The sequence below is a fragment of the Mustela erminea genome, chromosome 1 (genome assembly GCF_009829155.1).
Source record: "Mustela erminea isolate mMusErm1 chromosome 1, mMusErm1.Pri, whole genome shotgun sequence".
In the NCBI taxonomy this organism is placed as follows: Eukaryota; Metazoa; Chordata; class Mammalia; order Carnivora; family Mustelidae; genus Mustela; species Mustela erminea.
This window is the reverse complement of record NC_045614.1, coordinates 96,505,617-96,643,667: the sequence shown is the minus strand read 5'-3', so window position 1 is coordinate 96,643,667 and position 138,051 is coordinate 96,505,617. Positions and strand designations below refer to the sequence as shown.

General features: G+C 41.6%; 2 protein-coding genes and 1 long non-coding RNA gene across 7 annotated transcripts; 1 reads left to right on the top strand and 2 right to left on the bottom strand.

Annotated features, from left to right (window-relative positions):
- Positions 1-35,790: 35,790 nt before the first annotated feature.
- COPB2 (COPI coat complex subunit beta 2) lies at positions 35,791-74,903 on the top strand. 2 transcript variants are annotated; one of them, XM_032334576.1, is made up of 23 exons: positions 35,791-35,917; positions 47,009-47,146; positions 50,409-50,495; positions 50,873-50,999; positions 51,861-52,009; positions 53,853-53,999; positions 54,838-54,937; positions 55,992-56,134; positions 56,383-56,582; positions 58,203-58,313; positions 60,016-60,104; positions 60,189-60,295; positions 61,570-61,713; positions 62,349-62,479; positions 62,752-62,959; positions 64,695-64,805; positions 65,795-66,009; positions 67,467-67,559; positions 67,652-67,832; positions 67,996-68,064; positions 68,214-68,285; positions 68,533-68,676; positions 74,060-74,903. In XM_032334576.1, exons 1-22 carry the CDS (start codon positions 35,915-35,917, stop codon positions 68,626-68,628), a joined length of 2,721 nt encoding a protein of 906 aa, XP_032190467.1. In that variant the 5' UTR covers positions 35,791-35,914; the 3' UTR covers positions 68,629-68,676; positions 74,060-74,903. The 2 variants fall into 2 exon arrangements, with proteins under 2 accessions (XP_032190467.1, XP_032190459.1); XM_032334568.1 differs by lacking the exon at positions 74,060-74,903 and having other exon boundaries at positions 68,533-68,922.
- On the bottom strand, positions 69,411-90,397 carry MRPS22 (mitochondrial ribosomal protein S22). 3 transcript variants are annotated; one of them, XM_032334595.1, is made up of 8 exons: positions 90,186-90,396; positions 78,770-78,933; positions 77,527-77,691; positions 75,298-75,441; positions 74,896-74,979; positions 73,512-73,657; positions 70,527-70,635; positions 69,411-69,545 (listed from the first exon to the last, which is right to left on the bottom strand). In XM_032334595.1, exons 1-8 carry the CDS (start codon positions 90,355-90,357, stop codon positions 69,450-69,452), a joined length of 1,080 nt encoding a protein of 359 aa, XP_032190486.1. In that variant the 5' UTR covers positions 90,358-90,396; the 3' UTR covers positions 69,411-69,449. The 3 variants fall into 3 exon arrangements, with proteins under 3 accessions (XP_032190486.1, XP_032190478.1, XP_032190496.1); XM_032334587.1 differs by having other exon boundaries at positions 78,770-78,936; positions 90,186-90,395; XM_032334605.1 differs by lacking the exon at positions 77,527-77,691 and having other exon boundaries at positions 78,770-78,936; positions 90,186-90,397.
- Positions 90,398-105,070: 14,673 nt separating this feature from the next.
- Positions 105,071-107,035, bottom strand: LOC116585215. 2 transcript variants are annotated; one of them, XR_004283501.1, is made up of 3 exons: positions 106,948-107,035; positions 106,179-106,366; positions 105,071-106,024 (listed from the first exon to the last, which is right to left on the bottom strand). It is a non-coding gene; the product is annotated as an uncharacterized LOC116585215 (long non-coding RNA). The 2 variants fall into 2 exon arrangements; XR_004283502.1 differs by having other exon boundaries at positions 105,071-105,959.
- Between the last annotated feature and the right edge of the window lie 31,016 nt (positions 107,036-138,051).

The window sequence follows — 138,051 nt, the reverse complement described above, 5'->3', positions numbered from 1 at the left end:
CAGTCCTGGAGGGTAGGAGTTCCCACATCAACATGTCTGCAGGGTTAGTCCTTCCAACTGCTGTGGAGAAGAATCTGTTCCCTGCCTGTCTCCTAGATTCTGGTGGTTTGCTGGTGATTTTTTGGCTCTCTTGGCTTCTGCAGCATCACCCCAAACTCTACCTTCAGCTTCACATGACATTTGCCCTGTGTGTAGGTCTGTGTCCCTTTTTATAAAGACAGCAGTCATACTGGACAAGTGGCCTGCCCCACTCCAGTATGACCTCATCTTAACCAATTACATCCGTGGTAACCCTATTTCCAAATAAAGTCACATTCTGAAGTTGGAAATTAGGACTTCGACAGGTAAATTTGTTGGGGGGGGCACAATTAAACCCATAACATCACCCAAAGATTGGTATAAACCAATTGTGTTCTTCCCATCTTGTGGGCATGGGTTTAGAAGTGGGCATATAGTTTAGGAACAGCCAATGAGATGAGGGGAAGATTTCCAGGATCTTGTAAGAAAGGTTTCCTTGTTCCTAAGGAAAGATCACAAAAATAAGCTTCATCCTTGCAGTGTTGACAAGTCTGAGTGTGACATCTAGGACTGTTGCATTCGCAATACCCCCATTCTGAAAGTAAACCAACACATACAAGCATGCAGAACGGAATCGCAGGGCAGCCAAGTGCCTGATGAGCTGTTTCCAGATGCGGCCATCTGTGGAATTCTTTCATGTGAACTAATACATGTTCTTATTTCTTAAATCCATTTTAGTTAGGATTTTCTGTTATCTGCTGCTGAGAGCATCCCAACTGATACAAACCAAGATGGCGCTACCAAGTGTATACAGTGTAAATGCTGTTCAAAATTAATTTACTTGCCAGCTTTGAAATGATGCAAATTGTGATGGTATATTTATTTGGGGGGATTTGTATTATTTCAAATTTGGGGCATAAAGTGAAACCAATTGATATACTGTATGACACCATTTTAGATTCTTTATGCTCAAATTTGAAAAAAAAAAAAAACTGCAACAGTTCTCAAACTTGAGTAGGCATCAGAATCACCTAGAGGGCTTATTAAAACAGCTCACTGGGCCTTACTCTGGAGTTCTTGATTCAGAAAATCTGAGGTGAGGTCTGGGAATTTGTATTTCTAACCAGTTCTCAGATACTGCTGATCAGGGTGCCACACTCTGAGAGCTACTGGTCTAGTAAAATAAACCTTGTTGCATCCAAAAGAGTCTGGGGTATGCAATCCTTTCCGGTGCACAAGGTCCTAAAACAACTGTAAGAATAATTCCCATTTATGAAATGTCTACCATGTACAACACACAGCACTGCATGTTTTGCATTCATTTTTATCCCTTCTCCCTAGAACTCCTCCAGGTGGATTTGTTAATCTCATTATTCAGATGAGAAAGTAATATGGACAGAAGCTAAGTCATTTGTCTGAAGGAGAAGAACTGGGGTTTAAAACCAGGCCTGTGTAACTGCATGTTTTTTTTTTTAACAAAGCCCATGTCCATCGGAGACAAAATATTGGCCTACCTTACAAACAGCTCAGGGCTGACACTGCAGGCCAATCTGTGCCTGGGTGGCTCAGAGGATTGAGCCTCTGCCTTTGGCTAGGGTCATGATCTCAGGGTCCTGGGATCGAGCCCCACATCGGGCTCTCTGCTCGGCAGGGAGCCTGCTTCCCCCTCTCTCTCTCTGCCTGCCTCTCTGCCTACTTGTGATCTCTGTCTGTCAAATAAATAAATAAAATCTCAAAAAAAAAAAAGAATGGCTTGAAGAAAAGGGGCTTGTCTGGGTGGGATCAATCACCCCTCAGACCAGGGAAGTTAATGGCTCTTGTGTGGCTCTTTTCTCTGAGGCTGCTCAGCACCCTACTTGGAGGATCCTCTCGGAGGCCAAGATCACAAGCCCAATGGTTGCAACCTGCCATTTCCTCTCCATGCAGTGGGCGCTGTCGAGCAGTGGGGGGGCTTGTGCTGAGCCTGCACAAGCCGTGACACCCCCAAGTACTCCGACCTTGCCTCACCCCTCATTGCCACAGGAGCAAGGGCTGGCACCTCATTTTTCATTACAGGAACCAGTTGCTGGAAGCTACTGATGAGTCTGCTGTGTCGGGGAAGAGAGCGGGGCAGCACCTCTGATTCAGAACTCTCAGGACCCCTATCCGGAGAAATGATTCCTTCAAGAAAGGACAGTGCCTCCACACACCTCGCAACGGTTTCATGGGTAGGGAGCTGAGCAGGAAGGGAAATAAGAACCAGTCTGAATTTACCATCCTTCTCCTCTAGACTCTAGACTTACTCTCCCTAAAGCCCCCCTCTCCACTCTCATCTGGACCTGAGGACCCAGCTGTTTCCTTAGACTTTCATAAGCAAATGCTTCTTGAGTTCTGCCATTTCTTCAGTCCTGAACTAGACTCCTACAGTGAAGGAGTTAAAATTGGAGCCCAGAGCAATAGTCTGGGCCAAGCCCTTCATTTTGAAGAAGATGCCCAGAGAACAAAGGTGACTTGCCCAGGTCACATAGGATGTCAGTGGACAAGGTGGCTGGAGAAAGACCCAACTGAGGCCTGGCACTGGGGCAAAGCTCACCAGAATATACATTTTGACCCAGTTTAGACACATTTTGCGCTTACATTTCTTACAGAAAAGAAGCAGAGAGAAGGGGCAAGACACATATCAATGAGGGGCAAAGGGAAAGAAATCAACAGGGGAGGAAATTAATCTTCAAAGAGCCATACTTCTATTCTGGGTGTAAGATATCTTACCTATAACTAATTAACCTCCAACTTTCCTTGGGTGCAGAACTTTAATCCCTGTTTTATGGGTGAGAAAACTGAGGCCCAGAGAGGTTAAATGACTTGCTCCGTGGCACACAGTTCATCCTTAGCAGAGCCAAGATGAGAAACCATGTCTCTGTATAATACCCTTGATGTTCATGCTTTTTCTCTAATCCCCCAGTCCATGGTCCCCCAAAGTCAGCTCAAGTTTGTAGCACCCACCTCCTAGCATGTCCACCACCCTGGGGAATCTCTGCAAGTCAAGTCACCTCTATATCCCCACTAGATTATTTTTCCCAGAACACCTCTGTTTAAAATTGCCAGAAGGCCACATAAGTGAAATTACATAATTATGTGTCTGCCTTCTTTCTCTCAACATGTTTTTGGGATTCATCCATGTTCTGCATGTTCATTCCCTTTTTTAATTGCTGCATAGCATTGCATTATGTGGACGTACCATAGTTCTTCCACTCACCAGCTGATAGACATTTGAATTGCTGCTAGTTTGAGGCTATTATGAATAAAGCTCAATGAACATTCACATACAAGCCTCTGTGGGAACATATGCTTTCATCTCTTGGGTAATACTTAGGGGTAAAATTTCTAGGAATTCTATTAAATGTATATTCAATTTTATAAGAAATTGTCAAACAGTTTGTTTAAGTAATCTTCCCATTTCGCATTTACACCAGCAGTGTATGAAAGTTTTAGTTGCTCCATATCCTCACCAACCAACTCTAGGTACTGTCTCTTTAATTTGAGTTACATAGTAAGTGTGTGGTGGCATCTTTCTGTGTTTTTTGACTGATGATGCTGAGCATATTTTCATGTGCTTATTTGCCATCTGCACATGTTCCTTCCTGAAGTGTCCATTCGAGTCATTTTTTTAAAGATTCATTTATTTATTTCAGAGAAAGAGAGAGCAGGGGGAGGGGCAGAGGGAGAGAATCTCAAGCAGACTCCCTGCTGAGCCCAGAGCCTGACATGGGGCTCCATCCCATGATCCTGAGATCATGACCTGAGCGGAAACCAACAACTGAAAAGCCACAAAGATGCCCCTCTTTTGCCCATTTGTTAGTTGGGTTGTTTATCTTCTCATTATTGAGTTATAAGAAATCTGCCATGTATTCTAGAGACAGTCCTTTGTTAGGTACATGTTTTACGAACATTTTCTAACAGTCAGGAGCATGCTGTTTCACTTTCTTAATGGTAGCTTTTGAAGACACTGTCTTTTGATGCAGTCCAATTTAATACTTTTTCTTTTATGACTCATGCTTTTTTATGTCCTATATAAGAAATTTTTGCCTAACCCAAGATCACTAAGGTTTTATTCTATGTTTTCTTCTTGAAGTTTTTTAGTTGGCTCTTAAATTTATGTCTATTATTCCATGTTAATCTTTCTCATGTAATGTCACATAACAGACAAGGATCATGTTTTTACATAAAGATATTCAATTGTCAACTCTCCTATTATTGAGGTTTCTGTATTTAAAAAAAGAAGCAGCAGCAGCTATGTAGAACCAGAATTTTAAAGTATTGTCAGCTATTTTTAAATGTTCACATTTAATAAGCTAATGCTCCTAGCCCAAAAGTTTTGAAGGTATGGTGATTGTGGATATAATCTCATTTACTAAAAGGATCTTGAGATCCCTAAAGACAGATCCCATTCCCATCTGTCCCCTCAGTCTTGCTTCCATCAGCCAACTTCTAGCTCCCAGGGCCTGAGCTATCATCTCTATAATCCCTGCACACTCCAGGAGGACTGGATGGCCAACAGTCCATCACAAGATGGCCCTTAGTACCTAACACATCAACAACTGTTTGTGGTGGGTCTACACTCTCCATCATCGGTGGTGACACCCATATCCATATTATATGGCATGTACAAATGGAACCCTTGGTTCTCAAAATGAATAACATGTTACTATTCTCATTTTACAGTTGTGGAAACTGAGGCTCAGAAATGTTATGTTCCTTAGCCATGTCAGTAATCAAACAACAGAGTGGCTGGGATTTAAGATGGGATATGCAGTAACCAGAGCTCTACTCCCCATCCCAACCATCTCTCCACAGATCCAGGCTGGATACTTGACTGTGTTAATGGGAGTTTCTGAACACCTGGTCATGTGATCATTTCAGCAGGATGGAACTGACTTTTGTCATTTTAATGGGAATAAAAAGGGAAGGGTTGTTTCCTTAATAAATAGAGGATGTAAAAGAAGATTATAAATAGCTTTTATTCAGACTTTATTTTGAAAAATTTCAAGCATAGAGAACACTGAAAGAGAAACACTGTTCTATTATACACCTGCATTTGACAACTGTTAACGTTTTGCCACATTTGCTTTACTCTACGAACTTATTTTCAGAATTATTTGAAAGTTACAGATATCAAGACACTTCTCCCAGAATACTTCAGCATGTATATCCTAAAAGCAAGAATGTTCTCCTACAGAATGATAATGCCATTATCACACCTAAGAAAATTAATAATTCCCTGGAGTCTAATACCCAGTCCAAATTCAAATTTCAAGCGTCTTCAAATGACTTTCATGAAAAGTAGGACCCCATCAGAGATCAATGCATTGTATTTGGTTGTTAAGTCTCTTTACCTTCTTTCCATCTATAAAACCTCCACCATTTTTAGTGAGTCCAGGCCAATTTTCTGGTAGAACTTCCACATTCTGGATATGTCTCAATGTTTCCTAATGATATCCTTTCATTTATTCCTTTCTCTGTAGAGGAAACTGTTTTTTACTTAAGTGTCCCAGCACCTTTTAACAAGCCTCATTTACATTCATTACTGCAGAAAGGAGAAATAAGTTGTACCTACACTTTTTTAAAAGCCCTGGGTGACCATGCAAGCTGAAAAGAAAGATGCTTTACTTCTTACAGGTATAAAACTACAGCAATAATAATAACCTAAAGATCTGCTTTCCCAAACTAATCCTGACTGCCTGCCTGGGTGTTAGTGGCAAAGAGATGACAGAGAAGGCCACCCCTCTATGACACCTGGCAGAGTGTAGAGACAGCCTGGCCTCCTAATCCTACCCCAGCCTCCCAGTGACTGGCTGACCCACAGGAATCAGAGAGGGAAGGGAATGTGCGGTTATGGGAATTTCATGGTAAACAAAGACTGAGAAGTGTGGACAGACAGCCTGGTACCTTGGCAGAGAGCAGGACAGGCATCTACCCCTGATAATGCTTTGCTCCTTGAACATTATCCCCCAGAGTGCAATGGCAGATATGCCCAGGTGGTCTCTACAGTTACCAGATATGACCTCACTGAAAGGTTCAGAAAAGGATGGGGACATGACAAGACACACAGGCAAACTGAAGGCAACCCTCATTGGCCAAAACTGGGACAAAATGATAAAGAAATAAAATAAAATAAATATCCATGATTCCAACTGATATACATTTTAATTGCATAAATAAATAAATGGGGAAGAAGGGACAGTTCTTCCTTACAGAAGTATTCCAATAAGTAAATGCAAAAGAAATGAGAAAAATTAAAAAAAAAAACCACCACGAGGCAAACACTGCAATGATAATTATTATGGGCAAATCTACCAACGGATGCTCAAATTAGTGTGGGAAAGTTTGAGGAGAAAGAGAGTATTTGCATAGTTTCAAAGTATCTCCCTCAAGACATTTTTAAAAGAGAGAAATGGCAATTTTATGGTGGAAAAACTCAGCAGACACCACCTTAACGAAGTGATCAAGGTTAATTATCACCAGTAATAAGACATATTGACATAATGTATCCCCTAATATACATGCTGAGAAGGCCACATCCCTCTTTGGTATTCCTGCCAAAAATCCATAACCTCAATCTAGTAGTGAAAAACATCCAGCAAACCCCCAGCTGACAGATATTCTACAATATAACGGACTAGTATTTTTGCAAAGCCGCAAGTCACCAAAGACAGGGAAAGACTAAGGAACCATCACAGCTTGGAGAAGACCACAGAGAGTAGCAAGTAAGTGCAATGTGAGAGCAACGTCAGTGGAAGGACCAGTAAAACTCAGATTAGGCCTGGGGTTTAGTTAATGCTAATTCATAGCACAGAGAGTAACATGAAGAGTACCGATGCCAACTTCATGGTTTCTGTCACTGCGCTGTGGAATAGGTTAACATTAACATTCAGAATAAGCTAAGAGAGGGGTGCTTTTTTTTTTTTTTGCAATTTTTTTGTAAGTCAAGATTAATTTCAAAATAAAAATTAAAAGAAAAAAAATCAGCTGTACATGTAAATGAAGTAGAAGGTCCCCTAGCTACTGCTGTCTCAAGGACACAAGTGGGAGTCCCTGCCTTCAACATTTTCCTCTTCAGCTGTCAAGACATCTCAAGTCCTACCATTCAAGATGCATTACTTTCAATGAAGGTTTTATGTTCCCACAGTTCCAAAGAGTAATGCAACAGATATTTATAGAGCACTTCCTATGTTCAGGAACCTACTAGCTACTAGGGATAAGTAGTGAATAAAACAGACAAGACTTCTGTCCCCTTGGAACTTGTATTCAGTCATTAGGATCTTACTATGAATTAGTTGGGTTGCTCCATTTCCTATAGCAGCCACACATCAGGGACTAGGAGGGGTAGAATTGAATGAGTAACAGAGGGGAGGCTAGGTTTAGAGCATGGAGCAGGTAACATCTGGTGAAGGTCAGGTCCACATAGGGGCTTCTAGAAGGTCCAAGGTCTCAGCATGGTACCAAGCCAAGCAGGATAGGGCACTAGGAGGAAGCTGAGTCCCTACACTGGGTGTGAAGCCTGGCTCAGAATTAAACTCAGGCAAGGTCTGAATTGAGCCTGAAACGATCATAATAACCAACACCTGCAGAGTACAGACTGTACCAGTGGGTACGGCTCTCATCGCTCCCTAGGTGGTGACTCATTTGCCCCTTACAGCAACTCTATCAGGTAAGGTACTTTTATTATCCCCTTTTACAGATAAAGAAACTGAGGCACTGAAAGGGGTTTTTTAAAGGATTTATTTATTTACAGAGAGAAAGAGAGCAAAAGCAAACGGGAGGGCAGAGGGAAAGGGAGAGAGAATTTCAAACAGGCTTCAGGCACTCAGCATGGAGCCAGACCCAGAGCTTGAACTCACGACCCTGATATCATGACCTGAGCCACCCAGACACCCCAAGGAGACAAGAGTGTGTAAGAGACTTGCGCAAGTTTGCACAGCTGGTATGCACTAGAGCTGGGCCGTGGACCAGGGCAGCCAGATCCTGAGTCTGTGCACACAATAGCCCCACTCTTGAGCTTCTCCCAGAGCTAAGTGAGAGCACCTTGGCATGGGGAAAGAAGGAGAGGGCCGGGAGCGAGGCCATCGCTGGGTCCAAAGAAACAAAAACAGGACTGAATCTTGTTTTGTATGAGTGCCTACTATGAGTTAGACAGGATACCCACTTCTTTACATGTCTTAGCCCATAAAATTTCTACTTCTGAGGTACTATCATTCCCTTTTAAAGATGAAGAAGCTGAGACTTGGGGATGCTTAGTATTTTGCCCAAGTTCACATCATTCTAGTAATAGCGAAACCGGTATTGAGCTGATTTGTGGAAAGCTTTAGACTTAGCTACTATTAGTCTCACCCCCGGCTTAGCACAAAACAAGGTCTCCCCCATCCTTCCACTCTTTCTTCCCCCCCCCCCCGTCTCCCTTTCTCTCACACACTCAAGTTAATTATTTAATGCCCATAATATATATCTTGAGTATGGCATTTTGCAGCACTGAGCTTTAAACAGTGCATGTTTAAATACATTTAATCCAATGAATATTTCAAGGTAATTAATCTCCACAGGGTGAGAGAATGCTCAGGTTTCCCAGCACATCATAATACATCTGAATCAGCTGAGGAAATGATTTGCGCACTCTGCAGTAGGTGGAGAAAGAAAGATTCGCTTAGACTTTTAGAGCGGATTCCCCAGTGGGAACAAGCAAAAATGCTGCCCTGAGAAGAATTGAGGCACCGCCTAGTGGCTGAAAACATTTAGGCAAGGAGAGACTCTGGCTACCAGCTAAAGGGTGTTTTGGAAGGGGTGCCCTGCATATGTGTGTTGTGTGTGCACAATATATATACATACATATGTATATGTATGTATAAAATACACACCACTCTTTTTATGGGGATCAGAGTAGGGTAAGGATGAGAATGGGTGACAGTTATGGGGACATGCCCCTGCCTGGATATTGTAACCCTTCTATGAGATATTGAAATGACTGCGGAAGGATTACTTTAAGGCCCTAGAGCTCCATGAAGTTAATAGCCCTTCAGTGATTTCCAACCCATGACATGACGTTGGTAGTAGTAATAGCTGCCAACAACCGAAGGTTTATGGTTGTGACCACGGGTATATATAAGTATGTTACATGCCAGAGAGAGATTGATTGATTTAATCCTCTTGGTCCCAGGAGAATTATCATCATTCCATATTACAGAAAAGAAAATTGAGGCTCAAAACCGAAGCAACTTAGAGAACAAAACAGAGGGGATGGGGGTGGGGATGATGAGGATTAAGGAGGGCACATGTGATGAGCACTGGGTGTGGTATGGAAGTGATGAATCACTGTGTTGTACACCTGACACTGATATGACACTGTATGGTAACTAACTGAAATTTAAATGAAAACTTAAAAAGCACCCCCTCAAAAAAAAAAAAAAAACAAAAAACCCTGAAGCAACTTGCCCAAGTTCATACACAACCAAAGCTGGCTACTGACCCTTGAACCCATATTATTAACCTTCATATTACACTCCTCTGTGTCACATAGTACACAACAGTAAGCTTGTGCCAGCAGCATCAAATCAACCAATGCTTATTACATATCCGCCTGACGCGCAGTATGGTGCTGGTACTGCTTGTTACTGGAACACACACAGGCACACACACAAGCCTCTGCTCAAGAATGAAACAGTTTCGTTGGATAAGGTAATGCAGAAAGACTTAAAAGTTAATTAACAGCAAAAAAAAAAAAAAATCAAAGCTGACAGAACAACCTTAGAAGATAACATTAAGATAACACAAGATAACATTAAGATAATACAAGAATTGCCACGAGTGGAGGTCAGTTTATGAGATATATGAGGTGGGTTTTGGAAGCTAGATAGGATTTAGGTGGGCTGGAAGGGCAGGTAGTGCTTTTCTGGGAGGAGGCCAGGGATGAAACATGGTAAAGTAGCTGCAAACCCTGGGCTGGGAACCTGGAGCCCAAAGACTCAGTCACTGGCTGGCTGGGCATTCTTAACGCAAGCTACACTTCCCTTTCTGCACTCAGTCTCTTCATTGGTAAATTCAGGGTGCTGGGCCCTCTAAGAACCTCATTGGTCTAAAATGCTATCATTCCTTAAGTCTGGAAATGTGAACAGATTCAGTTCCGAAAGGACAGCCAAGTTTTGGGGAGTTTTATTGGTGGCAGAATGGCTGAGCTCTCACTTCATCTGCTTATCACCTAGAAGAGGCAAGTCTTCCTATCTACACGTGTAAACATGCCAAGGGCTCCCCTTCATGGTCAAAGACAGCACACCCTCTAGGGTGGTTTGGAGAACCAAAGGCACACAGCACCATTACCCAGAGGGTGGTTATGGCATTTCATACATTTCACAAAAAGATGTTTTTATGGCATCATAACTTGGTGCATCATACACATCACTGTGTACTAGAAGGAATATAACACAATATGGATAGGAGCCCCCGCCCCCGACAAGTAGAGCCAATTGGTTACTTTGCCATGAATGGTCTGCAGTTCCCAAAGCACACATGCCAACTTCCATTTCAGCATGGCTTTGAACATACTGCTCTTTGTGCTTAGAACTAACACACTCATACTCATCCACACACTTCTGTGCGTTTATACCTTTTTTCACAATATTCACTGTCATTTTTTCAGTTCTTACCAATGGGTATAAATCCCAAGCCCCATCTCAGGGGCTTAAGAAATGTAAACTTCATTTTTCTATAGTCTAAAATAGATTCTAGTCTGAGCTCCTATTCTGCTAAGTGAATAGCCATTTTGGAGGGTCTGTTCAGCCTCTTGATTGTATCCAGATGCGGTGACAGCATGAAGGGGATGTATGTGATACTTTTGATATTGCCTGTCCATGTTGACTGAGAGGCCCCACAACCTGTCTGTCCAGGAAAGGGACATGGGTTGCTTTCACTCTTGAGTTGTACAAATCTGTTTGAGACTTCTGTGATCTTTCTCCCGGTGACACATTTGAAAGTTCAGAAGAAGAAGGATCTTTTTCTATAGGACTCAGAAGTAACTGTGAATTTTCTCCCAACCCCGCCCTTTCTCTAGGAATCCTTCCTAATTTTAGAAGCTAGAAGCTTTCAGATGGCTTCATAGCATAAGAACTCAGTCCAGTTACAAGAAGACACCAGACAGGTTGGATTTGAGAAACATTCAGCAAAACAACTGATCTCTGGTAATGTCAAGGTTGTGAAAGACAAGGAAAGACTGAGTAACAATTGGGACTAGTCACAGAACATGGAGAAATGATAACTAAATGCAATGTAGGATCCTGAATGGGACACTGGAACAACAAAAAAAGGAACATTAATGGAAAAACTAGTGAAATTTGGAGTCTTGAATTTGGCTAATGATATTATATCAGCATAAATTTCCTAGTTCTAATATTATGTTTATGTATGATGTTAACAATTGGGAGCATATATGTGAAGGATACATGGAAAATCTGTGCCATTTTGCAATTTTTCTGCAAGTCTAAAAGTAGTTCAAAATTTAAAGTTCAATAAAAAATACTTATTTAAACTTCTAGGGCAGTAATTCACAATCTCAGTTGTCTTATAAATAATAAAATACATTATTTGAGCAAAGGATTGATATTTTTAATTAAAATTTTAATTATGAGATTATTATAAATTCACATGCAGTTGTAAGAAAGAATACAGAGATGTCATGTATACTTCAACAGTTTTCTTAATGGTAACATCTTGTAAAACTGTAGTGTAATATCACAACTAGGATATTAGCATTGATACTGTCAATATACAGGACTTCACCATACACAGCATTCCTAATGCTACCCTTTTAGCCACACCTATTTCCCTCTTATCCTTGGCATTCTTAGCCCCTGGCAACTACTAGACTACTAGTCTGTTCGCCATTTTTATAATCTTGTCATTTCACCCATGAAGTCATACACTATGTAACCTTTTGGAATTGGCATTTTTCACTCAGCCTCATTCCCAGGACATTCATTTAGGTTGTCACATGTTTCAGTCATTCATCCTTTCTCACTGTTGACTGGTAACCCACGGTGTGTATGTGCCACAGATTGTTTAGTCATTCACCTGTTGGAGGACAGCTGCATTGTTTCCAGTTTAGGCTATTACAAATACAGCTGCTATAAATGTTTGTGTACAGGTTTTTGTGTGAATATAAGTTTCATTCTCTAGGATAGAAACCTAGTACAATGACTAAATTGTATAGTAAATGCATGTCTTGTTTTTTTAAGAAACTACCAAATCATTTTCCTGAGTGGTCTTTCTACTTTACATTCCCACCAGCAGTGCATGAATGGTCTATTTGCTCTGCATTCTCATTAGCATTTTGGCCATTCTGATTAGGGCATAGTGAACTCAAGGGGTTTTAAGTTACATTTCCCTAATGGTTAATGATGAACATCTTCTTACATGTTTATTTGCCTTCTCTATATTCTCTTTGGTGAAATCTTCATGTTGTTTCCCATTTAATAATTGAGTTGTTTCACTGTTGAGTTTTGCACATTCTTTGTGTATCCTAGATAGTAGTCCTTTGTCAGATATGTGATATATGAATATTTCTCCCAGTTTGTAGTTTGTTTTTTTTATACTCTTCACAGGGTCTTTCACATAGCAAAAGTTTTCAGTTTTTTTTAAAAGATTTTATATATTTATTTATTTGAGAGAGAGAGAGCATGAGAGGAGGGAGGGTCAGAGGGAGAAGCAGACTCCCTGCAGAGCAGGGAGCCCCATGCGGGACTTGATCCGGGGACTCTAGGATAATGAACTGAACCGAAGGCAGTCACTTAACCAACAGAGCCACCCAGGTGCCCAAAAGTTTTCAGTTTTGAAATCCAATTTGTCAATTTTTTTAATGGAATTTGCTGTTTGTTCAAGTCTAAGAACTCTTTGCCTACCTCTAGATATGAAGGTTTTCTCCAATTTTTTTCTCTGAAAGCTCTACAACTTTATGTTTTACTTTTAAGTCCATGATACATTTTGACTTTATTTTTATAGAAAGAATGAGACTTAGAGTGAGGTTTTCTTCTTTTCTCCCATAAATACCCAACTGCTCCGGTATCATTTGTTGAAAGTGCTGCATTTCTTCCATTGAATTATTTTGGCACTCTTGTTAAAATCAGACATATTTATGTGCATCTATTTCTGGGTTCTCTATTCTGTCCCACTGATCTATGTGGATATCCCTCTTCCAATACCACATAGTCTTTTTTTCTTAAGATTTTATTTTTTTATTTGACAAAGCAAGACCCAGTGAGAGAGGGAACACAAGCAGAGGGAGTGGGAGAGGGAGAAGCAGGCTTCCTGTGGAGCAGGGACCCTGATTCGGGGCTTGATCCCACGACCCTAGGATCATGACCTGAGCTGAAGGCAGATGCTTAATGATTGAACCATCCAGGTGTCCCCCAATTCCACATAGTCTTTATTACTATAGCTGTACAGCAAATTCACCATGTGATTATCTTAGGTATGGCTGAATTATATGTGCCATAATATATAATTATAATGAGGATTTTTGAGTCTCTAAATTCATGAGGGACATTAGTCTGTAGGGTGGAGTCTTTTGGAATTGTTTTTGCCTAGTTTTGTATTAGGGTAATTCTAGCTTTATAAAGTGAAGTAGTCTTCTCTTCTTTATCCTAGAAGAGATTATGTAGAATTAATATTAATTCCTCTTTAAACATTCAGTAGAATTTTCCAGTGAAACCATTTGGGCCTGGAGATTTCCTCTTTGGGAGTTTCAAACTTATGAGCTCAATTTCCTTTATAGTCATAAAGCTTTCCAAATTATCTATTTCATATTAGTTGTGAGTTGTGATAATTTGTGCTTCTTTTAGAAATTGATCCATTTCATCTATATGGTCATATTTATGCAGAGTTGTTTGTAGTATTCCTTCTGATTTCTGAAAAGTCTATAATAGCCCCTGCTCATTTCCAATATTAGTAATTTGTGTCCCCTCTCTTTTCTGTCAGGTTACTAGAGATTTGTCTATCTTATTGATCTTTTCTAAGAATTAGCTCTTTATTTTGTTAATTTTTCTCTATTATTGTTCTGTTTCAAATTCACTGATTTCTGTTCTTACAGAACAGGTTTGCTTTGTTTTGTTTTGTTTTTCCCCTTCTGCTTGTTTTGGATTTATTTCACTTTCATTTTCTAGGTTCTTGAGATGAAAGCTTATATTATTGATTTGAGACCTTTCCCCTTTGCTAATGTAGACATTTGGAGCTGTAAATTTCCCTGTCAGCAATCTTTCTAAATTTTTGATACATTTTATTTTTATTTTTATTTTCATGCCATTCAGTGCATTTCTTTTCCCTTGAAACTTCTTTTATGACTCATTGATTATTTAGATGTGTATTATTTAGTTTTCAAGTGTTTGGCGATTTCCCTGTTCTCTTTCAGTTACTGACATCTAGTTCAATTCAGTTGTCAGAGAACAGAATGTATTATTTCAAATTCTTTTAATATTTTTTATTCTATGGCCCAAGATATGGTCTATCTTGGTACATATTCTGTGGACATTTAGAAAGAATGTGTATTCTGGAATTGTTTCATGGTATGGTCTGTATATGTTAATTGAATCCTGTTTGTTGATGGTGGTGTTGAGTCAAGAACTCTTCTATGTCCTTGATGACATTCTGTTTAGTTGCTTCATCAATTGTTGAGAAAGGGGTGTTGAAGTCTCCAACTATAATTGTGGATTTGTCTTATTCTCCTTTCAGTTGTATCACTTTTTGCTTTCCATATTTTGTGGCTCTATTGTTTGTTGCAATTAATTTAGGACTTCCCTGTCTTTTTGGTGGATTGATCTTATCATTATATAATGTCCCTCTGCCTCTGGAAGTTTTCTTTGTTCTGAAGTCTATTTTATTTGAAATAATTCAACTACCTCTTTCTTTTGATTAATGTGTGTATGATATATCTTATTCTATCCTTTTACTTTCAATCTGCCTATATCATATTTGAAATGAATTTCTTGTAGATAACATATAGTTGGGTCAGTTTTTAATCCACTATGCCAATCCTTATCTTTTAATTAGTGTATTTAGATCATTTATATTTGATGTGATTATTGCTCTGTCAAAATTTAAGTTCGCAATTTTATTTTTTGTTTTCTGTTTGCTCTGCTTTTCTCTTTACTATTTCTTTTTTCCTGCCTTCATGTGGGTTACTTGAACTTTTTAAAGAATTCCATTTTGGGGGTGCCTGGCTGGTTCAGTCAGTAAAGCTTGCAACTCTTGATCCCAGAGTTGTGAGTTCAAGCCCCACACTGGACATAGAACTTATTTAAAAAAAAAAAAAAAGGAATTCCATCTTGATTTAGCCATAATGATTTTTGTTTTTTTTCATTTCCAAACTGTACAATTTTATTTCTTTTCTTGAGAATTTCACTGGCTAATCCCCCCTATATAATGTTGAATAGAGTGCAAATTAAATATACTTATCTTGTTCCTAAACATCCAGTCTTCACCATTAAGTGTGAAGTTAGTTATGGGTTTTTCATAGGTGCACTCTTGTAGGTCTCAGAAATTTTTGTTTACTAAAAACTTGTTTAGGTTTTTATCACAAATGGGTTTTGGGTTTGACAAATGCTTTTCTGGGTCTATAGAAATGACATATTTTGTTCTTTATTCTATTGTGTATTGCATTGATTGATTTTAGATGTTAAGCAAACATTGTCTTTATGAAATAATCCCAATTGGTCATAGTCTAATCATTTTTATATGTTGTTCAATTCAGTTTGCTAGTATATTTTTAGGGGTTTTGTCTCTATATTCATTAGTTATTTTGATTCATAATCTTCTTTAATTGTGATAGTTTACTCTGGTCTTGATATTAAGGTAGTAGCTGGCCAAATTGAATGATTTGGCAAATATTTCCTTTTCTATTTTTTTTTCAAAACATCAGTGAAATTTTGATATTATTTACTAGATATTTGGTAAAATTTACAGTTAAAGTGCTAGGCTCAGTACTTATCTCTGTGGAAAGATTTTTTTTTATTATTGAAGTATAGCAGACACATGATGTTATATTAGTTTTAGGTGTAAAAAACAGTGATTCCACAACTCTACATTAAGATATGTTCACAAGTGTGGCTACCATCTGTCACCATACAACACTATTACAGTACAATTGACTATATTCCCTATACTGTACCTTTCATTCTAATGACTTGAACATTTCGTGCTGGAAGCTTGTTCCTCCCACTACCCTTCACCCATTTTGCCTGTGCCTCACTTCCCTTCCCTCTGAAAACTACCAGTTTATTCTCTGTATTTAAGAATCTGTTTGGTTTTTGTTTGTTTATTTGTCTTGTTTTTTAGGTTCTGCATATAAATGAAATGATGTGGTGTTTGTCTTTCTCTGTCTGTCTTCTTTCACTTAGCACAATCCCCTTTAGATCCATCCATGTCATCACAAATTGCAAGATTACATTCTTTTTATGGCTTAGTAATATTTTATTGCATATATGTCACATCTTTTTTATTCAGTCATCTGTTAGTGGACACTTGGGTTACTTCCATATATTGGCTATTATAAATAATACTGCAATAAACATAAGGGTGAATATATCTTTTCATTTTGTTTGGGTAAATATCAACTAGTGAATTACTGGATATGTGGTATTTCTATTTTTAATTTTTTGAGGAACCTTCATACTGGTTTCCATAGTGATTGCATCAATCTACATTTCTACCAACAGTACACAAGTGTTCCTTTTCCTCCAGATCCTCACCAACATTTGTTATTTCTTGTCTTTATGATAATAGATATTCTGACAGGTGTGAGGTGATATCTCATGGTGGTTTTGATTTGTATTTTCCTGATGATTTGTGATGTTGAGCATCTTTTCATGTGTCTGTTGACCATCTGTATGTCTTTGAAAAAATGTCTATTCAGGTCCTCTACCAATTTTTAATTAGATTATTTGTTTCTTTGGTGTTGAGTTATGTAAGTTCTTTATACATTTTGGATATTAGCCTTTTATCAGATATATCATTTGCAAATATCTTCTCCCACTGAGTAGTTTGCTTTTTCGTCTTATTGATGGTTTTCTTTGATATGCAAGTTTGTTGTTGTTGTTTTAATTTTGTTGTAATCCCAATAGTTTATTTTCAGTTTTCTTTTCCTTGTGTAAGGAAACAAATCTAGAAAAATGTTGATATGGTTGATTTCAAAGAGATTACTGCCTGTGCTTTCTTCTAGGACTTTTATGTTTTCACATCTAGGTCTCTAATTCATTTTGAGCCTATTTTTGTGTATGATATAAGAAAATGGTCCACTTTCATTCTTCTGCATGTAGCTGTCCAGTTTTCCCAGCACCATATATCAAAGAGACATTTTCTCCATTGTATATTCCAACCTTCTTATCATAGATTAATTGAACAAATAAGCATGACTCGCCATTCTGTTTCAACGATCAGTGTGTCTCTTTTTTTCTTTTCCTGATGTTTCACCTTTCCTACTTTTATGATTTCCTTTCTGTTGTGAGAAATTCCTTTAGCCATTCTTTTAGAGTAGGTCTGCCGATGACAAATTTTCTTAATTTTCCTTCACTGGAGAATGTCTTGATTCTTCTCTTCAATCCTGAAGGTTATTTTTTTTTTTAAGATTTTATTTGACAGAGAGATCACAAGTAGGCAGAGAAGCAGGAGGGGGGTGGGAATCAGGCTCCCTGCTGAGCAGAGAGCCTGATGTGGGGCTCCATCCCAGGACCCTGAGATCACGACCTGAGCCGAAGGCAGAGGCTTAACCCACTGAGCCACCCAGGCGCCCCCTGAAAGTTATTTTTGCTGGACATAGGATTCTGGGTTGTTAGTTCTTTCTTTCAGCATATGAAAAATGTCCTGCATTCATTGCCTCCATGGTATCTGATAAGAAATCTGTCATTCAAATTGTCTTTCCCCAAATATGTCATTTCTCTCTTACTGCACTCAAGATTTTTTTCTTTGTCTTTAATTTTCCAAAGTTTGACTATGATGTACTCTTGGTATGGATTTCTTTGGGTCTATCATGTTGGGAGTTCTCTTAGTATCTCAAATTTGTTCATGGTTTATGGCTTTTGGTAAATTTGGGATGTTTCCAGCCATCATTACTTTAAATACCTTATCAGCCTCATTCTGTTTTCTCTCTCCTTCCAGAACTATAATGATATAAATGTTCTTCTTTTGTCTCTTTGCTGAGACTTTCTTTTTATTTTTCATTTGTTTCAAGCATATTCATAATTGTTCACGAAACATTTCTATCATGGCTGCTTTAAATGCTTTGTCACATAATTCTAACATTTCAAGCATCTTGATATTGACATCTATTGTCTTTTTCCATTCACTCTGAAATGTTCTGGTTCATTCCACCCGGACAGAAAATTGATGAGCAATTTTCATTTAAAATCTGGGCATTTTGGTATTACAGTTGCTCCTGATCTTTTTTGAGCCTTCTGTTTTAGCTGACTTCCTCTGATAGTACTTGTGGTTGAGGGTCAGAAAAGAGAAGGGAATCATTATTGCCAGATATAGGTGGAAGCCCAGACTCCCCACTTAGCTTCCACTGATATCTGAGAGCAGGGTGGGAGAAACTCCTTGCTACTGTTAGGTGGAGATAGGAGTTCTAGTTTGCCACTAGGCCTCTACTGATACCTCTCTAGCTGGGAAGGGTAAGAGTGTCTCATTGGTGTACCCCACATGGCCTCCAATAATATCATGATGGTAGAGGAGAGGGTGGCTTTCTTTATGGCTGCCTTTCTACTAGGCCTCCTCTGCTACCACCCTAGTGGGAAGGAGGGGTACCCCCTTACTGACAGATCAAAGTGGAAGACTATGCTTCCATATGGTCTTTGCTGACACTGTGGAGGGGTGGGCCTCTTTATCATCCAGTGAGGATAAATATTCCAGCTCTCTACTGACCTCTGACACAACTTCAGCAAGAGGGTTGGGACATCTCATTGCAGCTTGATGAAGGTGGATGTCTAGGCCACTACTTAGTGTTTATTAACATGAGTTGGGGTGGAGGAGCAGTTTTTTTCTATGGTGTTTGGCTGGACTGAAGAGGTTATCATCGAAAAGTTTTCTGCCTTTCTGTGCTGCCTCTTCCTGGTGTATTGATTGATTATTTGTTTGTGGCCATTAGTGTTTCCTGGTTGCTGTCTCTTCAGCTCCAAATCTGGGATATATAGTGTAAAAAGACAACCCAAGGAACTTGCCATTGTGTCATTATTTGAGTCCTGAGGTCCCTAGCTGGTCTGTTATACTTAGGGAGAGGAATAAAGAAAAGTACATTTACTTCAATTTTCTGGAAGTAGAGGTCAAGTACTAATGTTTACACATTTTAAATCATCTGAAATTGTTGAATTCTCTAGTCTATGTCCTGAGTCCTTCCTTTTCTCACCCCTACCTACTCAGTGTCTAGATGGGACTCATTGTATATCTGTTTTTACCAGTACATCTCATCCCTAGGGTAGTAACTATAAAAGAGTTGACCATGAATAAAGGTATTAGGGGGTGGGGAAATTGTAGCATGAGTGTTAAAGGAAATATGAAGTACAAAAATGGGTTAATATTTTTTAAAATTTATCTTCACTTATGATATGTTTATAACTCTTGTAGCAATCCCTGAACTAGATGCTATTATCATTTTATATTAAAAAGACTGAGGTTGCTATGTCTGTCCCTTTATTGAGAAGGCAAAGCAGCAGACCTCTACTTACATGTCGCTGCTGTGATAGCATGTCACAGGGCCATTCTTCCTGCAGGAAAAGCTGGAAAAGTTTCTTGGTGTTCAGAGTGGAGGGCGTTAAGAAGGTTGAGATGGTTGTTGGGCCCACCCATTATGTTTGTCATAATCTGTGACTGTTAACCAGGTACTTTCTCGCCATAGAGGCTGACACAAAGCTCTAAGGAATCTACTTCATTTTTAAAAGTCATGTTCAATATGTTTCCATATTTGGAAACTTTAAAAATGAGTAAGTTTAAAGAAAATTAAACTTAACATCTACTTCTGAAAGATGGAATGTTCAATATAGGGGGTGAAAGAATGTTTCATATTTAAACAAAGGGGGTATACATGAATTTAAACAGCTTGAAAAGCATGGCATCAGGAAGTAAGCACCATGGGTACTATTAGGAGATACTATCTGTATCCACTGAGGTTCTTTCGAGAGACAGACCCAACAGGAGAGATGTGTGTATGTGTGTGTGTGTGTGTAAATATATATATATATATATATATATATATATATATATGAATTGGCTTATTTGATTATGGAGGCTGAAAAGTCCCATGTTCTGCCATCTGCAAGCCAGAGACCTAAGAAAGCCAGTGGTATAATTTAATCTGTGTCCAAAAGCCTAAAACCATGGTGTAAGTCTCAGCCTGAGGGAGGAGAAGACAAATGTATCTGCTCAAGCAGTCAGGCAGAGAGCAAATTTTCTTTTCCTCCACGTTTTTGTTCTATTCAGACCCTCAACAAACTGGATGATGCCTGCCCATGTTAGGAAGGGAAATGTATTTTACTGAGTGTGATTCAAATGCTAATCTTATACGGAAACACCCTTGTCAGGAGACAGCCCAGATAAAATGTTTAGCCAAATAGCTGGGCATCTGTGATCTCATCAAATTGACAAATAAAATTAATCATCACACTACTCAATATCCTGAAAGTTATCAGAATGTTAATGACCACATACAGAGACGAGCTGATCATCCTCTCTGTCAGCTTCAACTTATCTAGGGAAGAAGTCCAGTTTGTTCTCTGGATCTGCCCAGAGTCAAGTTGCAAGGTGTCAATAATTTGGTGACATTGTTATCTTTTCCTAAAGTACAAGGGAAATCCATAAGGGTAGGGAAAAGGGAAATAAATGCTGCCAACCACAGCCAGAGCTGGCTGACTTGTTTGGGCATGTTTTCCTTCAGGGTCACTTGGCATACAGAGTAGTCAAGCTCAGGTAATTTGAGGAAAAGATCTTCCACTCCACATGATTGCTAATTGCTCAAGGAGCAAAGCACAGTAGAAATAACAGGGAGATATGAAACTCCAAATGTTGGTGATAACTGTTTTTAACCTTTCCTAAAGGAACATTAAGGAGGTTTTAATACTCTGGTAGGGGAACACAAATGTGTGAAAAACGAAACAGCAGTTGCTGACAGAGTCACTTTCCACCTGAAGGAGCTGTGCCAGAATCAATTTCTAATAGGAGGGAAGGGTAATGAGAGTGCATTGTGGATTACAGTCACATTCCACATCACATTCTACATCTCTAAAAGCTTCTCTGGACAGATTGTAAATTACACTGACCTTAAAGAAAATGTTCACACTAAGGTTTTGGTTTTTATGAACATTCCACCCGGACAGTCTGACCTGGCTTTGGATAAAATAAGAAATGAAACAAGAAACCAACTGAACCACCCAGAGCCAAGGGTCAGGCCTGGTTTTATGATTGACTCTGGTTGTTTTCTTGCCGCCCATACATCTAGAGAGAAAGAAGTGTTATTTCCATAAATGATGACCTAACTCAAGGCCAATTTGGAGTGGTTACTTGCTTCCCAAACTTGCTTTAGCTATTGTTAAAATCAGTGTGATATTTGGGTCTTTCCTTCAGGTTTCAAAATTACCATTGAGCCCATCATACCATCTTTTCCTCCATGTTTTTGTTCTATTCATATTTATTCATGTTTATTGTCCTATTTATAATTATTATTATTATGTTTGTGGGTGGCTATTAGACACCACACTAAGCAGGGTTCTTGGTTCAAAATAACAGACATCAGTTCTAGCATTGATGAAGCACAGGGACTGGGGAAGAAGGCCTAACCTACCACAGAATCTGTTTGTTCAACACAGTACTATGGCCTCTGCAGGAGCCATGAGTATCAGGCTTCTGCATCTTGTTGGTAGACTCTGCTGCACAGGTGCATGCCCTCTATGTTGCTGGACTTAACCATGAATTATCACCAGCTGACCAGCCTTTCAAGATTCAGCATAGACAGGAGCACATTGTGAGTTGTACTGAGGTCACATGGCTATGCTTGAACTCAAGCTGCCAGAGGATGGAGAATTCCCTCAAATAGGAAGGGTATACAGACAACCAAAACAATAATACCCACTGTACATGAGTTAGAAAAAAAATAAAAGTAACTCCTCCCATGTGATAGCCAAATTTAAAAACAGATATTTATATATACACATATATTAATATATAGTATATAATATAATACCACATGCATGTATAAGTATTTTTTGGAAATCAATCAACAAACATTTATATATAGTAGGTTTGGATGTCCCAGTGAAGATCTTATATTCAACTCTTCAGTAATAGAAGACCAGCAGGAAATCTTTTTTTTTCCAAGTTTTTACTCCTTTTTATTGAGGTATAATCATCACACAACATTAGTTCAGGTGTACAACACAATGATTTGATATTTCTATATACTGTGAAATGATCACACAATAAGTCTAGTTAACATCCATTTCCATACATAGTTAGAGTTCTTTTTCTTGTGATAAGAACTTTTAAGATCTACTTTCTTAGCAACTTTCAAATATACAAGACAGTATTATTAACTATAGCCATGATGATGCATATTACATTCCCAGGACTTACTTATTTTATAGTTGTTAAGTTTGTACCTTTTGATCCTCTTCATTAATTCCAACCTCCACCCTATTCCCTGCCTCTGGCAACCACCAATCTCTTTTTTGTATCTATGAGGTTGAACTTGTTTGTTTGTTTGTTTGTTTTAAACATTCAACCTGTAAGTGAGATCACATGGTATTTGTCTTTCTCCTTAGACTAATTTCACTTAGCATAATGCTCTCAAGGTCCATCCATGCATCCATATTATTGTAAATGGCAAGATTTTCTTTTCTATGGCTGAATAATATTCCATTACACACACACACACCACCACCACCACCACCACCGTCTCTTAATCAATTCATTTACTATTGGACACTTGAGTTGTTTCCATATCTTGGCTGTTGTAAATAATGCTGCCATGAACATGGGGATGCATCATCTTTTTGAGTTAGTATTTCCATTTTCTTTGGTAAATACTCACCAGTGGAATTGCTGGATCATATGGTAGATATATTTTTAATTTTTTGAGGAACCTTTATACTGTTTTCTATAATGGCTGCACCAAACTACATTCCCACCAATAGTGCACAAGGGTTTCTTTTTCTCCACCTCCTTGCCAACACTTGATGATAGTTTAATAATAGCCGTTCTAATAGGTGTGAGGTGGCATCTCACGACAGTTTTGTGATAATTAGTGATGCTGAGCCTCTTTTCATGTACCTGTGGTCATCTGCATGTCATCTTTGGAAAAATGGTTATTCAGATCCTCTGCCCATTTTTAATTGGATTGTTTTTTTGTTTGCTTTTTGTTTTTATTTTGCTATTAAGTTTCATGGCTTGTTTCTATATTTTGGATATTAACCTCTTATCAGATATATGATTTGCAAATATTTTCTCCCATTTGGTAGGTTAACTCTTCAGTATTTTGACGGTTTCCTTTTTTCCTTTGTTGTGCAGAAGCTTTTTAGTGTGATATAGTCCCATTTGTTTTTTTGTTTTGTTTTGTTTTGCTTTGGTTTGGTTTGGTTTTTTGTTTTTGTTACCTTTGTTTTGGGGATCAAGTCCAAAAAATTATCACCAAGACCAATCTAAAAAATGTTACAGCCTATGTTTTCTTCCAGAAGTTTCATGGTTTCAGGTCTTACATTCAAGTCTTAAATTCATTTTGAATTACATTTTGTGTGTGGTGCAAGACAGTAGTCCAGTTTCTTTCTTTTGCACGTGGCTGTCAACTTTGTTCAACAGCATTTATTAAGATGTCTTTTCTCCATTGTATGTTTCTGGCTCCTTTTTCATAAATTAATGTGTGGGTTTATTTCTGGGCTTTCTATTTTGTTCCATTGATGTGTGGGTCTGTTTTTATGCCAATACCATACTATTTTGATTACTATAGCTTTGTAATATAGCTTGAAATTAAGAAATATGATGCCTCAGCTTTGTTCTTCTTTCTTAATATGGGTCTTTTGTAGTTCCATGAAAATTTTAGGATTATTTGTTCTATTTCTGTGAAAAATGCCACTGGAATTTTGGTAGGGATTGCATTGAACCTGTAGTTTATTTCAGGTAGCATGGACATTTTATCAATATCAATTATTCCATACCATTAACACAGAATATCTTTCTGTTTATTTGTGTTTCTTCAATTTCTTTCACCAATGTCTTATAGTTTTCAGTGTGCAGGTCTTCCACTTTCTTGATTAAATTTATCCCTAGAAACTTTATTCTTGGTGATGCAATTGTAAATGAGATTATTTTCTTAATTTCTCTTTTGATAATTTGTTATAAGTGTATAGAAATGCAACAGATTTGTGTATATTGATTTTATTATATCCTTAGAAATCTTTACATGGGATTTGCTTTGAGTCCACTGACAAGTTCCAGTGATAGTAACATTTTTGCTTCCCTACACAGCTCAACCCATCCTCTACCACACTTTTTCATGGCCCTTTTATTAAACATTTGCTTCCAAGCTAGGAGCTATAGAGGGATACAATATAAGCAGATGGGAAGATAATTAATATTTACTGAGTGCTCATTTATTATTAAGTTCTAATAACCTAGTTAACTTAACATTATCCTTATAATAGGTAGAAGTATTACCTTACAGTACCCACCTGGTTTGAGGCCCAGCTCTACCACATATTGGGTGACCTTAAGCAAGTTATTTAACCTTTGTGTGCAACAGATTTTTCATCTATAAAATGGAGATGCTCTCAGAGTTATTGGATGAAAAGCACCAAACTCTGTGACCGATGGTCAACTGTGAGATAATCTGGCATATTCTTAAGTGTCTCCTCCTTCAAGAAAGTCTTTTAATCTCCTAAGGCTAATGGTATGCCACCCTCCTTCTTTTATCTTGGATGTTCCTTTTGTCTTTGGTTTTCACCTTTTTCATGGAGCTCAATATAGGTAGTGAAGTTTATTGGACAGCAGGGATCTTCACTGTATCCGTAGCAACACCTAAAAACACAACACTTTCCCCCCCTTGATCACTGCTTCCTGGGTTAGTTCTAGGTAACAGATGGATCACATTTATTGAGGTAGGATAGGAAAATTACTTAGACGCTCATTCACTGAGGCAACAGTTGTCATTGTGGGAGATACAGAGGAACTGAGGTGTTTTGAAGGACTAGCAGATTCACTTCTAGTTTGTGTTCATTCCAAGAGAGAGACGTGCTGCTAATATTATTTAAGCCATCTTTATTTCTGAGCTCAAATAGGTGAATTTGCATAAATTAGAGTGTATGATGCAATTCCACTATGTAGTCACAGGCTAAGGAACTTACCCCAACTTAGCTCACTGGTGAATCTCATTCAGGGTGGTACTGTACACCCTAGATTTTCAGTGAATTGCAAATGAGATCATTAGGGGATGAGAGAAGGGGAACATATCCAATCTGTGGAAAATGTTCTAGTGCTGCAATAAGACATTAAGAGCCCTATTCACAATAATCTTGACTGTTGGAAGATGTGGCTACACTTGTAATGCCTACTTTCCTAATGCCAAAAGCAAAATTTACATTCCATCTTAGGCAGACAATGTGCCTGGTAGCAATGCACAGTTTGCATTTCCCTTTGGTGTCCCATGGATGCTTTCTTACACTGCCATTGGCCCCAACTTCTTATGGCAACATGGCCTTCCATGTCCAGGGTACAGGGGCTCTGTGTAAGTGCTGCTGACACCTGCAGAGTGATCATTATATTGTGTCATTAATTCTTTACTTGTTTGACCATGTGGCTACAGGCCACTAAAACCTGTAGCTAGGCTTCCACTCCTTTTTCTGCAAATGGAATTTAGAGTGCATCCAATCTTCCTGCTTTTTTTAAGCAGGCAAAATAATTTTATAAAATCCCTTTGAAGAGTAATCACCCTGGATATGTTTGTGAGGACAATATTTTTAGTTTATTATCATAAGAAGCTCAAGCACCTCTAGGATAAGAATGGTGTCCTTTTTATCTAGCCCTAAAACTCATCATCATTTCTGGTATGTAAGAGGTCTTCAGGAATGTTTGTTGAATTTAATTGTGATGTCTACATCATATATGTGGAGCTTGGGTTTTTAACATGGATTCCATAAAGTGTTGAGATTATATGAAAAGTGTATCTGTATGTACATTTTTTTGTCCTTGGGGGAAGATCCTGCTCTAATCTGGGAATACTGGTAACGGCTGTTAACCTTTCCCTCATATTTTGATCCAGGTGAGGGGGATGGCAATGGCAGAGGAAATGGAGGGAGAATTTGAAACAGATGATTCAGCAAAGGCTGTGGGAGAGTCAAAGATGAGATATGCTGAAAGAAAATAGCATATGAAGAAATATGGGGAAAAGTCTTGCCAGATGTGTCAAAATGTTACCCTGCCACATCACCCATAGATGAGGTCAATTTTCAGGGACACTGGGAAGGGCTTTGAGGGGCACTTAGGTGGCTCGGTTTGTTGAGCATCTGACTCTTGATTTCCACTCAGGTCCTGATCTCAGGGTCGTGGAGATCCTAACACATTGGGTTCCACACTGACCAGGGAGCCTGCTTAGGATTCTCTCTCTCTCTCCTCTCCCTCTGCCCCCAACCCTCACTCACACACATGTTCTCTCTCTTAAAAAAAATATAAAAATAAAAATGTAGCTTTGATGTTACTGTTATACAGCTTTCAGGCAACAGTGAGCTAGGTTATTCAGATCAACACTCTTGCTAAAAACACAAACAAAAAATGTTATTCAAATGGATTTAAATAAACACTACTATTTTATAATAACCAAAGACCTGAAAACACAATAAAGAATTTTCAGGTCAATATGTGGGTGCTACCAAATGGTAAGAAGACTCCTGGATGATCCAAACCCATAATGGTGTCTGTCAACTCTGCTGTGGGCCCTAGGGGCTGGGTGGATGCCAAGTAAGACCTGGGACCCACAGAAACTGATGAGTATTACAGACAACTTCTCCACATTAATACACATGCAGATTAAGGATAAGCCAGACCTCAGTCTGCCTCCCCTACCCCTCAATCTCAGGGGGCTGCCAGAAAGCTTGCCTTGGCAATTAGTAAGGCAAGAGAATTAAAAAGAAAGGGAAAAAAGTCTCTGAGAAGTTGTGGCCACAGATCACCCTCTTGTGGGCTTGTACTATGTGTACACTTAACCTGGGTGAGTCAGAAACCTGTAAGCCATAAATTTGGTGTGAAGAGATCTCAACTGTTATTGCTCACAGTTGCCTGGCAAAACCAAAATAAAGGATCTGGGGGTAGAGGTGGGCACACCCAAACTAGGCTTTGGAGTACACCCATAAATAATTTAAGGAAAGTGGCCAGTTAATTCTTCAATCAAAAATAAGCAAGCATCAAGGGAATAAGAATCAGCAAAACAAGAGAGAAGAAATAAACCCATACCGAATTCAGCTATTAGACTCAGGTTTAAAACACAACTATGCCTATGTGTTTGTGGAAATAAATGACAATGTTAGAAACAATTAAAGGAGGCTATAAAAAGTTATACCCCATATCTGAAAAAGAACCAAACTAAAAAAAAAAAAAAGACAGTAGTTGAAATAAAAACTCAGTTATCGTATTTGTGACACACTGACAATATAAGGGAGAAATAATGAACTGAAAGGTGGGGCAGAAGACCTTATACAGAATGCAGTACAGAGAGAATGAAAAAAAAAGATACACAAAATTGAGTAGGAGATGTGGAGGATACGGTACAAAGTTCTACCGTTGCCATGCCAGGAAAGAGAAACTAGCAGAGAGACTGAGAATTTCTCAGCACTGATGAGAGACATCTATTCACAGAATTAAGAGATTCACTGGATTCTAAGCAGAAGAGAGTGAAACCCATGCCTAGACAGCTCATAATGAAACTGCAGAAAACTAAGACATAAAGAAAATCTAAGAAAGCAACCAGAGAAAAAAGTTATCTTCAAAGGAGCAACTGATAACAGACCTTTAACAGCACATGGGAAAATGGTACACTGATAAAGCTTTGACATGCTCAAAGAAAATTAGTGCTAACCTGGAATTCTACACACAACCGCCATTCAAAAATGAATTTGATCCCTTTTCTTAGTCTATGGCCCCCTTGAAAATTCTGGACATTCTAAGAGAGGCATGAAAAACCAGTGTTGATTGATCGCACTTTAAAAAATGAGGGACTAGGGGGCACCTGGATGGCTCAGTGGGTTAAAGCCTCTGCCTTTGGTTCGGGTCATGATCCCAGAGTCCTGGGATTGAGCCCCGAATCAGACGCTCTGCTCAATGGGGAGCCTGCTTCCCTTCCTCTCTCTATGCCTGCCTCTCTGCCTACTTGTTATCTCTGTCAAATAAACTCTTTAAAAGGATGGACTAGGAGAGATGTTCATCAGAAGAGTATTTGAGAAAGTTACAGAACAAGATCTGTAGTGGAACACAGAGTTGGTGGGAAAGAGTGATAAGGGTACCTGAGAAGTTGAAATTGGCTGTCAAAGATGAACCAAACCTGCCTTATAATCTGCCCAACCATGAATATGATACTTGTTGGTGGAAAACACCTGCTTTCTCCTTTCAGTGATTCCTCATTTATTGATGCATTGAGGACCAGTTCCTTAACCTTACCTTATATGCAGGACTGATGCTCAAAATATTTGACAGTACTCAAAAGCACCGCACTCATCAAACAGAAAAGATTCCCGGTATCAGACCAGATGCCGGCTGCTGCACAAGACCAGGGTCCTGGGGCCCCTTGTGTAACTTGTTACCCCTTTAGTGGCTAGAATCTGAAGAAGCCCAGGGGAGGGACCTGATCAGCTAGGGTGGTGGAGACATTCAAAGTAGCTGTCATCTTGTGCTGGCATTTCAATACAGGTGTTGGCAGTACTAATACGTGGCAGCTGAATAAAAACACTGGGCTACCTTAAGCATCTCTCATCCTTCCTCCTCCTTGATCCCTGTCTCAACCTTTCCCTCCTGCATGTTTATTTGTTTTTAAAGATTTTATTTGAAAAAAAAAAAAAAGGTTTTATTTGATAGAGAGCACAAGCAGGGGGAAGAATGGAGGGACAAGCAGACTCCCCTCTGAGTGGGAAGCCCGATGTAGGGTTCAATCACAGAACCCCGAGATTATGACCCAAACTGAAGTCAAATGCTTAACTGACTGAGCCACCCAGCACCGACTCGGCCTCTGCCCGTTTAAATCTTCCAGCACAGCTGCTTCCTTGTCTAGTTTTATCAGGAATACACCTTAAAAAAATCCATAGGAGAACTTTTTTTTAAAAGATTTTATTTATTTATGACAGAGAGAAATAGTGAGAGAGGAAACACAAGCAAGGGGGAAGCAGGAGAGGGAAAAGCAGGCTCCCTGCTGAGCAGGGGGCATGACCCGAGTCAAAGGCAGATGCTTAACCAACTGAGCCACCCAAGCACCCCATGGAGAACTTCTTTTTGCAAAACCTGTTTCATATATCCCCTGGAATGCTCGGGGATTGCATATTCTCTTTTGGCAAACTGCTCATTCCTGATATGATTATATCATTTTGTTGCACCTCAAATGGGCTTTATAAAATGAAAATCCAGGTTTATGCAGAAAATAAGGGGTATTTATTTGTTTTATAGTCAGATTCAGAATAGGCTTCCCTTTAATGACAAGCTCCTTTGCTATATATTTGCATAAAAAATTTTCACACAGTAAGTTTATGAGAGAAGTTAGAAAATACAAATAAAAGCACCTGTAATATATGTGTGTGTAAATAAAATTTATATATGATCCAGTTACCTAACATCTGCTTTATATATAAACTTTTTAAAGATAAAGTTATATCTGCATTCTTTGTCAATGTACAATATGCCGAAGTATAGTCATATTTAGCAAAAGAAACAATTTCTTCTTCCTAGCACTAGTACCTTTAATTTGATTTTAGTGATGGATCAAGCACTATCAATGCAAAGTTGTTTTGACATCAGATGAGAAGTCCTATAGTAGTGCAGCTCAATATGATTTGGATTATCATCTTCAGGTACAAAAGCATATCAGGAGCTCAGAGCCCAAGGACTTCATTTTTTAAACCTTGGGCTTGAACTACATTTGAATTCAAATTCAGTAATGCCCTTAGATCAACTTGAGCTGACAAATTCTTTAGAAGAAAGTGGAATAAGGCAATTTGATGGAAATTATACCGTGCAGTGCCTTGTCACTCCAGATATTTCACTTTTACATTAAATTTTTTTTTCAATTAATTTAAAGGTAACTGCTACATGCCAGATATCCAGGCTATTTGTCATTATTATTCGTTTATTTATATGCAGCACTGTCATTTGCAAGGACATAATTCTTAAGGAAACATAATTGCTCTAAACCTATCAGCTTGCTTATGTAAAACTTTGTAAAAATCTTTTCTCTGGAAAGAAAGTTTAAGTATTGGTTTTCCAAAAATGTTCGCCAAGGACCTCGGCATACCATGCACAATTGGGTCTCTGCTCCAAGCCCCATCACATCCATCAGGCTCCTTGCCGTAAGCCCTATGACCCTCAGGTTTGTACAGTATTATTCAAAGGATAATGAACCCTCATCCAAAATTTGCTGATCAAATATGGCTTCCAGAGAAAAAGTGATATGTGGGATTTAAAGGGAAGCCTATTCTGAATCTGAAAGTGAAATATGTGGGATTACTGCACTGATGCATAAAGTAAAAACACAGGTCTCTAATACATCCTACATCCTTTTGCCCTCCTTATTTGAAAAGAACACAGAATCACACTAAAAAATTGGAAGAACCTTGGAGTGGGAAGTAATTTTGGAGTTCATTTTGTCCAACACTATTTGCAGGTAAGGTAACCAAGACCAGGAAAGGTCTCCCCACAAGACAACCTTGAGACAGAGGTCTCCAGAGTCTGTTGGTCAAGACTTAACATTGGTGGTCTTAGTGTTCTGTGTGAAGAGTGGAGTAGAGAATGTTCTGACATGTGGAACACTATGGAGGTCACTAAACAACAAACTTCCAAAATTCTATTACTATACTTACAATGTCTAGCAATTCCAATCTATGCAGTCCCCTCCTTCATTTCATTCCAAGTTCATTTTAAACTCTGTCTCCTCTAAAAGTTTTTATTAAACATGAAGTTAATGCATTCTTTTAAAAGGTAACATTTATATCCACAGCAAAAACAGGACTAAAAATTTAGATTTTTATGCTTTCAGGTAGACAAAAGTGAACATTCCTTTATCCCCAAGCCCACATCACATGGAGTGAATTTGTTTTAACAACTTATAAATTCTTAGAAGGTAATCATATGAAATGCACAGCACATTGTAGTTAATTGATGCTTTTGCCTCTAGTGTTGGGCATCCACAAGCTTCATTCCTAGAATACAGCTCAGTGGTTCTTCAACTCAATTTAGTCTGCCGATGGTTGGTATGTCATTATGTGGTCAAAACTCTTCTTATTCACGTCATGCAGAAATCCAGCTGATAACCTTAACATTTCCTTTAATAGGGAAAGTAACTGACATGCAATGATGAATCAGTAATGGAGCATGAAGATTACCCTACTTAACATTCTCCAATGGTTCCCTAGAGCCTTCTCGATAAAGTCTAGTCTCCTTAAACCGGCAATCATGGACCTTCAAGATCTGAGCTTCATCTATCTTTCTAGTCCCATTTCTCAATTCTTCCCCTTCTTACTATCTGGCTCAGACATGCTAAACTACTTTTAGTTCTCTGGAAAAATTAAACTCTCTCTTCCCTCCACTTAAAATGCTCTGTATATTCCCTCTTGACATTTGTTTGGACAATTCCTACTCACGCTGCAAAGGTCTGTTTACTTGCATACATCTATTTGGAGTGTTACTATGAAGGAATGTCAACTACACCCTAAATACAGAAACAATCAATTCACTATCAGCGAGACATCAACATTTGCCTTTTCACACTACTCCTTTTTAAAGATTTTTTAAAAAATTTATTTGAGAGAGAGAGAGGGAAAATGAGAGAGAGTGTGCATGAGAGGAGAGAGGTCAGTGGGAGAAGCAGACTCCCTGCCAAGCAGGGAGCATGATGCGGGACCCAATCCCAGGACTCCAGGATCATGACCTGAGCTGAAGACAATCGCTTAACCAACTGAGCCACCCAGGAGCCCCTTTTCACACTACTCTTTTGGTAAAATAAATTATATTCACTACTTCCACTTCCTTACCATCCAAGCATATCTTACCTCTTGCAAACCTGCTTCCCTTAGCATTACTTAACTGAAAACACTTTTTTGAAGGCTACTAGTGTCCTCACAATCATTTAATTTATTGGCAATTGTTTTTTCCCCACAAATACCAAACCTCCTTAAGTTTTCTAAAGTCATCTAGACTGCTGGTCAACCTATTATGTTCTCCCTCTCTTCTTTTTGTGGCATACCGTTTTCCTGTTATGTCTTATTCTGTTTCTTCTTTGTGTCACTTATGGGCTCCACTTCTCTAATTAAATGTGTTCTCCAGGTTCATTAGACTCAAAACATTAGTATTAGGATGCCTCCCAACACTAACTCATAACAAATGCAAATCATTTGTGTATCTCATTGATTCTAGCTTCTTGGTGAAAAGGGAAGAAATACCAGTCCAGTAAAAAGAGCACTCATTTTGGAGATACACTTGGATTCATATTTCAAGTCTGTCACTCATTCTTGAACAGTGTGGAATGGAGGATATTACTTAACCAATTGGACCTCAGTCTCTCATCTAGAAGTTGGGAGAAAATAATGTCTTTTAGTATTACTGTATGAATCATAGTAAGCAAAGTGCATATTCCAATGCTAGGTACACTGTGGGCACTCAATAAAATTTATTCATAATTACTGTTATTTTCACACTTCTCTTAAACATGTGTAGTATTTCACTGTCTCAATCCCTTCCTTCATATGCATGAACAAAAGGTAAATCTTACAGAGTGCAGATATGAACAGGTTTCTTTTCTGGCCAAATGATTCCGGATTGTTTATTGAATCAAAGCCCAATTCCTCCCTATTTAAGAATCTTCAGGTTTTAGCTCCATCTTTCCTCTCCAGTCTTCTCCCTCAATGCCCTTCTAAATAAATACCAAGCAAACTGGACTTTTTGTGGTTCTCAAACATATCTCATACTCTTTACCTCAAAGTCCTGCTCCAATTATGCCTCCTTTATGAAACGGATACCCCAGGTTAGATATTTTATTTCCAGAATACTGGTACTTCTCGGGGTACTCAGATTTGGCATATTATTTCATTATTTGTACACAACTGACCTCCTTTTGAAGAGTGAAGCCAGGTTATTATTCGTGTGCCTACTCAACACATTGCTATGTGATCTCACACACACACATACATGTGTGTGCACAGAGGTAGAGGGAAGAAGAGGAAGAGTAAGGAAGAGAGAGTTTTATTTTTTCAAAATACCAACTGGACTTTTCTTCAAGGAATTATTTTCACTTCAAGTTTTTATGAAGGGGTGGTAATGGAATGGGGAGAGCACGGTGTGTATACAGAGTACTGATAGAGGCATTACTGGCTGAACTTCCATTTGGAATTCCCCCAGCAGCAGAAAAAGGGCAGGGTTGAAACAGTCATCCTAGAAACTGACCAGGTAAGACTTTAAGATCTGTTGATCAATTGCAATCAACCTCTTGGGAAACCCCTTACTAATTTGCTAAGCTTATCCATATTTGTTTTTCCCCAGAGCTATTTTCCTAACCTTCCAATCTCTTCTAAACCAGAGTAAACAAAAGATTTAAACCCACAGTTGAAAATATAGGAATATACACATATATTTAATGTTATTTTATGTATTTGTTCATATGTGAGAATCTTATTTCTTTAAAATGGAATTTCTCTCAGCCAAATCCAGGACTAAATTTTTATAGGTCTATTTTTCAGGCAGCACCTCATACAGTGCTTTAGGTATAATACACATTCAATATGTAATGGTTGAAAAAAAATGAATTTATAGGATACAACTGCAGGACTTAATGTTGGTTAACTGCAGTGGGACAAAATGAGAAAAGATATAGTCAAAGTGAGTGTGACAATTGGGGGCTCAGCTCTCATCAATACTAGCTAAACAAATCCTTGGGTGCCCCATGGTACATAAAGTATTCCCAACTGAGTGCCTTGAGAATAGAGATGATGTCATTTTATTTTGTATTACTTGGTAGTGTGCCAAGTCTGAAGATACTTTCTCAAATGCAAGCGGATCCGAGAAACAGAAATATTGGCAGCTCCACTATTCAAGTAAATTAGATATAGCTTGCATTTGTAAAACTTTCAACTAATTCTTCTGATCCTCAATCACTTCACAGAGTAAACATTCAATTAGTAGTCTCAATTTACATTTCATAAGATAAAACTGCTGGCATTTAAATCCAGTTCCAGACCCGCTCTTCTACTATTAAATATCACTGAAACAGAATAGTTGAAATGGAAAGATCTTTAGAAATTATTCAACCTAATTTTTTAAAAATTTGACCAAAAGAGAGCAGAGCAGGAGGGAGAAGGAAAAGCAGGCTTCCCGCTGAGAAGAGAGCCTGGGACAGGGCTGGATCCCAGGAATCTGGAATCCTAACCTGAGCCCAAGCAGACGCTTAACTGAGCCACCCAGGCACCCCAACCTTTTTTTTTTTTTTTTTTTTTTAAATATGAGGAACTTTGAGGCCCATAAAGAGATCACATTAGCAGCAAAGCTGTCACTAAAAGCCAAATTACCTGATGCAGAGTCCATGGCTCCCTCTGAATATGTTTCTACACAAAGACCCAATTTTACAGGGTGTACCATTTGGGTTTCTACAGAGACCCAATTTTAGCTTTTCTGAAAATACAGAGGTCTTAAAAAGCCAAGGCTTCTCTCAGGCCAGAGGTACTCGTTCATATGTTGCAGTTTTTTCGATCCCTGTGGCTCAGCTCCTTATCGAAAAGGTACTCTGACGTAGTACAAACAGCATGGGACTAAGAGGGGTAGGAATCCGGGATGAAACCCGGACTCCAGCACTTACTGCCGGCCTCCGCCAAGGCACTTTCTGGAGCTACTTCAGATTCGATATGAGGATTTGAGAGGAAAGTACTTCTGGCACACAGCCGAAGATCGGTAAGTATTTGTTAAATAAATGAATAACACAGTGTATGCTCAGTAAAGGGCGATCATGCATGGTGGAGTAGTCCCCATCTCCTCGGGCATCCTCCCAACCTCACGAATCTGAAGCTCCGCCCGAGTCCGGCTATTGCTTCCCAGCCTCACTCGGCGCTCGGCGGGGCTTGCAGAGAATTCTCTGGGTCTCGTACTCCAGCCTCGAGGCCTTGGAGCCTTGCTTCACCTTCTCTCCCCCATCCCTCCCTTCAGAGTCGAAGGACTCCAAGAGCCCTTCTCAAGGCACAGCTGCACCGAGGGGGAGCTCCCCCTGCCGTTAGCATCCAAAGGGACTAAGCATCTCGTTTTTCCAATTCATATATATATATATTTTTTTTTTCTTTTCTTTTTTCTTTTTTTTTTCCCCCTGTTTTTGTTTTCTAGTTCTCGTCTTCTTTCAGGAACCTCAGACGATTTCTCCCGACGGTAAAGACCACACCCCGCCCTCTCTAGCTGCTCCAAGTCGGCTCCGGACAACTAGAGGGCCGCGTTGCCTAGGAAACTGGCGAGGACGTTGGAAAACGTCAGCCCCCGCGGCGCGTTTGCGCAGGTGCTAAGAGCCTGGCCTCCACTATCGCGAGAACTGCCTCCCGGAAGTTCCACGTCAGTCAGTCGGCTGGTCAGCGGGTCGGTGAGTCTCTCAGGGATTGCGTCGCTTGTGGCAAGTGAGGGCTCACGGGCTCGGACCAACGGAGCGATGGTAGGTCCAGACCCTGCAGGAAGGAGCGGGGCCTCTTGTCTGAGGCCAGTTCTTGGGCTTCGGGACTGGGGGCTGCGGTAAGCAGCGGCCTGGGCTCTCGTTGCGGCCGCCGCCTCAGGCCTTGTGGGGTCCTGGTCTGGGTTGAGTTCTGTGAGGGAGGCGGCAGTGAGGCCCAGAAATCGGAGGTGGTGTGGAGAGGCAGTGCCGGGGCTTTGCCAAACCTACTCATTGGGCCCTTAAAACGGCGGTAGCTGGTCTTAAACATGCTATAGTATGCTATAGTCGTGGGTGCTAACCACAAACTACGGTCTTAAGCAGATAAGAACTCCTTCTGAAATTAGGTAAAGTGTTTATGTCAAAAGAATTTAGAATGCTTTGGGATCCCACTTTAAGTTTCTAGGGGGCAAGGAAGGGTTAGGACGTTGCTTCTAAAACTGACGTGGTTTTCTGCATTTGCAAATACAGTGGCTGGTAAGAATGGCAGTCGTGACAGACAGCACTTTTATATTGTCCGTCTCACCCCCCAAAATACCCTAAAGTACTTTGGCTCAAGAGTGTTGTAATAAGAAGGAAAAACTACAATAGTGTAAGAATATCTTTTCTGAAAAAATATAAGAAAGTCAGTATTTTATTTTTAAACGTTTTCCTGCCCACTCTTCTTTTAACTAGGGCTTGGAGACGTTGGAGATTAATTAGTCTAAATTCTGTATCTCGTAGTTTAAAACTTTTAAGTTTGTGTAAGGCTAATTGAAGCAGAGTTGGAATTACAACAGAGACTGAATCCTTAGGGAAACTGGTGAGAGTTATGGCTCCTCCTAGAAAAATGGATTGAGAAGCACACAGTGTTGCAAAAACTTCAGTGGGTTCACTCGGACACCACGTCTCCCCCATTCTTACCTGTGAACTTCCGTGGGTCCCCAGGTTAAGAGCCCTTTAGCAAGATCTCAGGTCTCTTAATTATTCTGCCTCCTGTTAACCAGTGATCTGGTCTGGAGTGTGCTGTGCTTTCAGGAATGGACATTTTATAGTGAAATATCCTTCATTCTTTAATACATTTAAAATTTTTTGTATGAGATACAAAATGTGGATTTATTTATTCATTTGTTTTCCATAGAGCGTTTATTACGTGCCCATCCAATTTGCTAAACATTTGCCTCCTAATTCTTAGAGCAGCTGGGAGAATGAGTTATAAGTAATGTTTATGGAGTGGTTATGATAGGCCAGGCACTATTCTAACTGCTTAACACTGAATTTAATTCTCATAACTCTCAGTTGTAGATAAAAGTATTAATCCTCTTTTACGTATGTCAGACCTCAGAGAAGTTAAGTAAACTTGTTCAGTATTGCATATTTGAAATGAGTGGTGGAACTGAAATTTGAATTCAGCATAATTCTCTAGACCTCGATTATACCATCTGTCCTTAAACCCCCATATCCAAATATATAAGATGCTGTGGAGGTAAAGACCCCTGAAGAGCATCTACTCTATAAAGCAAAAAGAGGGGGCACCTGGGTGGCTCAGTGGTTAAGCCGCTGCCTTCAGCTCAGGTCATGATCTCAGGGTCCTGGGATCGAGCCCCACATCGGGCTCTCTGCTCAGCAGGGAGCCTGCTTCCTCCTTTCTCTCTGCCTGCCTCTCTGCCTGCTTGTGATCTCTCTCCGTCAAATAAATAAATAAAATCTTTAAAAAAAAAATAAATAAAGCAAAAAGAGACGTGTATATTTAGCTTCTTAAAGCTAAATTAGCTTCTTAAATTGGCTTCTTAAAATCCCTTAAGAAAGGATAGTTCTGGCAAGGGTAATCCAAAAGATTATATTGGTGGCAGTAATTTAAGCTGAGTCTTAAATGCATCCAGCTTTTGGAAAATGGAGGGAGACATTTAGAATTAAGGGTACAGTATAAATATCTTTGTATTTTGAGAATATCTAATAGAATGTCTTATTCAAAGTAGTCACTTAAATGTCGGGTGAAATTACAGCAAAAGATCTTGGCTCTGCTTTTTTAACTGGGATTTGTGAATTGGAGGGTATTTCGAGGTGCACTAGGGTTGCTTAGTCCCTCAGCCCACCTTTCCAGAGCATCACTTTTACTCAGTAATCATTAAACATCCGTATGGTAAAATATACACAATTTATAAGTGATGGATTTCCTCATTTGCTATAGGAAAGTATGAGATGCGCTGGCTTACATGAAAGCCCCCATTGTTCCTGGCACACAGAAGACACTTCATGTTTGTTCACTGTAAAGAGACCAGTAAAAGGAGTTGAAATTTGTCATGCTAATAAATGAGGCAAAATTAAGAAAAGGATGAAGTAAAAGGTCCTGCTTCCCTGAATGACCAAGAACTGTGAGGATGGTGGTTTGAAAGTAGAAAGTTTGAGACGAAGAGGAAGGCATGGCAGGGGAAACATTTTTTTGGTGATTGTAGAGAAGAGCCAGAGAATTCCGATCTTTTCAAATAAATCTAGGGTAATAATAAGGTTGGAAGTAGTAGATGAGTAAAAGCCTTGTTAGGTGTTTGCTTTGTCTCAGGAAATGATCTATGCTGAAATTATCTAGTGATCTTCATTTTGTGTTGAAAAGTAACCCTAAATTTCTATTCCACTCATGACCTTCGTGGAAGATCACAAAAAGATTCAGTGGTAACTTGCCAAGTAAACTTTTAGGTGTGTTTAAAACCTTTTGAAGGGGAAACATATTTTAAATCAGTCTTCCCTCATCTGTGTCCAAGAGAAAATTAAGATTACTGAACTCGGTGTCATTGTTTATAATGAATTAACTTTTCTCTTAGAATGGTATCCTTGGGAGAATTGAGAAAATACTTATTCACATCATTTTCTTGTCTGTTTAGTTGAATCCAGATTGGAAAAAAAGCGGTTTTAAACTAGTAGCATTTTCTGACTGGAAAGTATTTTAATTTTTGTTTAAAATGGTTCTAATTAAGTTAGAATTAGGTTCTTTTATTCGATTACTAAGTAACTCACTAGTTAGGTTCCCATTTAAATTACATTAGGTTCCTATGACTAAAATCCATTAAAATGCTATAAACATTCCTCTTTGTCTCCAAAGGCCCTCATGGACCTGGGTATAACCTGTATTGATCACACATCACATTCATCTACCATTTATTAATATTATTGCCAAAATACTTTTCTCCAAAGAAATCAATTTTTTTTATTGAGGTATAATTGACATAATGTTATAGTAATTTCATGTGTACAACATAATGATTTACTCTTTGTATATATTGTGAAATGATCACAAGAGTAAGTCTAGTTAATATCTATCACCGTATGTGGTTACAATAATTTTTTTCTTGTGATAACTTTTAAGATCTACTCTTAGCAACTTTCAAGTATGCAACACAGTTTTGTTTTTTTTTTTAATTTCTTTTCAGCGTAACAGTATTCATTGTTTTTGCACCATACCCAGTGTTCCATGCAATACGTGCCTTCCTTAATACCCACCACCTGGTTCCCCCAACCTCCCACCCCCCGCCCCTTCAAAACCCTCAGATTGTTTTTCAGAGTCCATAGTCTCTCATGGTTCACCTCCCCTTCCAATTTCCCTCAACTCCCTTCTCCTCTCCATCTCCCCTTGTCCTCCATGCTATTTTTTATGCTCCACAAATAAGTGAAACCATATGATAATTGACTCTCTCTGCTTGACTTATTTCACTCAGCATAATCTCTTCCAGTCCCGTCCATGTTGCTACAAAAGTTGGGTATTCATCTTTTCTGATGGAGGCATAATACTCCATAGTGTATATGGACCACATCTTCTTATCCATTCGTCCGTTGAAGGGCATCTTGGTTCTTTCCAGAGTTTGGCGACCATGGCCATTGCTGCTATAAACATAGGGGTGCAGATGGCCCTTCTTTTCACGACATCTGTATCTTTGGGGTAAATACCCAGGAGTGCAATTGCAGGGTCATAGGGAAGCTCTATTTTTAATTTCTTGAGGAATTTCCACACTGTTTTCCAAAGTGGCTGCACCAACTTGCATTCCCACCACCAGTGTAAGAGGGTTCCCCTTTCTTTACATCCTCTCCAACACTTGTTGTTTCCTGTCTTGCTAATTTTGGCCATTTTAACTGGTGTAAGGTGGTATCTCAATGTGGTTTTAATTTGAATCTCCCTGATGGCTAGTGATGATGAACATTTTATCATGTGTCTGATAGCCATTTGTATGTCTTCATGGGAGAAGTGTCCGTTCATATCTTCTGCCCCTTTTTTAATATGATTGTCTATTTTATGTGTGCTGAGTTTGAGAAGTTCTTTATAGATCCTGGATATCAACCTTTTGTCTGTACTGTCATTTGTGAATATCTTCTCCCATTCCGTGGGTTGCCTCTTTGTCTTGTTGACTGTTTCCTTTGCTGTGCAGAAGCTTTTGATCTTGATGAAGTCCCAAAAGTTCATTTTCGCTTTTGTTTCCTTTGCCTTTGGAGACATATCTTGAAAGAAGTTGCTGTGGCTGATACCGAAGAGGTTACTGCCTATGTTCTTCTCTAGGATTCCGATGGATTCCTGTCTCATGTTGAGGTCTTTTTTCCATTTCGAGATTATCTTTGTCTATGATGTAAGAGAATGGTCGAGTTTCATTCTTCTACATATAGCTGTCCAGTTTTCCCAGCACCATTTATTGAAGAGACTGTCTTTTCTCCACTGTATATTTTTTCCTGTTTTGTCGAAGATTATTTGACCATAGAGTTGAGGGTCCATATCTGGGCTCTCTACTCTGTTCCACTGGTCTAGGTGTCTGTTTTTATGCCAGTACCATGCTGTCTTGGTGATCACAGCTTTGTAGTAAAGCTTGAAATTAGGTAACATGATGCCCCCAGTTTTATTTTTATTTTTCAACATTTCCTTAGCGATTCGGGGTCTCTTCTGATTCCATACAAATTTTAGGATTATTTGCTCCAGCTCTTTGAAGAATACCGGTGGAATTTTGATCGGAATGGCATTAAAAGTATAGATTGCTCTAGGCACTATAGACATTTTAACAATGCTTGTTCTTTCGATCCAAGAGCATGGAATGGTCTTCCATCTTTTTATGTCTTCTTCAGTTTCTTTCATGAGTGTTCTGTAGTTCCTCGAGTACAGTTCCTTTACCTTTTTGGTTAGGTTCATTCCCAGGAATCTTATGGTTCTTGGTGCTATAGTAAATGGAATCGATTCTCTAATTTCCCATTCTGTACTTTCATTGTTAGTGTATAAGAAAGCCACTGATTTTTGTACATTGACTTTGTATCCTGCCACGTTGCTGAATTGCTGTATGAGTTCTAGTAGTTTGGGGGTGGAGTCTTTTGGGTTTTCCATATAAAGAATCATGTCATCTGCAAAGAGAGTTTGACTTCTTCATTGCCAATTTGGATACCTTTTATTTCTCTTTGTTGTCTGATTGCTGTTGCTAGGGCTTCTAATACTATGTTAAACAAGAGTGGTGAGAGTGGGCATCCTTGTCGTGTTTTTGATCTCAACGGGAAGGCTGCATACTTTTTCCCATTGAGGATGATATTTGCTGTGGGTCTTTCATAGATAGATTTGATGTTCAGGAATGTTCCTTCTATCCCTATACTTTGAAGCGTTTTAATCAGGAACAGATGCTGGATTTTGTCAAATGCTTTTTCTGCATCAATTGAGAGGACCATGTGGTTCTTCTCTCTTCTCTTATTAATTTGTTCTATCACATTGATTGATTTGCAAATGTTGAACCATCCTTGTAGCCCAGGGATATTTGAATCCCACCTGGTCATGGTGGATAATCTTTTTAATGTGCTATTGGATCCCGTTGCTAGGATCTTGTTGAGAATCTTAGCATCCATATTCATCAGTGATACTGGTCTGGAATTCTCCTTTTTGGTAAGATCTTTGCCTGGTTTGAAGATCAGGATAATGCTGGCTTCATAAAAAGAGTCTGGAAGTTTTTCTTCTGCTTCAATTTTTTTGAAACAGCTTCAGGAGAACAGGTGTTATTTCTTCTTTGAAAGTTTGGTAGAATTCCCCAGGGAATCCATCAGGTCCTGGGCTCTTGTTTTTTGGGAGGTTTTTGATCACTGCTTCAATCTCATTACTAAATAACGGTCTCTTCAGGTTGTCAGTTTCTTCCTGGTTCAATTTTGGGAGTTTATAGTTTTCCAGAAATGCATCCATTTCATCTAGGTTGCTTAGCTTAATGGCATATAACTGTTGATAATAACTTCTGATGATTGTTTATACTTCCTTGGTGTTAGTTGTGATCTCTCCCTTTTCTTTCATGATTTTATTAATTTGGGCTTTCTCTATTTTCTTTTGGGTTAGTGTGGCCAGTGGTTTATCGATCTCATTGATTCTTTCAAAAAACCAGCTTCTAGTTTCATTGATACATTCTACTGTATCTCTGGTTTCTACCTCATTGATCTCTGCTCTAATCTTGATTATTTCCCTTCTTATGTGTGGAGTTGGTTTGATTTGTTGTTGATTCTCCTGTTCTTTAAGATATAGAGACAGCTGGTGTATTCTGGATTTTTCAGTTTTTTTGAGGGAGGCTTGGATGGCTATGTATTTCCCCCTTAGGACCGCCTTTGCTGTATCCCATAGGTTTTGGACCGAAGTGTCTTCATTCTCATTGGTTTCCATGAATTGTTTAAGTTCTTCTTTGATCTCCTGGTTGATTCAAGCATTCTTAAGCAAGATGGTCTTTAGCTTCCAGGTGTTTGAGTTCCTTCCGAACTTTTCCTTGTGATTGAGCTCCAGTTTCAAAGCATTGTGCAACACAGAATTTTTAACTATACCTTATATTCCCATGACTTAATTATTTTATTACTGGAAGTTTGTACTCTTTTACCCTCTTCATCCATTTTGCCTACACCCACCTCCTGCTTCTGGCAACCACCAGTCTGTTCTGTGCATGTATGAGCTTGAGCTATTTTATTTTTTTGTTTTAAGATTATACATATAAGTGAGATCATACAGTATTTGTCTTTTTTCAACTTACTTTACTTAGCATAATACCCTCAGGGTCCATCCATGTTGACACAAATAGCAAGGTTTCATTCTTTTTTATGTCTGAATAATATTCGTGTGTGTGAATCTTTATTTTTGTGATCTTCCACAATGATCATGAATGGACTAGAAATGTAAGGTTACTTTTCAACACAAAATGAAGATCACTAGATAATTTCAGTGTAGATCATTTCCTGAGACAAAGCAAACCTCACAAGGCTTTTATTCAACTACTTCCAATGTATATATAATAATACATATGCAAAAAATAAGTATTATTACACACATACATAAATATAATAATACATATATGCAGTAAAATATTATGTATAATATGTATATATTGCATACATTTTCTTTATCCATTCATCTATAGTGGACACTTAGGTTGTTTTCATGTCTTGACTATTGTAACTAATGCAGCAGTGAACATGGGGGTGCACGTGTCTGGTTTTTTTGTTTGTTTGTTTGTTTTTACTTGACAGATAGGTCACAAGTAGGTAGAGAGGCAGGCAGAGAGAGAAGGAAGCAGGCTCCTTGCTGAGCAGAGAGCCTGATTTGGGGCTCGATCCCAGGACCTTGAGGTCATGACCTGAGCCAAAGGCAGAGGTTTAACCCTCTGAGCCACCCAGGCGCCCCGGTGCACATGTCTTTTCAACTTGATGCTTTGATTTTTCTTCAGGTAAATACCCAGAAGTGGAATTGCTAGGTCCTATAGCCAGTTCTCTATTTTTAATTTTGAGGGGACCCTCCACACTGTTTTCTGCAGTGACTGCACCAATTTACATTCCAAACAATAGTGCATAGGGGTTTCCTTTTCTCCATATCCACACTGATATTTGTTATTTCTTATCTTTTTGATAATAGCCGTTCTAACAGGTGTAAGGTGATACCTTATTGTGGTTTTGATTTGTGATGTTTAGTGACATTGAACATTTTTTGTGTACCTGTTGGTCATCTGTAATCTTTCTTTGGAAAAATGTCTCTTTAGGACCTCTTCATATTTTTTACTTGGTTAATTATTTTGCTGTTAGTTTGATGGGTTCTTTGTATATTTTGAATATTAATCACTTATCCAGGTGTATGTTTTCCAGTTATTTTCTCCCATTCACTATGTTGCCTTTGCATTTTATTAATAAGTTTGCTCTGCAGAAACTTTTTACTTGATGTAGACCCACTTGGTGATTTTTGCTTTTATTGCCCTTGCTTTGGTGTCAGATCCAAAAAGATCATCACCGATGTCAAGGAGCTTACTGCCTGTTTTCCTCTAGGAGTTTTATGGTTTCAGGTTTTACATTTAAGTCTTTAATCCATTTTGAATTAATTTTTGGTATAAGATAATGGTCCAATTTCATTCTCTCTCTTCTCTCTCTCTCTCTTTTTTTTTTAAGAGAGCACAGAGAGGGTCAGAGGGAGAGAGAGAATCTTAAGCAGGCTTCACACCCAGTGTAGAGACTGACATGGGAGGGGGCTTAATCTCACAACCCTGAGATGATGACCTGAACTGATATCAAGAGTCAAGACACTTAACCAACTGAGCCACCCAGGCACTCCTCTGTTTCATTCATTTGCATATTGTTGTCAGGTTTGCCCAACACCATTTATTGAAGAGACCATCCTTTGCCCATTGTATATACTGGGCTCCTTTTTTGTGGGGTAATTGACCATATATGCATGGGTTTATTTCTGGACTCTCTATTCTGTTCCATTGATCGTTGTGTTTTTATGCCAATGCTATACTGTTTTGATTGATATATAGTTTTAGGATTACTAAGACTTCATGAATAACACTTGTTCAGAATATTTTCTGATAGGACACTAATGACATGGGCACAACCTTGTGATTTAGTAGATATTTTACATTTAATTACTAGATTCTCTGTAAACCAGGCATTCTCCAAGTGTTATCTGTAGTCTCCTAGGAGTCCCCCATAGTCTTCCAGGAGGTTCCCTATGTTGATAATTTGCACTCTTGCTGTAAAACAAATGGAAGATAAAACTGAACTGCTGGTATAATGTCATCAAATTGAACTAACAGTACATTCCTTATTACCACACAATTTTTTTTAATCCAGTTTCACTTAAGAATGTCATTGATGAAGCAGGAAAAAACGCTAGTTTTATTACATCTCGATACTTGAGCCTACATCTTTTAAATATTCTTTGTAATGACATGAGAAGTATGCACAAGATACTTCTGTTGCATACTGTTAAGTTACAAGCTTGCTTGAAGCAGTGACTGACATACTATGTTTGTTCAGACTTGATTATTTGGCAGACATTTTCTAAAAACTGAAAGACGTTTGCTGGTCCTTGACATTATTTGTTCCCAGTGATAAAATTGGTGCTTTGAAGTGAAAATTAGAATTTTAGAAAAATTCTATCATTAAACTGTTTAGATTTCTAATACTTGAAGATTTATCCCTTGTGGTAGATGGTGATATTAATGAATGTGACTTTTTGTTATTATATAATGAAATGTGTCAAAATTTGGAAGATTTGCATAATTCATTGATTCAGAATTTTCCAAATAAACAATGCATGATGTTAGAAAAGATGCATGTGTTAGAGATCCATTCAAAATACATAATAGGCCAAGAGATTTCATGTAACAAACTATAAAAAGTTCATAAAGGTTCATTTATGTGCTTTCAGATTTCATGTTGCAACTAACCTTTAAGGAACTACCACTTTTCAAGTTTTGAAAAGTGAAGAATATTCTATTCACAACTATTTTAAAAAAGTTAATTAGAGTGCCTGGATGGCTCAGTCGGTTAAGCATCTGCCTTCAGTTTAGGTCATGATACCAGAGGCCTGGGATCAAAGCCCCTAATCTGCTCCCTGCTCAGCAGATTAGTCCTGGGATCAAAGCCCCTAATCTGCTCCCTGCTCAGCTCCCTGCCTACTTCTCCCTCTGCCCCTCCACGCTCATTCATTCTCTCTCTCTCTTTAATAAATAAATAAATAAATAAATAAAATCTTTATAAAAATGTTTAAAAGTTATTAAAATATTTATCTTCGGTCACCTGGATGACTCAGTCAGTTAAGCTTCTGCTTTCAGCTCAGATCATGATCCCAGGGTTCTGGGATGAGTCCCTCATCAGGCTCCTTGCTCACTGGAGAGCCTGCTTCTCCTTCTGCCTGCTGCTCCCACTCTTTGTGCATTCTCTCTCTCTCTCACAAATAAATTTTTAAAAATCTTTTAAAAAAAAAAAGTTCTCTTTCTCCAACTACGTGTCTTTGTGAGGCCAAGTTTTTTTTTCATATATGTCAGCCAAAACAGCATATCATATTGAAGCATAATATATTGAAGGCCAAAGCAGATCTGAGAAACCAGCTGTCTCCTATTAAGACAGAATGTTAAAGAGTTTTGCAAGAATGTGAAAAAAAAATTGCCATTCTTCTCACTAAATTTCTTTTGAAAATATAGTTATTTTCATTAAAATATGTTAAGTCAACATGTAATGAGTTTATTTTTATTTGAAAATGAATTAATAGGAGCACCTGGGTGGCTCAGTGTGTTGAAGCCTCTGCCTTCAGCTCAGGTCATCATCCCAGGGTCCTGGAATTGAACCCCACATCAGGTTCTCTGCTCAGCAGAGAGCCTGCCTCTCCCTCTCTCTCTGCCTTCCTCTTTGCCTACCATTTATTTAAATAGTTTAAATAAATAATTTAAATAATGAAATAATTAAACAATAAATTAAATAATAGTAAATAAATAAATAAAATCTTTTTAAAAAGAAAATTAATACATAAATATTTTTAACTTGTTTTGGTTTTAATGTTTCAATATGGTAAATATCAATAGATACAACCTATGTAAGCAAAAGCTTTTTAGGAAATTTTTTTGAGTGGAAAGGGGTCCTGAGACCAAAAAGTTTGATAACCACTACTATAAATTAAAAAAATTTAAATACTCGTTTGTTAGTATGAGTGAAGAGGTGGGTGCTGTAGACTTGAAACTGAATCTACAGTTCAGCAAAGTAAAAACTGAATTTTTTTGAAGGCCTGTTAATGCACTGTTTTTAGTTAAGATCTCAAACATGATTTATTTGGCATAGCAATTTAATGTTTTGAGGGCTTTTTATGTTGTTTCTTCTTAGCCTCTGCGACTTGATATAAAGAGAAAGCTAACTGCTCGATCTGATCGAGTTAAGAGCGTGGATTTGCATCCTACAGAGCCATGGATGTTGGCAAGTCTTTACAATGGCAGTGTGTGCGTTTGGAATCATGAAACACAGGTAAGAATTTTTAAGGACTTTTTAGAAACAGTGTGTTAGACTGTGTTTATAATGCAAGAGAAGACAGAGAGTCCAATAGGTGTGCAGATTGCTTTCTCAAATAAATTAGTACAAAGTATTTTCAGGAAAGAGAAACTAACAGTTACGGGGTTATAGCTTATGGAAGAAACCGTTTCAGTCTTGTTATATACAACACTTAAATGTTATATTCTGATAAAAGTTAGTATTATCTTTTTGAAATAAAGGAAAATGCCACCAATATAAGGTCACTTACTATAGATAAAGATTGAATAGCACTTAATTTTCTGTTCAGTCAATATTTTAATGATCTTAAGAATGGGATTTTTAATTTTATTTTTTCCCAAATAATTGATGTAATGATATGCAGGTAACTTTCAATCAACTATTCAAATTATAGAGTGTTAGAGAAATATTTGTAGTCAGCTTTTGATTACACATATGAGAATATGCGTTATACAGATTATCTGCCTTAAATGCTTGTTTTGCTCTTTATCATCTGAGTAAATCATTTATCCTTCAAATTGGTTTATCTCTTATTTTCCAGTCTTTGTTGATGGTTCTTAATCGTTTCCCTTCAAAATACAGAACATATAGTGGGCACTAGCTCATATAGTTATGTGTCTACTTACACAATCATTATTTTCAACATGTAAGGTTAAGTTCTTAATAGCCAGACAAAATTCACATTGAGTAATTTAAAATGGAAAAATAGGCTTAGGAACCAAGGTCAGTAATAACTCTAAAAACACCTTTACAGTCTTACGTCCCTATAATGGCACAGAATGACTGCACGCTAAAGCAGGACCCCATCAGTAACATCTTATAAACATTAACACTTTGTTCCCTGCTTTATGCCAGTGCTGATAACATTGTCTGACACATAGTAAGTACTCAATAATTGTTTTTTGAGCTAAGGAATAATCAGTATTCCATTTATCACTATTTAACTATATCAGGATTTCTAACCTCTACAATTTCAGTTCTTCATTTTGTGAATCCATTTGTCTTAATGCAAATAGTATGCATGCTAACTGCTTTTTTTGATCCACTTCTGTTTTCACAGACTTAATATCTTTGTGATTTTATGCTTAACAGACATGTTGGTGCCTCCCCCAAACCCCACCACACATCCTAATTCTTCCTAGGGATCCCTTCTGGCAACTCCATTTAGCCATTTCTCAGATCTGTTATTTCACTGTGGTATGTTCTAAATCCCAGCTGTACTTCCCTTAACTTTCTCTCAGTTTTACTGTAACGTAACTCTCTCTGGTTCATCCAGTTTGCCTCTTTTTTTCTTTTGTGCCCTTCTGTGCCCTCTGGCAGGGCCACCTGCATCCACTTTCAAAATTCATCTTGTTGGTAACTTCTGATTTCCTTCTTTCCTTCAAGAATGGAGTCCTGGGATGGATAGGGATTATACTAGTCTTACTTTCCACAGTTACTACAAGTGCCTATTTGACAGTGAGACTTACAGTAGATACTGAGTAAGTCTTTGTTTAATGGTTGGTCTATTTTTGGTTCTACCTCTTTTTTTCCCTCTATCACCAACAGAAGTTAATTGCCACTCATGTATATTAAGAGCAAAATTCTTTAAAGAGGCAAAACGTTTTTGGAAGTGAATTCAAATGTACTTGAATTTCAAATAAGTCTTTGAGGTGGTGAGTGCAGTGGTTAAAAATCAGTATGTTACAGTTTGAAGCCATCCTGCTTAAATAAATGATGTGGGCAAACCTCTTAAACATGTTAAGACTCAGTTACTTACCTAAAATGAAGATGGTATTGTTGCCTTCCCTATATCACAGGATTGTCAAAAGGATTAAATCAAACTAGATAATATTGTGTAAAGTCCCATACAGGTGTTAGTCATTATTTCCCTAACTTACATTAAGTTATATTGAGTAGCATTTCTTCCTCTTTAGATTGTTTAACTTCTATAATGCAGAGACCATCTCTCGTGTCATTTGTATCAGCCACAGCACTTAACCGTGGACCTTAACCGTGACTGTTCTGCAGCTGCTTTATTTGTACTGCTCAGCAGATCCCTGGATTTGTTGGCTCCTTATGAGCTTTTGTGCATTTTTCTGTCATCTTATAGATTGTATGTTGTTTCTGCTCTCTGTATGGTAGTCAGCTGATAGTTGCACAGGTTAGAGCTGATGCCCCCATTTATTGTGTTTGTGTGAAGAATCTGTGAAGTCTGGCTTCAGAAGGCCAAAGTAGGCTCAACAGTTCTTATGAACCAGTCTCTATTGTTTCTTTTTTCTTACAACTTTTTTTTTGAAAGTATAGTTGACATATAATATAACATTAGTTTCAGGTGTACTAGTTTTGATTCTTTTTATTTAGTGTACATGGTTAATCAGTAAGATTGTGCTGTTTTTCATTACTCTCTGGTACAAAAAAGAGAGATTGCAAAATGATAGTTTGAATCTCAGAATCTTAAAAAATAAGGCATCATAGTGGGAAGACAAAGACATGCATTTATCCCTGTTCTTTCTAAGAGGCTCTTTCAGTTTTCTGCTTTTATGCTATATATATTATTCCATTTTGAGCAGCTTGAAGAGACATCTAAATCACTGTGTTTTCATGCTTCACTAAAAAGAGGTCAATAGCATTTATACGGAAACATTGCTAAAGTGTTCAAAAGAATTGGATCTTGTTTATGAGTTTATTTTGTGAGTTGATAGGTTTAATTTTAAAAAGAAAAAACTAAGAGCCAATTCATTCAACAAATAGTTACTGCACACTGGTTGTTTGCCAGCCACTGTTCTAGGCTCTGGGAATACAGTGGTAAACAAGATTCTTGCCATTGGGGAGCTTAGTAGAAAAGATTAACATTAGACACATAATTATGAAAGTGCTATGTTATGAATGGGGAGTATAAGGTTCTGTTTGTGGGTTTTCAGGCAGAGGGCACAGGAGGAGCAAAGGTAAGAGTGGGAGTAGCCAAAGGTAAGGCTAAGAAGATAAGGAAGGGCAGGCTGGAGCACAGAGGATCTGGAATTCCATCTTGTGGAGATTTGCTTTCTTTTATCCTTTATAAGCATTTTAATTTTGAAACTGTTAAAGAAAAGATGATTGGTCTTTTTTCTTCATTTGATTGTTGAGCTTTTGTGTTTTAGCCTGAGAATATTTTTAAATTAGGAATGATCTAAATAATTGGATATTTTAAATGTGACACAGTAGTTTTTTCAGTTATTTTCTCATAACTCAAAGTATATATTCTTATTGAATTTTAAAGACATTGGTGAAAACATTTGAAGTGTGTGATCTTCCTGTTCGGGCTGCAAAGTTTGTTGCAAGAAAGAATTGGGTTGTGACAGGAGCGGTAAGTAATTATATGAATTTCTAATTCCTTCAGTTTCTTAATTGGTCAGTGATTATGCAAATGATTTTGGTTCTTGATTATTAATTAGTCTAATGTTTTGAAGCATAGACTTTATAACTTGAGCCTATAACTTTTTTTTCAAGATTGATTTATTTATTTTTTAGAGAAAGCAAGGGAGGGGGTACAGACGGAGAGGCAGATTCCCAGCTGAGTGCAGAGGCTGATGTGGGACTCCATCCCAGGACCCTGAGTTTACTTACTACCCGAGCTGAAATCAAAAGTCAGGACACCTAACCGACTGAGCCACCCATGCGCCCCTACACCATTTTGCACAGTTTACTTTATAACAATAATAATTTCTAAATTTCCATTTCTAGGATGACATGCAGATAAGAGTGTTCAATTATAATACTCTGGAGAGAGTTCATATGTTTGAAGCACACTCAGACTACATTCGCTGTATTGCTGTTCATCCAACGCAGCCTTTCATTCTGACTAGCAGTGGTAAGAGATGACTCCTTTTGGTCATGTGCATCTCTTTCAGTAATTCATTTTCATTCAGTGAGACTTGCAATTCTTTTACTGCTGTTACATGTGGAGTTCTAATTCCGAGCAGCCTTTAAACTATTTAAGTCCATTACCGTGCTATCAGTGCTGCTTGCTTTTGTATTTAATGAAATATCAACTCTACTTAGGATTTGTGTAGCAATTGTTCCAGTTTCTGTCAGGGAAGTCCTGAAGGTCTAGATGATTAAACATCTGCTGAACAGAAAGCTAATTTACATGCTGGTGGGTGAGTTTTTGCCAGATTGCTACATACCCTCATCACTTTTTTCTTTATATTCAGGCTAGTTTGCTCTGTGGCATTATATCTAGAACAGTGAACTTTTGGAGGGTAATTAAAACAAGTTGTACTGATTTGGTAATAGCTCTTTGAAACATTTTTAAGTTAAAATTGAGAAGTAATTCAAAGCTTTTTTCTTTCACCATTCTTATAAGAGAAATGCTTGTTCCCTAGTCACTGCCGTCATTATTCAGTCATGCTTAGATTCTAATCAAACTTGTGTTACTCTTCTGTCATTCTGTAAAGCCCACTTGAGTCTTTCTTAAAATTTTTCATGAAATTTTTGTATTTACTAGTAGTAATTTCTCTATCTTATCTCACCTCTTCTGTAGGGAGTTAAGTTTATTCTTAGGATAAATAAGGATTTTGAGAAATCTGTTCAATTCTGATTCTATTTCTTTAAGCCTGGGAATGTATGATTTCTCTTAGATTTGCTGCCTTAAAAGGCACAAAGACTGCATCTTAGTTCTAAATGAAAGAAATATAAATGGCAACTAACTTGAGACTTTCTTTTGGCCTAGATGACATGCTTATTAAGCTCTGGGACTGGGATAAAAAATGGTCCTGCTCACAAGTGTTTGAAGGACACACCCATTATGTTATGCAGATTGTGATCAATCCTAAAGATAACAATCAGTTTGCCAGTGCGTCTTTGGACAGGACCATCAAGGTAGGGTGCCTGCTCTTTGTATCCATTATGTTGGTGAAATGTAGTTGTTTGAGATATTTTACTGCTGGCTGCCCATGAAATTTATTCCTGCTTAGAAGTTTCTCTTAAAAGCTCATATTGAAATCAAAATAGGACTTGTGGTAACTTGATGCTCTTAACAGGAGGAGTGTTTTTCTGTGTCAAAGCAATATATTCTAAGACTTTTAAACTACTGCAAACCCAGAATAAGAAAGATGCTAGTATGGCCTCTTCTATTTCCTCTCCTTTTTGTGTATTTCCTCTATTTCCTGTTTCCTTTTAGTGTATTCATTGTTGACATCTGCTGATTATTAATCTGTTTTACATTAAAATTTCCTCTGCCTCCATTCTCTTTTCCTTACTGCATTTCTCTGTACTACTGCCAGGTATCTTTCTAAAACATGGATTTCACCTTTCTATTCCCAGTGTAAGAGTAAAGTTCCACTACCTTACTGTTGAATATGAGGGTTTCCAAGACTAGCCACAGCTAATATTATATCTCCTATAATCCTGGTCTATCCACCATTCTCCAGAAATGCCATGAATGTACATAGACCCTCATTCAACTGTTACCTCTGCTTGCAATGCTCTTTATTCTCCCTTTTTTACTTTTTTTCTCCTCTGGAAAACTACTCATCTTTCAAGGCTCAGCACAGTTACTTACTCTGAGAAGCTCTCTTCAGACATCCATTTCACCTCTAGACAGAGCCAATCATGCTCATCCCATTCCTTTCATTCCTTTTTGTCTTTATTATGCCCTTCATTTTGAGCGATAACTAATATGTCTCCAGAAATCTTTATCCCCCAAAATGTTGATCTTTGGGCAGGAACTGGGTGTCACCCCCACTCCCTCAAACAGACACTCGGTAGCAAGCAACACAGTGCTTTGCTTTTACTAAACGCTTAATACTTGTTGCATGAGTGGTAGTCATACTCCCTTTTCCATTACACTATTTAAAATGTCTCTATATGCATAGGTTTAAAATGCTATATTGCACTTTCACTTACGTGTGTATGCTTACATCTATATAACATTCCTTTAACTTACATAAAATGTTATGTTATTTGTCTGATAATTGAGTATTAAATGATATCTGTCTAAATATCTTAGGGTTTTGACCTTTTTTTTTCCCTTTTGCTGGATTGTCCTTGCTTTTGACATAGGTTGAAAACTTAGAAATTAGTTTCGAACTTTCTTCACTAAAAGGTGTGTCTTGAGAACATAAATTGTTTTATCTTTGGCTCAAGTAAAGTTTGTTGCATACCGTCAGTGGTAAACATTTGTTTATGCATCTTTATACTTCCCACAGAGCCTCCTTTGTAGGGGGCACTCAATAATTATTTGTAAAGATAAATAATACTAGTGCTATGGTAATGTTTGGCTACTTTTCCATACTTTAAATGTTTTAAATGTTTTGTTATGTGGTCATTTTCTCTTTTTAATATACCTTACTAAATTCACTTTCATTATCTTTATATTAAAATTCTCATGAAATCATTTCTTACTGTTCTTTAGACTATAACTTGTGGATCACTGGGATGTCTGTTAAAAATCTAGATTCCTGGGGAACTATAGGGATAAAGAGAAATCTCTAGAGATAAAGCCTGGAAATTGGCATTTTTGGAGAATACTATAGTTATTCTGCCCCCTAGAAAGTCAAGTAAAGTGAGAAAGAACAGAAATAAATGGTTGAAAGAAATGTACATTCTTTAGTTTTCCTGTCCTGGGCTTTGGCACTTTATATAATATGTCAGAAGTGTGATGGAGCTGCCTTCTGAAAAGCAAGGCCCCTTATTGACTGGCAGATGCTGTTGCTCTTTAAAGGTGTGGCAGTTGGGTTCTTCCTCACCAAACTTCACTCTGGAGGGACATGAGAAAGGTGTGAATTGCATCGATTACTACAGTGGTGGCGACAAACCATACCTCATTTCAGGTGCAGATGACCGTCTTGTTAAAATATGGGACTATCAGGTACAATTTCTTCATAATCTTACTTTATCATATGTTAGACATGGATTTTACTGTTTGTTACAAGACAGTTAAGACTTGGGTTATTGAACTTTATTCAGAGCATATAACTTAAGTCTTCAGTATTTGCCTCTAAACAGTAGTCCTAGAGTTCTCCATAACAATGAAAGAAATGCCTATTGAGATTTTAAAATAAAACGCCATTATGTTTATTTTTTACTTAATAGTAGAAATTAGAAATTTAAATATTTCAACTAAAATGAAGTTACTACACCCTCTAGTATCCTCACTGGTAGACTTCTGTCCATATTTGAAAACTAGCAGATAAATGAATAATACCATGACGCCATGTTACAGACGTTTTGCCACATAGACTTTGTAAACCTAGTTATCACTTCTTGTTACTATGCTTTTTATCTCTCAGAGACAGATTGAATTTCTGTTTTGTTTCTCACATCAAAATTTCCATGAACAGTTAATAAAATGAGGCCTAGAAAATCACTATTACTTAGAACCTTATTCAGATTTGTGTTTAAGTACAGGATAAAATTATTAAAGATACTATTTTAGATCTTTGGGAGAGAAAATATTCATATGAAAACCAGATCTTTTGAGGTGTTTGTGTTTTTTTCTTTAAATATGATAGTTAAAATTCTATTTTCCTGTGTTGTCAAGGAATTAGAGAAATTATGCAGGTAAGATAATTGTGTTTCAAAATTTCTGCATCAGAAATTATTTAGATTAAAATAACAGCTCTCATTTTTATGTATCTGCAAACTGGAAAAATTAAGGATGAGTTACTTGTTTTTCACTAAAAATATTTTCTGTGTCTTGATTACAGAATAAGACATGTGTACAGACACTGGAGGGACATGCCCAAAATGTGTCTTGTGCCAGTTTTCATCCTGAGTTGCCAATCATCATCACAGGGTCAGAAGATGGTAAGTTCAAAATGTATGTTTATTCCTGTACTTGTAATTACTAAGTAGTTATTTAAGTCAGATAGTGCCTTGCATTGTAATTGGAGGTTTCTGAGAATTTTGCTCTTTTTATTAGAGTAGAATATTTGTGCTGTAACAGAGCAAAGGGCCATTGTTATCTTCTTCTTCATCATCATTCTTTTTTTTTTTTTTTTTTTTAAGATTTTATTTATTTATTTGACAGAGAGAGATCACAAGCAGGCAGAGAGGCAGGCAAAGAGAGAGAGAAGGAAGCAGGCTCCCCACTGAGCAGAGAGCCTGATGCGGGGCTCGGTCCCAGGACCCTGAGATCATGACCTGAGCCAAAGGCAGCGGCTTAACCCACTGAGCCACCCAGGCGCCCCCCCCCTTTTTTTTGAAGATTTTATTTATTTATTGGACAGACAGAGATCACAAGTAGGCAGAGAGGCAGGCAGAGAGAGGAGGAAGCAGGCTCCGCGCTGAGCAGAGAGCCTGATGTGGGGCTCGATCCCAGAACCCTGGGATCATGACTTGAGCCGAAGGTAGAGACTTTAACCCACTGAGCCATCCAGGCGCCCCCTTCATCATCATTCTAATGCGTTTTGACTAGTACTTAAATAAGAGAACCCAGAAGTCCTAGAGAAAAACTGTGAAAAAACCAGTCAGTGGTTTGGAGTCCAAAAACCTGGGGTCATATTCAGGTGCTGCCACTTCATGCATATGTGGTTTGGGCAGATTATGAAATGGGAACAGACATATCCACCTCATAGGATTATAGTGAAAAGAAAAGATCATGTGTGTAAAGCACCTGCAGGTTCATAGTAGTTACCGTGCTGAGAAAATTCATTATTTTACATGGAAAATCACAGTTCTTGGTTTCTTACAATTTTCTGTTAATTTATGTTGCTTCATAAAATTACCTATATAGACTATAGATCAAAAAATTAAGCTGCCAGGAAACTAATTAAAAAAAGACTTCCCTTTGGTCGGTTCACCTGACACAGTTCATCGTTAGATATTCATTAGAAGGAAACATTCACATTGTTCTCTTTAGGAACTGTGCGTATTTGGCATTCAAGCACGTATCGCCTTGAGAGCACGTTGAATTATGGAATGGAGAGGGTGTGGTGTGTGGCCAGTCTGAGAGGGTCCAACAATGTCGCTTTGGGCTATGATGAAGGGAGCATTATTGTTAAGGTAATCTCTAATTATACTCTTTCTGAACAAAATGAACACAGTGGAAGCAATTTTCCTTATGTTTTAGTACAGTCATCTTCTAAGTTACCAGTTTTATTAAACTGGCTCTTCTTTCATTAAGCACAAGAGATTAAGCACTGGATTAAAGTGGAAGAAAGGAACCCTCTGTTAAATGAAAATAGAAAATGTTTATTTTGTGGTTTTATATGGTTTCTCTTATTGCTAAAAGCCATTTGTCATTCTTCCAGCTTGGTCGGGAGGAACCTGCCATGTCCATGGATGCCAATGGAAAGATAATTTGGGCCAAGCATTCAGAAGTACAGCAGGCCAACCTAAAAGCAATGGGAGATGCTGAAATTAAAGATGGAGAAAGACTGCCACTAGCCGTCAAGGATATGGGCAGTTGTGAAATATATCCCCAGACTATTCAACATAATCCTAATGGGCGGTAAGCCATCACCAGAATCTGTCCTAGGCTTCTGAGTATGTTAGAGCAGAGCTTGCGTATCCACAGCATATACCACCCTACACTGTGGTGGGCATTCCTCATGAGCTTTTGCCCTGGAATCCTCAATAGAGCTGCCGACATACCAGTCAGTTGAGTTGGCATGCAAGGTGAAAGCATATTTGCCTTTCTGGCTTTGTCCCACTGTACAACTTTGAACAGTTAAATAGTTTTTCTATTTATTCATTTTAAATGTGCTGGGTTTGTATTCTTGTGCTGCTTTGAGGGCAGGTATCATGTCTTATCCTGAGACAGTAGGTGCTCTAAATACTTGCTAATTAACTTAAGAAGAGGTGACTCTTAAGTATTTGTCTTTTGAAAACATTAGGGGATTGATAATAATTCTGCTTCTTATCTATAATTTGAACCATCATTTTTGTTTCTTAAGATTTAGAAAGCACCAAACATCTTGAGTTTCAAGCATGAGTTTAAACCTGTGCATCTTTAAAAGTTACTTTACATTAGATCTGGGCATCTTACAATTCTGTTCTGAGTATCGAAAAAGACAAGCTTTGTAAACCAAGTATATGACTTGTTTAGTAAATGATATCCATAGTTACTTGTAATATAATTTCCTTAGGAAGATTAAGAATGCATTGTATATTTTTTCCCTTAATATCATAAAACTTTTTTTTTTTTTTGCATCTTACATTGGTAGTCCAACAGCAACCAGTACAATTTTTTTTAAAGGTTTTAATTATTTATTTGACAGAGAGAGAGGGAGAGAGCACAAGCAGGGGGAGAGGCAGGCAAAGGGAGAGGAAGAAGCAGGTTCCCTGCTGAGCAAGGAGCCCAGTGCAGGATCCCAGAACCTTGGGATTATGACCTGAGCCGAAGGCAGATGCTTAACCAACTGAGCCACCCAGGCACCCCAGAGTAGCACCTTCTTATGTCTTCTTATGGTATAAATGTAATATATTTATATTTATGTATATAAATATAATGTATTTGTATGTATAACATATATTATAATATATTTATATATATTTGTATAAATATAATAAATATACCTTCTTACGGTATAAATGCAGTGAGCAAAATGCTAGGCATTTTGATTCTCAATAAATATCAGTTGAGGGGCGCCTGGGTGGCTCAGTCAGTTAAGTGTTCGACTCTTGATTTTGGCTTAGGTCATGATCTCAGTGTTGTGAGACGGAGCCCCACACTGGGCTCCAGGGTGGTTATAGAGTCTGCTTAAGAGCCTCTCACTGCCCCTCCCCCCCCCCTTGAAAATCAGTTGAATTATTAGAATCTTGGCCCTTGTGCATCTCCAGCCATTCTTATCTTCCTGTCCCACGTATCCTTTGTTTATAAGAGAGGGCCACTGCAATAAGATTTTCAGCAAAACCCTATCTTTATGTTTTTGGAATTGTTGTGTAGAATATTTATGTCTAGATCTGTATTTGAAGAAATGTATAACTTTAAAAGATACTAGATTCAGTTACAACAGTCAGCTAAAGTGGCATTTGTTATTAGAAGTATTTTATTATGAAGATGAGCATTGTTTCATAACTTCCACATGTTATTGATCCTACTTCTCTCCCTGGCTTCCATAATTTCCAGGTTTGTTGTGGTGTGTGGTGATGGTGAATATATCATCTACACAGCAATGGCATTGAGAAACAAAAGCTTTGGGTCTGCCCAGGAGTTTGCATGGGCCCATGATTCTTCAGAGTAAGTTTTGGTTTGTGCTCTCCAGCTAGCCCCGACTGCATGCAGATAGGTGATCTGTGTGCAGCTGTATGAAACATGTTCCAAAGGCTCAGTGTTCGCTGTGCTTCTTTGTGTTCAAGAACAGTTCTCACCAGTGCTGCCTTTGCCCTTTCTGTATTCATTATTCAGCAAGCTCACTCAGGCTCATCTAATAATCCCATTAAATTGGGGGCCCAGCACCCATTTCCTTGATGGAACCCTTGGCAGGGCCTGGTGTTTATAGATGGGCTCAAGACAAAGGAGGCTCTCCCTTTGCCCTGGAGTCCTGAGGTGTTGCTAGGTCCTGAGCTAGTTGCGAGAGAGTGTAGTCTGATGTCATCTTGATGAGAACTTCATTGAATCTTTTTTAAAACTCATTTTCTGTGATGTTATCCAACCCCCATTATTAAATTCTGTCTAAATTTTGAGTATTCACAAAATATTCTTATTAAAAACAGGAAAAATCATTTAACTCTGAATTATCATTCCAGGTGCTAATTAATTATCATTATTTGTACTAGATACTCGTTACCGAGTGGTTCCTTTTGATTCCTTTTTGGTGCATATAATAAATATTAGGGCTTTGGTTTTTTCTGACCATACAACTGAATTACATCTTCCGTTTTCTTAGTTTTGTTTTCTCCATATATTGTATTGTCCCTGCCCTCAACAGTGAGAAACCTGAGCCTCAGTTTTGCATATAAGGTGCATGTTTTTAAGTTTTTTAACAGTAAGATATACTGAGGTAAGAATTTGTTTTGATCTTTTCATAGATTTCCTAAATACATTCATACATGCACTGTTCCAAATACTAAAATGTACTTTGATATCATCTTAAAAAAAATTACAGTTCATGGATTGCCTCACCACTCTTAATATACCTCTCTGTTTTGATAATTTGCTTTTTTTTTTTTCCTCTTAATCTTTATCTAGCTAAGGCCCTTTCAGCATCTTTCCTGTCTTGATAGGAACACTCATCAGATCACTTCCTTAAATACTCTTGATTATCCAGCAACAGCCACAGTCCCTTTTTTCAAGAGGCCTGAATATACACAATGTTCTAAATAGTTGCCAGAAATGGCTGAGCCGCTTGTTAAAGTTTTTATCTTTAAGTCATCTTTATTGAGTTGTAATTTATACAAAATTAAATGCACTACTTTAAATGTATGTTTCAGTGAAATTTGGCAGATAGATACAGTCTGTAACCACCAGCACAATAAAGACATAGAACATTTCTGTCATCCCTGGAAAATCCCTTTGTTTTCCCTTAACAGTCTTATCCCTGGCCCCAAACACTGATTTGCTTTTTGTCACCATGTGGATTAGATTTGTCCTTAGAGTTTAATATAAAGGGAGTCCTACAGTATCCACTCTTGTGTCTGGCTTTTTTTGCTTAGCATAATATTTTTGAGATTCATCCATATTGTTGCATAAATCAGTAACTGGTCCCCTGTTCTGCAGAGTAATATTCCATTGTATGAATATATCATAGTTGGTTTAATCACTCACTTTTTGAGGGATGGTGGGTCTTTTTCAGTTTCTGAAATAGTTGTAAACCCTAATAATGTGTGTAATAGTGTAAAACCCATAATTCATTACTCAGATATATTTGAAAATATTTCTAACATTTTATGGAAGTATGGTTTGGTATATAATATGCCATGTTTTCCTTCCTTCCCGCCAGATACGCAATAAGAGAGAGCAACAGTGTTGTAAAGATATTTAAGAACTTTAAGGAAAAAAAATCATTTAAACCAGATTTTGGAGCAGAAAGTGAGTGCTATTTATTTATGACACAATATTAGAAGCTTTTCAATGGCTCAGAAACATCTAAACCAAAATCCTTTTCCCTTTTAGGTATCTATGGAGGCTTCTTACTGGGAGTCAGATCCGTAAATGGCTTAGCTTTCTATGACTGGGACAATACCGAACTCATACGCAGAATTGAAATTCAGCCCAAACACGTGAGTATTCCCCTCCATTGTTACTTCTGGAGTGTGCACCTTTGTGAGGAACTGTCGGTCCCTGAGGCAAATAAGTGTCTTTGTACCCAGCTGTCCTGGTTCCATTTGTTTTGGACACAGTACCATTTACTTTAAGATTGCTTAGAAAATCAGAATTGTATATGAATGAGACAGTAGACATTGGGTATTTTGAAAAGCACCAAAGGTTATACAAATGTTATACAAATATATTCATATTTTATTTTATTTTTTTAAAGATTTTATTTATTTATTTGAGAGAGAATGAGTGAGAGAGAGCATGAGAGAGGAGGTCAGAGGAAGAAGCAGACTGCCTAAGGAGCTGGGAGTCCGATGCGGGGCTTGATCCTGGAAGTCCAGGATCATGACCTGAGCCAAAGGCAGTTGGCGCCCCTGTTATTCATATTTTAAATGGCATTTGACAGAATATAAAAAGTATACTTTCAAGACAGGAAGTCAGGGAGCTCTTGACTTGGAAAGGCCTAGGAGCCCCATACCATTCAGAAAGCCTTTTCGGGCTTTACCTGATGATGGCTGTTGAAACTTCAGATAAATGCCTCTAGTGACAGAGCTTTCTACCTTTGGAACTGCCTGCTTCTTTGACCACTTTTCATTGTCACAAAATTCTTTGGAGACAAATCTACCTCCCTAGCGTCCTGGTTGTGTCTTTTACAGCATGCAGTCTGAGTGGGGACTAGGGCCCCACAGGGAAAAAATTGGTTACTGAGTGTAAAGAAAATTCACTCTTTATCTATAAAGCATATTTATATGTATGTATATATGTGTATGTGCTATGTATGTATAAGCATATATATAATATCCATGGTATTAAAACTTTATAGGTGAGGTGAGGAAAAAAAATGTCTAAAAAGGTTACTGGGTGTGTGGGTGGGGATGATAATGAAAAAAAAAAAGGCTGAAAAACACTTTTCTAGAGCAATAGGGACTAGGCTACTGCTGCTAAATTATAGCACGTTCAGTGTCTACTGACAGCTTTCCTTCCTGTTTTCCTTGAGTCTTTCCATTTTTAGGCTAAAGAGTGAGGCACTGCCCTGTCCACCCTCCAAATAAATACAAATATATACGTACATATGTGTGTAAATGTATATCTATATATACACTGTATGTACTACATAAAATTGTTAAATGCATACTTACTACCCTAATATAAGAAGACAAGTCTTGTTAGAAACAAAGTGTACGCAGTTTGTCATACTGCTTAGAAATCCCAAACTGTTTTGTTTGCCATGTTGTAGATTTTCTGGTCTGACTCTGGAGAGCTGGTTTGTATTGCCACTGAGGAGTCATTTTTTATCCTGAAGTATCTGTCGGAAAAAGTCTTGGCTGCACAGGAAACACATGAGGGAGTTACTGAAGATGGCATTGAAGATGCCTTTGAGGTAATTGACCAACACAATTTTAGCTTTGTTTGTACTGATTTATATTCATATAATAGAACTTCACTGATTTTAATATTTTATTAAGTTAGGTTTGGAGAAAGTAACATTTAACTAATTACAGTGAAATGCAAAAATTAAAGTCTTATCTGAAAGATCAGAGTTTGAAAGTATGTATGTTTAAAAGAAATTTGTACTTTGATTTTAGGAAGTTTTTAGATTCCTTTGGTATCTTTTAGTAAGGAAATTAGAAGGTGCTTTGGTCTTAAGACAGTTTACCCAGAGTGATTTAAATGAGCTCTCAAATGGTTAAGTTAAATCATCTGTTGTGGAGATGGTCCTGGAAGATTTTATGAAATACTTCTCCAGTTTCGTGTGTGTGAGTTTAGATCACCACTTTCTGGATCACAGCTCTGATGCAGCAGTGAGAATCTACATTACAAATATACTCAGCCAGGAAATCTGTTTTTTACATGGAAAAAGAAGATAGAAATTCCCACGAAATATTTTCTTTCTTAAAGTAGGCTCTTACGTTGTATTCCTTATTCTACCTTATCACCCCCAGTCATACTCAGTTTTTGTTATTGACAGGATTTCTAATACTTGTAAGTTCATAATAGACTATTTTTTCTTTGCAGGTTCTTGGTGAGATTCAGGAAATTGTGAAAACAGGGCTGTGGGTAGGCGATTGCTTCATTTACACAAGTTCTGTGAACAGATTAAATTATTATGTTGGAGGAGAAATAGTCACCATTGCCCACTTGGATAGGTAACTGAGTATCGTTTTGCTTTTGTCTCAAGCATCCTAAACTTAGAATTATGCTTTTTAAACAAAATCTGTTGCTGGCTTGTAGCAGCAATAGCCTTGATTTTTCAGTGTATAGTTTTAGTACGTTGGCTGTTGTTGATCAGAACTGTTTCAATCAAAGTGAGATTTTGAGCAAGAGGCAGGTTTTTTATGTGTGTGTCAGAGAGAGAGTGTGTGTGTGTTTACCTACTGATGTGGGCCTACTCCTAAATTAATTTCTGTTTCTGTTATAGGACAATGTATCTCCTGGGCTATATTCCTAAAGACAACAGGCTTTATCTGGGAGATAAAGAACTGAACATTGTTAGCTATTCTCTGCTGGTTTCAGTGCTGGAATACCAGACAGCCGTCATGAGAAGGGACTTTAGCATGGCTGATAAGGTTCTGCCTACCATTCCAAAAGAACAGAGGACCAGAGTTGCACACTTTCTAGAAAAGCAGGTAAGAGTTTTTTGGTTTGTTTTCTTTTTGGGTGTTTTTTTTTTTTTTCCTCCTAAACCTATTGAAAAGAATGTTAGTATAGATTTGAAAACTGTTTCTTTATTGCCACTTAATGGCAGTGGAATTTCTCCTGTAAACTTAAGTTACTTACTAGCCTCTTCTTTGTCCTTTCTTAATGCCCCAGTAACTTCTTTTTTTTTTATTTTTATTTTTTTTATTTTATTATTTACTTATTGAGAGAGAGAGGAGACAGAGAGAATGCACACACATAGGGAGGGAGAGGGAGAAGGAGAGGGAGAATCCTAAGCAAACTCTGCACTTAGGCAGAGCCTGATGCAGAGCTCAATCTCACATCCCTGAAACCATGATCTGAGCCAGATGCTCAACTGACTGAGCCACCCAGTGCCGTAACTCTTAGTGCCTTCTTTAAATGTTTAAAGCAAAGAAAGAAAGAAAGAAAGAAAAATGTTTAAAGCGATTATCAGTCTTCTCTTTCTGGAGACTTCTTTTTTTTTTTCTTAAAAAGATTTTATTTATTTATTTGACAGATAGAGATCACAAGTAGGCAGAGAGGAGGAAGCAGGCTCCCTGCCAAGCAGAGAGCCCCATGCAGGGCTTGATCCCAGGAGTCTGAGCCGAAGGCAGGGCTTTAACCCATTGAGCCACCCAGGTGCCCGTTCTGGAGACTTCTTTTCCATTTTATCAATATTTTAATTTCCATCGTATATTTTCCCTCTCTATGCTAGCAAGCCTTTTTTTCTTTTTTCTTTTCTTTTTACTATGGTAAAATATACATTGCATAAAATTTACCACCACTGATACGCCCCTTTCTGAATGGAATGTTTTAAAATCAAATTTATATGTGCACAAAGTGTAAAGTTCTGCAGAACTTAAGAAAAACAACCGCACTTCTTTTCCTTTCTCACACCTGCTTCCTAGAGGTAATCATTTTTATTCTTTTGGTTGATTCTCTTGGTGTTGATTTCTACATCTCTAAATAAAAGCCAGTTTTGATGACTCTGTGGAATGTGGAAGACCATTTTAGATTTTCTGTCCCCTGGAGTGCTTGCTAATGAATAAACTGGACATAAGACCAACAGTGAAGTCTAGGTAATAGTACCCTATCCATGTCAGGACCTGCAAGCAAAATGTCTGCTGAATGACCTACAGATCAGGGAAAGTTGGAAGAAAGCTTTCACATTTGACTTGCTTTTCTTTGAGGGACTGGACTAGATAATCTCTAAGCCCAGTTTATTGAGTAGATTAGGAACAGCTAGGTCTATACCACTGTGCCTTTCTTTTTTTGAAATGGCTCTTGTTCACTCAACTTTCCAAAATCCTTTTCTTTTTGACATTGGTTTGCTTTTGCATTATTGATTTTGCTAGTTTCATTTTTTTTTCTTTTTTAATTTTACTAGTTTTACATCAGTTTGTTCAGCTGCTTAGAAAACAGCACTGCTGTTTAGAAAACAGCTGCTTAGAAAACAGCACTGTGGGACTGAATTTTGTCTGTTGGTTGGTTCTTACCAATTAATTTAGTGAGTGACTCCTTAATTTTTCTGTCTTCTCATTAGAGTATTTTGTTACCTATTACTTTTGTTTAGGCAGTGAGGCTATGTGTCAGCAGGGTAGTCTTAGTTTGAGAGAGATAAATAAATGGATGATTTGCTGTGTACGCATACCAGATATATATGCATACAGAGTGCACACACACTTACATCTGTTCTCTGTTTAGGGCTTCAAGCAGCAAGCTCTCACAGTATCCACAGATCCAGAGCATCGCTTTGAACTTGCTCTTCAGCTCGGAGAACTGAACATTGCATACCAGTTAGCAGTAGAAGCAGAGGTATGTAATAAGTCAGGATTTTTCATAACTAATGTAAAGATTAGGAGGTACTTCTTCGTGTTTAGTGTAAGTTTTCATTGAAGTTCTCGGAAATGCAAATTAGTAACTCTCTTTGGTGAGATTATTGCCATTCTTTGATCATTTAAAAATGCATTTTGTTAGTCTTTACATAAATTAAATGGTTTCTATTGGAGATATATTCTTAGTATCTTATTTAAGAAAAAGTGTTTTCAATAGTTTATATGAGATCTATTTTGTAAGATAAGAAATAAGATACAAGATACAGTAGTCTGAGAACTCTTTTAAAGAGTATAGACAAAGCAGTAATTTGCCAGTATCCCAAACTTTTGAGAGAGTTGTTGGTTTTAAATAAAGATTTTAATATTTTGACATAATTCAGTGACATTTTAATAAACTATTATCTATTGAGGGCCCACCAGCTCTGGTTTAAGGCTAGCATTTATTGGTAAATTCATTTCAGATGTGCTAAATAAATTTCAGCTATGTTAAGATCATCCAAATTTGTAGCATTTGATTTTTGAGAAGCTACAAGTGACAGATGATATTGTTGAATATTTAAGGGTATAAAAACAATCTTCTGCTCTTTCAAAAAAGGGTATTAAATCACTCATTAAAGTAACCGCAATCTAATTACCTTAAAACTCCAATTAGATAGTATTACATTTAGTTTTACCGTGTAATTACAAAATAAAAATATAATGGGTTGATGATTATTCATGCATCATTAAAATTGATTTGTGTTTGAATTAATTTTGTATACACGAATAACTTCCATTTTCTCATTACACATTTTGTCATTCCATTCTTATTTTGATTGATAGAACTAACTTAATAGGCACAGCTCAGTATATGTATGAAATATCTCCCATTGTCAGCATAGTAATACTCACGTTACAAAAGAGTGTTGATGTTGAAAATTCAAATGTTTATTTCCGTAGATGTTTTAACTTGTAAACTCTTTCTTACAGTCAGAACAAAAGTGGAAACAACTTGCCGAACTTGCCATCAGTAAATGTCAGTTTGGCCTTGCCCAGGAGTGCCTGCACCACGCACAGGATTACGGGGGTCTGCTGCTCTTGGCCACTGCCTCTGGAAATGCTAGTATGGTGAACAAACTAGCAGAGGGTGCAGAGAGAGATGGCAAGAATAACGTGGCATTCATGAGCTACTTTTTACAGGGCAAGTAAGTATTTTACCCAAGATCTAAGAGAGACGGTAATTTAAAACATTAATTTCTGCACTGACTTTGAGGGTGCTTTAGAGAGGAAGAATGAACCTGGAAAGAGAATGGAGAGAGTTCTGGCCTTGCTTCTGGCTAGTGGGGGCAGTCAGAGGACAGTGCTACCTTGGTGGCATTCGCCTTCAGTAAGGGATGCTTTTCACATATTTGATCTAAATTGAGGAAAATGAGCTGTTTAGGGAGGGTGTGGACTGAGAGAAATGTTAAACCACTTTCTCAAAACCTTGCCTCTCTCGGGCTGAGCCATTTTATTTCACCACGGCAGGAAGCTATTCTCCTGCTTCCATAGTACCCAGATGGCAGTAGCTTTACCCTAATTGGATAGTTCTGACCTGTGCATGGCAAGAATAAAGGGGGTTGAGGATGATGTCAGGTGCTTCTAGAATTGCGTCTAATTGTAAAGTGTAAAAAGGTCATATACTTCTGAAAGTCTAGCGGTTAGTGCAAATCAAATCATCTCAGCATTAGTTGACCATATTAAGAAATCAAACACAAAAGTGTTTAATCCTTGCTCTAGTGACTTTTCTAAACCTCACACTTTATTATAAAAACTTGGTGCACCCCAATGTGTATCATAATAGATGTATTTATAAATTTGTATACTTGTAGGAATAGGCCCATAATTTAAAAGCCAAAAGTGTCCTGAAAATAGTTCCTTAAAACTTATCTGATGGCAAAACCTGAACCTGAAGTACTATTATTAGTTGCTTTTATGCCACTCGTTTTTTAGCACATCCAGTATGCATGTGTTATTGCAGAATATTAACGTTTATGACTTTTATTTGATGCTGAGGAGGTGTGCTCACTTCAGCACATTTACTAGAATTGATACTGAGGATGTTAGGTAATATATAGTATATGTACTATATTACCTTTCTAAAATCCAAAACCCTGTGTTTTTTTCCGCCAAAACCCTGTGAATTCTAAAGCACATTATATACTTTATCAAACTTAGGAAAAAAAAAAAAAAAGAAACAAATTAAGAAAACAGACACCAGGACATTTTCTGGCTGGGCAGCACTGGAATGTCCAGCACAGCTCACATTGGAGAATTGCCCTTGTCGACCCCACTTGTAAAACTAAGTTTCTGCTCCTGAAAGCCTTTAAAATGTGCTTGTCTAAGCTGCCTTAGCTGGTCTTAAAATGCCCCGTTAGCTTCTTCTTAGGAGTTGTTTAAAGTAAGTTATCAGGAGATTGAAAATGGTCACAAACGTGCTCTGTCCTTCATGCTTATGGAGTACATTGAGGACGTAAACACCCTGGTGATGACAAGTAAATGGCTCAGTGACAGAAACGAGGTGTATGTGTGGAAGCTGGGGAAAGCATACTCACCTTGCATTGCTTAATCTGCATTTCTTTGTCTATTCTTGGTAATAGTGCCTCTCCTTTTGAATCTTTAGGCTTGATGCTTGCCTGGAACTCTTGATTAGAACTGGCCGACTGCCAGAAGCTGCCTTCCTGGCCCGGACTTACTTACCCAGTCAGGTTTCAAGGTACAGACTTTTAGTTTTAGGAACAAATGTTTCAGGTAAAAACTAGAGCACACTTACTCAGTCTCTCTCTGGTTCCATAATCTCTACAATAGGGTGGTGAAACTCTGGAGAGAAAATCTCTCAAAAGTCAATCAGAAAGCTGCAGAATCCCTTGCCGATCCAACAGAGTATGAAAACCTTTTTCCTGGATTAAAAGAAGCCTTTGTTGTGGAAGAATGGGTGAAAGAAACACATGCTGATCTGTGGCCAGCCAAGCAATACCCACTTGTCACGGTGAGTCTCCAGGCAGCCAGACCTCATTTATTGTGACTAAAGTGTAGAAGTGCATCACACTTTACATACATTATTGTTGGACTGAGAGCTAATATCTGGGATTTGGGTCAAGTTTAGAGATGAACTGACTTCAGAATATTTCATCATTGCTTTATTCTGATAGCCAAATGAAGAAAGAAATGTTATGGAAGAGGCAAAAGGCTTTCAGCCCTCAAGATCTGCAGCTCACCAGGTCAGTAGAATATTGAATGAGATAATCTGGTTAAGATTTGTTCATTTTAAGTACCTTCTCCCACTTCCTAATCCTAACAGCTTCCCTTGGGGGAAAATTATTTGAACAAATTCCTTCATCTTTGTCTGTGTCTCCACTTGGGCTTTCAGGAACTTGATGGGAAACCACCTTCTCCTACTCCAGTTATTGTGGCCTCTCACACAGCCAACAAAGAAGAAAAGGTACAGACGTCATACCCAGATATTCCAGGGGAACCCCATGCTCACTCCTCCTTCTCTCCCCATGAATGGTTGCAGGATGGGCAGGGCTCTGCATTTCAAGTGATGTAATCACTTTCAGAGCAGGGGCTTTGCAATGAGAAAATGCCCCTTTTGACTATTGCTTTGGTTCTCTTTGGATCATGAATCAGAGGTAACTTCAAAAGGTTATCAGAGATAACCAAGTGCTGTATGACTCTTTTCTTTGCAGAGTTTACTTGAACTGGAAGTAGACCTGGATAATTTGGAATTAGAAGATATTGACACAACAGACATCAACCTAGATGAAGACATTTTGGATGATTGAGTGTAATGTTTCTTGAGAACCCAACTCATAGATCATTATTATGGACAGGTATTGATTGCCACCTTGACCACCATGCTTTGGACTCTGAGAAATTCCTTAGATTTTTATATGAAAAGGCTGAGTGTGGCTCACTGGGAGCACAGTGCTCTTCTCATCTTAGGAGTGGTTTATGTGCAGCATCTAAATCACTGTTTCCTTGTTAAGTAAAACAAATGTGGGCTTTGATTTTTTTCATACGGTCGTTAAACCATATCTCATAAAATCTTTTGAATTAATGAAAATACTTGAAAGCTTCCTTTCTAAATTAGGAAAATAAACTTCTAGTTTTAGAAGGCTAAGCCAAACTATACCTCATCTAGAGATCAGCTCACATTCTCCTAACCCTTTTTTTTGATGTTCCCCCATGCCCAAGTCTACATACTTGGGTTTTTATGCCTCACCCCAATTTTGTGTACTTGCTTCTTGAATCAGAATCTGAAACCCAGCTCTTCTAACCTTGTTAAGCTGGGCTCTGTTTAAACTACCTGTTTGGTAATACAGAAAGATACAAGTACTTTTTTGGTCTTCAACAGTGTACCTGTCTGATTAGAGAAATTCATAACCAGGCACTCAAATATATTACTCAGTTATCTCCTTTAAGCCTAGGAAAATGAGTGGAGTAACAAGGTTTTCTTTGTATTTCTGTTAGAGGCACTATTAAAAAAAACAATTTTATATAGGGAACTCCCATCATACTTTCAATTTTGACAAACATTCAGCTCAACATTAACAGAGAAAGCAAGTTATAATTTAGTAAAATGAAGTTTATTTAAAAAATGTTTTCAGGAAGCTGCAGAATGGCTAATGAATGTTTCTTGGTAAGTTTGTAGTGTTAATTCTATATATGCTCCCTTCTGTGCTTCTGTTTTTGCAAAGATCTGTTTAAAAAAAAAGAAACTCTTTTAAGCAATAGACATATACTATTTATAAAGTTTTCCATTTCTGCATTAGCAAAGTCCAGTTTAAAAAGTCTTCCAAGGTTCACAATTTTTTTTCTGATTATAAAACAATAAGCATACTACATGGACCAAAAAATAGTATCCGACACAGTTCAAGCCACAGTTATTCTAAACATCAGAAGAATCCTAATATGGCTGCCAGCTCTCTTAGCTTATTTCCAGAAAAATAAAACCTGACATTGCACCTCCTGCTAGATCAAAATGTAATATCATTAGCTTTTAAGCTAAAAAATATTTTCCCCAAAAGCAGTTTGCTTTATCTGGCCTATCATAGAAAACCAAAATTGGTACCATGGTTTCTCTCTACTCCTCCTAGGGGGTAATCGCTGGTCATTTTTATCTTTAGAACTGCTTTGTAGTATGCCTAAAATAAGATTGGGAGAGAAGCCAGACCAATAAAACCATGCCTATTCTGCACCTTAGAAGAGATGAAAATGTACCGTTACAGAGAAATCTGTATATGTCTATGGTTTTGAGAGGCATGCACTTCCAAAATGATAATGCAACTAAGGCTGAGTAATATGTAAGCACCACCTTCTCCCCTTCTGGACAGGAATGTGACCACATTCTAGGACAGGAAGGTGCACTGGGAACATGTGTCTGCCTCATCCTCCACCCTATCTTGCTGGTGACTTGATCACCTCAAAGAACAAGGGGGCTGCTGCCCTACTATCTGAACTACTTGGACTCCGGCTGTAGCTCCCCCCGAACCCCATCCCATCTGTTACTGTTTTCAGATGAAGAAATGGGGGGGGGGGGGTGCTCTAGTAACTATTTCAAAATCACGCATCTCGTGTATATGTGAATCTGTTTAGTTACCATTAGATATGCCCCATTTCAGAATTCTTCCAACTCAGTTTTATCACAATACAACAGACAGTGTGGGGAAAGTCCCTTTACCTTAATTAAATGTACTCCCTCAGCAGCCTGCTCCTTGGCCTCCTGAGCTGACTGGCCATCGGGATGGAGGAGGTGATACAGCTGGATCAAGTTGGTGGCATCATCAACTCTAGTGGGAAAGGATTTACTGCCATCAATGGGTTTTCTGCATTTATAAAAATGTGTCCCAACTTAAAACTAAATTACACTTTAAACTTTCCTTGGGCCAGACATTTTTTAAGCCTTTAGTTTTGTATTTTCAAAGACATTTTTAGAAAATCAGCTAAATCTTCATATCCATTCTGCAGCAGGCAGGGCAGCAGTCAGTACAGGCAATACCGAGTTTATGAAAGTGAATATATTCTAAATGTGACTGGAAACAGAGAATTCTTTTTGGAAACAGAGAATCACTTCTCATAGAAATAGCAGTTCTTAATGTTAGATGGCTGGTAGGCCAGCTCACTTCACAGGCAGATAATAATGTAATCCAACTCAGAGGGCAGGAATATTACCTTCATCCCATAAAAACTGGAGGCTGGTGGTCAGGGGATGCTCAAAGCCACTTGCCTTCAAGATCATTAGCAGTGACATCTTCTGCTAACAGATTTTCATTAAGACTCTGAATTAGTGAATAAATGCCTCCACAAGAGGCCTCCTAGGAGTCCAAGGAAAGACTCCCAGGCCACGAGTCTATTCACAAGAACCCATTAGTTAAAAATGAGCATCCTAGCAGAGTAAATCTGAAATTATGCTCCTCAGTCAGAAGGAATGTCAGGTTCTACTTTAACAATCTAGAATTCAGTTCTGGTGTGTACTTACTTTTTAGAAACCTCTAAACAACTTTTATCAGCATAAAAACAACCTTGGCCTTCCCCAAACCAATCAATCACTATCTTCTCACATATCCAACACCAGCCTACCATTTGCCACTTCAAAGCTGAGGGGGTAAATACCCTTTCTAAAATGCTTGTGCTTTTGAGGTTGTGAGTTACTGCTTTCCAGCTGTGGGGGTAGAGGGATAAAGACATCATAATTCAGTGTTTCCCCAGCTATCTCACTAATTTTCCTGTTTTCCTATTAAACCTGGCCTGTGCAAGTAAAGAACTTCTCAAGCGATAGTGAATTCAGAGAAATGCTCTAGGCTTATCCCAAGGCCCATTCACTCTCAAGGCCATCTTCTGAGAGAATGAGAAACCAGGGCTGTTCTTACAGTAAAATTTTTCAGGGAAAAATATTGAGACATGTTCATTACAAAAGTATGTGCTTGTTATATAATCTAACAAAGTCCAATAAACATGGCAACAAAAATTCCCCAAATAATAAAATCCCCTTTGGAGCTCAGAAGCATGTGGTCTTGTAAAGAGCTTAACTGGGCTTCTATATTTAGATTTTTGGTTAGGGCTTCATTACATTCATGGTATAGTATAATGCCTGCATCTTATTGAACAAGTTAGTTCCACACCCAGCCCATATTTGAAAATAAGAGCAAATAAATTTACATGTTCAAAAAGATTTTAAAAGAATCTCAATTACAAAAACCAACAGTGAGACTTAAGTCTGAAGTAAACAAGTAGAATCTCAGTTCTACCTTGGGTTCCATTCATTGAGGACATGCACCCTCTATTGTCTAGTCTGGGATTTGCAGCACGCTGTCCTGGTCAGAAATCCCGCAAGAATGGTTTTACTTAATGCAGAGCAGGAAGATTAAGTACTCAAAACTCCCTCCCAGTATACAAGTAAACTGCTTTGGATGTAAAACTTGCATGTGGTAATGAGTATTACTATAATATAAATTAGTACAATTTGATAAAGAACTTTAATGTTCAGTTACACATTCCTTACTCTAATTGTTTTTAGAAAATGTTAGATGTGTTTATAATAAAATCATTTCAGAATGAGTCCATCTAAAAAATTTTTATAAGAAAATTCATTCACAGGAGATGTCATTGCTAAATCATCTGAAAACAGGTCCCATATTTTGAGTATCCCCATGACCATCAACCAGCCCCCTACTTACATGGGATGAAGGTATATATATCTGCCCTCTGAATTGAGTTACACTACACTTGCTGGTGAAGTGAGCTGGCCTGAAGACATCTATCATTAGGAATGCTGCTTCTGTGAGAATTGGTGCTCTTTTTCCAAATATGGAATGTATTTCTTAGATAGTATCTGTGGAACTTTCTATTTCCAAAAGCCTTAGGAACTTTATGTGAATAGCTTAGATCAGATGATACGGAGGATATGCTGAGTCACAGCGCCTTAAAGTTTGAAGGTGGCAGGAATCACTAAACCCTCTTGCAGTTCACACTCTTGAGTCAGTCAATGACTTTTTGTAGAAAGTTGACTTTCTTAGAGCCACACTGGTTTCTTTTTCTTGTCATTTTGGTAGTTCTAATCCAACTGATAGATACTCAGGAACAATTTTTTTAGTTTCATCACAAGTTGTTGTTTCAGCTAGAAACCTGGGAGCTCACCAGTTAAAATACCTACATGTTAAAATATAGTAGACATTCCTTGTTTCGTGTAACTCTGGGAAAAAATACAATTTTTTTAGTGCCTTAAAAATCTTGCAAAAGCAAGGGATATCAAAAGCAATAATATTTTCATAAATTAAAGGATTACTTTTACTGAAAAGCCCCAGTTGCACCACAAAACAAGCACCTGCTGGAGATTATGTCTTTACATTTCCCATTTAATCCCCTTTGAGTGTCTGGAAAGTTCACTGATACCCAGGAACACTTGTAAGGCCCAGGATAAGTCAGTATCCAAGGTGTGTAATACAGATCCACAGCCACTTACTCTTTCAGAGAATCTAGCCATATTTAAATAACACGAAAGCAAAGACAGAAAAGTGGGTTGTGATGGAAGAACCAACCCATAAATAAAGGAGGTAAGTGAAAAGTGTTTTACTGGACAATACACTGAGGAAAAAATAGCTCAAATACAGATTTACTGTATTTATTTACTGTAAGAATTTCTTTTACTTACTAAGCTCGTACTTACAAATCTCTTTGAATCTGATCAATCAGTAAACCATCAATCTTTTTCTTATTTACAAGATACCAAGCCATTCCGCCGAAGTGTCTTGTTGAACGTAAAAGGTCATACTTTCCATGTTTATCTATGTCTTCATAGGTCTGATGATGAATCTATTCACATAAAATGCAGTTTTTTTCAGAAACATTAAAAGTAAAAGTGAGCATTACTTGATACACATTTACTTGCATGAGTGTTGCCCAAGAAAGGACCAGTAAACCAGGCCTATTTACATCTGCCTCTACTCTGAATAACCAGTAGGTATGGTTTAGATCAACCCTGCACTGTAGAAGTGTAGCCATATTGCAAGTACTTTTCAGCAGCCAACCACTATTTATGAAGCACCTATTTTATATATATGTAGACCACTAGAAAATAATGGACCACCATTATCTTGGTCACTAGAAGATTAAAAAATAAAAAGTCAAGCATATTTCTTCACTTATCCATTTTTCCCCAATTCAATCAACTACCCCTTTCCACCTTATTAACTAATTCTCCTTCCGCTCTTCCAGACTGATCATGCCAACTAAGGACTACAATAAGGGCATTCCTGTGTTCAAAAGACTTTCAAAGTCCTGCTGAATGAAGTCCAGATTCTTGAGCCTAGCATCTGAGGTCACCCATGACACGCCTCTATTTACTTTTCCAGTTTAACCTTGAACACCTCCCATACATATACACTGCACATATAAGCAATAGTCAGATGACTGACCATTTGCAAGCACACTGTTCCCTCTCGCTGCCTGGAACACCTCTTCTCATCCAACTTCACGATGTTCCCTGCCCTTCTAGAACCCTGTCCAAGATCCCTATGAAACCTTTCCTGAAAGGACTCTGTAATCTTCTCTTAGCACCTAACATCTTAAACCTAAGGTGATAATTATCTGCATACTTATCTGGCACCCTTTCCCACAATCACTTCTGGACTGCAAGCTTTGACACAGCATACCGTACCATAGTTTATGTCGTCACTATACTATCTGCAATACCGTATGAAGAAAGCACTACATGATTGCTTACTAAACTAAATTGTAAGACACATAAATTACATCTTGGCAAATTTTAGTAAATGACTCTGTTCCTATATGATAAAAGAGAAGCAGCTCTGTAATCAAGTTTGGGTCCCTAATGCTACCACTTACTAGCTGTGCAACTTACAGCAAGCTATATAGAATGCTCCAAGCTTAAATTCTCCCATCCTTAACTCAAGGGCTGCTGTGAGGATAAAACATCTGATGTACATCAGGTGCTTAATAGATGTTCAGGTATTTCTCTTCTCTTCCCCTTATAAAAATCTTACTCATAACCATATTTAAGTTCATACTTAGAAACTATAAAATATACTCACTTTGATATATTCAGTGGAATCTGGCTCAAACTGGGCAATGCAGAGATTGAGGACATCAACATGCCGGTCCTGGCTGAACATGGTCTAAAACCACACAGCACAGATGGAATTAGATGAGAAAAACATCAAAGTTCAACACCTGTTCTGCTGTCGTGACAGATGTGCTCATCCACTTCTGTGCCCAGTAAGTGAAATAACACAGAAATAATACAGGCTTCAGAACTGTCACACCTAGATTCAAACCCCAACTAAGCCAATTGCAAGATATAGAGAACAGTAGATGAGTCATCATCAGAAACAGGTATCTGTGTTTATCAAAGCAGAAGCCCTGCAGCACCAGAGCCAACCTAACTCCACAAAGAAACCATCACCACTGACTCCAGGAAACCAAAGTTGCCTTACCTTAAGATTTTCTTCCTTGAAAATTACTGGTGTTAAAACTCTACGGCCTTCTTTTGGGAAATAAACTTGTATCATCCTGTCCCGTTCTTCCCAAGAGGCTTTGCGTAGCCTCCCACTTGGTTCTCTGACAACAATAAAACGCTCCTGAAATAGAGAACAAAATCAAGGGTGGGTGTGTGAAGCCTTATTTCTAGTTCCCGTGTTCCACTAAGCACCACTGTAAGAATAATTTGTAATCAAAATACAAAATGCAACTGGGAGATGCAAAATGCAATTGTATATGATTCCAATGATAATTTTAAACTTCAAGCACTTTGCAAGATTTGATACTTCCTTCACTAATCACTGCTGTGCCTCTGACAATCAAATCTAAAATGAAAGTATTTGCTAGTGGCAACTACGGTCCTAAAGTGGGTTTAATACATAAAATGGTTCAACTGAAAAAAGCTGGTCAGAGATTCGTCTAAATCCATTTCAGAGCAAAGAAATGCTATGAGACCTTTCAAACTGCTTCACTTCCGCATCACAAAGTCTCACAGAAACAGACTTTACTACTTTGTGATCTACTTCTAAAGTCCCTGGGGTAAAAGAAACAAACACAGGAATATGGAGTCTTAATTCCACATCTCTATAATTCCCCAAACTGGGATGAGACAAATGTGTCAAAGAGACTGTCCACCTGCCTCTGGTCTCCGCACTCTTCCAACTACCAAATCCTAGGTGGTGAGATCCTTTTCCTCTGAATTCCACCTACTGTATCTTCCATTCAACTGGCAATTTATCACAAGCTAGATTCTTTTTTTTTTTTTTTTAAGATTTTTATTTATTTGACAGATCACAAGTAGGCAGAGGCAGGCAGAGAGAGAGAGAAGGAGGAAGCAGGCTCCCTGCTGAGCAGAGAGCCTGATGTGAGGCCTGATCCCAGGACCCTGGGATCATGACCTGAGCCGAAGGCAGAGGCTTTAACCACTGAGCCACCCAGGCGCCCCTCATAAGCTAGATTCTTGATACTGCTCAGATACTGCCAGAGAATTGAAAAAGGGCAGGAACTGTTGATTATAATTCTTTGATATACCCAGTGACTTACATAGAATTTTGCACATAGCAGGTAATTAATACACATTTGATTACTGTATAAATTAACCAGATGGTACTAATTTTCTACTTTTCAGAGGTGTAAGAGTCACTGAATGTGTTCTGAGGACAATATAATTAAAACTTTCATCAAGTACTGCAAATAGAAAATAACAGATGTCTAAATACCACAGTTATTCCTCAAAAGGACTGGCAATTTGAATTCTAAGTTCCTTTCTCCCTTTCAGGTTATAAAATGCTCCCATAAACACCCTTCAAAGCATTCCAAACATATAGGAAAGCACCCCAGAGCAAAAAATTTTAATTAAAATGAAACTCTGTGATCCCTGTTTATCATGTCAGGTGTAGAGATGGTTGATGTACAGATACGGACATGGCTCAAATCATGTCTTCTGACCATAATCATAGATGATAAAAAGATTAATGGGGGGTGGTCTTTCTCCCAACTGTAGTTTACATAGTATTTTACTGCATTCTGTGGGCTGAATTGTAAGTCACTTGTTTCACTCTTAATTGAAAAGATTCAAACACAAAACTGATATATTTTACAAGTACCAGAGTGTTCTTTTGGAATTGGCCATCAAGGGAAGAGGAGCTAGAGGATAAAAACCACAACAGAAGAAGCAAGTGGTGTCTGAAAAGTACCTCCGGAAACCTGTCATTCTTTCTGCAAATTCTGAAAAGTGAAAATCCTATGGAAAGTTTGGGTTTTTTGGCATCCTCAAGAATTTACAAGAAAGAAACCATTTTCTCAAAATGTTTCAGCTAAGGGAGTTAGTCTAACCGGCAGAAAGAATCCCCTTCTCTCACTGCCTTGAAGATTTCTGCCTGTTTGTGGTTTGGGGGTGGGTTTGTCTATAAACTACCACTGTCTCAGCACACCTGTCTCTTTCTTGATCCGGAATAAAATGTGTCCATAATCTGTAGGGAAATGGTAACATGATGATGGACTGATCTGCATTTCTCCTCTTCCTTATGCTGGGCTGGATTTTCCAGAGGGTCTCACCCAGCCACAGGAATTCTGGTTTGAAAGATTCAGAGACAGGTGGGTCACAATAATGTTGACCCTTGTCCCTCAGACCCATCTCCACATATTTCAAATAAAGATCATTTTGCAATTAGACATATACTCACCCGATGTGGTATGCTATATGATATATCAGTAAATACGTATTTGGCTGTTTCTGTTCCTTCCAAAATCTTATCTTCAGCTAACACATCATTTATTGGTGCTCGTTCTTCCAGAACTGGTGGCATTTTTAATCGTACTTTAGCTGCCTCAATTGCCTTTCTTGTAGCCTAATGAAATAAGATATTTCTTAAGGAAAGCTGCAAGGTTGCAAGCCAGAAGGATCATCTGACAAAAGCAGATACTGATAAAAAATGCCAAGAACTACAAAGAGAAAAAGCTCTAGCCCCAAATCAGTGAGTGAAAAGGCTCCTGGGCCCTGGCCTTTGCCAACTCTGTGGTGTGGCTGAGAGTACCACCTACAGGTTCAATCATTCTCACCATGGCAAAGGAATGCTTTGAGACAGCCAGGCCACAAAAGCTGCTTGAAATACAATAAAGGATTTCATCTATTGTGTGTGTACTATGCACCATATATCGTTCAAATACTCGGAATGTATTTGGCTCATTTAATATCCACAAACTACCTTACGAGCTAGGTGACCCTGTTATTTCATTCCATGGAAGAGAAAATAGGAGCACATACATGTGAAGTAAATTGCTAAGAAGTTGTAGCACTGGGATTTGAACCCTGGCCACTCAACTTCAGAGTCCATGCTCTTAACCACTGACCATACTGCTCCAAGCCATACTGTTAGCAGTGATTACCTCTGAGAAGTAAAAATGATATTTTTACTCCTCACGTGATATACTACTGGATATCTGAATGTTTTGTTATGACTGTAATTTACTTTGAATTAGAAAAAGGAGCAATAACGCTTTACCTATTCATACATCAGAGCATTTTCCACAAAGCGCTCATACCCATGACTCCAGGAGGACTGAGGCCTACAGTAGTCTGTGGTTCAGCAGGATCCATAATCCCACCAAAGCATCATCCTCAAAGCAGCTTTTTTCAAGGAAGAAACCTGAACCAGGCAGGACAAAGAATGGATACTCAGGCAGGTTTGGGAGCAGAGGAGGCTCTGCTTGGACATGTAGGCCTGACCCATTAGCCCCAGTCCGTCTAATTCTGGTCATGCTCCCTGTTTCACTGTGCCTGCCTGTTCCCATTTCTTAGTCTGTGCCTGGAACTCTCCACCATGAGTGCCAACGGAAAAGCAGCTACTGGTATCTGGAGGGACCTTTGGAAATCTTGTTTAACCCTTTAAAGAAAGGTATTCTATCAGTATTTCTGTATTCACATACCTCCTCCAACTGTGCCTGAGTCATCAGCTTATAGGTTGGTGGCTTCAGTTCTTGTATAGATGGCTTAAAAACCTTCTGCAAATCCAAGCCTGTCATCTTGATGAGTATGTTTTGGACCTCCTCATCCATGAACGTAGGTTTCTTGTTCTGTGAGCTACCAGATTCTGCTAAAATAGGTTTCAGTAAATAAGATGGTAAAAATGACAAGCCAACAAGATCTCTAAACAGAAGAATTAACAATAGAAATTAACAAAGTATCTACCTCAAAATGTATAATGTTAGTACCTATGAAATCCATTCATTCATTCCTTGATAAAATTTACTGAGCATTTACAATGATAAGACTATTGCCAAAAGGGCACTCAAAATCTAGTAGAGAAAGAAACATAAAAAAGTAATGGCGGGGGGGCAAAATGGTGGAGAAGTAGGAGACTCCGTTTCAACCAGTCCCCTGAATTGAGCTAAATATCTACCAGAACACTATGAACACCCATGAAATCAGCCTGAGATGTAAGACTATACACTTCTGGATTGGGGTGGTGGTGGTGGTGGGAATCATCAGTGAAGAGATGCACCTTGCCTGGATCATGGTTGATATATTCAGTTATACATCCTCTTGACCACCCCTCACCAAAATGACTAGGAGGAGGAACACCCAACAGAGGAAAAATTCAGACTGTGACCTCTGCCACAGAACTAGTGGATATGGACATAAACAATATGTCAGAAATAGAATTCAGGGTAACAATCATCCAGGCAATAGCCAGGTGGGAGAAGACCATTAGTGGCAACATAAAATCTCTATGGGCGGAAGTGAGAGCTGATCTGGGCAGAACTTAAAAATGCTATCAATAAGATCCAATCTAATCTAAATACTCCAACAGCTACAGTAAATGAGGTAGAAGATCAAATTAGTGATCTAGAAGACAAACTGACAGAAAAGGAGGATCAGGAAGGGGCCTGGAACAAACAGCTCAGAAGCCATGAAAACAGAATTAGGGAAATAAATGATGCCAGGAAACATTCCAATGTCAGAATTATTGGGATTCCTGAGGGGGTGGAGAGAGAGAAGACTAGAAGATATAGTTGAACAAATCCTGGATGAAAATTTCCCTAATCTGGGGAATAGAACAAGTGTTCGTGTTCTAGAGGCAGAAAGAACAACCCCCAAGATCAACAAGGGATCAACAAGGGTAGAAAGACCTCCAGGCACATAAATGTGAAATTCACGACTCATAAATTCAGAGAAGATGTCTTAAGGGCAGCTAGGGGGAAGAGATTCCTTGCGTACAGAGGGAGGACCATCAGAATAACATCAGACCTGTCCAAAGAAACCTGGCAAGCCAGAAAGGGCTGACAAGACATGTTCAGGGCACTAAATGAGAAGAACATGCAGCAAGAATACTTTATCCAGCAAGGATAACATTCAGAATGGATGGAGAGATAAAGAGCTTCCAAGACTGGCAAGGTTTAAAAGATTATGTGACCACCAAGCTGACACTATAAGAAATATTAAGGGGGGGGTTCTATAAAAGAAGAAAGAACCCAAGAGTGACACAGAACAGAAATTTACAGAGACAATTATAGAAACAAAGACTTCACAGGAAACATGATGTCAAGAAAAACTTATCATTCAATAACCACTCTCAACATGAACAGCTTAAATGCTCCCATAAAATGGCACAGAGTTGCAGACTGGATAAAACAACAGGACCTGTCCATATGCTATCTACAAGAGACACATTTTGAACCTAAAGATACATCTAGACTGAAAGTGAAGGGGGATGGAGAACCATCTTTCATGCCAATGGGCCTCAAAAGAAAGCTGAGGTAGCGATTCTCATATCAGATAAACTTAACCCTGGGATGCAAGGGAAGTTCAACATTTGCAAATCAATCATTGTGACAGAACACATTAGTAAGAGGAGAGAGAAGAACCATATGGTCCTCTCAATTGATGCAGAAAGCATTTGTCAAAATACAGCATCCTTTCAAGATTGAAACTCTTCAAAGTACAGGGATAGAGGGAACATTCTTCAACTTCATAAAATGTATCTATGAAAAACCCACAGCGAATATCATTCTCAATGAGGAAAAGCTGACAGCCTTCCCTTTGAGATCAGGAACATGACAAGGATGCCCACTCTTGCCACAGTTGTTCAACATAGTACTAGAAGTTCTAGCAATAGCAATCAGACAACAAAAAGAAATAAAAGGTATTCAAATTGGCAAAGAAGAAGTCAAACTCTCTCTTCACAGATGACATGATAGTAGTTTATGTGGAAAACCCAAAAGACTCCACTCATACAGCAATTCAGTAATGTGGCAGGATACAAAATCAATGCACAAAAATTAGTTGCTTTCTTATACACTAAGAATGAAACAACAGAAAGGGCAATTAGAGAATCGATTCCATTTACTATAGCACCAAGAACTGTAAGATACCCTGGAACAAACCTAAGCAAAGAGAAAAAGGATCTGTACTCAAGGAACTACTGAACACTCATGCAGGAAACTGAAGAAGACAGAAAAAGATGGAAGACTATTCCATGCTCATGGATTGGAAGGATAAACATTGTTAAAATGTCTATACTGCCTAGAGCAATCTATACTTTCAATGCCATTCTGATCAAAATTCCACTGGCATTTTTCAAAGAGCTGGAGCAAACAATCCTAAAGTTTGTATGGAATCAGAAGAGACCCCAAATTGCTAAGGAAATGTTGAAAAAGAAAAACAAAGCTAGGAACATCATGTTGCTTGATTTCAAGCTTTACTACAAAGCTGTGATCACCAAAACAACATGGTACTGGCACAAAAACAGACACATAGACCAATGGAACAGAGAAGAGGGGCCAGATATGGACCATTAACTCTATGGTCAAATAATCTTTGATAAAGCAGGAAAAGTACCCAGTGGGGAAAAAGACAGTCTCTTCAATAAATGGTGCTGGGAAAATTGGACAGCTATGTATAGAAGAATGAACCTCGACCATTCTCTTACACCATACACAAAGATACACTCAAAATGGATAAAAGACTTCAATGTGAGACAGGAATCTATCAAAATCCTAGAGGAGAACATAGGCAGTAACCTCTTCAACATGAGCCTCAGCAACTTCTTTCAAGACATGTCTCCAAAGGCAAAGGAAACAAAAGCAAAATTTAGGGACTTCATCAAGATAACAAGCTTCTGCACAGCAAAGGAAACAGTCAACAAAACAAAGAGGCAACTCACGGAATGGGAGAAGATATTCACAAATGACAGTACAGACAAAAGGCTGATATCCAGGATCTATAAAGAACTCCTCAACACACACAAAACAGATAATCATGTCAAAAAATGGGTAGAAGACATGAACAGACACTTCTCCAATGAAGACATACAAATGGCTAACAGACACATGAAAAAACGTTCATCATCACTAGCCATCAGGGAGATTCAAATCAAAACCACATTGAGATACCACCTTACACCAGTTAGAATGGCCAAAATTAACAAGACAGTAAACAACAAATGTTGGCAAGGATGTGGAGAAAGGGGAACCCTCTTACACTGTTGGTGGATATCCAAGTTGGTGCAGCCACTTTGGAAAACAGTGTAGAGATTCCTTAGGAAATTAAAAACAGAGCTGCCCTATGACCCTGCAATCACACTACTGGGTATTTACCCCAAAGATATAGACGCAGTGAAAAGAAGGGCCATCTGTACCCCAATGTTCATAGCAGCAATGGCCACAATCGCCAAACTATGTAAAGAATCAAGATACCCTGCAACAGATGAATGGATAAAGAAGATACAGTCCATATATGCAATGGAATATTATGCAGCCATCAAAAAGAATGACTACCCAACTTTTGTATCAGCATGGACAGGACTGGAGGAGATTATGCTGAGTAAAATAAGTCAAGCAGAGAAAGTCAATTATCATATGGTTTCACTCACTTGTGAAGCATAAGGAATAACAATGGAGGACATTAGGAAAAGCAAAGGAAAAGTGAATTGGGGGAAATCAGAGGGGGAGATGAACGATGAGAGACTGTGGACTCTAAGAAACAAACTGAGAGTTTTGGAGAGGTGGGGGAGTGGACAGATGGGTGTGCCTGGTCATGGGTATTAAGGAGGACACATACTGCACCACACTGGGTGTGGGCATAAACCATGAATCTTGAAACACTAAAAAAATAAAATTAAATTCTAAAAAAGTAATTAAGCAGTGTTTGGGTGACTCAGTTGGTTAAGTGTCTGCCTTCAGTTCAGGTCATGATCTCAGGGTGCTAGGATCGAGCCCCACACCCAGCTCCACGCTCAGTAGGGAGCCTGCTTCTCCCTCTCTGTCCCTCTCCCTGCTCGTTCTCTCTCTCAAATAAATAAATAAAAATAAAAAGGTAATTAAGAGGCACCTGAGTGGCTCAGTTAACTGTCCAACTCTTGGTTTTGGCTCAGGAGGCAAACTCAAGGTCGTGAGATCAAGCCCTGAATCGCTCCACACAGAGTCAGCTTGAGACTCTCTCACCCTCTTTCCCTCCTGCTCATGCTCTCTCCCTCTCTAAAATAATTTTTTTTTTTAAGTAATTAATGTGGAGTGCCTGGCTGGCTCAGTCAGTAGAGCATGTGACTCTTGATCTCGAGGTTGTAAGTTTGAGCCCCATGCTGGGTACAGAGATTACTTAAAAACAAAATCTTAAAAATAAATAAGGGTGCCTGGATGGTTCAGTCGGTCAAGCATCTGACTCTTTATTTCAGCTCAGGTAATGACCCTCTGGGTCATGGGTTCAAGCCCCGCCACAGGGCTCTGATCTTGGCAGGGAGTCTGTTGAGGATTATCGATCTCCCTCTGCCCCTCACCCTACTCACACATGCACACATGCTTGTGTACTCTCTCTCACAAATAAACAGACCTTTAAAATAAATAGCTAATATAATAGTATTAATAATAATAATAATAATTTACAGAGTTGTCTCTTAGATGCCAGACATTACATACATTTTTAGGAATGTTTATAACAATCCACAAAATAGATATTGATATCTCAATTTTATAAATGAGGATACTGGAGCCTGCCTAAAGACCAACTAGCTGTTAAGTGACAGTCAACATTTAAACCGAAGTTTGTTTCTAGGGGCACCTGGGTGGCAGGTGAAGGCAGAAGCCTCTGCCTTCAGCTCAGGTCATGGTCTCAGTGTCCTGGGATCGAGCCCCGCATTGGGCTCTCTGCTCAGCAGGGAGCCTGCTTCCTCCTCTCTCTCTGCTTGCCTTTCTGCCTACTTGTGATCTCTATCTCTCTGTCAAATAAATAAATAAAATCTTAAAAATAAACAAACCAAAGTTTGTTTCTAGATACTAGATCAACTCTTATCTTTCCTGGTCCTCCCCAGTGCAAGAGCTACACTACTCTTGGAGCAGAGAAGGCCAAAACAGCAGGGTCTGGAAGGCTTCCCATGGGGCCTGAAGAGGACAGAGGGAAAAAGGAAGAAAATTCCAGGCTACAGGGCTGCAACTAGGAAACACAGGCTTGGATCATAATGTGAGACTAAAAAGGCCATGTGGTGTCATGGAAGAGCCTTGGACAGGTGAAGATACCCAGATATCACCTCTGCCTAACACAGTTTGCCCATCCCTTTGCCTAACTTCCTCTATTTCCACTACCATTAGGAAAGGGAGGAGAAAAAAAAGTACCATTCCTTCCCAGCCGCCTCTTCTTCTACTAGTCCTATAAATGCTAGTGGCCCTAAAAATTCTGAACTATAGCCTTCTTTTCTCCCTTCTTACATTCTGAGATGATATCCTACCAACCTGTGACTTTAATTATTTTTATATGCTGGAGACTCTAAAATCTGAATCTTCAGTCAACATCTTCCATCCACCTATCCCATGTACATCTCACATCCACTTCAGTATTGCCAAACCAGAACACATCAACTTTCTCCTGTCTCAAACCTGCTTTTCCTATCTTAGTAGCATCCAACAAGCCATGGGGACCAGAAACTTCTTAGTCATTCTTGACTTCTCCTTTACCTTCCACATCTAGCCAACAGCAGTTATAACAATAACAGCAACAATAACAACTAATATTTGTTAGATATTTACTATATGCCAGTACTTACTGAGCCAAGTACCTTACATATTTAGCACACTTAATCCTTACAACCACCCCAGAAATACAATTATCCCCATTTTACAAAGAAAGGACACTAAAACACTGCATATGTCTATTATACCTCATAAATCTCTCTTTAATTCTCCATTTCCCACTGCCACTACCCTGATCAAGGCCATCCTCATCTATTGCCTAAACCTCCTTACCAGTCTCCCTGGCTCTATTCTGACACCACTATAATGGTGTCTATTCTGACACCACTCTCCATAGAACCAGAGTGAATCTCTTAAAAATGTAGTCAAAACCACAGAAAAGATTAACAAAACTAAGAGATGGTTCTTTAAAAAGATAATAAAATTGACAAACCTTTGGCTAAATAGACTAAGCAAGGAAAAGAGAAGACATAAATGAACAAAATTATAAATAAAAAAAAGAGTCATTGCAACTCACACTACAGAAATACAAAGGATTCTAGGAGGCTAATGTGAATAATTATGTGGCAACAAGCTGGACAGCCTATAAGAAATGGGAAAATTCTTAAAAACATGCAACCTACCAAGACTGAGGAAGAAACAGAAAATCAGAACACACCAATTACTACTAAGGAGAGTCAATCTGCAATAATAAATCTTCCAACAAAGAAAAGCCCAGAAGCAGATGGCTTCACAGGTGAATTTTACCAAACAATCCTTCTTAAACTCCTCCAAGAAACAGGAGAGAACACTCCCAAACTCATTTTACTAGACCAGCATTTCCTAATACCAAAGCCAGACTCTACAACCATACCATTCTGAATGCACCCAATCTAGTCCCTTACCAAAGCTAGAAAAGGACACTGCCAGGAAACTACAGGCCAATATACCTGATAATTATAGATGTAAAAATTTCAATAAAATACTTGCAAGTAAATTCAGCAGCACATCAAAGGATCATTCACCACGATCAAGTGGAATTTATCCCTAGGATGCAAGGATAGTTTGACATACACAAATCAATGTGATACATCACAATTAACAGACTGACAGAAAAAAATCATATAATCATTTCAACAGATGCAGAAAGCATTTAACAAAGTTCAACATTATGATAAAAGTTATTAAGAAATGAGTTATGGAAGGAATATACCTCAACATAATATATGCCATCCCCACATTACCATAAAAGACTAAAAGACTTCCCTCTAAGTTCAGGAATAAGACAAGGTTGTCTTGTATTCAACATAATGCTTCAAGTCCTAGCCAATTGATTAGGCAAGAAAAAGAAGGTACCAGAATTGGAAAGGAATAAGTTTCTTATTAGTTGCAGACCACAGGATTTTGTATGTAAAAAATCCTTAAAAATCCATCAAAAAACTATTAGATCTAATGAGCAAATTTAGTAAAGCTGCAGGATACAAAATTAACTTTTAAAAACTAGTAGCATTTTGGGGAACCTGGGTGGCTCAGTGGGTTAAAGCCTCTGCCTTCGGCTCAGGTCATGATCCCAGGGTCCTGGAATCAAGCCCCGCATTGGACTCTCTGCTCGGCAGGGAGCATGCTTCCTGCTTTCTCTCTGCCTGCTTCTCTGCCTACTTGTGATCTCTGTCTGTCAAATAAATAAAAAATCTTTTTTAAAATAAATAAATAAAATAAAAACTGGTAGCATTTCTATACTAACAAATTATATGAAAAAGAAAGAAATCCCACTGAAAAAAGCATCAAAAACAATAAAATGCTTAGGAATAAATTTAGTTGAAGAGGTGAAAGATCCCTATACTGAAAACGAAAACACACTTATGAAAGAAATCAAAGAAGAGGAATGAAGTGAGGATGGTGGGGTGGGAGGATTCTGAGTTCACCTCATCCCAGGGCACACTTGAGGCAACAATTACAAATACGGCCACTAACTCTGAAAATAAAATGTAGTAGCTGAACAGATCTTCTGCAGCTAGCCATAGAATGGAGGCCATATCAAAAAGAGTTGGCTGGGCGGAAACATATTCAGGAACCAAACCCATGACTCAACTAACCATAAACAAGAAGGAAATCACAAGCAGAAAGGAGCAAGAAAATCAGACACCGAGACTAGATTCCTCCAGCCCTGGGACCCACACTGGGAAAAGGAGTTCCCATAAGGTCTGGCTCTGAAAATGGATAGAACTGATTTTAGACTCTGGGAGAGCCAGAGTTGAAAAACCTGAGATACTGTCCATAAAGACCCAGCATGCTAAATAACTCACCCCAGACACAGCACAGAAGCAACAGTTGGAAAAGTGCCTGGGCATATGTTAAAGAGATTAATAACTAATCTGAGGACATTTGCCAGAGAACCGGAATCTGCAGGAAACTCCTCAGGAAATAAAAGTGATGGTGGCGCCATTTTTCTTGCCCTCCCCAAACAAAAACAAAAAAAACTTCCCAACAAACAAAAGACTAGATGGATTCACAGATAAATTCCACCAAACATGTAAAGAAGAGCTAACACCTGTTCTCCTCAAACTATTCCAAAAAAATAGAAGAGGAAGGAGCTTCCAAATACATTCTGTAAGGCCAGCATTACCCTGATACCAAAACAAGAAAGAGACAGAGAGAGAGAAAGAAAGAAGGAAAGAAAAAATCCAACCACAGGCCAGTATCCCTGATGAACCGACATTCACACGATCAATTAATCTAAGACAAAGAAGGCAAGAATATACCACAAAGAAAAAAAAGTCTTTTTTTTTTTAATTTATTTATTTAACAGAGATCACAAGGGAGAGAGACAGAGAGGCAGGCAGAGAGAGAGAGGAGGAAGCAGGCTCCCTGCCCAGCAGAGAGCCCAACACGGGGTTCGATCCCAGGACCCCAGGACCCCAGGACCACGAAGACAGAGAGGCTCAACCCACTAAGCCACCCAGGTGCCCCAAAAAACAGTCTCTTTAATAAATAGTGCTGGGAAAATTGGACACCTACAGGCAAGAGAATGAAAGTGGACCACTCTCTTACACAATACACAAAAATAAACTCAAAATGGATTGAAGACCTAAATGTGAGATCTGAAGCCATAAAACTCCTAGGGGGAAAAAAAAGGCAGTAATTTCTCTGACATCAGTCATGGCAATATTTGTCTAGATGTATCTCCTCAAGAAAGGAAAACAAAAGCAAACATAAACCATTGGAACTACATAAAAATAAAAAGCTTTTGCACAGCAAAGAAAACCATCAACAAACAAAAAGGCAACCTACTAAATGGGAGAAGATACTTGCATATGATGTATCAGATAAGATACATCGTATGATGTATCAGATAATATCTAAAGAATACATAAAGAACTTAATAGAAATCAATGCCAAAAAACCAGTCTGATTAAAAATGGGTCAAAGATCTAAACAGACATTCTTCCAAAGATGACATACAGATGGCAAACAGACACATAAGGTGCTCAATATCACTAATCATCAGGGAAATGCAAATCAAAACCACACGGAGATAACACCTTACACCTGTCAGATTGGCAAGACTCAAAACGACAAGAAACAGCACCTTACACCTATTAGAATGGCAAGACTCAAAAAGATAAACAAGTGTTGTCAGGGATGTAGAGGAAAAGGAACTCAGCAGCATTATTTATAACAGCCAAGACATGGAGACAACAAAGTGTCCATCAGTGGATAATATAGTTGTGGGGTGTGTGTATGTGTGTGTAATGGAATAAAAAAGGAGGAAATTGTGTCATTTGGGACAACATGGATGGACTATGAGGGCATTATGTTAAGTGAAATAAATCAAGCAGAGAAAGATAAATACTGTATGATCTCACTATATGTGGAATCTTAAACAAACAAGAACTCACAGAAAAAGAGATCAGGCTTGTGGTCTTATGATTACCAGAGGAAGGGGCACTGGATGAAGGTAGTCAAAAGGTACAAACTTACAGTTAAAAGATAAAAGAATTAGGGATATAATATACTACAGGATAATATAACACTGATGAATAGCATATATGAAGGTTGTTAAGAAAGTAAATCCTAAGAGTTCTCATCACAGGGAATAATTTTTTTTTTCTTTTCTTTGTACCTGCATGAGAGGAGAGATGTAAACTAAATTTACTGTAGTAATAATCTCATGACATATGAAGTCAAATCATTGTGCTGCACACCTTAAATTTATTCAATACCGTATATTAATTATATCTCAATAAAACTGAAAAAATTTTTAAATGTACTCAAGAGTCATGCTTAAAACTCACCAATGACTTCTAACTTCATTTAGAAAAGAAACTAAGGTAGTCTGCTTACTTCACTGTGTCTCCTACTAAACACTGTCCTACCCCAAAGGCCAAAACTAGTCTTCTACTTCTTATACTCATCCCAGGCACCCAGGTTGGGTTACCACTTTTATCAGATATTTCTCACTTTAGATATGACTGCGAACTGGGTACCTACACTCAAATTTCAAAAGCACTCAAATTTAATGTGTACAAATAGACGTGTACTTCTGCCTCCCTTCCAATCTCATCTACTCCCGCCTTTTCTTCCCTCACTTCCTCTCCTCCACGCCCCCGCCCAAAAAACCAACCAAACAAAAACAAACTGTTCCTACAATTAATCTCTGTCTTGGTATAAATGGGACTACTCTCCTCCACTCAACCGCTCAAGCCAGAAACCTGGGAAGCAACACTGATTTCTCCTTTTAAACTTAAAGCCAAAGCCATAACCAAGCCCATCAATCCTGTCTCAAACATGTGTTTTCAAGCCACATGTGTTCAGTCTCATTGCTGAACTTTTGTTTATGTTGTTTCCTCTGTTTTAAATGTTTCTCGTGCTTTATTTTTTTTCAGACATTATTGCATTTTATTATTTGTATAGATGTATTTGTATGTATATTTCTCGTGCTTTAAATGTTCTTCTCTCTAGCATGGTTAGCCAGGTCTCAGATCTGGTCCTAATTTCCAGGAACCCTTCCCGTCCTTCCCACCAAGTTTGAGTGCCACTCTTATGTGTGTTCCCCTATCGCGGCCTGAGTCACACTGCATTGTCAGTTCCCCACTGGGCCGAGAGTTCCTCAAAGACAAGCCAGTTCAGTTGGCCGTATCCCCTAAACGTAACACTGTCCTTTGCAAGGAACCGAGCTCAGGCAGGCACTGCTGGTTCATTGAGTTAAGGAATGACAAGGGCAGGCGATGACTGACCCTGCAGGTACAAGGTACAGAAGGGAGCCGGCTGGCCTAGGGCGCACTGGCCTAGTGAGAGCCGGGGACGGTGGTGCAGGATGGGGTCCTCGTGGTTCTCGCCAGCCAGAAGCAGGCTCTAGGTCTCCCAGGAGAACGTACCAGTGGACGTCAGACAGGTCACTTACCCGCCTCAGAGGCAAACCGACGGCATGGCAGTCCCGCCCCGCAGGGCCCGGGCAGTGGCTGGAGCAAGGCGCGGAACTGGGGCCGACTTCGGGCCCGGAAACAGACCTGGTCCGCGCTCCGGGAACCTGTCAGGAGGCTCCACAACAACACAGACCCTCTGACGGTCGCCATGATTTTCCGGGAGCCACCGGCGGCGGAAGCGGCCTTGAGGTATTTCGGGTCTCGCGAGGTTCGCGCAGCATTCTGGGAAATGTAGTCTGGTTGAGGGAGGAGGAGGCAGGGCTCCGAAACGTCACAATTTTTTTTTTGTAAACCTCTTCTTTACACGTGGAGGATGCTCGTGTCCTCTGTATGCATAGAGACAAAGGTAAAACTTACATCATCTCCCTTAAATGCTCTTTTCCCTGGACCTTTCCTTCGTTTCCATGGCTCTAACAAATTTCCATTTCCTGCCCACACTTTTTCTCCCAGCCCCAGGCTTAAATCCAACGGCCTATTCATTCGACTTATCCGTTGAAACTTGCCACAGACCCTCCCGCACTACAGATGTAACTCCTGATTCCAAAGCCTGATTATCAAAACCGCCTTCATCCCCACCCACTCATACACCTCATTCTCAGGACCTTACTTCTTTACTTCATAGCCCTTTTCTCAATTTATTATTATTTTGCTTATTTTTCTTATCCCATGAAGACGATCACTCTACATATTTTACTGTAGTGTCACCTAACCTGGTACATCTCTATGTACAGGACATAAATGACTAAACGAAAGATTTAATGATCCTGTTATTTTCTTACCAACTCTCCAAGATGTGTAGGTCTTTCTCTTCCCTATAGTTTGGTGCCTATGCTAAGAACTCATCGCAAGGCCTAGCTAAAGGAGGATGTTAACATTCGTTTGAATTAATTGGAAGGTAGACTCACTAATCTTTCCTCTTTCCACCGCTGCCCATTAAGAGCTGACTCTGAACACACTCCCTCTTTGGGTGGGGAAGGAGAGAGCCCTTGTCTTGGTGCTGCATTTAGACATGGCTGCTACTTCTCACCCCTACATGATAGCAGGTGTCAGGGAGTGGTAGTGAGATGCATGCAAGTGTCTCCCAGCCCATGTCCTTTCTCTAAGGATCGCCACCTACTTCTTTCCCATAGGCACTGCTGAGAGGATAGGTTTCACTGGCTAGGTTTCATATTAACATCCCCCTGGATAATACTGTTTGGACAATGAATGGACACCTAGGCAGGAAAAATGAATCCATTGGATGCTGTATTAGCCCCCTTAGCCACTGTAACAAATTATAATAATCTGTAGCTTAAAACAACAGGAATTTATTCTCTCACAGTCATGGGTACCAGGAATTTGAAATCAGTATAACTGCCAAAAGCAGAGTATCAGCAGAGCTGTACTCCCTTCAAAGGCTCTAGGGGAGAATCTGTTACTTGTCCCTTCCAGCTTCTGGTAACTGCAAGCAGTGCTTGGTTTATGGCTGCATCACTCCAAGCTCTGCCTCTATCATCACATAACCTCTTCTGTCTGTGCTTAATCTCCCTTTGCCTCACCCTGATAAAGATATGTATGATTCCCTTTAGAATGTACCCTGATAATCCAGGATAATCTCCCCATCTTAAAATCCTTAATTTAATCACTTCTGTAAAGACTGTTTCTATGTAAAGTAAGGCACAAGTTCTAAGAATTAGGTAGATATCTTTGGGGAAAGAAGGCTATTTTTCAGCCCACCCCAACTGTTCAAGCACCAAACAGGTTTTCTCTTAATATTCAAACCAAGAAACACAAAAGCTATAGTTGAAGGCAGAGCCTTGAAATTAATTACTATTTAGAGTTAGGTTTGGAGCTCCCTTTCTCAGCAGTATACTCCCTGATGATTGAGCAGAGAAACCCAGTCTACAGAAAAAGACAGGAAGACAGAGCAGAAGCAGAGATGGCATACTATGTGCTTTGAGAAAGAGATAGATGGGGAAAGGTTGAACTTTCTCTTGGCCAGAGATCCTCCCCTGTTCTTTTCATTATCACCTTTACTTGGGACTACACTAAGTTTTACTGACATGTATCAACCAAGATTCCTGGTTCTACCTGTAACCTTGGACAGATGTCCACATCTTCCAGAGTCTCAGTTCCTCACCTGCAAAATTTTGTGATGAGAGCACTTATCTTTCAGACCTTGAAGATAAAGGACTTTATCTTGATGCCTGGTATTTCCTAAGTGGGTAGGGTGCAAGACATTTGGGTGGCAGCAAGTCAGTGCCTTCCTGAAGATCTTCAGAGGGAAAGTTTTAGAGAGTTACATGTTCATCAGTTAAGATTATCTGGTTATGAGCAATAGAAATCTTTCTTGTCTAACACAGAGATGGAAGTGATGGGAAAGATGTTGAATATCTCACAGAGTTCAAGGGAAAACTGAACAGCCAAGCCACAGGAAGCCACAGGAATGTCTTGAAGGATGGAAGCTCCAGGGTCCCCCAGATAGCTCTAGAGGAAGATAGAAAACATTTTTCCTGGAAACCTGTGCAAGTCTACATTGGAGCAGAAACACCCTGAGCAATGATGAGGATGGTGAAAGATGTGACAAAGCATAGCCACTGTCCCTGTCATTGGAGTGCACTCTTTTCATCAGTCCTGCTGATTTCATGACAAATTGGTGAAGCAGACAGTACAGGCATCAATATGAGCATCTTCTATACATGTAAGCTGAAGCTCAAAAGTTATGGGTGTTGCCCAAGGCCATCCAATTTATTCAAGGCAAAGACAAAGCTACACTTTGGGGTCCCTAGCAGCTATTATGGTGTAAAAGTTGTTTCACATGTGCTTCATGGGTAAGGAAAAACACTGAGGTTTCCAAAAATGACAGACTGTCTTCTGAGCCCAGAAGGTGGCCCAAAAAGAGCAGGCAAGAAGACTGTCCTCCACCATGAGAAAATGGGGATGGATGAGTCACTTCCTCCAACCCTGACTTTAATCTGTTTATCTCCAATTTTCCACATGACACTCTGTCTCTTTACCTCTCTATGCTTCTGACAGCACCCACCGAACTATAATTCTACCCCAAACCGAACACTCAAAAGAGAAAGCGATTGCCAGAGACCAAGGCTACATCTGTCTGTGATGACCGGCAGACACTCTGTCCTATAGCACAGGAACACAAATGTCAAAGGCACTTAGACCAGCTCCTTTCTGCTATTCCAGATGCCCCCACAATGATGAAGGCCCAGAGCGATCACCCTATGTCACAGGCTTCGTGGATATGAGCTATAATAGCTGACACTTGGCTCCCTTGCTCCCTGAGAGCTGGCTGCTGTCTGGTTTGGTATGTGGAACATTTTGTCGGAGGGACATGCTGGCCTGGGTTGAAAGTAATTCCCTTCAGCTCAGAACTGGGTGGTCTGTCACAAGATTATTTTTCAGTTCGATCTGGACTCTGGAATCCTTTGGACAGAGAGCTGGTATTTTCAAAGGTTAATAAGCCTGTCAGAAATTTCTTTCATGAGAAAATGGGATGCATCTGATTCATGAGAAAATGAGATGCGTCTGATTGACTGACTTGCATGCAGTCCCCAGATGAGGGGCCTGAGCATAATTTCACTTTAGACTCAGGACTGCGTCATCCTGAAGATTCCTGGGGCCTGGACTGGTAGAGGCTGGCAGTAGGATGTAGTGGTTGCTGCTGACGGGAAGCTTGAACAAAAAGAGCAGAATATAAACATTTAGGACATTCTAAGCGTGTGTGCCTATATGTATGTGTCATGCAAATGTGTGTGTGTATATGGGTGTGGCTTCAGGGGACATACATGCGTGCATGTGTTTATGTGTAGGTGGCCATTTTGTATGCATGTGAATGTGCATATGTTCCAAATATGTATGGACATGCACGTAAGTCCACGTATGCATGTACACACACATATATATAAAGTGAGCATATGTGTGTGTGTGCGCGCGCACGTGGTCTTGTCTGTGTACAGGTGAACATGCATGTGTGCACATGTGTATATTGGCCTGGGAATGGGGGCACTTTCAAGGTAAGAGTTTGGGGATGAGAGAAGATACGGGTTAAAATTGTAGCTCCACAACTCATTAGCTGTCTGAGCCCTTGCTATTCCCCACCTTCAGTTCCTCCTCTCTAAGGTGACATGATAGCAGCTTCTACATAGGTTGAGAGTGAAGGTTGACAGACATGAAGCAATTGGAGCTCTGGCTCACAGTCAGTGTCCACCCAGTGGTAGAGAGCATTATTGCCATTACTGATAATGATCAGCATCATTCTGGTCTCATCTCATCTCGTCCCATGGCTGTGCAGGATTCCTTCTGTCTCCTTTATTTTTTTTTTAAGATTTTATTTATTTATTTGACACACAGAGAGAGATCACAAGTAGGCAGAGAGGCAGGCAGAGTGGGGGGGTGGGGAAGCAGGTGCCCTGCCGAGCAGAGACCCCCCCCCCAATGCGGGGTGAAGGGGGTTTCCATCCCAGGACCCTGAGATTATGACCTGAGCTGAAGGCAGAGGCTTAACCCACTGAGCCATTCAGGCGCCCCCTTCTGTCTCCTCTAAAACCCATCCAGGGTGGAAAACATTTCAGATGGACATGAACTAACCTGAACTAGCAGTTCAGAGACATGACTGACCAGACCGAATCCCCTCCTGTCCCTGGACTTCTGCTACATCAGTAAATCACAATTTCCCCATCAGGTACATCACACCAGTAAGCAACTTTGCTCAATGAGTTTTCTTTTTATGTTGGTATGTCTTGTGGATATCAAAGTAATCCAAAGGTGGCTGGCCACCTTCTGCATCCCCAGTTGATTTTTTTAAATAAATAAACAAACAAGTAAACAAACAGGCTTATTCAGGTATAATGGGTATACAATAAATGGTACATGTTTAAAGCATATAATATAAGTTTTAACCTGTGTACACACCATGTAACCATCACCAGATCAAGATTACAAACGTGCCCATCACCCCAAAGTTCCCTCATACCCCTTGGGATTTCCCTCCTCCCACTCAATCTGTGAGACCACCGCTCTCCTCCCCTACACATCACCTTGCATATCCTAGAGTCTGGCAAAAAAGCATCCTAAGTACATATTCTTTTTCTGTCTGGCTTCTTCCACTCAGAGTAATTATTTTAAGGTTCACCCATATTGTCATGTGTATCAATAGCCTGTACCGTTTTATTGCTGGCTAATATTCCATTATATGGATGTACCAAAATTTGTTACCCATTCACCTGCTGAGGGACTTTGGGATTGTTTCCAGTACTTGGTTCTTAAAATTAAAACTCCAGTTAGCATTTATGTACAAGTTTTTGAACTTATGTTTCCATTTCTCTTGGGAAAATATGAGTGGAATGGCTGAATCCCATGATAGGTGCATTGTACTTTTCAAGAAACTTCCAGAGTGCTTTCCAAGGTCATGGTGCCATTTTAAATCTCCTCTAGCAGCACATGAGACTTATCTCCTCAGTATCTTCTTGATGCTGGTCAGTCTTTTTAATTTTTGTCATTCCAGTATGTGCGTGTTTCTCATTGTGGTTCTTAATTTCATTAGCTTAATGATTAATGATTTTGAACATCTTTTCATATGCTTACTTGCCATTCATGGATCTTCTCTGGTGATGTGTCTATTCAAATCTTTTGCCTATTTTTAAATTTCTTTCTTTATTTAATTTTTTCAGTGTTCCAAGATTCATTGTTTATGCACCACACCCAGTGCTCCATGCAATATGTGCCCTCCTCAATACCCTCCACCAGACTCACCCCACCCCAAACCACCCTCACCTCCAAAACCCTCAGTTTGTTTCTCAGAGTCCACAGTCTCTCATGGTTCTTCTCCCCGTCTAATTTCCCCCAACTCACTTCTCCTCTCCATCTCCCAGTGTCCTCCGTGTTATTCCTTATGCCCCACAAGTAAGTGAAACCATACGATAGTTGACTCTTTTGCCTATTTTTAAAGTTGGGTTGTTTTCTTGTTATTCTTGTTATTCCATAAAGTTGGCTTGCCTTTGTATTCTTCTAACAACATCTTTAAGAAAGAAGTTTTTAATTTTGATGAAGTTCAATTTATCAACGTGTTTTTTTCATAGGGCTTGCTTTGCCTAATCCAAAATAACAAAGCGTTTGCCTATGTTCTCTTTTAGAAGATTCAAAGGTTTTACATTGCACATTTAAGTGTATGGTACATTTTGAGTTATTTTTTTAAAATATAGTGTGAGGAATGGGTTGAAGTATATTTTTGCATATGTATGCCAATTATTCTGAATCATTTCCTGAAAAGACTACCCTTTCTGCACAGAATTGCCTTTGGGCCTTTTTAAAAAAATTAGCCATCTTTATCTGTGTTGTGTGGGTATACTTTTGAATTCTCTATTCTATTCCAGTGACCTGTTTTTTATTTTTAAAGATTTTATTTATTTGACAGAGAGAGAGAGAGATAGAGATCACAAGTAGGCAGAGAAGCAGGCAGAGGAGGGGAGGAAGCAGGCGCACCACTAAGCAGAGAGCCTGATGCAGGGTTCGATCCCAGGACCCTGACCATGACCTGAGCTGAAAGCAGAGGCTTAACCCACGGAGCCACCCAGGAACCTGGTGGCTGGATTTTATTTATTTAATTTATTTATTTTAAAGATTTTATTTATTTATTTGAGAGAGAGAGAACACAGGTAGGTGAGAGGGGCAGAGGGAGAGAGAGAAGCAGGCTTCCCAGGGAACAGGGAGCCCAGTTCCAGGCTTGATCCCAGTCCCCAATGTGGGACTCAATCCCAGGACCTTGGGATCATGATCTGAGCCAAAGGCAGACGCTTAACTGACTGAGCCACCCAGATGCCCCATCCAGTGGCCTATTTTTATATATTCATGTGAACAATATATGGTTCTACTATTACTGTGGTTTTATAATAAATGTTGAAATTGGATAGTGTTGGTTCTCCAATTTTGTTCTCCTTTCCTTTTTTTCCCCCCAAAGTTGTTTTTGCTATTTTATGTCCTTTGAATTTCCACATAAATTTTAGAATCGGGGGACGTCTGAGTGGCTCAGAGGGTTAAAGCCTCTGCCTTCGGCTTGGGTCATGATCCCAGGGTCCTGGGATCCAGCCCCGCGTTGGACTCTCTGCTCGGCAGGGAGCATGCTTCCTCCTTTCTCTCTGCCTGCCTCTCTGCCTAGTTTCTCTCTGTTAAATAAATAAAATATTTTAAAAAAATTTAGAATCGGTTTACAGTTTCTACAAAAATCCTACTGGAGGGGTGCCTCGGTGGCTCAGTCGGTTAATCATCAAATTCTTGATTTTTGGTTCAGGTCATGATCTCATGAGTTGTGGGATCAGCCTGTGGAGGCCCCACCCGCCTGGTGTTGGGTTCCCCACTCACAGGGATTCTCTCCCTCTGCCCCTCCCTGCACTGGTGTGCGCATGCTCTCTCTCTCTCTCTCTCTCAAATAAATGAATCTTTTAAAAATACTCCTGTTGCAGTTTTATTAAAATTATATCAAATCTTAGATCAAATCTAAGATCTCCAACAAAATCAAATGTATTCTCTCCAAATAAATCCATTTGGAAAGAGCTGAGATCTTAACAATCCTGAGTCTTCTGACTCATTAATGATACTTATCTGTCCATTTATTTAAGCCCTCTTTAGGGTCTCTAAACAATGTTTGATAGTTTTCAATGTACAGATCATACCTTTGGTCTGATTTATCCCTGTTTCATATGTTTGATGCCATTGTAAATGTTATTTTAGTTTTAGTGTATGATTATTGCTAGTCTAGAGATACAATTGATTTTTTTGTATTGCTCTTGTATCCTGAAAACTTGCTAAACTCACTTTTTAGTTCTAATAGCTTCTTTGTAAATTCCCTCAGATGTTTTACATTAACAATCACATGGTGAATAAAGATAGCTTTTACTTCTTCAATCTGGATAACTTCCCCCCACTCCCCACCAACTTTTTTTTTTTTTTTTTTTTTTTTTTTTTTTTAATTATACTTGCTAGAACCTCCAGGACAATGTTGGAGAGCAGTGGTGAGAACAGACATACTTGTCTATTCCTGATCTTAGAGGAGAGGCATTCAGTCTTGCACATTAAGTGTAATGCTGTTTTTCATAGCTGTCCTTTGTCAGGTTGCAGAAATTCATTTTATTCCTAGTTTGCTGAAAGTTTCTCTCAGGAATGAATGTTTAATTCTCATCAAACATGTTTTTAGAATCTGTTGAGATGATGATAGCATTTTTTTAATAGTGCATTAATATGGGGGATTACACTGATTGCTTTTCATATGTTAAACCAACCCCACATTCCCGGAATAAACCACATTTGATAAGGATTTCTCTCTTTTTAATATATATTGTTGGATTTATTTGATAACATTTTTAGAATTTTTACTCTATTTTCATGAAGGACTGGTAGTTACTTTTTCTTGTAATCTTTGTCTGGTTTTACAATCAGGTATTGCTGGCTACATAAAGTCAGTAGGGAAATCTTCATCCTCTGTGATTTTCTGAGAGAGTTTGTGTAGAACTGCTATTGCTTCTCCCATAAATGTTTGGAAGAATTCACCCATCAAGCCATCTGAGCCTTGAGTTTTCACTGTGAGAAGGTTTTTATTTTTTTAAGATTTTATTTAATTATTTGTTAGAGAGAGAGGACAGGCAGAGGGAGCAGCAGGCAGAGCAGGCAGAGGGAGAAGCAGGCACCCTGCTGAGCAGGAAGTCCGATGTGGGACTGATCCCAGGACTCTGGGCAGATGCTTAACTGACTGAGCCACCCAGGCGTCCCTGTGGGAAGGTTTTAAATTAAAGTTCAATTTTCGATTACCTTTTCACTTTTATTTTTTTAAATGAGTTCTGGTAGTTTGTATCTGTGAAGGAATTTGTCCATTTCATCTAAGTTGTCAAATTTACTGGCATAACACTTTTTATAGTATTAACTAATTAGTCTTTTAAATCTGTAGATTTTATAAAGATAGCACTTCTCTTATTCCTGATACTAATAACTTATATATTCTTTTTTCTTTCTGATGAGTCTAGATAGAGGTTTATCAATTCTATTTATCATCTCAAAGACCAGTTTTTGTTTTCATATTTTGCTTTGTTTTTGTGTTTTCTATTGATTTCTGTTTGATCTTCATTATTTATTCCCTTTATTCTGTTTACTTTTCTAGTTTCTTAAGGTGGAAGTGGAGGTTATTGTTTGGGGATCTTTTTTTCCTCCAATATCGGTGTTTAGTGCTATAAATTTTCCCTTAAAATTGTTTTAGCAGCATCCCACAAATTTTATATGTTGTATTCTGTTTTTATTTTCACTCAGATCAAATACTTTTACATTTTCTTTGTTATTCCTTTTTTAACCCATGGCTTATTTAGTTTCTCCATATTTGTGGATTTATCAGATACCTTTGTTATAAATCTCTAATTTAATTCTATCGCAATCAGAGAATATGTTTTGTATGACTTGAAGCTTTTAAAATTGACTGAGACTAAAAAAAAAAAAATTGACTGAGACTAGTAGTATGGCTCAAAATATAGTCTCCCTTAGTAAATGTTCAGTGTGTACCTGGCCATCTTCCTGTTATTGATTTCTAGCTTAATTCCACTGTGATCTGAGTGCAGACACTGTATGATTCCTGCTCTTTTAAATTTGCTAAGGTGTGTTTATGACCCAGAGTGTGGTCTATCTTGGTAAAGGTTCCATGTGAGCTTGAGAAGAACATAATCCTGATGTTGTGGGATGAAGTAGTTGACAGATGTCAATGATATCCAGTTGATTGATGGTGCTAATGAGTTCAACTGTCTCTTTACTGATTTTTTGCCTGATATATCTGTCCATTTCTGATAGAAGGCTGCTGAATTCTCCAACTACAATTGTGGATTCATCTAGTTTTCCTGTAGTTCCAAGAGGTTTTGCTTCACATATTTGATGTGCTTGTTAGGTACATACACATAAAGATTGTTATGTCTTCCTGGAGAATATACGGACTCTCTTTCTTTTGATTAGTGATAGCATGATGCATTTTTCTCCATCCATTTACTTTTAATATATGTGTGTCTTCCTATGCTCAAAAAGTATTTCCTTAGTCATGTCTAGACTACTAAGGAGCCCATCAAAGGCATTCTTCATTTCTCCTGATACCAAATTTTTACATCTTTTATTTGTCTGAAAAACAAATCTTTATTTCACCTTCACAAATATGTTCCAATATATATATTGTATATTTTTATATTCTTTATGTATTTTTGTTTATTTATATAGACATATTTTTTGGAACATATTTTTTTGCTAGGTGTAAAATCCTAAACTGTCAATTTTTTCTTTCAGTACTTTAAAGATATGTATTCTTGATCACATTTTAATGACAAGAATCTGTTGTACCCATTTTTGTTGTTGTTGTTCCTTTGAACATAATGTGTCTTTTTTCCTCTGGCAGCTAAGATTTTTCTCATTATCTTAGGTTCTAAATATTTGATTGCCATGTACCTTGGTGTAGCTTTATTCATGTGTCTTGTGCTTTAGATCTGCTGAGCTTCTTGGATCAGAAGGTGTATAGTTTTCAGTGAATGTGGAAATATTTGTTCATTACTTTTACAAATGTTTTTCTGTCCACTGCCTAACCACCACCCTCATTCTCCTTCAGGGATTCCAATTAGATATATATAAGGTCACTTAAAGTTGTCGCTTAGTTTACTGATCCTCTATTCTTTAAAAAAAAATTTTTTTTCTATGTGTGTGTTTCATTGTAATTCCTATTGCTATGACTTCAAGTTCACTAATTTTTTTTTCTTCTGCTGAGTCGAAACTGCTTTTAAACTAACCCAGTGTACTTTTAATCTCAGACATTGTCTTCATCTCCAAAAGTTTGATTTAGGCCTTTTTTGGTATCTTCAATGTCTTAACTTTTTGAATAGATGAAATACAGGTGATTATTTTTGTTATTAATAATGTTTTCATGCTTCTTTTTATGCCCCGTAATTTGATTGCCCTACTTTGTGAACTTCATCTTGTTGGGAGCTGAATGTTTCGGTATTCCTATACATATTCTTGTACCTTGGCTTGGGATTCAATTAAATGAATTGAAAACATCTCATATTTTTGAATATTCTTTTATGATTTGTTAGGTGGGTCTAGAACAGTGCTCCACATGGGGCTAATTATTTCACATTACTCAGACAAGACCTTTGCAAATATTCTACCCAATGCCCCCAAATGTGTGACTTTTTCTTGCTGGTCAGAACAGTTACTATTTCCAGCCCTTTGAGTGCACTGCCCACTGTTCTCTATTCCTTTCTGATGTCTCTCTCTGCCTGCCCCCACTTCAGGTAATATTTTCATACACATGTACTTCATATACCAGTACTCGGATGAACACTTGAAAGGAACTGCTTGTGGATCTTCAAAGTTCTATGTGTTCTCTGCATGTTTGGTACTATATTTGGCAAACTTTGGCCACTTTGGTCTCCCTAGCCTCTCAGGTCCATCTCCTGAACTCAGGGAGTTTTGTGGGCTCTCGCTGGGTTCCTCTTCTCTACATCATAGCCCGGAGAACTTTTCAAGTCAGCAAGATGTGAAAATTGCAGGACTCACCTCTTCTTGTGTTTAGTATTTTGAAAACCATCATTTTATATATTTTGTGTATATATTGTATATTTTTGTATTCTTTATGTATTTTTGTTTATTTATATAAACAAATTATATATTTTTTGTTTATTTTGTATATTTTTTGTGTATTCTTTTTTTGTTTGTTTGTTTCTTTCTTTCAGGTAAATCTAGTCCCTGTTCCTCTATCTTGAGTGGAAGTGGAGTCCTTCTCAATGAAGTCTGAAGGACACGAACACCTATAGGTTACCATTAGGGAGTGATTCAAGATTGTAGAACACGAGTTTTCTGAACCTAGAATGTCAAGGGTTGTTTTTCTTCTGATTTAAAACTGTAGTTCATGAAGACTCACAAATTAATACAAAGTATGAGGCAACTTAAAAAAACAAAAACAAAAACAAGTGAAATCCCAGGAAACCAGAATTGTCACTGAGTATCCAAGATGGAGGGCCCTGTGGCTGCATAATTTCCTCTAGGGCACAGTTAGTGTGGGCTGCAGGATGTGAGGCAGAGAGGGGAGCCCCCAGACTAAGGCAGGGTCCCATGACATGCTGTTGTAGTATCCCAGACCTGCCTTCAGAGTGCTTATGAAGATTGTCATCAAATATTCGTTAGTTTACTTGGTTATTACCTGTTTATCTTCCAGACCATAGGCTCTGTGAGGGCGGGGCCTTTTGGCACTGTATTTTTAGTATTCATCACAGTACCTGACACATAATAGAAGCTCAATAAACACTCATTAAATATATGAGTAAAAAAACACATGGGTACATATAATAAGCAGAATTAGAAAAGTCCAGATGTCCAGGCAGAGATGAGAAGAGGCCACCCTAATCAGAGCCAGAGAATGGCAGTGATGATGACCTTGAGGGCAGATGGGGCAATGATTCATGCTGGACTCCTGCAGTGACAGTGACAGGGTTCATTATATGTGGAATATGTGATGTTGATGATGGTGACAATAATGATGCCCATTTTCATTTAAGCCATGAAGAGAAAATGGTTATGAATTTGGTAGAAAACTTACTGTTTTTTTTTCTTGTTGCAAATTTTTTTCTTCCACCACAGCAGAGGCTTCTCTAAGACAATGATGATAAGAGCAAGAGGTCTTCCCAGGAAACCAGGGACCTAGGGGCTTTAGGGTGTGAATCCCAGTTCTGTTTCGTACAGCTGGGTGAATTTGTATGCATTACTCCACCTCTTTGAGACTCAGTCTCTCTTCTATAAAATGGGGTTGATAACCCCTGCCTTTCAGTGTTACTATGGAGTTTAGTGAGAATACACAAAAAGTTCTAAGCAGCCTCAGGCACAGAGCAGGTACCCAGTGGGTGACACTTATTACTTTTATAAGGGATTTTATATTTGTCCCTGAAATGACTTGACAGGAGAATAGCGCAGATAATCATCCAGAAGGCAAGTGGCAGAGGACACAGGTGGTTGTGGGCTAAAGGCACTGGAGAAGGACATGAGGAACCATTGCTGGAAGCAACTCTGACTTGCCCCAGCAAGGAACCAAGTTCTTCTAGGGCTACGTACTCTCTCGGAGCCTGATCCCTTTATCCTGCCAGGCAGAGCTAGTGGGAAGATTGACGAGGTGATCCAGCCACTTAATGTGCAGGAGTTCCTGGCCCAGTTCTGGTCCTTAGGAGGTGCTCTGGGTTCCTGAGCAGAGCGCCGCTCCACGTGAAGGCACGCGTGTTCTTCCTACTGCCACAAGATGGCGCTGTGGGATCGCCTCAGGACCCAGAGCGCAGCGTGTCTGGTCCTGCCCAGCGACACAGCCCAGGGGGTGCCTTTCCCCTCCCTCGTCAGCCTTTCTGTGGTCAGCATCTCTGGAAAGGCACAGCGTGTCCCTCTCATGCAGCCTTTGGTTCCTTCCCCACCTGCCCCTTGGACAGAAAGCTAAAGAGGCAGGGGATCTCCCAGGACGCAGGGGTAGTGGGGAGCAGATGGCAGACAATAGGGAGAGAGATAGTGACCTTGCTGCAAAGACCCCATCTACCTCCTAAAAGCCAAGAGCCCAGATCCAGGCATGCAAACCCCTCTTTCTAATTCTGGAATTGATGATAAAGCTCTGCATACCCTGTCTGTGGGGAGACTTGCTTTTCTAAAAGGGCTTAAGAACCCCACGCTTGGTTGCAAGCCTTTGCTGTGGAATTTCCAATGTGGGTAGAGAAGACAGCCTCACTCAGGAAACGTCAGACCTAGAAAGCAAGCCCAGCTTTCACGAACAGGGGGCTTTAGAATCAGAATCCACAGGTAACTTCTCTAAGGCTCATCAGTGAAGAGGGCCGAGTGACCCCTGCTTTGTAGGATTATATGCCATGAGGAATACACGAGTGTATCTTGTGAATGTGCTTTGTCTGTTGGAAAGTTCTAGGCAGCTGTGAGATGTGATTATCACAAAAAGATAACGAACTTGGACAGCCTTGGGACATCTACAAAATGGCGGGTGTGGGCAGGGCCCGGGAGCCCAGTGGAGGGTGGAAGGGAGAGACAGACCTTGAGCCAGGCCCACAGGGTTAAGGGTGGAGGGGGAGTGGGTTCACAGGAGCACAGGGACTGGGAAGTGTGAGGTGAGTGGAGTCTGGGGCACAGGCTGGAAGGAGAGGACAGAGGCAGATGGGATTGGGGGCGGGGAAGGGAGGGTGGGAGGGTAGTGGTGGTGCTTAAGTGCCTGGCTGCTGCATCCAGACCCAGAACCCCAGCCGTTAGGGAACTTCCACCCACAAGGGGCAGCCCTTGGAGAGATCCCTCTGGCAGCAGTGAAAATGGAAGTGAGAAGCCAGCCGACAAGTTTCTGTAATCAGTGTGCATTTTAGCCTGTTTTTTTTTTTTTAAGATGTTTAAACAGCAACTATTTTATTGCTTCTCACAATTTTGTAAGTTAGGGTTCAGCTGGGTGATCCTTCTATTCTGTATGGCATCAGCTGAGATTCCTTGTGGTATTCAGCTGGTGCTTAAGCTGGGTCTGATGGACACAAGATGACTTCACTTAACATGATGGAACCTTGAAGGTGATAGCCAGGCAGCTGGGCATAGCTTTCCATCAACACACCTACATGCAGCCTTGTCACTGTGGCGGTTCACCCCGTTCTTGACCCTGACTGTGGAAGGCTGCTCTTTCTCTGACTTGTCCTGACTGTTGAAATGGGCTTGAGAGTGGAGATTCACTTGTCCTTTCTGTCTCAGGAGGACAGGACTGTCCTGGTCACAGCACATGTGGGTGCATACACACACACACACACACACACACACACACACACACACACATACACACACACACACACACACAGATGTGTTCCCATCTGCACCAATACCACAAATTGTGTTTCTGAGGCTTCACCTCCTGCTTCCCAGCAAGGCAGGGAGCCCAGCCGAGGCTGGTCTGAGCTGCCTACAAGAGAGAAGCTGGTTAGGGCATCCATGGCAGGACCATCTCCCAACACATACACACACACACACGCAGATACACTTAAGAAATGAAATGTGGGGAGACCAGGACCACCTCTGCTCTGAAGGAAAGTAGTACAAACCGGTCATGTGGTGTGCTGGCGGGGTTGATCCCCTCTGCTGCAGAAGAGAAGGTGCTGCCGCTGGGAGATCTGTTCCATGCAGCATGGCAACCACCCCAACAGCAACCTTATCAACAAGCCTTGAGACTGTCGACTGGGACACTTGGGCTGATTAGAGGGCTGGGGTAGGGGCTCTTCTGTTAGGGAGTAAAGTCACACCCAAAATTGCTTTCAGTTTTGAAAGATGGCTGATAATCTTTCTAAAGTATCAGTGTACACAGTTCACATCAATGCTGGTGGCTTTGAATGTTAACTCTGAACCCCACAGAAAGAGGAGAAGAGCAAGACATCAGGAAGGGTTGACCTGTCCTGAAGATGTATGTGGGGACCACTTCTTTGGAAGAGAAGTTCAAATCTTAGTTTATTTCCATGCCTCCTGAAACTGCCTCCTTCACAGAAAAGGCAGAGGAAGAAGGCAGAATCTGGGATGACTTGGTTTGTTCGGTTCTGGCTTGGTGAGATTTATGTTCTGAGATCTGGGAGCCACTCCCCATATCACATAATTTTCCCTTCACTGTGGCGGCCCGGGGAAAACCTTTAGACCAGAGCCAGCCCTGTTCTGTGCGCCCTGGACAGCCCCGAGTGCTTCAGGTTCCACGATTCCATCTGCAGTATGGGGACAACAGTACATGAAGGCATTTCATGGGGTTGATGTGAGAATGAATGGATCCCTGTAAAAGAATTTGGAAAATGGCCATGCACCATTTAGTGAAGGTGGTATTTTCCCCCCAGTGGAAAAAAAGGAACAATATCTTCTCAGAACATACAAGTAAAACCTCAGTCCCCAGAGCCAAGTGAGTCCAAGAAATGAAGCCAAAAGCAAACCTGGAAGGCTGTAGCTGGAATTCTCAGCGACACGGCCTTTGAAGTTACAGCTCTTCCTCCCTCCAAGGGCTCCGGCAGCTCCCCCGGCCGGGCCTGATGAAAGGGAAGACAGGCTCTGTTGTGGTCTGACACATGCCCCAGATGTCAGGTTGCAACTCTGTGCATCAATTAGCTCTCAGAGGTGGCAGCTGTGTGGAGTGAAAAGGGCCCAGGCTTGCGATCAGGGTGCACGGTGCCAGTGCCTGCCATGCCCCACACAACTTATCTGTGCCTCTGTTCCTTTCCAGGTAAAATGGGGACACCAGTCCAGGCCTCCTTCTTAGGGTTGCCAAATTTGGCAAAATGAAAATATAAGATGTCCAGATTTATTTGAGTTTCAGATAATCAACAAATAATCTTTTCCTACAAGTATATTCTAAGCAATACTTGGGACATACTTCTACTAAAACATTATTTGATGTTTATCTGAAATTCAAATTTAACTGGGCATCTTGTGTTTTATCTGGCAACTCTACTCCCTCAGACTTTATGAGGGGTCATCTGGGTGAAAGGGCTTCAAAACTGTCCGCACTTTGAAAATGCACACTGGGAGGTACTCTAGAAAGATGGTAGACAGTAACCTTAGCAACCAAAATGGTCTTTCACTTTGAACCCCCGAAAGCCCCCCGTCCAGTGAGATCTCCTCATCTCTCAAGGGCTCCTCTGCTCTTCTAACCAACCCCCACCCCTGCCTTCTGTCACATCTGCCCTTCTCCCCCCACCCACCTACCTCCAGACTCTGGAGATGTTCGCTTGGTTCTTGGAAGCTGCTGAAGTCATTCTCTGCTCTGGGTCCTGCCCTCTGTGGTTCACGTGGCTTAGGTTTGTTGTGGCTTTGCCTCCAAGGAACATGCCATAGTGGGAGGGTCTTAAGTCCACTCAACAGCCCTGGCTGGAGTGTGTAACTGTTGCAGAAGCAGAGCCTGCAGACAAGCTGCTCCTAGTCTCCAAGCCTCAGGGTCCTCATCTGTGTAACGGACATGATGCCAACCCTAGCTTTAAGACAGGAAGACAGGACGATGCCAGTAAAGTACCTAATAGGGAGCCAGGCATACAGTAGGTACTGAGTAAGTGCACCTGCTAGTTACCGCTACCATCTGCTGGCCACACCCTCCACCAGATCTGGCAGCCCTGCCCGGCCCAGCCATCAGTCCTTCACTCCGTCTTCAGGAAGGCTCTCCCTCACTGCCTCTCTCCTTGTTCCCACACTCTCAGGATTTTAGGCTGCTGGCCTCAAAAGCTTCTGTCTCCCTAGTGTCCATCCATCTGCCTCTCCCAAGCCTTCCTGGATGGGAAATGATAGTCAATGTCATTGTTCCCCAAATGCAGTAGAGAAACAGACAAACACAGGTTGCCCTATAGCAGTGCCTCAGTCACACCATGGGCATATGCCCTCCCTCCCCAACCAACACGTCCCAGAAATCCAGCCACCTCAGGGAAGCAGGGCAGTTCTCCCCAACCTGCCTGCTGCCTCCCTGTTGAGACCCCAAGAGGCTTTCAGGACAAAGTATATTTGGGAATGGGGGTGGGTAGAGAACAATAAGAAGAAGGGCGACTCTAGGGTCTTTTTGTTCCTTCGGCCCAAGTAGCAGCTGGGGGTGGTGGAGGGCTGGGACATGGGTCCCACTGGGAAACACGGGGTTAAGAGTCCAAATCCTCTGCTTGCCTCCCCATGGAGCTCCTGGCCCCTGCCTCTCCCCACGGGGCTGGGCTGCAGTTTCCCCTCTTGTCAGAAGGAGAGGCTAACACATATGTGGATCCCCCCTGCAACAGAATTATTCATTCATTCATCCAACACACAGTCTGCTGGGGGGGGGGGTTGGGAAACTCATCTCTGCTTTTGTGGGGCTTCCAGGCTAGAGAAATGGGATTGAAATGAGGCAGTGACAATGCAGGCAGGGAGAGCTAAGTCAGAGGAAGGCTTCGATCACTTGGGACAGCATGCCGGGGCAGGCTCCCAATGGTGTGCAGACCAATGGGGTGCAAAGAAGAACGTAACATGTACGCGTGCATCAGTTAATGAATGTTTTAAAAATGGTCATCACAACTGTTGTCAGTGATGTGAAACAATAGGAATGTTCACACCCTGCCAGTGGGAGGCTCATTGACTACAACTACGCAAAACAACTGTGACCCCTCAAAGGAATCCCACTCCCAGGTATGTGCTCTGGAGAAGCAACACACGTGTGCACCAGGAAAGCGGCAGGTACACGCACTCAGAGGCCCCGCCCAGCACAGCCCCAGACTGGAGCGGCCCAGGGCTGGCCGAGCTAGAACACAGAAGAGCCAAGTGTGGCATGTTCACACGACAAAACTGCGCGGCGATGAAAACACACGGCAGGCGCCTATGCGAAGTGGCAGAAAGCAGCCCAGCCAGACTTGAGAGCACCTACGTGTGACTCCATTTCCAACAAAGTTTAGAATGAGCAAAACAAAACCATGTTGCTTTAGGGATGTGCGCATGGGTGTTACAACTCTAAAAATCAAAGTCCCAACTGTCACCAACTCACAGTGGTTTTCTCCACGGGAGAGCTTCACCACTGGGGTGATTTTGCCCCCCACCAAGATATTTGACATGTATAGAGAACTATGTGATTGTCACAAATGTGGGGGGTAGGAGTGTGCTACTAGCCAGCGATGCTGCTGAACATCCCACAATGCACAAGACAGCCCCAACACATTCCCTGGGAATTATCTTTCCCAAGGGTCCTAGTGCTGCTCTTAAGACACCCTAGTCCCAGGGAGGAGGGGTGGCTGCTCACATAGGGCTTCTCAGATCTGGGGGAATGTACAAGGGTGATATCTATCTATCTATCTATCTATATAGTGAACTCTAAATACATGTGTTTATAACTCCAAAAATAAGCATAGAGTGTGCAGCTAGGTGTTTGAGGGTTCAGTGCGGAGGCCCACCAGACGAGGTCAGCCTTGGCCTCCACCACAAAGAGAGCCCGGGAACCAGTGCAGTGGCTGGGGCAGACTCACAAGGCATTTCAGAGACATGCCATCAACGCTCCTCCGTGACATCGGGACATGGAGGAGCTCCCGCTGCCAAGGACAAGGGCCCTGTGCAGTGAGGTGAGTCCTGGGCTCTGTTCCACTGTGGGTTCTGACAGGGCCCTGGCGTGGGGCGGGGGCAGATGGAGAGATGGCCTGCCTCTCCTCCTCTCTGCTCAGCAAGGCCTGGGGCCCTGGGCTTTGCTGTGGCATGTTGAAGGGTGCCAGAATATTGATCCTTTTGGTCCTTGGAGTTTATAGGTGGGAGAAGCACCACAGAGGCTGTGAGCCTCTGCTACCATCTGCGAGCCACCACAGAGGCAGCAGCAAGGTGGCCTAGGAGTCAGACCAAGGAGGGAGCCCTGAGTTCGAAGCCAGACTTCCCAGCTATAATTGGTAAGACCCTGGATGGATTATCTGGTTTTGTTGAAGCTCCGTTTGATCTTATGTAAAAAATGGAAGTGGTAGTGTCTCCAACCCAGTGCTGGCATGAGAAGATGCGGTTAGGTGGGAACGGCGGCCATGCTAAGAGCGTGCAGTAGCACCGGCTGAGCAGTGGTCCGCACGGCAGCTCCGCCCACCGGGCCACACTTAGCTGTGCAAGGCACCACACGCAGGGGGTTGCTGGGGACCCTCTGTGCCACTTGTGTGCTGCAGGCCTCTTGTACCCTCCCCTCTGTCTCTGTGCCTGCTACAGTCCCTTGGAATGGACTAATTTGAAGAAGTCTTAACCCCTGTAGGGAACCAAGGGAAAAAAATCTGTCCAGGCCTGGGCCACGGCTTTGGAAGAGGACAGTGTCCCCGCAGCCAGCTCCCATAGGCGAGGGAGCGAAAACTCGCACATTCATGGGAAATGTGGGGCCCCTTGGCTCCACCTGCACCCCCAAATTCTCTTGCCAGGTTCAGAGCCTCTGTTTTGTTTTACCAAAAAGATTATGCGCTCTGTCCATTGGATCATCCATCCTCAAGCAAGAGATGGCACATTCGAATTAGGAGAACTTAAAGTCAGTTTGATCAATGGATGGCTCAGAAAGGGTAGGAGCATGAGAAAGTTACGAGAACCCAGAAGGGAGAGTCATCCAGACACGGATGAGGGAGCTATGTCCTTCAGTCCAGGGGCATAGGAGGCCTGCAGCAACTCCCAGTCCTCCGGCCTTGGAGCTCCTGCCGATGTCTGCTCCTGGCAGACCTAACAGGAAGACCACTGGCAGGGCGCCCTCCATGCAGTCCACTCCAGTCAGCCTCTTGGACACAGAGCAAGATGGAGGGTGGGGGAGCAAACTCAGATACACAGCACAGGGGGCTGTGAAAGGGGTATAATCTGAAGGGGGATCCACGTGGCGGTTCTCTCTGGTGATGGGTCCCTCCCTCATATCTGAGGGTCGGTCTTGTCAAGACTCTCTGCCTCATGTCTGATATTCCTGAAGCCAACTTTATTGAGGCATAACACCACTCAGCAAAATACACCCATGTTAAGTCTATGTTTTGATGAGTCTTGACAATGTATATACTCATGTAGCCACTGCCACAATCAACATAGAGAAGGTTCTCATCTCTCTGAAGGACTCCGAGCCCCTTCCTGGTCGAGACCCTTCCACCTCTGGCTCTAAGCAACCACCAGTCTGTTTTCCATAATTATATATTCCACTTGGCTTTTCCTGAGATTCATACACATGGAAAAATACAGTAGGTGCTCTTTTGTGCCTGATTTCTTTCCCTCTGCACGATTTTGACCTTTATCGGTGCTCTGTGCACACCAGGTGTTTGCTAATTTCACTGCTGAGTTAGTATCCCACTGCACTAATGTCACAATGTATTCCTTCCTTCACTTGCTGATGGGCATTGAGGTTGTTTTTAGGCTTTTGCTTTTATGAATAAAGCTTCTATGAGGATTTGCACACAAGTCTTTGTGGAGATGCCTGTCTTCCTTTGTTTCAGGTAAACAGCTGTGGGTGGCATGGCTGGATCATTGTGCAGGTGTTGTCTCCCTTTTGAATGACCTGACGAACTGTTTTCTAAAGTGCCTCTGTGTTTTTGCAGCCCACCAGCCAAGCAGCTGCACTCTGCTTACTCCATATCCTCACCAACGCTTGGTATTGTCAGTCTTTTTAACTTTAGCCAACCCAGTGGGGGTGTAGTGATAACTCACTGTGGTTTAATTTGAATTTCTCTATGACAAATGACACTCAGCATTTTTTCATGTGCCTGCTGGTCATTCAGATGTCTTCTTTTGTGAAGTAGCTCTTCAAATATTTTGCCCTTTTTTAGTTGTTAGTATCCTTATTGTTGAATATAGTATCTGCCAGGCTACACCTTGCCTTTCTGCTTCTTTTTATTATTGTTAATATGTTCAGTTAGCCACCATACAGCACATCATTAGTTTTTGATGTAGTCTTCAACCATTCATTAGTTGCCCCTAACACCCAGTTCACCTTTCTGCTCCTTAACAATGCATTTGGGAGCAGAAGTTTTTGATTTCTCATTAAGGCCCTCTTAAACTCAACCACTCTGCTTCTCCCTCAGCTTAAAACAGACACAAGGCACTGCACTGGGGGCCCCTGGCTGGGGCCCCCCCTGCCCGAGTCCTCCCTGGGTGCCGGGTGTCTGACCACAACGCTCTTCACGGGCACCTCCTCACTGAGTACTTGCAATGACCTGGACATGGAGTCATTCTCCACATTGGACCCGTGAGGCATCAGGTATTAACAGGTGTCTCCATCAGGAGAGGGAAAGAATCTTTTTGGCAGAGCCTGTTTCACAGAAGCACTGTTAACCAGGAATTATAGAACTGGAAAGGCAAAAGGGAGCCCTGAGATACCACAGAGGTAGTCACAGCAAGAATATGTAGAGAACTCTTACAACTCAACAGTAAGGAAGCAATTCAGTTCTTTCAAATAAGCAAATGGTTTCAATAGACCATTTGAGAAAATACAGGACCAGAATGGCCTGATGTCCTGAGACATCCAGGCTGGGCTGTCTGAGCCAGGGAACCAGAAAAGCAGAGTCTAGGAAGCCATGCAGTCTTGTCTCTCTCCTACACACATTACCTCTTCTTCACCTAAAGTCTTGCCAAGGCAAGGCATTAGGATCCCAGAAGGTTCATTCCCAGGCTGATTTGCAGCTTTCTTCTGAACTAGCCTCTTTGTTGTAATGACCATAAACCAGGCAACACTTACTTCACCTCTGAGTTCACTTTTCTCAGAAGTTTGCAGAGAATGCGGCCACGTCCCAGACTCAAGGATGTCAGGAACAGTGATGAGATGGAGAATATGGGCTGCTTTTACCTGGCCCTGCAACCTCCCACCCCCACCCCCGCACCCCAGCCATCCCCAGGCAGATCTAGGCTGGGACTCATGCCCCCAGTCCCCCCAAAATCTCTCTTACCTTGCTCTTTCTATCTTCTCCTGGTGTACAACTGCTGAGCTGGTGTTCTCCACCCATGGAATTCCTCTGTGCCAGCCTCCCACTGAGAAGCCCTTGTACCCCCAAGCTCTCAGCCCCCTGACCATCACCTTTCCTCTGTGATGAGGCTATGTCCTGTCTGATCTCTGGGCAGTGATACAGCTGGGGATTAGGAGCTCCAACTTTGGGTTCACACAGCCATGGGTTCAAATCCTAACTATGCCACAAGCTAGCTGGGTGAAGCTGGTCACAGAGCTGAGTCTCTGTACCCTTCATTGTGTTATCTATCAAACTGGGAGGCACTAGTATGCCCACCCCCAAGGCCTTTTAGGAGGACTGCATGAGGATTAGTGTGAAAGCTCTGGCATGATGCCAGGTGCACAGCGGGTGCTCATGCAAGGTGGCTGTTGTAGAGTTAGCTTCAGATATGGGGCATCTCCTCTGCTCCTCCGCCCACCTCCAGGGAACAAGCACCATCTGTATTTTTTTTTTTTTTCCTACCAGCTCCTGTAGGGGCTGACCCCTCCCCATCCAGCCCTGCCAGGCTCTGATTCCCTGGTCTAACCCTAGCTGCCCTGATCTGGCTTTGGACATGAGTAGCCACTGATCCACCTCAGATACTTGGGTCCAGGGGCTGTCCGGCTTCCTAACTGGTCAGCAGCACATGGACAGCAACTCCCCCACTCCCAAACCCATGACTAGCAGGGCTGTCAGCCTGCAGCCCCAGCTGGCTCTCCCCGCGCTCTGCTCCAGCATCCACGGGCAGCGGGACGTCTGCCTTTTCTGCTTTGATCAGGACAGGGGGGTTGCTCAGCAGTTGGTTTGGGACCATCTCTGTGATGCATTTTGACAGCCTTGGCCAAGCAAGCATATGCTTTAAATCCTCATGAGAAAGGGTCTTTTTAAGTGGAGAGGGAGCCCACAGCAGCCTTCAAAGGGCTCTCTGGACAAATTAGGGTGCATGAAGAAGACCCCTGGCTCTGGATCACCCTGTTGCCCCGTGTGCAAGTTCAACGTGGCTCAAAGGAGAAGACTCTTAGCCTGTCCTTCCATCCAGTGACAGTAAAGTCGAGTCACGGCCTAGATGTGTCTCCCCTCCACAGAGCTCAGCATCCTGAAACATTTCTCCAGGTTTCCCAGTTCTGGCCCACCGACAGTCCCTCTACCCTGGCCCCTTGGCTCTCTATTGTGAACTGCCTCACGCAGAACCTGCATTCCTTCTAATGGCTGCAGAAGGAGTTAGATAATTTGTACCTGACACTTCTGGAAAACCTTAATGAGACTTTAGTTCAGTAATTCTGAAAGATCAATGATATCCAGCCACGAGGACTTAGAGAGTAGACAGAACATCCCGAACAAAAGATTTATGCGTTTTACTCATCTTTTGTTACTAGCCTCCCTGTTCCCACAATAAGAACACATCATCTCAATGCAACTGCCACCATGGGGTCACAGCTCTCTGGCTGACAGCAGGGTCAGCCTTTCCCCCTGAAGGTGCTCAGAGTCAGGCTGAGCCTCCAGGAAGGGAGGGAAGGAACCTTCCCTGGAGCTGGCGTGTCCTTCTGTGTTTAATTTTCCCATAAGTCAGCTCTGATTAAGGGGGACGGCCTCATGTTTCGTGTATTCAGAGTCAAGTTCTGAGAGCACCTTGCAAGGGCCAGGGAGGCCCCCAGTTGGCGGGTGTGGGCGGAGGGGTAGCTGCTCACCAGGTCACCCCAGCACACATGTCTGCTACCTATCAGATCTCATTGTGGGAATGATCTGCCGGACGCTGAGATCATTTGACAGCCTCCTCTTAATGAGACCCAGGGCTGCTTCCAAGCTTGTGTTGGAAGGCCAGATCAAGGAGAACCCCCAGCACCCTAAAGAAACCTCTCCCAGGGAGGAAAGAGATTCCCAACTAAGCCTGTTGTGCTGGGTGAAGTGGGGGGACCGCAACACTTCGGAGAAGCAGAGACCTTCTTACTCACTCTCCACCCAGGACAGCTGACTTCAGGTCCCCTCAGATGAAGATAGGAACATCGGCTTCTCTGTCACTAGTTCACTGCTGATGGCTTCATGCAGGTGCAGGAGGTGCCACCGTTCTGTCCTCATCTCCAAGGGCTTGCAGCCCTCTGAGGGAGACATGACCAATGCCCATGGGAGAAGGAGGGTCAGTGTGCCCCACAGGAAAGGGAGAGCTGTGTGCGCAGGAGTACATGTCCAAAAGCGTAGCTCAGATTAGGCATTCCCCCGCTGATGATGCTCTACTGTGTCCCCTATCACCTGGGGAAAAAAATCCAGACTCCCCTCCACTCTCACCCCTGCCCAGCCAGGCTTCAGCCAGGGTGATGTGCTTTTGTTCCTCAAATGCTACCAACAACGCCCAAGCCTGGTCCCTTGCTGTTCCTTTGACTAGAATTCCCTTCCCGCAGATTGTCGGGCTTGTCAGGCGGCTGCACCATCTCACACTGAAGTTTCAACCCAACCACCTCCTCCTCTCTCTCAGAAAGCCCTTCCTACACTACCAGTATATACAGGGCTCTCTCTCCAGGCACTCCTGGTGGCACCCACTTGTCACAATTTCCTTACCACAGCATCTTTTTTATGGACTGATTGATTGACACTCTCCCGTGCTTCCCACAGGAATGCAGCTCCGTGAGAGCAGGGACCTTGTCAATCTTGTTCTCCAGTGTATCCCAGAATGTGAGGACCTTTGAGGAGCCTAATGGAGGAGACTCATGAGGTATTTCTAAATACGTGTTAGGAGAGGGAAGAAGGAATATACACACAGCAGCCACTTTGAAATGCTCCCAGCATCCCACACCAGCAGCCATGGTGGCGTGCAGTAATGACATCTCCCCCCAACCACTAGCACACACATGGGACCCCAGTACCCCTCTGAGTAAAACAACAGCATTGCTGTGAGGATTAAGCATGGACTGCACAGTGCAGAGCAAGTGTGACACATGGTAAGGTTCTAGAACTTGTAGTTCCATCCCTACCAAATCATCATCATCTACATGGCAGCTCAGCCGTGACCCACTCTAAATCCTCTTTTTTGTCTCCTCTTAGCTTTTGCCTCATGAGGTTTCCTGCCCTGGCTCTGCCCCTTGCCTGGCCTTACTTGAACCACCAGCAAACACCGTTAGCTTTCCGGCCTAAACATATCCCAACCTTTCTCTCTGCGAAGAGACCCTTGATTATCTGATAACAGACGTCTTAATCTAGTGCAGGTGGGTATAGAGTCTAGTCTGAGGAGTAGGCACATGAGCTACCTTCCCTGGTTAGGAAGTTCTCTGACCAGAAAAGACCGGCATATGAGCTAAATTTGAGTATACCTGTATGAGAATGTGATGTCTGGAGTTATGGCAGCTATATTGTGACTGTGAGGCAACATGCATGGGGGCCAAAATGCTGATGTGCTAAGGATAGGAAAATAGCTGGAAAGAGCCTTGGTATTTGATGACATCTTCAAGCCACTGAAATAACTCTGGAGCCACCTCTCTTCAGTCTTTCTGTTAAGTATCTGTATTTTCTAAATCACCCTTAGTTGAGTTGCTACTTGCAGCTAAAAGCTGATAGTAAATGCGGTTTTGGGCTACAAAGTTTAGATCTGTCACTCCTTCTGGCAATATGCACTCCAGCTGGCCAGGCCCCCTCCCTGTGGGATACCAGCGAAGCAGGGGAGCTGGAGAACACATACCCACCCTTCTTCATCTCCCCCACAGAAGTGATGCACCCTGGAGGGTACACAGGAACTGGGATGGAAGAGGAAGGGAATACAGCAAGAACTTTCCCATTTGAAGGGAGGAAGAAATGGGGTATAATTGTCTTCCAAGGCCTCTGGTTCTATGTATTTCAAATAATAAATGATAATAATACTCAAGATGATAATGGTAAATTATCTAAGAGAGAGAAAAGATTTCTCACCTGTGAGATACTGTGCCCTCAGCATAAAGTTGTGGCCAAACCTGAGAATCATCTTGTTTCATGATAAAAAAAAATTCACACACTGGACTAAGCCCCAAACTGAGACATCCTTTTATTTTCTATAAATTATCTCCTCTATCAGGATAGCAGAGGCAGGGGTGCCTGGGTGGCTCAGTGGGTTAAGGCCTCTGCCTTTGACTCAGGTCATGATCCCGGGGTCCTGAGGTTGAGCCCCGCATCGGACTCTCTGCTCGGTAGGGAGCCTGCTTCCTCCTCTCTCTGACTGCCTCTCTGCCTGCTTGTGATCTGTGTCTGTCAAGTAAATAAATAAAATCTTAAAAAAAAAAAAAAAGAATAGCAGAGGCAAGCTAGTGTCCACTGAGCTTAACAATGAAAGAATCCCAGTCCCTTTCAGGTAAATATTCTTTCTCCCGCTTTCCTCTTTTTTTTTTTTTTTTTTTTTTTTTTTTTTTTTTTTTTTTTACCAAACAGCTTCTAAGAGTAGGGAAGCTTATGTGGCCCTTTGTGGTGGGAGAGGGGTCTCGGGAAAGTGAGATGAGCCTTGGAATTGTTCTCTCAGCCCACTCCTGATGTCCTCTGACGGAGCTCTGGGCTGGGAATGCATGGTCTTTCCTTCAGCATGGCCTGTGCCCACTGGGCTCCCCACCTCAGCACCCAGCCCCATCCTCAGTGACACTTGCACGTCCTGTATCTCAGACTCCCCCTCCCGGTCTCTAGTCTCGGACCCCTTGACCCTCACCATGGCAGTCACCCAGATGTTCTACTCCCTTCTTCCTATATCTCCCAGTGGGAACCTGTGAATAACTCCAGATTCCTCTAGAAGACCAAAGAAGACTGTCCACTATTTGCACAGTTCCCTGTCCAGCCACTGCTGACTCTGTCCTCTGGGCAGCGGCACCGTGTTGGATGCAGGAACCAAAATGTTCTGTCTACCTCCATGAGAACCATAAAATAAGCCCTGAAATCAGAAATACCCCCAGGCTTCCAAGCATCTTCTTATACCACATTTCTCAGGTTTCTTGGTGGGGAGGGCTTGTTTCTAGTGGGGAAAGCTGGAGGACATAGGACCACATCCCCTGCCTTCTTTCTCTTTACTTCTCCCTTCCAGGACCATGAGAGGTTTTCCTCCACCCCACCCACCAACCCTTGAGGTCTGAAAGATTCCTCTCAGCATTTCCTCCTTCCCTGCCCTAGGGAACACCGTCTTCTAGGCTCCTCCCCTGAAACCCCATGGTTTTGCCTCAGTGGGTAGGTGGGATTTCAGAGAAAAAAGCCAGCTTACTCATTTTAGAATGTATGTTCAGAGGCATTTTAAAAATAGTATGCTGGTTATATTCACATCTGCATACTCTTTAAGGACTTTCTTGGTCGCAGCTCTTTGACTAGAATTTATTTCCACACCAGAGGCCATTGATAGCTCCCCAACGCTGCGTTTGTTCAGCAGATGACAACGGCTCATTGCCTTCCTTCCCTCTCCATTTCGGCCAGCCAGCCTTCTGCTGGGCCTCCAGGCTGTGGTCTTTCCACCACATTGGAGCACCCAACTGGCTCATAGTCATCCTGCACACAGGCCAGTGTGGGGCCGCCCTGGGGATAAGCCAGGCTTCCTGGAGGAGGTGGGCCTGGAACTCAGCCCCAGTAAGTACCTAAGAATCAAACTGAGAAAAGGAAGGGAAAGGCCAGCTCAGTGGCTCAGAGGCAGGATAAGCTTGGTGAGAACATGCGCTTGCCCTGGGGTCTCCCTGGTGAGCCTTACTTGACCTTTGAGACTCAGTTAACAAAGCTCTCCAAAGTTCTGTCCATACTGCTGACACGTGCTCTGCACCAATGGTGGGAAACACATGGGTCCTCCTTGATCACCAGGCTCCCCCACCAGCTTAGACCTGGCAGCCCCCCAGGAGGGCTCTCAGCTTCAGTCACTAGAAGTCAGACCCATCCTTGTCCTGATTCATGTTTCCATATTCATCAGTCACTATGTGGCCTTGTCAAGCCTACTTACCTCTCTGGGGCAGTTTCTTCATTCATAATGTACCCCTTGCAAGGATATGAGGTACATACATTCGTGCACATAACACACTTCACACACAAGATGCGCTCAGCTAATGACATTTGCTACTCTGTTTCTTCATACCTCATCATTAAGGCAGGTCATCTTTTGTAGGAAGCTTGTTGTTTCCCCCTATGGGTCTAAACAAGTTTGTGCCAGGCTGCAGAAGCCATAGATCATAAAGGAGTGTGCCTACCTTACAGAGGCCTTGTGCATCCTAGGGCTCCAGACTCTGCACCCCTGCTAGGGTCCCCAGACTCAATCTGCTCTTGTCCCCTGCAGCATGCAGCAGAGAGCCCTGAGAAGACGAGGCCCCTCTCATCTCCTGGATACCTGTTCTGTCCTAAGTTCCTTCCCACGCCTCTCTGTTCTTATCTCCCATCTTTGCCCACCAACACACTCTCACGCACACATACGCTCACACACAGAATCACATGTACACGTGGTCTCATACATATGCACAGATGCTCATGACCACAAGTTACCCATGCAAAGAATGATCCTCCAGAAGCCACGTGCTAAGATCTGAGCATGCTAAGACACCTTACACACACAATGAAAAGCTGGGTTTAAATGACACTAGGAGAGGAAGAGGCCAGTCCCCTCACCTGGGAAGCCAGGTTGATGAGATGGGCCCGAGCCGGGGACAGCCCAGAGGAGGGCAGTGACTGTGTGTGAGGCAGCCTGCAGACAGCAGAGTACTGGCACTGGGGACGCCGCCTCCCCAGTCACACAGATGAGACATTCAGGTGGCTATTATAACTTCCAAGCTGGATGGCCTCTGGCCAGTTCCTTAACCTTCCAGAGTTTTCGCTATCTCATCAGAAAAAGGAAGACAGCGGGACCTACCTCTTGGCAGGGCTGGGGAGTTAAACCAGAGGCGCTGAGTAAGCAGGACAGCTTTTTATTACCACGGTCAGGTGCTTAGAGACCAGGACATAAATGGAGGCCAGAGGAGGCAAAGCAGGCTGTGTGCAGGGCCTGGGGGGGTGGGGTGGGCGATGCTGCACTGGCCTCGGAGGGGGTCAGGCTGTTGGAGGGAACAGCGTGGGCATAGGGAACAGAATGTACACATGCGCAGTTCCAGTTCCAGTCCTGCAGGTTGGAGGGCATTCAGAAGACACCCTAAGCCTAGGGTGAATCCTAACTAAAATCCTCTTACCCCAAGCTCCCTTGGAACTCGCTTGAGAGCCTCGGTATCACTGAGCGTCCTCAGGCTTGTTTCAATGAGCAGCAATCTGCCGGTGAGGCAGTTCAGGCCCAGAGTCCAGGTCCCAGCCCTATTGAGAGGCCTGACCCTGTCCAGATCACAGTGGAATACAGAACAACAGGGCCTTTGGAACCAACAAACCCAGCTTTGATCCCAGCTCCCTGCTTACAGGCCACAAGATCTCAGACAAGACAATCCACCTTCTCTGTGGGATGGGCAAACAGCGGGGGCTCAATGACAGTTGTCAGCTACCATGACTCCGGTACTGGCCCACCTCCCAGTTCGGTTTCTGGCCCAACCCAAGCTTCCACGTCCTCTCCAGGCCCACGTGGTCACTGTCCATGATGCTCCTCCCCTCCATGTGAATGCTAACGTTCCTCTCCTCCCCGGAAGAATTCAAAGGGCTCTGGAAACTTGTTTATTAGGAAAAGCTGTGGGAGTCTGTCCTGCTTGGTGGAGGCGCTGACCTCTCCCATCCTTCCCGCATATTTCTCCCCAGCGACATCTTTTCATGTTCCCTGGCTCACTTGGGTGAGTCACAGATCTGTAAATCCTGACCACAGAAAGCTTGGCAAAGTATGTTAGGTGTTTATTGGAAAGGGAAGGAGGCAAGTGATCAAAACACTGGCTGTGGCTCTGGTCTCTGAAATTTGCAAAAGCGAGTTTTAAAATCTATGTTTGAAGCATCTAAACAGATTCATGGAGCACTCTTTTTTTTTTTTTTTTTAAACCACTTTGAAAATAAGATTGTATATACTCCTCAGTTGCAGCCGAATATCTGGGCTGCCTTTGTAGGGTGCCAGACATCCGCATAAAAACTGAGAAATGCAAATCAGTGTTTAGATTCCTACTGATATAGAACCCTGTGTGGACACAGCCCTACCAATTAAACACAGGCTGTAGTTCTCTTGTACCCCCATGTTGACTCCTGCCTGCCTTCTGAGCCTTGGTACATGCTGTTCCCACTGTCTGCAACTCTGTTCCACTCACTTCAGAGATCATCTGTTGTTACTCTATGCCAGGCCCTGGGATGGGCACTAGGACATAGAGATAAGTCAGACATCGTTTCCGAACTCAAGAATTAGGAAAAGAGGAGAAGATAAATGGAGGCCCAGCTGGGTCTTGAAGGATGAGGAGAAGTTCTCCAACCTGACAAAGAAGGGAAAGCCCTTATGTGAGAACATCGCCTTATCCTTGAAGACCCAGCTTATGTTTCTTCCTCTGGGAAGTGTGGAGCCACCTTGTCGAGTTGGTGATACCCTCTCTGTCCACACTGTACCAGGTACACTCACTCCCTCCTTTCTCCACCCGCATCTCAAGACTCATTTCCTGGGTTGTGTGTCTGTCTGGTGGTCTAGGCTGGGTGTTTTGGAGCGTGGACATTACTTCTCTTTGCATCTCCAGTGCCAGCGCTGGACCTGCCGCACAGTGGCTTCAGCGGGTGTTTGCTGGTGATTTGGGGCTGTGCTTCACTGGCAGCGGCAGGCAGGAACCGGAGCAACCATGGCACAGCAGGAAAACGCTGACTGCTGCTCTGTCAGAAAATCCACACCTGAAACCCACCTGCCAGTCCCTGTCACTGGAAGCATCTGAGTCCTGAAGGGGTCTGGGTGGGATTAACCCCTGGATCCCAGCCTCATTCCAGCATCCTGGTTTGGTGGTAGTAGTGGGGGGGCCCTATTCAATCAAGGAAGAAATATGCTTTGAAATGAAAACTCTTCTCTTTCTGATCTGCCTGGCTCTTGCTTCTCCTGCCTTCTTAGTATGCATGAATTCAGCCCCCATTTCAAGACTTACCCTCAGCATCTTCTCCACGCTTACGGGGCTGGAGCGGGCTCCCTCCCCACACACACACCCCCCTTTCAGTCCTCTCCAAAGACAAATTGCTTACATCTGTCAAGGCTTTTCTGATTAATAGAGGAATACGCCATGGGATGTCATCAGGGGTTCAGAGGCTTTTGATCAAAGGGTGAGGGGGGCCAGGCCACACATCCCTGTTGGTTCATTTATCGGGTCAGTTCGGCACCTTTCCTCCTGAGTGCCCCTGGCAAAGGCGCACCCAACAGCCCACCATCAGCTCCCACCACTCCCCTCCCCCGAAATGCCAGTAAGGGGGCAGTGGAGAGCCACGGGTAAGGATCCAGGAAGAGGAGCAAGTTCAGGACCCTGGCCTAGACGTAGATCCCTGAGGCAAGAGACCTCAAGTGCTTTTCATTTCTGGCCAGCCGCTGGGATGAGCATCTCTCAGGCAATTCCTCAAAGGTAGGAATAAAAGGAGGGAGTGAGGGAAGTAAGAAGGGAAGGAGACAGGGAGAGAAGGAAGCGGGGGGACAGGAAGTCAGTGAATGAATGAGAACACCAGAGAGAATGAGGAGGGGAGAGGGTCCAGGAAAAAATGAATAACGGAGGGCAGCAATGGTTGAATTAATGAGTCCCCACATGTCTGAATGGGTGAAGGAATTAATGATTCACAGCAGTCATTACAAAAGCTGTGTTGGATAGCACAGATTCATCTTGTATTCTCTCTTCCATTCAGCCACTGGGTGGTGTTGACAAGACCCGGCTCTCCGCTCAGAGAAGCAACACTAAGGTAACTTTGAGGGATTTGGCCTCAGCCCCAAGCCAACCCCTCCCTGTTCATGTTGCTAGTGGCCCCTGTGAGCTGGGCAAGCGCAGATGAGTCCTGGGGCGCCTGGACACTGGCGCAGAAGCAGGGCCAGCACAGGCACCCCGCCCACTCCCCCAGCCCAGGCCTCCTCCTGCACAGCAGGTCCCTGAGGAGCAGCTGGTGTCCATCATGGCTTTGCATGTCCTGGGGCCGTGAGGTCACTTCCCACCCATCCCCTGGAGCTCCCCTCTGCTGGGGACACTGCAGTGGGAACTCCAGAGAGCCATGTAGGGTAAGGCTTCAGTTGGCCTTGGAGGCCGCTAAATTAGGCTCTGAGGATTTAGATTAGCCTAATTTAATGACACGGATGGCTGGCTGGATTGAAGTTCCTTGCTACAATTTTTTTCTTTCAACTCGCTCAACAATTATTTCCCTCAAGTTGGTTGCAGATGCAGCCTGCCCAGGAATTATAATCCGTTCCTTACTGAGCAGCACGGAGACCAGGGAGATGCTGGCCATGTCTACACGCACACCACCCAGCGGGGGTGAGGGGGGGTTGGAGGGTGGGCAGGGCCAAGGCTGTGTCTGTGTCACATGTCCTCCTAATTTGGAAGAGAGGGCACAGAGTGTCTCGCTGGGCTGGGCTGGCTGTCCTGGGAGGCTGGCAGGCAAAAGACTCCGTGAAGACATAGTTGGCTGGCTCCTGACTGGTGACTGTCTCTACCCCCCGCTCTCAGCCCAGAGGGAGCATCCCCACACAGGCACGCAACACACACAGGCACGCAGTCCCAGAAGATGCATACAGACACGGCCAGGATTAGACACACATGGACACTCAGAGACATTCGCCAGCACCCATACCTAGACAGGACACACGGACCCAAACCACAGAAGACTAACAGACACACCAAGCCCCCCTACTCTAATACCCCACTGTCCTAAGCCTAGTCAGGGAGGCCCATGAGTAAGCAGGCTAGAGCATCACATCTCAGGGCTGCAACAGAGGGGGCCATGCAGTCCTAAGAAGCCTGCGGGCATCTCCGAGGTCCTCCCAGAGGAGGGGACACCTGAGGTGAGGATGAGGTGAAAATGGCAGGAGGGACAAAACCCAAGAAAATTGGGGAGAAGAGATGTTCTGAGAAGGGTAGTTCATGCAGTGTGGCTGGACCACAAGGAGTGGCCGGGAACATCTGAAGGAAGTCAGTCATTCATCCTGCTGTGATTCATAACAACTCCCGCCCAAACCTAGGAGCAGGGTACCATTTCGAAATTTCCCAATGCTAGCCCACCGCATTGGCTGTGGTTGTTGACCCTCCCCCGTGATGCTGGTTTCCAGTCCCTTCAGAAGCTAGCCCTTCAGAATCCAGGAGGAGTCCCCACTGTTGTTAGCAGGACCACTGCTTGGCACCTTGCCAGGGTGCAGAGCCTCTCTAGGGACAGGGTTTTGGAGCCGCCGCCCTGATGTGCCCTGGCAGATGCCAGGCCCTGTGCCTGGTGCGAGGCCCCACACTATGGTCAGTTCTTCAAGAGAGCAGTCACGCATGTACTAACTGAGAAAAGCCAGATAACTCCCTGACAGGAATTTCTCCCCACACTCTTCCCCCATTTCCCATCCTCCCCCTGGCTAACTCTTACCTGCCTTTCCAGATGAAGCTGAAGTGTCACCTCTTCCTAAAAGCCTTTCTGAGCCCTGACCCCCAGCCCCAGTGGGGTTTGACAAACACCCTCAGCGTGTCTATCCTGCCTTATCAAGCAAGAGGACTGATGTCTGTTAACTTAGCCATCTCCCCAGAGACCCTGACAGCGCTCCCATTCTGTGGGCCCAGCCTCCCTACAGAGCCTATGTATTAGCAATCTATTGCCGCAAAACAAACTGTCCCGAAAATCAGGGACTCAAAATAGCAACAGTTGTTTCTTCTGTCCAACATTTCCAGACATCACTAATTTACCAACACATGGACTTTGCACCCATAGCATATAGAACCAGCCTTTGCTGGCATATAGAACCAGACATGGCTGGGGGTTGATGCTGCCTACTGACCAAGCACTGGCTGGGCCCCTCCACATGCCTTCCTCTGGGTGGTTGAGTGCCAAGGGCAAGCATCGAAGAAGAGACAGAAAGCCAGACAGACAAACACAAGAGGAATCAGTATCATTTTATGACCTAAAATTTTAAGTCATACAACATTACCTCTGCTGTACTCTGTCGATCAAGGTAGCCACACACACTCTTCCAAACTGAAGAAACAGGTGGCCACTTCTCAGTGGAAGGAGAGACAGTCACACTGTAAGGAAAACATGTAGGGTGGGATAGATATAGATGCATCGCTATCTTTGGAAAAGATGGTCTGCCGCAATCAGTTACGAGCAGCTACTCAGAGAAGGGCTGGTGAATGAATGAAGGAACAAATGGCTCTTGTTCTGTATTGTCCATCTCTCCTCCATCCTCACACAGTTCTTCTCAGTTAAGACTCAACCAACTCCAATAAATACAAGCGGCAAATCACTTGGACTCCTTTCCTGCCCACTCCCACCTGGAATTCCTTTCTGGTGGTCCCTCCTGTTCTGGAGGCCAAGAGGCCCCCAAATCCCTTCCAGCTTCAGAGCTCCCTGAACTCGCCCTGGAGTTTCAGTGGTACCACTGTGGTTTAGGGATAAGGAGTGGCAAAGGGAACTGGAAAGGCTGCCGGAGCTGGCCGGGGGAGAGAATTTCCCTTACTGATCCAGACCCCATTTCAGGAAGCACATCAATGGAACTAAAGCATTAGGGGAATGACTTTCAAGAACTTCTCAAAGTTTACATAACAGTTTTCAGTTATTTAATATTTTTAGGAGAAAAAGTACTATTTGTATTAGTTGATTATATTTTTAAGCTCCAATTTTTGAACAATTAGTATGTGCTTTCACACTGTTTCCTTTTTTTAAAAAAGAATTTATTTATTTATTTGTTTATTTATTTATTGGGCAGATAAGGAGGGAGAGAAGGAGCGCACAAGCAGGGGGAGCAGCAGGCAGAGGGAGAGGGAGAAACAGACTCCCCACTGAGCAGGGAGCCCCACACGGGGCTCTAACCCCGGACCCTGGGATCATGATCTGAGCAGAGGCAGAGGCTTAACCACCTGACCTCCCCCCACACTCACCCCCACAGTGTTTCCTATTAATAACAGAATGCACTGAGGTCTTAAAGCGCCAGGCTCTCTGCTAAGTGCTTTGTAAGCACTATTTCTGTAACGACGCAAAAAAACTAAAACTATGTATGAGCACTCACAAGCTCCCTCCACTTGCCATGTCATGATGCAGTTCAGCTAATCACTAGGAAAAGAACAGAAAAGCCCTTTTGGTGAGTGAGGATTTTTGTGGCAGGTGCGGGAAAATTGAGGGAAAAGGAGAGTGACTTTGGGAATTGCTCTGGAGAGTTGCAGAATGGCTCTCCTATGAGGTTCTTCAGGACATGCATGAAGACTGAAACATTTTTAAGTTACTTTTGGCTCTCAGACTGGGCTTCCTGGAATGTGACTCTGCACAATCTGAGCCACAGGAACACTGAAACTTCTAGCATGATATCTCATTTGATTCTCACAACAACTGGGTGAAACAGACATTCTCATCATCTCCTTTAAACAGCTGAGTAAAATAAGATGCAGAAAGTCTAAACAATGTAATATCTTATGTCTAAGGCACAGCACTGAGAAGTAGCTCAGCCAGGACTAGAACCCAAGTGTCTCTACTCTGGAAGCTAACCTCATAGCCACTATGTCATACTACCTCTTTTTTGTTTGTTTTAAAGATTTTATTAATTTATTTGAGAGAGAGAACACAAGCAGGGGGAGCAGCAGGCAGAGGGGGAGGGAGAAGCAAATGCCTCACTGAGCAGGGAGCCTGATGTGGGGCTTGATCCCAGGACCCTGAGATCATGACATGAGCTGAAGGCAGACGCTTAATCCACTGAGCCACCTAGTCGCCCCTGTCATAATGCCTCTTAAACTCTGTAGGTAATTGGAAGAGCAGGGGCTGTTCACCAGAAAGGATTTCAGCTCTGATTTTCCAGGTGGGAATGGGAGGCAAGAAATTCAAGACAGGTTTTTTCCTACTCTTTGGATTAGACCTAGGACTCTGCTTTTCCTCTCAGCGGGAACATCTTAGATTAAAGCTTTCAAAGAACACAGAACCCAAATAATCAAATTTTTTAAAGGAGAAAGAACTAAGTAGATATTTCCCCTCAAAAAAGGATATATGAATGGGCAACTTGTACATGAAAAGGTGCTCAACACCACTAATTATCAGGAAAATGTAAATCAAAACCTCATGCCTGTGAGAATGGCTTCCACAAAAAAGACAAGAGATAAAAGTGTCGGTGAGGGAAAAAGGGAACCCTCGTGCACTGCTGATGGAGTGCAAACTGGTGCAGCCACTACGGGAAACAGGATAGTGGTTTCTCAAAAATTTACAAAGAGAACCACTGTAGGATCCAGCAATTCCACTTCTGGAAATATATCTGAAGGAAAGGAAATCACTCTGTCAGGGAGATATCTGCATCCCCATGCTGACAGCAGGATTATTTACAACAGCTAAGCTGTGGAAACCACTAGATGCCCATGGACAAATGGATGACGAAGCTGAGGTAGATACATACAATGGAATATTATTCAGCCATAAACGAGAACATGAAGGGACTCTGAGGGCATTATGCTCACTGAAATAAGACAGACAGAAAAAGACAAACACTATACAGTCTCACATATGCAATCTCAAAAAAGGAAAAATCAAAATCATAGAAAAGGAGATCAGACTTGGAAGGAGGCAGGAGCACTGGGCGGGGCATTGCAGGAAGGGCAAAATGGAGAAACTCCTAGTTGGAAGATAAGTAAGTCCCGGGGTGGTAATGCACAAGATGACTACAGATGACTATAGCTATACGATATACTGGAAAGTTGTTAAGAGTTCTCGTCACAAAGAAAAAATTTTTTTCTTCTACTTTTTTTTTTTTTTGCTCTGTATGACACAATGAACATTAAATTTACTGTAATAATTTCACAACATATGTAAGCCAAGTCATCACACTATACACCTTAAACTTACACAGGGCTATATGTCAATTACATCTTAATTACTGGAAAGATAAAAAGCACACACACCCTCCTCCACTCTGTTCAAGCTAGACACTGGCCCCCAACAATCATGCTTAAAATGGTCCCCTCCTTTCTCATGGTGTGGTTTCTCCCCATGTGTCCTTACCTCTGTCTCAACAATCTACCTTCTGCCCTACTCTTTTTTTTTTTTTTAAAGATTTTGTTTATTTATTTCAAAGAGAGAGCGAATGGGAGAGAGCAAGCATGAAAGGGGGAAGGTCAGAGGGAGAAGCAGATCCCCTGTTGAGCAGGGAGCCTGATGAGGGATTCAATCCAGGGACTCCAGGATCATGACCTGAGCTGAAGGCAGTCGCTCAAGCAACTGAGCCACCCAGGTACCCACTCCTACCCTACTTTTAAGGCCCAACTCAGGGGCCACCTCCTCCATGGCCCCTCCAGCCCATGGCCCCTCCAGCCCATGGTGCATGGAAACACACATTGGTTTTGTCACCTCCGCCTAGGCTGTAACCCCCTGTGTGCAGGCTCCACACTTGCTCACTCAATCTCTCCCTCCCTCCCCAAAGCAGCAGGCAGAGACCCAAGCACCTGGTAAGCGTCCACTAAGACCTTTGAATGGAAGTGGGGCCTGGGAGTAATCTGAGCCTTACAGGGAGCTTTTAAGAAAGTCAAATCTAATAAAACAAATGTCATGACTGCAAATTCAGTCTCAGTTGTTCCTGTGTTCTCATCTCTTCCTTTGGTGTTTGTTCTGTTCAATGAAAGTCTGGGGACCCTGTTAAATGAAGTGGGCTCATCTCCAGCAGACCCCAAGCTCATCAATCAGTGCTTGTGTCGTCTTCCGGAGCCACACTCCTTCTCAATAAATCATCTCTCTCTGTCTCTCTCTCTCTCTCTCTCTCACACACACACACACCTGCTGGTTCTAAGTCATGTTCCTGAGGGTCCCATTCTCAGCAGCAATCCCCAAACTCACCAGTCTGATGCACACACAGGCCTCCCTAGAGCTGGGTCCACTCTCACCAGGCCTCCCTCACCTCCCTTCATTCCTTGCCCTGAGTGCTTCGGAGACTCACTGAACCAGAGGCTCAGCCTAAGTCACTGCACCTTACAACAGGGGTGGTAAGAATGCCTAGCGGACAGTGAAGACTAGTCCAAGAGTTGCGGTGTGAATGAGTGATCCCAAAACATCTATTTTGTGGAATTGTTTCGAGAATTAGGGGAAATACGATGAGGGTGTACGGAGTACACAGTAAGCACTCAACAAACAGCAGCTACTATGACAAAGTAGGTGGGAGGACTGAAGCCCTGCACTGTGAATTTCCTTGCCACCAACAGCCAGAAGTCCCTACTCTTCTTACATAACCACATCTCTGTCTCCTCTAAGCACTATTAAAAAACAGTAACAAACAAAACACGAAACCAAAATAACCAGCACAAAGTTTCTCTGTGACTGTCCTGTGACCACACACATGCCAGGCATAGCTGAGCGGGCCAGTCTAGCCACCACGAAGAGAGACGTCCCGACAAGATCCAGCAAAGGAAACCTGAGCCGACTTCTGGGGTGTGGGGTGGGGTGGGGGGGTCAGTCAGACTCCAGAGTGGAGACCGAGGCAGCCAGGGCCAGCAGGGGGCAGCGTGGGGCCCATGTGCACATCTGCGCAGCGCATGGGCGGGAGACACAACTCTGGCCATGAGTCTGTTGGTGGGGGGAGAAAAGGCTCAGGAATGAGCAGAACACAGGAATCACATGAACAGGGGAGAGCCAGGGAGAGCTCAGGCTTCCACCCGGGGGAGCCTCACTGTCAACGCTGCCACGTGGAGAGTCACTCCACTGGCCTCTTAGGGGCCTTCCTCAGCACCCAGTGGCTCTTCTGGAGGCCACCTCCTCCTCCCCACCCTGGCCTGCTCTTCATGGTTGATTCCCCAAGGCAGCAGACCAAGAGTTGGGGCAGGTCCTAGGCTGCTCCAGCTTTCATCCAACTGATGCCTGGATACACATCTGAGTAGCCGGGGCAGGGCACACCATGGCAAAACAAGCACTTGAAAGATGGGTGACAGGGTTATTAATGAGGCAGCGGGATCTTTTGGAATACATTCTGCTGAGGGCCACAGTCTCCTGTGTGTAGGCTCTATCCACTCACTCCCCAAGCCAGTGGCCTGCCTAGGGGGCAAGGCATTTGGACCCTCAGTTCCACAGGAGGTGGGTGTGCAGGGGGAGCTGTGGTTTGGTTTTGGTGGACCCACCCCAGCCCAGAGCTTTGGACTCTGCTGGGTGTCCTGGACCATGCAGGAGGTTTCCCCTGACTCTCCAGCCAACTCTCTGGACCTTCAACCAGACCCGAACTCAGACCGCTTCTGGCCTAGAGGCTCTGCTTCTTCCCACCCATTCAATGTGCAGCACTTTCCATGGCAACACAGATTTTGTTTGGCTTTGCAGAAGGGATGAAAGGAAGCCGAACTACAGATCAACTCTTGGCCAGCCATCTGGGGCTCCCCTCAGTGGGCTGTTCCTTCCTGGGCCCTCCCCAAGCAACAGGCAAAGTCGGCTCACTGGGCTGTATGAAGGAGCCACCCCAACCCACCCAGGTGCGCACATTCCTCCCTCCAGTGAGGGTGAGCTGGAGCACGACCCCTTCCACCGAACACTGGGGCAGTGAGGCTTCTAGGCCATTTCAGCATGGTGCTTCTGATGGTCCCTGAGCCCTGCCCTCCCTTGGGCGCTATAGGAGCAGAGAAGGCTGGGGCTGCCCTTGCCCTCCAGATCCAGAAAGGCACCAACACCCCAGAATGTTCATTTCTATTTATTGTTGTGGCTGGTTGGTCGGTTATTTTTTCCAGCTACACGAGTAGAGCTAAATCTGTAGAAAACCATACAAACAGTAAATTGCTGAGAGAAGCAATCAATATTATAGGCTTTTCCTTCCAGTTTTGTTCCCTTTGTTCATTTTTTTTCTTCCCAAATAACTGAGATGCTAAAGTATTTAACACTGTCATTCTGTGCCCACCTTACCCTGCCCCCACCTTTCGCTTAATCTCAAATCAGCAGGATTTCTCTCCTTCCATCCTTCCTAAACACCATTTTTTAAGGCTGCATGGTCTTCCTTCCCTCGACTGAACCAGGATTTATGTGAGCATTCTCCTGAGTTTGTTTGTCTTGTGGTATTGCAAAAGTAATGACCTGAAAAGCTTTGTCTGTATTTCAAAAGACTTCCCTGGGACAGATTCCTAGAAATGGCCCTGTTGAGTAAAGTGTAGGAACATTTTTAGGGTTCTTGGTCTCTGTTACCCAATCTTCTCTGGGAGGACAGAACCAGTTTACACTTGATAAACAGAGAATTCACCACACTGTGCTCGGGGCGAGTGAGAGAGGAGCCCTCAACCACAGACCTCGCTGCTCTGAATCCAGTTATCTTGCCACCACTATCAGTTCTGGGGTTTCCAAGCAACAAACATTCCCCTGTCTCCCCCACCCCTCAAAGGCCATCTTCCCCACAAAATAAAAAAAAAAAACAAAACAAAAAAACAAACTTTAAACATCTTTGGAAAGAGCTCTGGACCCAGGAGATTAGAAGTGCAGGTCTCAGAATCTCTGCCGTCAGTGAGTGGGGTGAACTCAGGTCTTCACTGGTCAGGCAGGGCACTGGATCTGTGTACAAAGGCCCCCAGCGCAGGACAGAGGCTGGCAGTATAGAAGGCAGGGATCCGGGCCAGTGTGTCCAATCACGTCAGCACCTATCCCAGACTTCCCACTTGCCAATAGTATGCTCCTGGGAAGTTATCTAACTGGCTCGTCTAGATCCTGTAATCTACAAATTGGGAAAGAAGGAAATTAAGTTACCTCTATCAAGTTATGATGAAGATTAAATGTAATTACACATTGAAACATTTGAAAAAGGTTGCCTGACACAGAAGATCTGATGGATGGGTCACTTTTCCTTGCTGTAGAGCATAAACACCATCACAAGCAGAGGACAGCCTAGAAGGCAGACACAACTGCAAGGAGAAAGCAGATGCTCCTGGCCCACGGGGGTACCAGTCATCTGGCCGCAGCCTTACCCTGTCTCTGTCTGGCCCAGGCGGTAACCATCCCTCGCTCATCTGACATCTGACCCCCAGCTCTGGCCCCACAGCGCCCTTCAGGCAGGCAGCTCCGAAACATGACACGAAGCTTCCCCAGGAGGGGAGTTGAAGGCCGCTTCACCAGGTGGCTATCAAAGCCCCGGGCTGCACAGAGGCTTGGGAACATAATCTCCGGAAAAAGATTGTCTGAACTCACTCGCTGGGGAACAAGGACACTGCACTCTGATAAGCCTGTGTAGCAGCCAAGAGAAACTATACCTGCGGGCCTCGCTGACTCAGCGTGCAGACATTTCCTCCGGGGCGCTGGTGAGCCCAGAGCCCAATCCCTGGCTGCAGGTGGTGGAGCCTGGCAGTGAGATCAGGACAGAATCTCTCTCAGAGCCAAGGTTGGAGAGAAGAGGCCATGATCAGATATGTGGCCCTGTGACCAGATGCCAGCCACTGGGCCAAGCCAGAACCACCCAGAATGAATGGGTGGCTGGCACAGGGGACACTTCAGCTTTCGGGAGGGTGGGGTCACGGCTCTAGTGAACAGGTGTCCTCAGCACCCCAGCTAGCCCCTGATGCCAGGGCAGGATGTTGTCCTGGAGGAGACCACGTGGGATAGCCCATTGGCATTTCATAGATCTCAACCAGAAATCGAGGTTGAGAGTGGTCAGAAAATGTGCCTAAAATGACAAAGTGCGTTAAGGGTTAAGCAGCATGTGAACATAAGTCTACTCCTTCTCATTTTTCTGGGAAGGGCTCAGAGGCTTCCCCAGCCCCTCACAAAAGAGATGAAGAATCCCCAAGCCCATTACTGATGTGTTGAACAGAGTCACCCACCGAAACCAGGTGAAATGACGCCATGTAACAGGAATGATCAAACAGCAGTGGATGTGTCAGGAAGTAGCTGCCAGAAGGTAGTTCCCTTTCCTTGACGGCTTGAAATTCAACATTCAGGTGACAGTCGTAATGTCCACCTCAGTGGATTCTGTTACCCATCCAGCACCCACTCCCTCTCTGTCTCTTTCAAAACACAACCTTAATTTTGTTCAGATATTGATCTCTCTCAGGCCGGCTTCAGGGAGGCACAGTAATTACCCTAAGCCCGTGGTTCCCAAACCACACAGTGAGGTGCCCCAAGGTGCGTCCCTGAATTCACTGTAGCACTAAGTGATATTTTGGTTTTTCAAGAGAAGCACAGTGACATCTATCAGAATCACAAAAACCACGTGCTCAAGGTACTTCGTGATTTTAACATTAATGACCCCATATCTTGGTAAAGTCATGTTTCAAGGTTGCCATCATAAAAATCAAGTAGTGCACAAAAAACAACGGAAATAGGAAAAAAGAATGGTGGGGTCCAGTCTACCAGGTTGGAGAAGTTGTGTAGGGCCTAAAGACAGAGAATCCCTTTAGTAAAGAATGATGGTTAATTAAGAATGCTATAAAAAGCTGATTTTTTCAATTTATGTGCATTATTTTTTAATTACTGTGAATTTTGCCCCTAATTAGTTTGTACCTAAGTACTTAATAAAGAGAACTGTTACGATATTTTTTTTGGCCTAGGATGCCATGAAAATTCCTGAGGCACTAAGGGTGCCTTCACTGAGGCAGTTTGGAAACCTTCACCCTAAGCAAATAAGAACAAGGAACTTTCCTGATACCTGTCCGTGGACCCCAGTGTGCCACTGTCCCTGTGAAACTGAGTTTAGGCACAGACATGCAATGGTTGGTTGACTGTCTCACTCTCCTGCTGGCTGACCACAGAGTGGCGCGCAGACCTGAGGGCCACCTTGATCTCAGGGAACTGCCCCCAGTGTGGCACCTTGCTGAGGACAACAGAGCCGAGGGACAGGGAGACCCGGGTGCCTGCAGCCATCATGGAGCTGTTGGGTGTGTGTGCCCTGCCTCTGGGCTTCCTCGTAGTGTGAAACACAGCATTTTCTTACTGACTTAAGTAGTCTGAGTCATACACTCTGTCACTTGCAGCCCAAAGCATTCTAACCTATAAATCAACCTGTGGTGGTTTGGGCTATTACCAGGAGCTGGAGGGAGGAAGCAGAGAGAGCAGGAACTCCACCCTTCAGCAGGCAGGGGCAGGGGAGTCAGCAGGATGCCCTCCACCCCCTGAGGTCTATACAAAGCTCTCCTGAGACAGGGCCAGGAGGACTGGCACTTCCCAGCATGAGGGTGAAGGCAGGCGGCACAGGAGCCTGCCACGCCCCTGACGACACATCACCCAGGCCTTCAGCTCTGCACTTAGCACAATGCACCAGGCTCACTGTCCCCATGTATCCTCTTTACTCACAAGAACTCCCTGTGGACAAGAACTGAGCTCCCGAGGACCTATCAAGTTTGGCTCCAGACACACCTAGGCGCATCAGTAACAATGAATCAACCAAATTAAAAGAACAGTACGAACACATAGAGAGTGGGGTGAAGAGAGAGGAGAGGGCTTCCAGAGGAGGGACTGGCATGGGTACAAGAAGAGCTATTTATTGACATAGCAAGTGTCATGGCCCTGGCTGCCACTGGCACTGGGCATAAGCCCTTCCTTGGGGAGCTCACAGCCCAGGTGGGAAGGCAGGCTTAATGCAGGTTATCCATGTAACGCCAAATCATGGGGAGAGAAGATACTCTGTAGTGGAAGATGAGGGAGTCCTGCTTTAGACGGGTGGTCAGGGAAGGCGTCCTAGAGGAGGTTGACACCCAATCTGACATGTGAAGGACACAGAGGAGCCAGCTAGGCAAAGTGAAGGAAGAGCCCTACAGGCAGGAGGGAAAGTGTAGAAAAGGACCTGAGGGGACACACACTCAGCAACTGGAGGAATGGAAAATAAGCCAGAGCTGCGAGATTTAATGGCATGTGCACATACACTCATACACACACACGCACATGCGCGCGCCCACACCCACAAAAGCTAAATCTGAATTTCAGAGAGCAACAAATACTTCTTTAGTATAAGTATATCCCAAACCTTGCATGAGACATACAGCTACTGAAAAAGTATTCATGGTTTCTCTGAAGTCCGGATTTAACTGGGCATTCTCTATTTTATCTAGGCACCTTCTTCCAGGCTCACTTGAGCTGAAGGAGCAAGACGAAATGGCCTGAGAGAGATCAAAGGTGGGCCTCCAGTCAGATCCTGCAGGGGCTGGCAAGGGACAGCTGTTATTCTAAGTGCAACAGGAAGCCAGAGATCAGCTTTAAGCAGAGCTGAGACATCAGCAGAGCCAGGAGGACACGGTGCATGGACTCTGGAACCAGAGAAGCTGGGTTTCGGTCCTGGCTCTTCCACTGCTGTGTAGTCTATTAAACACCCGTGCCTCAGTTTCCTTCTCTATGAAATAGGCATGAGGAAAGTGATAATGCCACCCGCCCACCCCACCCCCCCAGGTTGCTGTGTACAAAGCACCTAGAGGACCATCCAATCAGTCTCTGCTATTACTAGCATCTCTCTTAAATAGACCACCATGGCTGCTGTCTGATATGGCAGTGCAGGGAGGCAGAAGACCAAGAGAGGAGGCAGAGAGACCATGGAGGAGGCCATTCTCGTCTTCCAGGAGACATGACAGTGACCACAGAGGTGAAGAGAGTGGCTGCAGTGTGGCCAGAGCTGCCATGCTCAGGGAGGACTGAAACCAGCCATTCCCACTCCCCCGGCTGCTCAGGCTTCTCCAGGTAGCAGAAGGCAGCTGCCCTTCCCTTCTGAAGGGGCCGGGTGGGATGCAGCGGGCCCACACAGATGCTGGGGTGGGGGGGACGCTGGCTGGCTGAAGGGTGGCCTCTCCTCTCCAGCGGCCTCCACACTTCTCCCGTTCCTGCCGAGGCAGGACTCAGCTCTGGGAGCTGCCATCTCTGTAGATCAAAATTGGCTCGAAATGCAAATCAAGAAGGAAATTACAACAATGTGAAGCAGACTTGCCTTCTATTTCTGGCACCTCGGTAACTGTAGAAAGTCCTGAAAAGACTTAAATGGTTTGTCATTGGGAAAATTCCACCCCCCTTCCGAAGTGGGGCCAAGCCTGCCAAGCTCCTACCCAAACAGTCAGACATTTCAGATGTGGGTCTTTGCCAAAGAGGGCGCAGAAGGGAAACCACAACTCACCAATTACTGCTGAACCTCAGACCCAGGGTGCCTGGGCCAGGCTGCCAGCCCCAGCCCCTCTCGCTGCGGCCCCGGCTCTGTGGCTGGGCGCCAGCTGCAGCGGCAGCTGTCGGACTCCGAGCTGGGGATCCAACAGGGGGCACCAGAGACTGCTCAGCACGGTGAACGAGGTGCAGCCAGGAGACTGCTGAGAAGGTTCCAGAGCCAGAGTCTGTCCCAGGAGCAGCAGAGATGAAGACCATCACACTCACAGCGAGCCCTTTCTCCCCATGTTCTCAAGAGACTGAACAAATCCACCCATCGTACACCTCCATCCCCACAGCCACAGACAGTTATATCAGCTCCCAAATTGTCTCCTGGCCTCTGGGCTGAGATTGATTAGCAATGTCTGCTATGAACACAGGACAGAGGAGAGTGTGCCAGGTTTCACCTATTCATGAACTAGACACATCTTGGAATATAAATGTTATTAGTGTCCATTAGTTCAAAGAGCCACAGTGGTCTGGGCTGCTTCAGAAAATGCCAAGCTTGGCATTCAAAGCCCTTCTCAATCTGTACCTCACATCCCTAATTCCCACCAGTTATTCACTGAACCATATGCTTCCATCAGACCGGCCGCCTCAACCGGCCACCTCCAACATGCCTTCAGGGTTCCCAGTGCACCTGTACTTGCTGGGCTCTGCCTGACTGAAAGGCCCACTCTTCTTTCCACAGGCTACCAGCTCCAGCTCAAGGCCTATGCCTCCAGGGACCCATCTTCAGTCCCCCTGCCTTCTGCTCAGCTTTGAAAGCACCAGGCTTCTTAAGGCCCAGCAGAATCAGTGCCTTCTGCACATGGAGTTTGTCTGCCCATCAAAACTCTAAGCTCCCCGAAGACAGGATGCTGCCTGGCTCTTCCTTGAGAAGGGAAGTGAAACCTCCACTCTGTTCCAGGAACCATACTGAGAATTTTCATCCATTTCTTTTACTCAAGCCTGACAATAATCTTGTGACATATGATCACTTCCGTTTCATAAATGGGATATAAAGGCTCAGAGAGGTTAAGCAACTTGCCCAAAGTCACACAGCTAATAAAGGCCAGGACTAGGTTTTAGCCTCTGATCTGAATTCAAATCCAGTTGTCTCTCGCTCTGCTCTAGGACCTCTCCCAGAGAAAAGCACATTTCCAATAAGGACCCTGAAGGGTCGATGCTGAACCCCTGTGTTGGTGCCTAATGTTTAGCAAGCACTCAAAAACTATTTGGGGTCAGACTGATAAATCTCTAATGATGGAATGTGACATATGGAGGCAGCTACGGGAACTGGATTTGCTCAGCTCCCCGCCAACTTCGCCTCCCAGGTGACTGTGGATTCTACCTGTGGAAGGCTAGCAAGGCCTGTAAACCACACAGACCATGATTTTTCTGCCTTTGAATGCTATGCCTGCCCCTCCCTCCCTCCACCCCAAGCTTCAGACTCGGACCGTCCCTGACGATTCAGCCTTGAATTGCTGAGGCTGCCACATGGATTGCCTTCACCACACAGAGAAGCCAGAAATGTCCGTCACTTGTGCCCTCAGTTCATCTTTAGAAGAAGAATGACTGAAAGGACCTCCACTGCCCAGGATGATTGTTTTGACAGGTTTTTATTGTGCATAAAATTGCGTCATTGTTTTGTTTAACATTGAAAGGAGTTAAACTGCTATGAACTTAATGCGCCACCCCCAGTAAACCATTAGGTCCCTTCTGTGTTCCTGACTTTATAAGTCTGTTTCCCTCAGAGGAACATCTGTTGTATACTTAAATGACCTTAGTTCAAAGGCACGATCAACAAAAAATTCTTAACTCCGCTAGGAAGCATTTGAGGGTATCCGTTACTCTGCGCTGGTCGTAGTATTAGGGGCTTCTCCATTAACAGCTGTGCACATCTGCCCAGGCAGGCAGGGGCCCCTCTCTTTCTGCACATCATTAAAGATGCTCAGGCCTGCTTTTCAGCCTCATTTCCACTTTGCCCCATGCAAGTGAGTCACGCCAAAGTCTCCATTTTATGGGCATCGATAGCCAGGGTTCTACTCAAGGAGAGTTTCTAGCCCACGTGCGGAGGGAGTGTGGTTAAAGATGAGCAAGGGGTGTTCTGCTGATCCTTGGGAAGGACATGAATGAGAATTAGGAATTTCGAGCCACTTGATAAATGTCGGAAAAACACATTGTTCTTAGCCAAACATGGAGGAATTTGAGGAGAAAAAGGAGCCCATGGCAGAGGAAGAATACAAGGAGGCAGCATCTTGGAGGCCATAAAAATCATATTGGAAACAGAAATGGCAAGATAGCAGGCTTTCTGGCTTTCACATCGATTAGCTCATCTTGACGTTATCCCCATTTTCCAGATGAGTCC

Bases quoted from the DNA above. Each gene is read 5' to 3' on its own strand.
- MRPS22 (XM_032334587.1), bottom strand. From the start codon at position 90,357: ATGGCGACCGTCAGAGGGTCTGTGTTGTTGTGGAGCCTCCTGACAGGT. The intron at 78,937-90,185 runs GTAAGTGACCTG...AACCTATTTTAG, and splicing joins TCGGTTTGCCTCTGAGGCGG to CAGAATCTGGTAGCTCACAG. The intron at 70,636-73,511 runs GTAAGTACGAGC...CTTTCCCACTAG, and splicing joins GATCAGATTCAAAGAGATTT to AGTTGATGATGCCACCAACT.
- COPB2 (XM_032334576.1), top strand. The intron at 54,000-54,837 runs GTACAATTTCTT...TCTTGATTACAG, and splicing joins TTAAAATATGGGACTATCAG to AATAAGACATGTGTACAGAC. The intron at 61,714-62,348 runs GTAATTGACCAA...TTTTCTTTGCAG, and splicing joins GCATTGAAGATGCCTTTGAG to GTTCTTGGTGAGATTCAGGA.